Raw genomic sequence first — 144,179 nt, 5'->3', positions numbered from 1 at the left:
GTCTTTTGGCTTGCTTTGAAAAATGACACCACAGCACAGTGCACTTAGGTGAAAATGAGAGATAGCACAATCTAGAGAGATAGTAGAGCCTATCTCACTCTCAAATGAAGGGGAGACAAAGACAGTGCTATCATTAAAAAACCCAGAACTTTTAAGACCTGTACACAGTCATAAGTCCAAGTATAGGAACCGGATTCACTCAGTGGATGCTGCAAGATCCACCCCTCAAAAAGCTTCCGACACCAGTGGAATGTGTGGTGGGCTGAGCTCTGCACATCCAGAGGAGCACAAGGTGTTTCTTCCCTCACTTTTGGGTGAGAAAGGATAGGGAGATGCAATGCCTGTGCATGTGGAGCAGAGGAGATTTGGACTTGCTCAATCCGCAGGAGAGACAGCTTCAAGGAGACCTAACAGCTGGCCAGCATCTAGGAGAGGCCATGAAGAAGCCAAAACTTGGCACTTCACAGCATCACAAGGCTGGAGGGTGAGAAACAATCACAGAATCATAGAATTGTTTAGGTTGTAAAAGACCCTTAAGATCATTGAGTCTAACCATTAACATAGCACTTCCAAGATCACTATTAACCATGTCCCCAGGTGCCACATTTGTATGCCTTTTAAATACCTCCAGGGCTGGTGACTCAACCACCGTCCTGGACAGCCTGTTTCAATGACTGACAACTCTTCTGATGAAGAATAATTTTCTCATATCCAATCTAGGCTTCCCCTGGTGCAACTTGAGGCTATTTCCTCTTATCCTTGTTACTTGGGACAAAAGACAACCTCCTTTCAGGTGGCAGCAAAGAGCAATAAGGTCATCTCTGAGCCTCCTTTTCTCCTGCCTAAATAGATCCAGCTCCCTCAGCTACTCCTCACAGGACCTGTGCTCCAGACCCTTCCCCAGCTCCATTGCCCTTCTCTGGACATGCTCCAACCTCTCAATGTTTTTCTTGCAGTGATTGGCCCAAAACTGGACAGAGGATTAGAGGTGCGGCCTCATTACTGCTGAGAACAGGGGAAGAGTCACTGTCCTGGTCCTGCTGGCCACACTACTGCTGATACAGGCCAGGATGCCTCTGGCTTTCTTGGCCACCTGGGCACACACTAGCCCATTCTGCCAGCTGTTGACCAGCATTTCTAGGTCCTTTGCCACCAAGCAGCTTTTCAGCTACTCTTCCCCAAGCCTGTAGCACTGCATGGGGTTGTTGTGATTCAAATGCAGGACAAGTGGATCAGTAAAAGCCATAAGGTGAAAAAAGAGAATTTTGTATTGGCTATAAGGACATCTAGGTAGTAGAGCTGGTTGCTCCAAGAGGCTGTGCTGTTTCCTTGTTTGAATTATTTCAAAACAAAGCCACAAGCAGCCTCGCCTCAAAGCTGTCCCAGTTTTGGGCAGGAGGTTGGACTGGAGACCTCCTGAGATCCCTTCCAGCTTGAACTGTCCTATTATTCCTGTGATAAGTTCACAAACTGTTTCTGTTTTGTTGACCTCCATGGTGACTGCAATGATTTACATCCACTGAGGAGCTGGTGTTGTTTGTAGGTAACTGTCCCAGAATCAACAATAAAATGGGACTGTGTTTTGTATGAGTTATTAGGTGGTATGAAGATGTCTTGAAAGGCCTCAACCAGTGATAAACCAATAAAATATGCTGGAGACATCTTGAGGCAACAGAGAATTTTGAAAGGATCTTGTCTTTGGTGTTATGTGTGTATGTACAGAACTGACTATGTCTTTGATATTAAGTTTTGGTTGCTCAATTCAGTACCTTACTAATATTCTTTCCGTACAACATGGTCTGTGCTTCTTATTTCCTAAGTTTATAAAAAAGTCAAAAGAGGAAGGCTGAAATTCCATCCCAGGACATCATATTGATTACAACATGGTTCATTGCTACAGTTTGAACCGATACCCCACACAGACACCCATCATTTGAGATGGCAGAGAAAAAGATAGCAGGAGTGACCTGCCATCTAAACCAGACCCTCGTTCACAGATTTGCTGTATCTTTGAGGAAAGAAAGACTTGTTATCCTGTTACCTGAAATCACACTTAACTTCAACTGGGTTAAAGTAAAAAGCAAATAAGTCATTTATTCATAGCATCCAAAACAGGCCACACTGTTACAAATGTATATAGAATAGGCAATGGATAAAATTCAATAGGAAGTTATGGGGCTGCATTGGGTAGACATCCATCAGTCCCCAGACCTGACAAGTTCATCCAGGACTCCAGACATTGTGCATGGCACTGCCAGGTTCATCTTCTGGGACGCCCTCAAGGCATCTCACTGGGCATGCACAGTTTCTCTGGGGGAACCCCACTGGAGAGCTGTCCCTAGTGCCTGTCTTCCTTGTGTTTCCCTCAGATCACCTCTCCTTCAAGATCAGCTCACCTCTCTTTCATAATCCTCTTTTGTGTTCAGGCTTCACTTTGAGCTCTTTGAGGGGTCCAGACCAGTTTAATCTCTCATTTTGCAGTGCACACTATTTCTTCCTTGCCAGAAGGCATTCTGACCACTCTCTTAAATAAAATAACAGGGCTTTTTCCCTTCTGAGATATGGAAATGCCTCTCTCTGTTGGATGAGAGCTCCTGCATTTAACTGGCTCATGAACAACTCTCTTTCAGGAGAGTCCCCCACCCTGGCTGGCCAGTTGGGATTTCTCTGGCCCTTTTAGTCTGTAGCAATGCACAGGAGCACACTACACAGCCCACAGAGCAGGTAACTGCACATGGCTCACTCCAGGATCTTGCCTGAGACAAGACACAATCAGTAGTTAATCTTGTTGGGATACTGACTGCTTTCTCTGTGTTAGGCTGGGGCAACTGTTGCATGATGAGGAGTTTGATTCTCTCACTAGGCTCCACCAGAGCTGGGAAAGAGTGACAAGAATACACAAAGCTAAGAAGAGAACAGCAAAGGCTTTTCTCGAGGTGGAAGTCAGGTGTCTGTCTCATGCTATCAAGCAGCTAAGAGACAGTCAAAACCACAAAGGCTGACAGGCAAGTCCAAAACAGAAAATATGCTAGAAATTAAAATAGAATAACTTATTAAATATTTGAATAGTTCTATTAAAATAGGTGGGGGAAAATGTTGTAAACATTTATCTTTCATATTGCCAAAGACAGTAGTTCTCATTTTCTGTTAGGGCACAAGGCAAATATCAGTGGAAGCACTATAACATATCACGTTCAACTTCAGCAAATTCAGAACTGTTATGGTACACAAATATGTGTAGCTGAAATGCCTGCCTACACCATGACAACTGCTTTTTCAGGCTAATTCTCAGCCTCATTTTTGTCTTGGCTTCTTGTTGAAACTGGGATGAAAATAAATAGGCAGGCAGCCTACCTTGCCAGATAGCCTTAATTAATTAACACAGTGAGCAGAGCAATTTAGTCCTGTTTTCTTCTCAGAGTCAATCAGCAGCATCCCCATAAAGGCTCTGCATTGCTGAAAGTAATCAGACCAAAGAAGTTTGGCATCCTTTAGTCCCCTTGAGGACTTACAGAGACCCAGGCAAATATGATACAATAAATTTGGCAAGAGAAGTCACTCATATACATCTGGTGCATGTCGCATACTTCATCTTCTTTACAGGAACCAGCCTGAAGCCTTCTGCTCTGTAAATGGGTGTGAGTATTCTGTCATCACCAGTCTTGGGGGGACCTTTCTGTTTAAGTTGTCATGCTTAACTTAGGATGTTTGAAAGATCTAAGGCAGAGCTGGTCACTCGAGGCTTATCTTGTAATGGTTGATGAGACTCTGTCGCTCCCCTGGGGCAGTTGGTCTGACCTCCTGCTAGACCCCAGCGCCACCATGAGATGAAATGCTCTCTGCAGGTGCTTGCCTCTGTCCTTTGACTACAAAACGGAGTCTGGCTGACTAAGTCAAACTTAGATGTCTGACTTTCAGATGCCTGAGTTACAACAGATGTATCCTGCCTAGACACAGTACAACTGGAGTAAAACGTGTAAAATATGTTGAAAGCTTAGCAAAGTTTAATGCATTTCCAAATGTAGAGCTTAAAAAGCTGCAATGGTGTGCATCTCCTGCCCCCAGCAGCAATTCATCTTGAGGTAATGCAACTCTTTCTTTTCCAAGTTAACATAACTTGTCTTTCTATATTCAAGAATAAACATGCTGGTTTCTTCCATACTTAGGAGCAATTATGAAAAATAAGCAGATTTTTCTTTGTAGCTGAAGTACAATGGACTTTTTGAAACAAAATACCTGACTGGAACACTCACCTTCTCTCCAGGAATTTCAAGGATCACATTATATTTTAGACAGAGATTTCTTGATCAACTCAGGAAACTTTGAACTTATATCCTTTATTGTACCATTTATATAAATATTAGCTGTCACATCATACATTCTAAATGCTGACTGTAATGATAAGTAAATATTGCTTGAGGGGCATAGGTGAGGCATTCCAATATGATGAAATGTTAAAAGTATAAAAAAATAGAGGACAAATATTAATAAACCCCAAATTGCTATTAGTTTTGTACCTCTGGCAATATGTTATCCAGCTGTCGCTGAAGAAAATGGTAATTTCTTTTTACTACATTGCATGATTTTTAAATGGGAGTGTTGTAAATCTTATTTCAAGGGTTCTCCAGAGGGAAAAATTTAAGCTGCTCTGGGGCATTTTTGAGCTGTATCATTTTTAAACTAGACAACAACATGGTTTTATAACAGGTCATGTGAACCCGGTTCAGCCGCAGGAGCAGTGCAGGCATGCAGTGGATGCGCAGGCACTGGCTGTGGGTAGCTTTAGGCAGAAGCAAAGCTCAGTGTGTAGAGATGTGACAGAGAAATGAGCAAGGCAGTACAAGGATGGAGAAGGGTGACATTATGCCACCAACACAATCCCATCACCAAAAGCTGCCTCCTGAATGTCTGGCTGCACCTCCTGCACCACAAGGTCCTCCTCCCTGTGCAAGGATAGCTGGCGCTCACGTGTCTTCCACACATCCTTGGATTAGTTACATTAATATAAATCCCAGTAGCATTTACAACCTGTGCACTTGGTGGTCTGCAGAAGTAACAGTGGAATCACAGGAAAGAAGAATTGTAAGTGCTTTGAGGGCTTTAAATCCGGTATTACATTCAAAGTTTGATGGGACAGAAGTTCTGTAACGACCAGCTTGAAAGTTAAGCATTTCCCACAATGCAGAAATCCAACCAAGAATGAAGACAGCACCATCTTTTTCATTATCCCCTAATTTAATTGTCACAGATTAAAGCCTGGCAAATCTGGGCACAGATTCCTGTTGTCAGACTTCAAAGAGAGCTCCTGAAGTCTTCTGCCAGAATCAATGATCATCACTATATCCTTTTCTCACACAGCATCTCTATCTTCCCTAATGCTAATGAACATTATTTTTGCATGCTTCTGAGCAGCCTAAAAAATACATTCTTGAATGGCATTTCCCATGCGAGGGGAGAAATGAACCCTTCCACATTTGTTATTCTGCTCTAACAAGGATTAAACCATGGTGTGGGTACTAATGAGTGACTTGCAGTTGTCCGCCTCTCACTTTCGTTTAGTCCTCAGGAATATTGAAGATGAAATTTCTCAGCTGAAATCATAACACGCTCTATAGATTAAATGTTTCAGAGCTGTTCTTATAACAAATAATCAAGCTGTCGAGATTGCTTGCTATGCACACTTGCAGACCTTTTGGGTCACTGTTGCCAAGGAGTAATTTTCTTTAAAGTAGACTCGCTTGTCCATCTTATGAAAAAGAAAAACAGAAATAGTAGGTTTCAAGGAACTTGGTGTGAATCATACACATTAATCTCACATCAATTTGCCTACTCTATGCGCTATTTTTCAATACGCACTGTAATTGCTAATTACAAAAAAGAAATTATGCTCCAGAGCTGAATTAAGGTAGAAAATACCTGAAAGAATTTCTGATGTAGCTATAACAGATGATAAATTTGCTTCTAGAAGTATGTCTATTTTTGTTCTAATAGCTACACAATAGTGAGAAGTCAATCACTACCATATTATCATTGTCAAGCAGAGGTCACAGAGACAATTCTCCTGTGTGCATATATGTCTGCAAATCAGTGTCAGGGAAGTACCAGATAAATTTATATCTTCATTCTTTACTGCCCTGTTGATATTCCCCTCAGTACTCCAGCAAAGCTCATGCATCTTTATTCCTTTTCCATCCACTAAAATTTTATTTATGGGGTGGCACATTTACTACAGTGCAAAGTGCTCAAACCTGGCTGTAAGCAGATGATACAAACTATGAGACATGGTGCATTAGGCAAGATGTTATATACACTTTTCCAAGTAATTGATTTCCAAGCTAGCACTGGCTAATTGAAGGACTCTGTCATTCAATATGAATTAACCAAAAAGATCTATGGGATGTAGTGACTCATTTCTCACCATTCTGCCCACTAAATGGAGAAGAACAGAATTATAACAACAAATACAGTGAAATATAACACTTGGTGTCAGTTAAAACATAACACCTGGTGTCAGTTATTCTCATTAGATCACTTTCTTTTTAGGCTTCAAATATCAAAACAAGCAAATCTCACTTTTTCAGCAATTAGCCAACAGAAATTAGTGAAACTGTCCAGAGATTGATGTAGAGGGTGGCATCCCTGTCTGTGAAAGGGAGAAGGGACAACGGGTTGAAACGTAATAATCATTAAGGTCCCTTCCAACCTAAACCAATCTGTGATCATCTTCTGGAGGGCAGGAAGGCTCTGCAGAAGGGTCTGGAGAGGCTGAGATAGATGGATAGGCGGACAATTAGATGGGCTGAGACCAGCAGTATGAGGTTCAACAAGGCAAGTGCCACATCTTGCATTTGTGTCACAACAACCCCTGGCATCACTACAGGTTGGGAACAGTGTGGCTGGAAAGTTGCCCAGTGGAAAAGGACCTCAGGGTGCTGTTTAACAGCAGCTGAACATGAACCAACATGAGCCCAGGTGGTCAAGAAGACCAACGGCACCCTGGCTTGACACCCCTGTATCAACAATAATGTGGCCAGCAGGACCAGGGCAGTGATTGTCCTGCCGTTCTCAGCAGTAAAGAGGTTGCATCTCTAATCCTTTGTCCAATTTTGGGCCAATCACTGCAAGAAAAACATTGAGGGGCTGGAGCATGTCCAGAGAAGGGCAACAGAGATGGTGAAGGGTCCAGAGCATAAGTCCTGTGAGGAGCAGCTGAGGCAACTGGAGTTGTTTAGGCAGGAGAAAAGGAGGCTCAGAGGTGAGCTTATTACTCTCCACAACCACCTGAAAGGAGGTTGTAGTCAGGTGAGGGTCAAGTTCTTCTCTCAAGCTATGAGTGACAGGATAAGAGGACACAGCTTCAAACTGCGCTGTGGAAATTTCAGGCTGGACATCAGGAGGAATTTCTTCACAGAAAGGGTGATTAGATGTTGGAATGACCAGGCAGGTGGTGCAGTCGTTATCCCTGAAGGTGTTTTAGGAAAGGCTGGAGGTGGCACTTAGTGCCATCGTGGAGCTGACAAGGCGGTGATCAGTCAAAGGCTGGACTCAATGATCTCAGAGGTTTTGTCCAACGTAAGTGATTCTGTGATTCTGTCACGATTCCATAATTCTATGAAACTTCTTTAATTTTCTAGGAGGACATCTATAGCAGCAACAGTGAAACTGGAGGAAACCTGTCACCAGGCAAGCTCCCATCAGAACAGAGACTTCTGGGCTTCTGTCGGAACCCAGAATGTCCCTTGGACACTCTTGGATGTTCTGGGCCCAGGTCAAAAGCACTTGCAACATTGGAATGCAGCCACAGACCCCTGTGGCTTTGAACTTGATCCATGGAACAATTTACCAACTTTGCAGGAAGAGCAAGAAATCACAAAAGTTTAGATATTATAGTAGAAGTAGTCACAAAGTGAAAGGAAGAAATTTTGAGTGCTGTACGGGGGGTTTTACATCTTGTACAGAGGGGTCCGAGTTTTGTACATGGCGGTCAGAAGTTCTAAGATGGAGGGATTTGGGTGTGCCCTGTCCTCTTTCCTTCTTCTTCCTAACCTCCATGTTCTTGGTGATGTTGGCACTCACAGATTGATTTAGAGTAGAAAGTCACTGTTCGATATAGGTGATGGGCATTGGGGAAAAACTATAAACATCTCATATGCAATGTATGATATAAAAGAGGGCACCAGCCCCCTGGGTAGGGGAGTGTGCCTTTGCCTGACTGCTGAATGGACCGCAGCAGCTCAGGGAGAAATCTTTTAGATAACATACAATAAACTACCTTGAGACCGGACGAGTGAAGACTACTGAGTCTTTCTTTGGAAGCTCAGGTTGGAGGAGAGACTTTTCTACCTTTCCGGGCCACCCCAATCAGGGAGTGAGGCCTGACAACAACAGACCCTGCAGGCTTCCTTAAATTCACACTTTCTAGGTAAATTTGTTCCTCAGGAGGAAATCAGATCAAGGAGATCAGACAATCTACTCTTGTGAGTTTACCAGCATAGGTTTGCCTTTGGAGCATAGTCAAAGGACAACTGAGGTCAGATATGGTAGGTGAGGCATCCCTAGCATTTTTCCGGGAGCAATAGTTCTGGTATAAGAACATGCCATTTTCCCTCAGAACTTTCTGAAGGCTGAAAAGACATGTGATATCAGCAGTTTCCAGAGATGACTTTTTCTAGTTTTATACTATTTCATTTGGTATGGAAGAAGGGGCTTGGGACCAAACTGTCATTCAGATTTCATTTGTTCTCCCAGAAGGTTATCTGCCTGCTGGTTAATGACTTCTTAACAACTTGTTTGCAAGGCACATGATGCTGATAAACTTGACTTGATCAGTCAAGTTCAGCTGATCCATGACTTTGTCATTACTTACAGAGGTGCTGCCAGGGAGATGGCTGCTGGTCCAGAAGAATTCAGGTAGAGTCCATCTGAAAAAGAAGAGACACCCTGGTAAATTCATCATCATCTCAGTGAAGGAACAGGGAGCCTAGGAGGATGCAAAAAGAGCAACAAATATAAACATACATATTTCAAGAGGGATTTAAAGCACATACAGACAATGCAAATATCTGCAGTCAAATGGAAAGTGTTTCTATACATGGAACAGAAGCCCTCAGAGTTTACCATTTAAGATAAACACCTATGCTGTGGATTTAAAGAGAGTTTTCCTATGGTACATGTTTCCTTAGTAGTCTATTATGGAGGTGCTCATACTTCTGAGACTCACCTTAACATCAGAGTGATCCCCCATCATTTTTACATAAGAACAAAGAAATGATGCATAGATTTCATACACTCTCAACTGGAGTTGTCATTAAGAATCCATCCGAATCTGTCTTTATTTCTGATTCTTCCTCAGATGTTCATGGTTCAGCATGAAGAAACAGGCAAAAATAAATATCAAATTTATAATGATATTGCAAATGTAAGTTAAAAATACTCACAGATGGAGAGAATATTTGGAAGTGTTAAAAAAGCTCAAAAATGCTATGAAAAGAAACCAAGAAGTTCTTCCAATGGCTCAACTTCTAATGTCCACCTAACAACTTTTACCCTGACCTATTTTTTCTACAAATAAATATAGTCACTTGCATTTTATCACCAAAATAGACATATTCAGAGATAACAGAAAGTCTGAATGTGATTCAGTTAGAAAAGGCAGTCAGTCAAAGCCTTGGAAAACCAGATATTCACTAGAATTACTCAAAAACGTCTTGATAAGGTGAAAAGCATAAATAACCCACCTCTGGTAACCCATAGCTGCTGAAAATCTTTGTCCTCACCTCTGAACTATCACAATCAAAATACATTTTTGTAGTAAAAAAAATATTTCTAAAATGAAGAGAGGATCCAAATCCAAAGAGAGGGATCCTTTTCAGCCCATTCTGAAGTGAAAAAATGCAGGAAAAATTACAGATCCTTTTTTTTTTCCTGAAAGATTTTATGTTTTCCCACTGCAGTCTGTTGAAATTGTGTGAGATCTGGCATCTGGCTACCTGAAACAAAGTATTCAGTCCTACAGAAGGGTATATCATAAGATACAGTCATTCCTTGCTTGAGTGCAGATTATTAGCAAAGACTTTTTTGAAACACAGGCATGAGCATTGCCCTTAGGGCTGAGTTGTTCTACAAGGTTCTTGAGGAAAAGAAATAAATATATTAAAGGCTGGCACAGGATGGAGCCATTGCATGGGGTGCCTTAGGAAACAAACTCCAGGGGTACTCCAGGGGCTGTTTTCTCTCCTCAGACCAGCAGATGTAGGTGTGGGGATGATTCCCCACCCACTGATGCTGGAATACTGACAACACCTGCTATCTGCTTGTTTATGCAAATATAACAGGGAGGAAATTACCTAACCTAGTGCCATCAGAGGGAGTGACTAAGCTTTAAGTATCAGTAGAAACAGAAAGAAAATCATATACTCCAGCATTGTTCAGTTATGGACTTATGGGAAAGAGCCTCATACTCAGATCTTCATGATGCTGAAGGTCTTCTCTGAGAAGCTGCGAGCCCTTTACTTGCTGCGCTTGATCGCTCTGAGCTCATCAGCAGAGTGACCAGTGTAGCACTTGGCTGAGCTCTGAGACATTTTATGGGAAAGAGTTTCCAGAGAAAGTTTTCTGCTTCTGTGGCTATCATGAAGCTGAATGCATTTTGTCAAGGGACAGAGGGCATTTATCTCCAGGTAATCAGAAATACTCATGCTGCACTGCAGACTTCACCCACTGGGATTTATACATGAAGGGAGTGCTGCTCAGGGACCAGAGATTGTGCCAATACAGAGAGTAAAGGCTCCCTCGGGCTGGCCTGGGACTGCCACATCTGCTCCTAAAAATGCTCACAAGGAAGGCTGTCTCAGAGTAAAGGTTTCAGCAAAGGTGATGACAGTGTGGAGGAGATTTCAGTTTCAGGATCTGACCTGGCTCCTCCTTCACTTAAAAATGCAATGTCCTGTGGCTGCAATATCCCTCTCCAGAAGATATCATTATCACACACAAATCTTTAATCAGAAAGTAGGCAGGTAAAAACTTTCCTTTCTGGATTACCACTGCAGTTAGTAAGGAGATGAAAGTCCTTTTAGAAAACCCTTCTCTCTGTATTAGCTTTTTTTCTCTTTTCTTTTTCCTGTTGCAAACATGAGTGGAATCTCAGGGTCATGGTGATCACCAAGGAAACAACTACCTTGAAAAGAGAAGATACAGATTTAAAGAAGAAGTGTGGTTTAGCTTGAGGGCTAGCTCAGTGGCTGCCAGACCTATATTGGATGATGTTGAAAACCTTCCTTCAATGTCTTTTCTGGAATCTTTAGGTAGTCTTTGCAAAGGTTTTTATTTACTATCTAGATCTGAAACTCAATAATATCACACATTGCAGCTCCAGGTGTGGAGGCAGTGTGTCCTGCTTCCTGGGAACTGATAACCTCCTGTCTTCATGATTTGGAAGAGGGACCAACTAAAAGGATATGAGGTGAAGGTGATGTCCAATGCTGGCTGCTAAAAGGTGGCAAAGATGGAGAGAATTCAAATTTCACACTCTTTTTCCTGTCACACATCTTTGGAGAGGCCTGCATTTGAAAGCTGAGTCAACCCAGTTGTCTCAGAGTCCATTGTGAATTGTGAAGACCAAGAGAAAAGTGGCCTTCTTTATTGAAAGAGTCCTTTCTGACCCAGAAAGAGGAGCAATTTCTGCTGCAGTATAGCCCGATGAGCATACCGTGCTTCTTTAAATCTGTTTTTCTGGGTAGTGTCCTGTGGGAAGGATGTGGAAGTTCCATAGTTTCAGCTCTGCAGTTTTATTAGAGCTATGTCAAAATGCTGTGGTGCCAATTCTCTTCCATTTTTGTTAATTGTTAAAGGAAATATCTTAATTCTGTGGAAGAATGTGCAAGTGTAACATATGACTTATTATTGAGAACCCAATTTTTTTATGCACTGTAAAACTCCATCTGTCCTGTCATCTGGAGTTGGCTACTACTCCTCTAGCACACAAACACAGATTAAGAATAAGAAGTTTTAAGTATCCAGTGTATTAACCAAAGCAGGGTCAGATTTTATTTAACAGAAAGTGTTGGAACAGCAGACTCATTTCTGTCCTGTGGGTATTTATGAGGATATTATGTAGGAGTTCCTGTTTCTGACATCAGGTAACCTAATTCACAAATTTGTGAAACTGTGGTCCATTCTTAAGGGTTGCATAAGTAGCCAGGGCCACAGGGCATTTTACTGTCTTTGGACAGAAAATGCCTTTTTCTTTTCCTACCCACTGCTGATAACCTAAAGGTGTTCACACATCAGACTGCTCTAGTGTACACTGTCAGAAATTGTTTCCACTAGCTCAAGGTTTCTGACCTAATAAGCACCATGACTTTATGGCACTTGGAAGGAGTGATTTGCACAGAACCAGCCTGTCCTCTGCTTGCTGGAAGGTTATGCCAGATGTGCAGTGCTCCTCCCTCCTCACTTCCCACAGCCAGAGCAGGGACCTGTCCCATATTCTCGGGAATTGAAGACTGTCGGTCTTGGTGACATCTAACGTGTCATTTTCAGCTACATAAACTCACTTACCGCACAAAGATCTTGATCAGTCAATAAGGTTTGGAACGACTTAGATATCTAAGCACAGAAATGAAGTATATGCTGGGCAATTTAGGCTGTAGCTCTGCAAAACCCCGTAACTTTGCTCATGCCCATTCATAGCTGTGGCCTCAAGGCAAGCATGTGCTTACATGCCGCCCTGAACAGCTGGATGCTTAGTTTCCCACATTGTATGGATTAGTCCTTTCTTAAAGAAAGGAAATCATAAGACGTTGTTGAAAACTCGGCCTTTCTTGTTCTTTCCAGAAAGCTTGTGGTGTGGCGCTGAGTGTGAGATAGAGTCTAGCATCCACAGAAGACAAGCAGAATGATAACAGCAGCCCTTGAAGAAGGGCAAAACATTTCACTTGGTAATTTTTTTACATATTATGTAGACCTCTGGAATAAAGCAAGAGTGTTAAACAACAATGCTCATTCCGAGACCTGATCATCTCTCATAGAATTCAGAGATTCTTTTTATAAAGAATATGTTCAATAACTATAGAAAATAATTTAATTCAGAATTGATTTAATGGATATTTTCCATTCATTTTATATGGAGCAGATTCAGGTCTATGGTAATGAAATTTGCAACAGAAATCTCTGAAAAAAACTACAGACTAGTAACAGGTCTAAGTACAACTATGTATTGTACAAACATTAGATTTTTAGAAGGACTCTGTGAGAGCAGAGTAAAATGTACTTTGATGGTCCAACAGCAAAAAATAAAACAAACAAGTCAACAAACAAAAGCAAGCAAACAACAGCAACAACAACAACCACCACCAAACCAAAATGAAACAAAAAACCAAAACAAAAACAAACAAAAAAACCACCCCAAGCTTATTTTTATTAGGACTACCTCAAAAATAGCCAAAATATTCCCTCTCAAGGGACTTCAGCTGAAGGAAGAGGCCAGACCCCAATTTTCTACCAAATCCTGCTGGTTTTGAGGGCTCTGCTTTCTTCCCCAGTTCCCACCCTGTGGAGTTTGTGTGTGAGTCTCCCACCAGAGGCAGCCCAAAACTTTCTGTCATGGGAGAAAAACCCATGTAGGTTAGGAAATCTGCACTATGAGCATTAAATATCCTTATTCTGCAAAAGCAAAACTGATTGTGAGTGTCAGACGGAGACCCTACACTGTCCCCAGTGCATTGAATACACAGCCAGGGCTGCTTTAGGACAGGTATAAGGGAGGGGGCAGAGGGGATCTCCTGTTTCTGGATCCTCTCAATGCTACCTTGCTTTTACAGGGCAGCTCTGGGCATGCCTGGCTGCAGTGATGGGGGACTGTGAAGGGTAAACATTAGAGATGTAAGTGATTGTGATGTATATTATAATAGAGCTATATAATAGAGCTATATACAGAACAAGAAGCTACCAGGACAGAAGTGATGTGGGTGATACAAATATTTTTTTCCTTGAAGACCAAATATAAAATACAAATATTGCAAAACTGGAGAGGAGAAATGCATGCATTTTCCCCTGAATGAAGTAAAAATGCACTGTGTACAAGGGGTGTGAATTCCCAGGCAGATCCAAACAGAAAAAAGTAAGACGTCCCAGCTACCATCAGATAAACCATTTCAGTGCAGTACTGCTGCTCTTCAAGACAGTTTCTCCACCACTGGGAACTATCCTGGTGACCAGATATGCTGATTTCATCCTCTCATTTTGTACTTGTCAATAGCACAAGATGTAGGAAGGACCTTTTAAGAAAGGAGCAGATGAAAGAACCATCAGCTTCCATTAGGATCCAGACTCCCTGCTCTGCTGAGCTGTGGGGCTTCCCAGGACTAGCCACCCACTTTAATTTAAAAACCTAAGAATCAAACTGTCTCAAGATTAGTGGCAATGATATTATTGCCGCACAATGACATAGTAAGGATTTGCAGGGATAAAAGGAAGAAAAAGGGAACTCAGGAAGATTGTATAAATAACTGCCTGGGTGCAATGAAGCCATGCATGCAGACAGTTCCTGCTGCACCATTGGCCAAGGCAGTCGCGGCTGCCCCCGGGTTAAGAGCAGCTGGGATCTGTAATCCAGTGTAACTCTCACAGTCTCTCCCACTGGGGTCAGCTGAGGACTGCAGCTGCTGGGGAATCACAGAAAGGATCACCAGGGTAATTCCTCCTTCCTCCTCTCCTTGTTTGCTCTGCCTGGTGGTGTGCAGAGCCAGGGGGGGTCTGCAATTCTGTGATGCCAATTTGGGGAAATGGACCCAGGAATCGGAAGTACAGAGGGAATGCACCAAGCTTTGAAGCGCCCAAGAAGTCCTTTCCTAGGTGTGAAAACAGCGTCCTGCCACAATCCCTTCCTTTCCCTGCTGTGAGCTTAGCAAGAGCAGAATGTTCCCTCAGCTGAACTGACACCATTCTGTCAGGTTCAGGGCTGTTTGATGATGTACACTAGTGTCCTTAGGATGTGCCTAAAGACTGCTCTTTGCTTGTGAGTCAGAGGAAAAAGTATGCATTTGAGGGACTCTAATGTTCTTGGTATTAAATCTGGGTTCTTTTTGATGGAGTGAAAACTTGCTATAAATTTGAGCAGAAATTGGATTTGACCAGTTGGTCCACATCACAAACACATATGGAAATTCCCAAATGCAACAGCATCCCTACAGAGGAAAATATAAGCAGCAAAGAAGCAAAACCCTAAAATGCAGTTTTGTAATTTAAAGGCAAGCTCAGTACTAGCCCTGATATAAGAGTTGGCTATAATAGCTTTTTTCCCTCTTATTGAGAAAGCACTTGAGCACTGTAGTGCCAAATCCCATCTTTCCCCTAGAGGAACCAATCAGCCCTTATAAAGCTGCCCTAATGGAGAGAGCAAGTTTGCAGTACAGAATCTGCCTTGACTCATGTGATATGCTTTTACATTTCCTTCCTTCTGCCAATACTGCTGTGCTGCGCTGCGCTGAATGAAAGAGGCAATTTAATATGGCGTTAAGCCGTGCGCTGCCTGCCGAGCCTGCAGGGATGGATTCATAGGGGTGCTTCTGTGGCAGTGAGCCAAAATTAAGGCAAAATGTTATGCTGCAGCACGGATCTCGCCTGGTGCATGGCCTCCAGCTGCCTCTCGCAGGGTGAATCTGCTGGAATTGTGCAGGTGAGAGGGGATGGAGCTTTCTCTGATGTGCTGAAATAAATTTTCAAGTGTAATTTTCTCAGTCTCCCCTCTCTCCCTTCAAAAGGAATCGGCAAGCACCAGAGCTGCAGCGTGCTGCAACTGTGTTCAGCTGTCAGGAGTGGTTTTCCTACAGGCTCAGGACTGTAGGCAGTGCTTTTGTTTTGAGGAAAAAATTAGGTACTTCAGTTTTAGAGAGACATTGGCACTGGCTGCCCAGCTTGATCCTTTGTGGAGCAATGATCCAGCTCTGCTTGGAAAGAGGAAAAGGAGAAATGCCTCACCAGGGCAAACTGCATTCCAATTTTGTTTCCTTCCCATGGCTGCCCCAAGTCTTATCTTGGGTAAGTTGCCTTGGTTTTTGTGGTTTTGGTTTTTTTTTTTTTCCCCAAAAAGAAAAGGCATCAGGAATGACTGTCAAAACAAAGCAGAGTTTTGCCTGCAGAAAGATGAGTGATGTTGCTGCAACCAACAGTATGAATGCTGTGTGAAATTCCTGTTAGAGTAGAGATGTTTGGATAAAATAAAAAGTTTTCCACAAGGGCTGGAAAAGTCATGCCAAAGGGAGAACAGTACTGCACCAACATTGCTGCCTTCACACCATTCTTATCCGGGCCACCGTTGGGCACCTCAGACTCAAGCTGGCACTAGGGTTAGGGGTCAGATAACCACACAGCCTACAGCTCTAGAGCACTGAGGCTGGAAAAAGCACACCAAAGGGAGCACAGCACTGTACCAACATTGCTGTGTACACATAATTTCTGATCTGGGTCATTCATGATACTGGGGACCTCAGCTACAGCCCCAAGATGCCACTAAGGTTAGGGTTAGGGATCAGAGAACTACAAAGCTTATAGCTCTAGGGATACTGGGGCTGATGTTACTTGCAAACAAATATTCCCTGAATTATAAACACTAGGCACATATAATCTATAAAATTATTTTTAAAAGTCAAATGTTCACACAAGCTTATTTTCTACAGCAGATTTTTGGCTTGTTCACTATCCCAAGTATTAAATAGCACCTCTGTGTTTCTGAATGTTATCAACAACTACTGTTTCCTTGACAAAACCATGAGAGAGAAATAAATCTCATAAAGAGATTGGTAGGCAGCTGTTTGCCAATGGCTAAATGCTTGCAAGAGTTACACAGTATTATCTCTGTGTTTGTGCTGCTCAGCACTTGACTAGAAATCAGGAATTCTCTAGACCACCTGGTTGCCTAGCAAAATTTGGTGCATTTACCAGCACTGGATCCTTTTCTAAATAAGTTTCAAGACCCAAATCCTTCTGCATCAGTGCAGAAAATGACCCAGGACCCTTAACAGTTAATATACACGTGTTTTCCTATATAAGAAGTGAATACATTATATTTGGTAGAAAACTCTGCTTGCCTATCACAGAAGGCTGCCACACAATTTCTGCTGTCGTGAAGCAGATCTTCCCTCCTACTATCCAAAAACATAGAAACAAGTATAATAGGGTTTGGTGGTTTTTTTGGTGGCACTTGAGACAAATGCTGGAAGAGCTTTGGTGATGCCAGCAGTCCAGCAGCCAGCTGAACAGCACAGCACCGCAACAGTAAATGGGCTTGTGCTGCCCAGCTGCGGTGTCACACGAGCACAGGGACACAGCCGAGTGCTCAGCCCACCTCTGACGGCCACCACGAGGAATGCCTACAGCAGATCAGCCTCACCACGGGGCAGGGAGCAGAACAGTGCCTGATGGGAGCAGCTAATCTTTGGGGACGCTGGGCAGCCGTGCCAGTAGCAGCTGCAGCCCCACCATCACCTCACTCAGCATCACTTCCGACTCTTGTAAGTTCAGTGTGTTTGTCAAAGTGCAGCTGGAGATACCACACAAAGGATGATAGCCTGGGGCTCAGCTTCTCCATCGCTCCACACTGACCTAACCCTGTGCTGCTGCTGCTGCTGTGGCTCTGCATCCCTGCCCCATCCCTCACGTCAGCACCAGTGGTCAGGCAGCCGTCAGGGACACCCATGCAGAAGCACAGATCTCTTGCTGTGCAGCCCCCTGTCACTGATAAGGGGTCCCAGGGAGAGCAGAGTGCCATTGAAAGCAGGATGGTTGCTTGTGTGGTCCTGAAATTGCCCCTGTTAAAGAATAGCTTCTCCTCTCCTTGTAAATCCAATGATGGCTGTGAGAGGTTTGAGTCTACAGTGGTGGATGGGGAATCTCCCTCTCCAGCGAATTTAAAGAGCAGACCATACAAACCTCTATTAAAAAGAAATAGAGTGGAACTGACACTGTCTTGGGAGTAGAAGTGAGACTGGGTATCTCTTCCAGCCACGGCTTCTCTGCTGGGATCCACCAAAATATTCCCATAGATAGGAAATAAAATCACTGTATAAACAACTACTTTGTGTTACTGTTTCCTTAAAAGCAGAGCTGCAAGAGAAGGCTTAAACAAAGCACATGTGGGTTAATCAAGTGAAGCTATGCCAGTCTCATGCTTGACATATTCATGCACTCAGGCATGACTCACCCTTCAAATGATGATTCATCATTAGTTTTTCTTGTGGGTTTCTATGTCTTTTGTCCATCCTTGTTACAATCTCTTGCCATCAAATCACAAGTCCAGTGCTGATTAAAACAGCATTAAAATTAGATTTTTAACTGGGACATGCACTGCGGCATGCATGGTAAAGAGAGGAGAGGTCACATGCTTTTTGTTCTGATGAGAGATGGGGAGCCAGACTGTGGGTGATGTTTTTGAATAGGAGAAGGAAGGAAGGATAGAGGCAGAGGTGACTGTAGAAGAGTTGATTCTAGAAGGACAATGTTGCCAAGCAATGTGATCATATTTGGCTACTGCATAAGGAGCTGCAGCAGTTTGGTGAGCTTGGGAAGAGTGGTTAAAAATCATAGGACCTGCATAAACCTATTCTACATCTTGCACTACATTTTCTTCTCATTAGCACGTGTTCAAAGACCTGAGTTTGCAGCCGACCTCCAGCCCCAGAGCCCAGCACAGCACTCAGAAGGAGCATCCCACACTGTTTTCCAAGGACATTTTCTGCAGAGTAGGGCAGGACACTGCTTAGACTATGGTCTTGGCCTCTCCTTTTGAGGTTGGCAACTCTGTCTCTGCAGGAGGAAAGGCTCTGCATTCCTCACTCACCAGGATCATCACCATCACATGCCCTTGCCCATCTCTCATAAATGTATAAGTCACACCCTCTGAACGCACAGTGCTCAGATCATGCCAGGTAACACAGCATTGGGTAGCTCCAAGCGCTTGCCTTGTTCCTTTCCCCACTCAGCACAGTGTGCAATTCTGGTCCTGGGCATGCAAAGGAGGAGCAAGGAGCCTTCCAGGAAGCTGGCTGGTGGCTGTGCTGGCAACAAACAGCTCTTCCACAACACATTAACACTTGGAAAAGAAACTACCCTTTGCCAAATTGTTCAGTAATTCTCCACATACCCTTCACTGGTAGTAAACAGAATAGACTACTGCATCTCCTAATAGTGGAGATATGAAATAAAACTGTTTTCTTTCTAGACAGACCCCACAGCCCAGTGTTTTAACCATTTGTCATTTGGAAAGTGAAATTTGGCCAGGAGATCAATGGTCCCCACATGGGGAAAAAAAAAAAAAAAAAAGAGTCTCTTTTCATTTCAAGTATCCAGGTCTGTTTGTGTAAGCAGAGGGTAAGAGTTTACAGTGGATTACAGGTCATCACTTGTAATGGCATTTGCTCTTAAATGGTCACCAGCTTTATTATCTGTACCCATTAAAAGCGGATTTGAAGAGCAATGCCAGACTGTACATATGTTTCACTTCATACTGTACAGTTCTAAAGAAAGATATGAGCTCAGCAATAATTTTTTAAAATACAACTTCTACATTTAATGTTTTAATACTATGTTACATGCACTGTTTCCTTTTGTTCCACTTGCTTCCTTTTTTCACTTCATTTTCTTTTGCTCTCTATTACTTTTTATGCCTCTCCTTTTGTGAGTCTAGCTTGTAATGTATTTCTTCAGATTTCAGTACTTCCCCCCCTTAGAAACAGCCTGCTTTCACCTCTTTTTCTCAACAAGGAAGTCTTCTCTTTCTTTAGCTTCTCGCCTATTTTTTTCCTATTTAATACATTGCTAAGACTTTCTTTTTCTTCCCTTTGTTGCATATCTCTCTTAAGTTAGTGCTCCTCTTCTCTTTCCCATCTCAGCTCGCTCCTCATTTACCCGCTTTTTCAAATGTTCAGGGCTTCTCCCCTTTGTTCTCTGCTTTCCATCCCTTCCACTCTTCACCTTTCCTTGTTCTTTCCTCACCATAGCCTCTTCCTCTTCTCACCCTTCTCTTGTCCCTTCAGCACTGCACACATTTTTCCCCATTTCTCTACATTTTTTCCTCCTCAAGGAAATGATCAAAGCCTGAGAACTCCTTTTCTGACTCCCCAAGGGTTGTTGGGGAATTTATCTCTGTTTCCAGAAAATCCAAGAAAAGGAACATCAGGAGAGCTGGTGTGATCTTGTTCGTATTTCCTGGGACCCTGGAGGAGGATAAAGCCTCAGGACTTACTGACAAAGTTTTTCTCTAGTTCTGTGGTCTGTAGACATGAATGAGGGCAAAGGCTTCTTTGGCATGGCTGCATAGCCTCAGCAGGTGTCTCTTTCCTCCTGCAAGACACGGATCCAGCCCTGACCCTCTCCTCCATGGTACCAGTTGGAAAAGTCAGGTGGTGGGACACAGCAGGGACAGTAATTCCACCACTTGCTCTGTGACTTTTGGTGCAAAGGCCAGCCTTCCTTCCCCTCAGCATAGGCAAGCAGCAAAGCTGCCCTGCATCCCTAGGGGGAGAGACCAGGATGGGGTCAGGCCCCTTCCTCATGTGACTCACCACCTACAGGTGACTGTGTCTGCCTGGGGCTTGTCACCTGAGCATGCCTCAGTTTGCCTTGAGTTTGTAACTGAGATTTCAAAGTAAAACCAGCAGGTGCCTGAGTGGCAACATCCTGGGATGAAGAAATGGGCTCCTGCTGTTTGTGTTGTGCAGCACCACAAACACACCAGATGTAAGCAAGGTTTGGAAACACTTCTGTAACAATAGTGAGTAGTAATAAACAGAAATTCAATTGCTTATCACTGTTATGCTGCTAAAAAATTTATTTTTTAGCATATTGCTCTGAAAAGAGGTACGAAGCACCATAGATGGGTCTCGTCATATCCTGGGCTCCCTTTGGACTGCTGCCTAGGAGGACATTCCCATTTAGCCAGTGCATATACGTAAAGGCTGAGCAATTGCTGCAGGACCGAGCCAAGTGTGCCATGAAATCTAATTAAGGTCAACAGGCTCTGGTGTCTGGTGGGGCCTGCGGAGAGCCTGTGCAAATGGGGCTGTCATTACCAGTGTCCCAGGGCAAACAACCCATTAAAGGCCACTGGAAATGCTTCTGTCCCCTCAGTGGCTTTCTGTCAGGCCTAGTGTGAATATTACAAATTAAGCAGAAACACGCTGCAAGATTCCCTGCAGACTCCTAATTAGCCTTTGCGTGATGGCACTGCTCATCGGCAGTTCTGCTACTTGTGGCGGCACTGCCCATGGAGTGGGGGATGCCAAAAATGCCTTTTGGCAGGGATCCTCTGCCACTGTGGTGGCACGGCAATTGGGGGACACCAAGCACCGTGTTCTCATGGTGACAGCAAACATGGCACTGCCATGTGCTCCCTGGCAACGCAGCAAGGTGCCCAAGGCGTGACAAGAAGCAACAGGGCATCATTCCCACCTCAAAAAAAATCACTCTGGGGCTGCCACTTGGGAGCAGATCCCACAGGAGCAACAGGAGAAGCATGGAGGACTGGACCATCCCACATCTGTAATGTCCTTTCTTCACAGGGAGAGTTCCACTTACAGCCATCGGTCCTGCCTGTGGAGAGGTAGGATCTGGTCCCTCCTTTCCTGTGCCCACCACTCCCTTGCAGATCAGATAAGGTGGCAGCCTGGAGCTGGTCCAGCTCTGCAAACAGGACCATGGAGGTGAGCAAACAGCGAGACACATCAGACAGCTGAAAGAAAAAGCCAGGTTCTTCTGAGTCTTTTTAATGTACAGGACCAATATTTGTGTAATATTCGTGTCATAGGATTAAATATTTGCTATAGGATTAAGTATTTCTGCACTACTCTAGTGACTTCACTAGCCTCCAGTGCCTGGGGCTGCTGGTAATGAGCTGGAGTCTCATACCAAACTGAATTATTATTACTAACACGTTTAGATGCAGCCTCACACCTGATGAATGACACCTGCTGTGAAAAATGAGTGATGCTATTTTTGGAAGGTATTTATCTGGTGTTTGGAGGGTAGCTTGAGAAGTAATGCAATTCAAATGCATTTCTTTAGGTAGGATAATGATTCTTACATTATCATATTCAATGAAAGTATATCTACAAGTACATGTTCTCTATGTGCTGCATGTGTGCGAAATGTGTATCCTAGATACCTAATGGCAATGACAGATCCAAGCTGTAAATAAATTGAAAAGTCAAAGGTGCATTACTGGGCCCAGATCACTAAAATTAGTAGGAACTGATTCTGGGAAGGAGTGCAGGATTGGATCAAATACAGTAAAGACAAACATTATTATTTAATTTTTGGAGATTAAAGCAATATTACAGATTTAAACTTGGATGACATTTTGCACACCATTTGGAAAATCACATTACAGATTTGTCAAGGCACTTAGAGCTTAAAACTCCCTTATGGAAAAATTCATAATACTTTTTTTGAAAACTGCAGGTACATTCCCCCACTCTCTCCCTCCTTCTTCTACTGTCCTTACTTCTTCTAATCATGTTCCACAAGTAAAAACAAAATAAACAGATTAAATATTTATATACAATGTTAACACAAGCAGTTTTTTTTTTTTAATTAGTATTTTTCACTTTTTCTGACTCACAGGTGAAAGTGGGAATTAACAGAAAACATAGGTGTGTTTGTACAGTTGTCTTGCTTGATCCCTGTTGATAGAGACATTGCCCTGGACAGTGTTTAAAGTAGGTTTGAAGTGGGATTATAAATGTGGAGTTTTTGTCTTGCTTGATCCCTGTTGATAGAGACATTGCCCTGGACAGTGTTTAAAGTAGGTTTGAAGTGGGATTATAAATGTGGAGTTTTTGATTTCTTTCTTTCTTGAGACACCACCTTGTTCCCAGTAGTGTCACTTGGACATTCAAAACAAACCAGTGAAAACCTTTTCCTCTCTTTCTCCCGGTAAGAAAACCCCAACATTTTCAAATGGCCAAGTTTGGATTGTCCCAAGGCTTTATGGCAGGCACATGAATGGTTGTCACTGGAAATGTCAATGATGCTGCCATCAGTAGTGTTCTGTTCAAGGATGGATCCAGGAAAAATCAGATCTGCAATATGCAATAAGCACTATCAGGACTGCAGGCTGGCAGGTCTATGAACTAAAGATGGAGCAAAACCAAACACCAGCATGATTCTGAAACTTTCTTTGCATTTACTGTTTTCCATCCTTGTCTTGTGGTTCAGAAGCAGGTTATTTCTTGGGCAGGTACCTGCACTTGGCTGTTCCCCAGGAGGGGCCAGAACCATGACAAGCCAGGTCTGGGTGAAGTGCTTGTGCTCCTCATCCTCTGACACCAGGCACACCAGACCCCCTCCACTGGGGACAGGAGGGAGGCACCCATGCCCTGGCTCAGGGTTCTGCAAGAGTGATTCCCAGCCTTTCCAACTAGAGCTGCCTGTTGGCTCCAGTCCCAACAGCTGGCAGAGCCCCTTTGCCCATGAAGTGGCGTAAAGGTGCACGCTTGGATCACCTCCCTGAGCCCAAAGTACTCACATCCTAATCTAATCAGAAAATTCATATTGCTATGCTTACAGACCATGGCTTTGCTGTCAGTATTACACTTGGTGGCCTCTGGCACTTGGCAGCACACTTCACTTGGTTGGAGTGTTCATGGGCTGACACTCATCAGCATGCTTTTGAGATGCACGGGGTACACGTGCAAATGTGCTTTCATTTTTCCCTCCAAAATTCCCCTAGACTCTTATTCCCAGGGTTTTTTTCATCAGCATAGCTCAACAAAACCACTTTTCCCTTCTTAATTAGCAAATTGCTTATCAGCAAATGAAACAATTATTTTGTCCCATTTTATTTCACATTTGCTTCCTTTCAGCTTTCAAACTAAATACCTTGCTTCACAAAACTCTTTTTCACAATAACATGATAGTCTACTATAATATCTCAGAGTTCTCTAAACAGCCTTAGGTGCTTAACACATATATTCTTTAAACACAGTAATTTTACTCCTCACAGTGGGAAGCAGACATCATTCATAAGGTTCATGTTTCCCCAAGAGATCAGCACTGAGTAATGCTCTGCACAATTAAGTATTTTAATTTAACTGTGTATGTGAGAAGTTGAACCAGGAGCTTTTTCTAGACCAGGGCACGCTTTGAAAAACTGTAAGAAAGACAGGTGCTTGACCAAGCAAATTTCTTTTAAATAGTGAGTTTCCCACCCCACTCAAAATTTATCCTACAATATACCATGTCCCAAAAGCACAGGTTCAGTGAAAAGCTGTGATTCAGTGATAGATTGGACATACACACAGAGACAGGAGCCAGGTAGGATAAATAGGGCTTTTATGACAGCACACAGAATTTGAGATCTAGAGTTTCTCTTCAGAGATGATGAAAAATCTGTGTTCTACAGGAGATTGAGTTGTCTGTAATTTATGCTGCATTTATTGGTACTAATTTCTCATGCTCATCTATCAGTTTCCAATCTTCCTCTCAGTAATATGCACTCAACAGTCTATATTCCTGTTAACTGCTGAAATTATCTCTTGTAAGTACTGCTCAGTAGATCTATTAAATGCATTGAAAGTATTTACTGTAAAATCCAACCGAAATTTGTCTAGTTATTTTTCCCAGTTTGCATTAAGTAATGTGTGAACAATAAAACAATGGGAAAAGTATATCTTCCCCTTATTACTGAAAAGCACATTTATCTACCAAAATGACCTAACATAAGTAGACCTTCCTCAGCACATGAACCTTGCAAATGTGCTTTCATTTTTCCCTCCAAAATTCACCTAGACTCTTATTCTCAGCTCAACAAAACCACTTTCCCCTTATTAATTAGCAATTGCTTATCAGCAAATAAACAATTCTTTTATCCCATTTTATTTCACATTTTCTTCCTTTTAGCTTCCAAACTAAATACCTTGCTTCACAAAACTCTTTTTCACAATAACAAGCTAATGATACCACTAGTAGTGCATTCAGCTTTGAAGGAGTTTTGTGAACAGGTAAGGATATCATACCTTGGATCTCATGTAAGAACTACAACAAGTGGAGAAAGAGAGTCCAGTTAACCTCTGTCTTGTTTCACGGAACCAACAACTCATGTACTAAAAATGTCTGACCAAAACAAAGGACTTTATTGGGACAAAATCCAGTATTAAATCTCTAGAGGGGATTATTTTTTTCCCTAGGTATTTTATATTCATTAGGGATGTCTTTCTACAGTGAGCTCTTTCTTGGGTTCCTAGAGTTGATCATCATACAAACTGGTGTCTTTTCAAACATTTGCAGCTATTATAAACAACATTTTTTCTGGCAGAGGCAGACTACAGTAGACATCTATAAAGTCTGAAAAGTGAGGGAGAAGGTGAGTGGGGAAAGGCAGTTCACTATTTCACCTGATGCTAGAACAAGGCAGCACTTCTGAGAAACACATCAGAAGAAAATCAAGGGAATGGAAAGATTTTGCACAGAGCATATTTAAATTGTGGAGCTTAGTGCCATAGGAGTAGCTCCTGTATTTCTCATCCTGAAGTGCATGTTGATGGGTTCCAAGACAGGAACAGGGGTTTTAATTCCAAAAGGGTTTGAATTACTTCATGGAGGAGAGAGCCCACAGAGGCGCTACACAAAGTTGTCTGGATGCATTCTTCAGCAGATGAAGTACCCAAGTGGTTGTTGATTGCTGAAGTTGGGTTGGCACAGAAGGTGAAGGATCACTCTCTTTTGGACTGTCTCCTGACTGTCTGCATTGAAAACTGTGTGTGAGGTTGAACCAACCTTAACTTTGGTCTAGTTCAGACTTTCTGGTAAGTTTTGGTGGCAATCAGCCCCATTATTTTTCCTGCAATTTCAGGATCATATTCTTTGGATGGTCCATTCAGGTGTTCCTTCAGACATTTCATTTTAGTTCTCAGGAATCTGAAATTTCAAATGCATTTCATCTATATAAAACATATTCTGAAGCAATTTATTCTGTTTTCAGACCTGTCACTTCAACGTTCAGTCTTGATAACATGAGAAGTTCTGCACTAAGGTAATGCATGTAGAACAGAAGGCCACTCACCTGCCCAGATGAGTCTGACCTAATAAGCCTTATAGAGGGGGATTTAGCTGCTGATAGGGATGCCTAAATTTACTTGAATGAATTACAGATATGTCTGCGTGAGCTACATGTCTAAGCTTCCACTAGAGTCAATGGCAGTTTAGTCAACAGGGAATGGAGTTGAGAGAAAAAATTCATATTGTTAGAAGGTAAATTCCATCACTTGCTTAGCTGAACTACCCTGGCTCCATTGACTGTAGTCTTTAGATCTCCAGTGGCTATTGCAGAAGCCTAGGTAGACAGGTAAACACAATATGGATTCTTTGAATGGGGAGCTGAAGTAATTAATAATTTCAGCTAAAGTCTACAGCATTATAAATAATTAGTCTATGTTGGATGGATTTGGTATGTTTAGGAGTCTCAGATTTCCAATACAGCAGACCATAGCTCTTTCTTCTGTGAAAGGATCAAGTTCTTCAGGAAAGCTCAATGCTTTCAGTTGCATACAGTTTGCTGTATTTCCTTCATGACATCAGCTGGGAGCTCCCTCCTTGATACAGAGAAGGACTGTCCTTTGGCATCAGGAAGCCTGACCAGCTGTTGACGACTACGTGAATTCCTGAGGTTGCACATAAGCTTTTTTCCTGACTTTGGAAGATTTTTGAATCCTGGATACTGCCTCTCTGAAAAGAGATACACTATAGCTATGTTTACATAAACAGCTTGCAGTTTCCAGATGTATTGCAGTTGTTGTCTGAAACTCTCTAACCCTGATTAAATCTCGAGTCCTGCATTCACATCTGGCTCTGAGAGGGCAGAGCACCCATTGGTGCAGCACCCAGTAGTGCTAGTTGGATCCAAGGCTCAGACTGCAGTTCTTCTTCACTGTGCCAAGCTAGTGTAAACAAACTGATCCACCAGAGCAAAATAAGGCATAGCATCACATACATGAGAACTGAAAGCAAACTCAAGTACATCCATGAAGACATAGCTGATTTTGATTATTAAAACAAAAAATAAATACAAAACAGCACTAGCATGTGTTTCTCCCTGAGTATTGTTAAAGGATCAGTTTAGCTGATTGTGCTCTGCCCCATCAAACAGTAGGGGTTTCTCAATGCCCCATCCTTCTTTAGCAGCTATAGACCAAGGGAGAGGGGTTTATGTAATTTCACTGTGCTACATTTATCTCTACCTGGCAATGATTTTGTCATGCTGGCTGAGTGCTGTACGTTCTGTACCTCATCTCCAGGATCATGTCTCTGCATTTAGTGCTTTGAACATAATAATGTCAGATCTTCTGAAGGGAGCTAAAGTTGTCTTATCCCTTTCCCCTAAAACACATAGAATCATGTAATCTTTTGATTCAGGTCCCATGTCCTCATTGTTCAGCTACAGTATAATTTATCTTTCTTTTCCCTCTCTCTTGACAATTCTTTGTTGATGCTCATCTGATAAGCCGGAAGAGATTTGGGGGGGGGGGGGGGTGGAATCTGAGGGGTGGGGAGGTGAAGTGACTTTCCAGTAGCCATATAGCAGCTCACTGAACTTCAGACTTATGCTGAATTATCCAGGATCTCAGCAAAGTGCTTACATCATCAGGTCACACCACATCCCTGAAAGTTTTAGTCCATACCTCCCGCCAGACTTCTGTGCATCTCATTCCATCTTCTCGATCTCTCCTTTTCTCAACACCTCACATGTTCTTCAATGGCCTCTTCAGCCTTGCTTCATGCCTTGCTAATATACTGCCAATACCCTTCTCTCTACCTGCCTTTCCCAAAGCGTCTGTCTTAACCAGGCAGGCATGAATGGTCTGAGCCATTTTGCCATGTTGGTCTCATATTGTTGCAATTGTACAACACACTCAGATTTCTGTTTGAATAGCAAAATGTTACCCAGCTTCCACTGTGAATAGTGGCTGCCTGGGGCAGGCATGCTCACAGAAAAGATCTTTGCTCTCTATCTAAAAAAAAAAAAAAAATCAAAGAGAGGCAAAAGTCAAAAGCTCATCATGCCCCAAAGAAATGTCTGTATCTCCACGGATGAGTTCCAGGTATATAAGCCAAGCTGAAGTGGTAAGGGTAGTAAATTTTCAGATCAAAGGTTTTGAAAACATGAAGTTCTGTTTGTGTGATGCAGACCAGAGCTTTTTGTGCTTCTCAGAAGTAGCAAACAGGCCAGCACACTCATGCCTATAAAGCATTAACATCAGCTTTTGAAAGCTGAATGTCACTGCTGATTATTGCAAGAAGACCTGGAGCAGAGCTTATCTTAATTGAAATTAAGCTTTCAGGCCATTTCACTCACTCTCATAAACCAGCTGGAGATATTTAGGCACAACTTTGGAAAGGCATTTTAAGGCATGAGTTGAATATTTGTACCCCATGTCACTTGGCTTGAGGTTGTCAGACTAATCACAGGGTGGTGGCAGGGAGTACAGGCCAGTGCTGCAGGAAAAAATGGTGGAAAACCTGAGGGTGGGCATCAGCTGGGGAATTTGGGGAGTTTTGTGGTTTGCTTAGTGGAACCAAGTGGGAAATAGGTATTGGTTATCCTGGAAGTAGGAAATGTTGGACTGAAACTTAGGACATCACTGCTGGTTTTCTATAGTGCCATATCAGTCTAACTTAGTAGTAGCAGCACAGATTAAATTAAATTTGTGAGATTTACAATAATACATCCAGCAATGATTGCAAAAAAAAAAAAAAAGGAACTGGGTAATTATGATATTTACAACTGATTTCAAGTAATGCAAACATCTCACTGCATCTTTAAGGGCAGGGATGATATTTTTAAACAAACAGGCTTCCTTACTACAAGTAATAGATTGTAATAGCAACTGGCAGAAGGATTCATCTATTTTAGTTGTTCTCATGGTTTCATCAGTTTTAGCACTAACAAAAACATTTAAAAGACGGGAGTACATTCTATTGCAAGGAAATTGTCGTAGGATTTCTTTTATTATTCTATTCTATCCTGTCATACTTTTATTTTCACAAGTGCAGAGCATTTTGAAACATTTCCTTTTGCTGTTCAAGCTTTCTGCGATTGATCCCACTTCCCCTCCCAGCATGGCTGTTTTTTGCATACATACTTAAATGTAGCCCCTTCAGAAATCTTGGTAGTTACAGTGAATAAGAATACATTTTCTCTTTAGCAATATTCTTGCCATTCTTTTCTTTCAATAGAGTGAAATATGTAGATAAATTAAGAAAAATTTCTGTTATTTTGGATTCAGACAGGCTATTTAAAAAATAAAAGGCAAGGGGAAAGAACTGCTCTTGAGCTTGTGTAACTGAACTACTATGCATCTCAGAAGGTCTTAAAGACACAAGAGCCATAGCCCTGTGCTAGCAAATATTAGTGAAGAAAAAGCAAGAACACCATCATGCACCTGTACAGATTTTGTGTGTGTGCATTGGATTGCCTGTTGAACACTACATGCAGTCCTGGTCTTCCCCTTGAAGGAAATACTGCAGAAAAAACATTCAGAGAAGAATCACAGGGATGATTAAAAACACAGAGCAATTTCCATACTAGGAAAAGTGATGACTGAGAGGGAATATGCTATCTGCCAATAAAATCATAAAGAGCATAAAGAGAGTGAAGAGAGACTGATTGTTCTCCTTTTCTTCCAACCCAAGAACAAAAAGGCACCAAATAACACCAGCAGGTTCAAATTGAGCAAAACCAGATGGCTCTTCATAAAATGTATAGTTAAGCTGTGGGGTTCCCTGCAGGAAGATGTTGCTTATGGTGGTTACATGGGCGTATGGGAAGCTCCTGAGCAAAAACCAATGATGGCTGAGAAAGCACTCCAGGGAAGTGCATGCCTGTGCTATTCTTACTCACCTCCTCAGACTTCTCTTTCTGGCCACAGTTAGAAGCAGCATACTTTGGTCTGACCCTGCATTTCTGTTCTTATTTTCATAATTGCTTCCTGATAAAACCACCGGAGTCCCTTTCTTTGCCCCATATACGTACCCAAACTCAGGTAGGAGTAGGACTGCTATTGCAGATATGTCCGTTTCTAACAATGTGCTGAAGTAAATGATTCACTGAAATACATGCAGCAAATCTAATCAGCAAACTGTGTTGGCATCAAGAACAGGAAAAGATGATAAGAGTGTCAAGAATGAAGCAGTAATTCAGTTACTTTAGGGTCTTGCAACATCTGGCACTACAACAACACAGCCTGTGAAACTCTTGTTTTTAAAAGGAAAAGTGTTTCTCCACGTGAAGTGACAGCTATTGCACCATAGATGATGGACTGCTCTCGTCTACAATCCAGCCTGGCAGAAATACATTCTTGACCAATGTTAGCATTAAGAATGCTGGAACGCACTCTTCATCCAAATCACAAAGGTGCAAACTTCCCCTTGGAGACATGCTTCCTACACAGATCCTGTAAATAGCCATTTGGAAAATATTTAGCTCTATATAGCATTTTATTAAAAGCATTGTGTAAAATGAATTCTCTGTTACTCTGCACTGTTCATCTGCATGTAATACCAATGGTAATTGATTTTCTGATGGTGCATGAACCGCTAATGTAAAATGTCTGCAGAAGACTTAAAGGTGAAATCTATTCTCCCTGCAGAAATCCTATATAATCTGGTTTTACACAGGAGAAGTGTATCTTAAAGGAACCAGAGGGCAATGCAGTTCCTGCATCCCACTTACTGCTCCAACATATGGTGAGGAGGTAGGCACTAGCCCAGCTTCACTATGACCTCTGCAGAGGTGGCAGCATCAGCCAGACACTGGTGAAAATTTAAACATTTGTTATCCAGTGTTAAATTCCTAACACAATTTTGCACCAGCAGCTCCTTTAAATACATATTATTCATTTAGGCTGTGTGTTTGCATCCACATATGCCACTGTGTTTACATCTCTTCCTCCACTCACCACTTCCATTCCCTGCAAACCTTCTGGCTGCTCCCAGTGACAGGTAGAGGGAGGACATTGGCTGCCTCACTGGGCTATGTGTGTGTGCAATTGGTGCCACCACACCAGGATCAGGCCCTGCAGGCTGAAACAACTCATCACCTTCTCAGCAAGCAGAGCTGGGGGCAAACATTGCCTACAGTATCTGCTGATGCCGTAACACTGCAATTACTTCCGAAATCTAACCTAATTGCAGTTGCTGAAGAATTTTTTTCTATCCTCTCTGGCTCATTTACAGTTCTCCCACATTCTCCATTATGTCTCCTTTCTTTGAGTCAATACTTACCTTTTTAACACTTTCTCTTCCTCTGCTTCCTTTCCTCCTGCAATGCTCTGTGAAAGGGGAATATCACAGCCTCTGCTAGAAGCTACACCTGTGCACTACCTGCCCCAGAGATGGAAGCCAAATGGACCCTTCAAGTTCTTACAGCCCCCTCTCTGACTTTGCAAAATCAAGGGAACACCTCACCTGGTTTTGGTTACTGAAATTATTTTGTTTGTCTTTTGACACTCTCCTGGGGCAGTCATAATGAAATAAGAGTCACATTTGCATCAATATGAGGGTGAGGAGCTGACAGCCACAAAAAAGGAAGAGCAGTCCATGAACTCACCCATTTTCATTGACAATAGAGAAAAGAAATAATCTAGAGCTTAAAGGAAAAAAGTTTTCTGGAGTTTTTTTTTTTTTTTTTTAGTTGTATGACTATGCTCAAACTAAGAGTTTGAAACTGCACAGTAAATAATTTTTAAATGCATGGTTTAATTTAGGAGGGTTTTTTTTAAATTGTTACCAGGAATTTAGTATCTGTTTGAGCAAGGATGAGCCCAAGGAAGAATACACCTAGGGCTTCATTGATATCTAGTGCCTATGGACTGCAGTAGATTAAAATAGATTGAAAGACACAATGAAGAGATAAATCTGATAACTGCAGATAAATTCAGACTTCTACACTGTCTTAATATGATAGTTGTTTACTGCTTTGAGAATCAGAGATGACAGAGCTGAATATGTGTGGACAGATTATATACCCCTGAGTTTGAATATTTCTTTATATTTCTTTTGTTCTTTACTAAACTTCCACATTTAAATTATCCATATTTCTAGTAGCATGTGTTGTGACTAGCAATAGCATCATGAGATTAAGGTAGGTGCAAGAGCAGAGTGTCGCACGGAATCAAAGCAAGCTGAGATGAATTTGAAAGAGGGAGTGTGTGGTGGTGAGTAGTATAACTCCAAATATGTCAGCTAAACTGGTACCCAGAAAAAAGAGGAGGGAGAGAAGTTATAAAAATTATTTGAAAAACTGTGGATTCCTGATGGTGATGATGAAATCCAGGCCTAATCCAGCTTCTGCCAGAATCACTGGAGATGGCGATCAGGCTGTGTCATGTAAGGAAACCAGCAACGGCTCACTACACCTCCCTTCTGCTCATAAGAGCTTCTGCATGAGGTAAAAGATCTCTGTAAAACTGGCCAGGAATTAAAACTTTTATACAGGTCCAGAGGAATATATGCCTGCCAAAAAAAAAAAAAAAAAAAAACAAAAAAAAACAACACAGTGCAGTAGTAATGCAAGATGCAAGTCTTTTATTCTTAGTCAAGGTAAAGACAAAGTTCCTGTTTGCATTCAAACTTCTCCCAGCTGTTCTTAATTCAGTTGTAGCACTACAACCTCTTATTATCTTCCCTTTCACTGGGACTTCAAGAGCAAAAATAGCAGATCCCTTACTTCTGGGTTCGAACTTGAGCTTCCTTTTCTTGAACAGCTCTCAAATCTGAACAAACTCCATCAGCCTGATTTGAGACCAGAGCCTTTTTCCCAGGCACAGTCATGCCATAGTTTCTTATTCCTATTAACCAGCAGAGTCACACTGAAACTGGATGTATTCCCATGAGACATATTTCCATTCTGCTGTGAGTGAACCAAAGGTCTTGTATGGGCCAAGAGGTGCACTGGCACAAAGACTGCTGTCAGCCAGAGGGTAAGCGGATCATCTCTTTCCCACACGAGAAGGAATTATTTCCACAGCCTTGAGCTTTGGCTCGCCAGGCTGACACACACACATGCAGTATGCTCCATGGCAATTGAGTGCACACGTACAGCTCATGCTGTCTGGAAGTTCTTCCAAGAAAAGATGCAAATTCTCAACCACAAGATTTCCAGCAAGCTTTAGGGATTTCTGGGCACCCAGCAGCAATTTCAGCCCTTCCAGACAACAAGTCTATTCAATGTTTAGCAACTAATTTTTCAACGCGCACCTCTTCCTCCCCACTCTTTGCATTAACCACTTAAAGGAAACTTACAACCCCTTTTTTGAATAAGGTGAGAAAGTCAAACCCTCAGGTAGTTTGTACACCTGGCTTAGTTCTTCCATGAAAACCCTGGCAATGGATTTTTTTTTCAAACCAGATCTGACTGAATTAAGTTCAAATCAGCAAATTGTCTCTTCTCTTGCAATAACCGTGCAGAAAAACAAGGAGTTTGGATTTCTAGGGGAACAGATCCTGACAACCTATCAAACATCCTACTCCAGTGCTTGGGGCAGCTCCAGCAGGATGCATCCAAAGTCCATCTCACTGTGGCATCTCTCTGCTTTTCCCTGCTTCGAAGACTGTGCTGCTGGTTGATAAGTATGCACTACCTCTCCCTCCCTCAGAAGCTGCAAGCTGCAGAATGAAAAATGATGCTGATGCCCAGAAGACTATTCCTCCCTGCAGAAATTTCTAACAAAATTGGTTACAGAAGTACATTACCCAAAGAAGGAGCTCCTCACATCTGTCCTTGTGCTCCCATGCTTGCCTCCCCCAGCCAGCCTGTCTGGAAAGAAGCAGAGCTCCCAGCAGACACAGCTGGTGTGACTCCTCTGACTAACATGAGACATTAGATTTATTTGCCATTTATTTGTTCGTGCTGCTCTCACTTTCAACATGGAAGGTAGGAAAAATTGCCCGAAGTCTGTTGTTCCCCTTAATTAATAGGAATCAAACGAATCCTTGTCCATATCCTTACTTTCTTGAAAACTACAGAGAACGGTTTCATATCCAGTGGAATTGGTCAGGTTTTTGTGGGTCCTTTATTTTTTTTCTACCATGGTCCTCTCCCCTGCAGTGCCATCTCTGACTTTTGCAGCACTGTTGCCACTTATGTTGATTATTTGGGAGAACTCTATTTACCTCTACACAAACACTAATCTGAATGTAGGCATTTAAATTACGGGCTGCAAACGGCATTCTATTTCCCCACAATATCTACTGGTGTCTGCTGAAAATTAAAACCCTTTATATAGGACAGCCAATCAGAGAATCATCACAGAACCTTCTGGGTTTGAAAGTACCTTAAAGATCATCCTGCCATGGGCATCTTCCATTAGACAAAGTTGCTGAAAACTCCATCCTACCTGGCCTTGAATACTGTGAGGATGGGGCATCCACAACTTCTCTGGGCAACATGTTTTAGTGCCTCACCACCCTCACATTAAAAAAAAAAAAAAAAAAAAAAAAAAAAAAATCACCTAATAGCTAAACATGTTCTCTTTCATTTTAAAGCCTTTATCCCTTGTCCTATCACTACATGCTCTTGCAAAAAGTGACTCCACTGCTCTCCTGTAGGCCCCCTTTAGGTACTTGGGAGACCTCAGCTTCCAGATTGCAGTGGCCAGGCTCCGGCTCTGGAGCCAAGGGATGTCCAAGGTAGCCCCTGTGCCTTGCAGTGGCAGCACCTCATAAATTTAACTCCTGGCAGCAAGAGAAAGCAAACCAGCAGAGTTAAACACAGTGTGTCTGGGTTGAACTCACACCCAACCCCAACTGCTTCCCATGGTCTTAGCACAATGGAGCAGTAAGTTCCCTGGGGCGCTGCTGTCCTCTCAGGGTCTTCCCCTTGGCCCTCCTCCCTGGGAGACACCTAGCCTGTGCTTCACGGCCTACTGAAAACCCTGTTGCCTTGTTTCTGGCCGTGAAGGTTGGCCAGCCTATTCTAGTCGAAACAAAAGAGATTGTGTCTTTGGATCACAGGCCCCTGGTGTCTGAAAAGCTGCTTACTAATATTTCATTATTATTAAAAGATTTCATTCTTTAAAATTGAACGCTGGGCTCCTTGCCTAAAGTTCTTACGTGTAGCATCTAGCATAACCCTTTGGTTAATTTCCAACCCAAACATGGGATTGACAGCATTTGGTTATGGAGAGAAAGGCTTTGTGTTTTGAATGGCTGGTATTTCACAACAGGATTCAGGTATGAGCTGGGAAAAGCCTGCCTCACCCTCAGCTGCTCTGCTGTTTGTTGCCCTAATTAAAGTTTACTCTGGTAACCTAGGGAATGAATTAAGAAACAAACCTCAACCAGTCTCCCTTGTTCAGTTGTGCAACGGTGTCCTTAGAAATCCACAGGGAAGATGTTAAAACACAGTACGATAGAGATGTAATTTTGTACATGAGCCCCTGTGTGTCTCTGATTGCATTTCTCAACCTGGTGTTTTCCTTAAGGTACTTGGTTTCCCAGCTTCTGAAAGCACAGGGTTGGTTTGGGGAAAGGATTTTGGTAGGTTTTCAAAAGGACTGGAATATCAAACCATGTAGTGTATATAATCATGGGAAGTTCCTTTTCTCTAACCTTACAAGGCTTGAAGATTTTATGTTATACTTCATTGTGTAACACAAGAAAAGTACCTAGGAACAGAAATGTCTTTTATTCCACTCCCCATGTATCTGATGCTTTATTCCCTCAGGCACTACTTGTTTGCCAAAGGATTGTTTAACCACTGTTTGACAATTTCCAAATGGGAAAAAATGCTGGGTTTAATCCAAAGGAAGGGAGGAGCTTTTTGAAGTTTTGTATTTAATCTTGGTTAAAAATAAACAACGTTACCCTTTCGACATTAGTCATGCCTGTTGTATAAAGTATGGTGTAAAAGTGCTCAGCAAAGGAGCACAACATTTTTCCATACTTTGTAGTTATTCACATTTGCATTGGGGATTGAATTGGATCAAATAACTGGCTGGATAAGGTGTATGGCACGAGGTGAACATCACAGCAGGATAACTGGGTGAGCTGGGTGGTGGAGGTAGTGGGAGAAGCAGCACAGCTCCCTGCAGGAGCCAGGTAGCTGGAGCAACCAGCAGTCCACATGCTGCACTCACACACGCACACCCGGAGTGGGCAGTGTTCTCTGCTGGTGGATATTTTGCGAGGATTAACGTGTCTTTACAGAAGGAGGCATCGGGGGACATGGGGAAACAGCGCCTGGCCCACCACACAAACTCTACTGAAAGAGGCATGGCTGTGTAGTCAGGCCTTTCGGTAGGGACACAGCTTGCACCTCGATACGGGGGCTTTCCCTCCCCAGCAAACTCTTCCTCTGAACAGAAAAACATACAACTCTCCTGAAAGCAAATACTGTATCTCGGGGAGAAACCCCTTCTGCCAGTGAAAGAGGTGTCTGCCAGCAGTGCCAACAAGCCCCGGGTACATAGGCAGTGCGAGCGCGACAGCAGGCAGGGGGCAATAGCCGGCGGGGCCCGGGGGACGCGGCTCCCGGGGCTGAGCCGGCGGGAGGCTCGGGGAGCGCGGCCAGGAACGGCGGGGAGGCGGCGGGCTCTGCCCGAGCCGTGCCCCCGCTCCCCGGCTACTTCTGCCTTCCTTGGGAAAGAAGGGCAACTCCGGAGCCGCCGCCAGAAGCCGGCAAGAGTGCCCGTCGAGGCAAGAGCAAGGCTCCGATCGCCAGCTCCTAGCGGGCTCAAGCACACCACGCCGCCTTCTCTCTTACTGGTCACTTTGCAGGACGAGTGTTAGAGAAAAGAAAAAAAAAAAAGGCGAAAAAAAAAAAAAGGCAAAATAGGGAATAAAAAGAATGACCTACTTTGAAATAAGGGAAAAAAAAAGCGCTCTCTTTCAAGGTTTTGCTCCAATTGCCTGTGCGCCGTTGCATAACCTGATCGGAGCTCCTGTCTGTGCCCGGCGAGGCCGTGAGCCTGCCCCGGGTCAGCGCGGTGCCGTGCCCCGCTCCGGCCCGGTTCCCGCTGCCACCACCGCCGGGACAGCGGGCACGGACAGGGCGCAGGATCGCCCTCGAGGCGGGGGCCGAGCGGGGAGGGTGTCCCGAGCCCGCAGAGCGGAGCCGCGCAGGGGTCCCGCCGGATCGCCCCGGGAGCCAGGGCCGGCCACCGGGCCCAGTCCTGCCCAGCGGGGCCAGCGGCGGCGCCGGGGGCTCCCGGGGTCAGGCTACCGAGGCGTCCGCCGGTGCGGAGCGGGGATATCGCTACAGACATATGTGAACGTGGGCACGCCGGGGTTCGCTCGCGGCGGCGGTGTGAAACCATCCTTGATGCGGGGCTGGCTCTTTGGTTGAGGCTTTTTTTCCCCCTGCTTCCCCTTTCGTTCTCTTTCCAGCTTCTCCTTTTCTTGGATCCTCGCCTGTCTCCTCCCACAGAACGAGAGAGAGAGAAAAAAAAAAAAAAGGTCACGTATGTTTGGAAAAATATGTAGGTCAGTGGAACATTCCCTGCACTTGTGCACAGGAGCTGGGGCGGGAGAGCTCCTCCGCAGCCCTCTCGCTACCCACCGCCCCAGCCCGACCTCCCAGCGCCCACCGCGGGTAGGGGGGCGCCTAGAGCCGGGGTCCGTTTCCCCCTCCCTGACCCATTTTGAGCAACAACCTCCCGTTTGGGCTCCCCCTGGCCCTCACTCCCCCCAGCTCCCCCCGCTCCCTGCCGGAGAAGGCGACGAGCGGCGGAGGAAACCGGCACGGGAGATCCTCTGCCGCCTGCGCCGCGGCTGCGCCCATGGGCGCGGGGCGCGGGGCGCGCCCCCGCAGCGCCGCCCGCTGAGGGCGCGGGGCGGTGGCCCCGCGGCGGGGGCAGGCGAGGGGAGGCGGCGGCGGGCGGCGATGAAGGGCCGGCGGAGAGGATGCCCCCGCCTCGTCCGCCGGGCTCCAACTTCGCGGAGAACTATCGGCCCCGCAGCCCCAGCGCCCGCCCTGCCTCTCCAGGCCGCGCGTCCAACTTAATGCCCCAGCAGGAGCCCCAGCCAGCAACCCCCCCGGCCTCCGGCCTCCGCACTCCCCCGAAGCAGCCCGGGCTCCCGGCGGCCTCCCGGTGCCGGCGGAGCCCCTGGCCCCGGCGCGCGTGGGTCCCGCGGCGCCCGGGGCGGCGGCAGAGCGGCATGCGGCGGCCCCGCGCACCATGAGACAGGGCACCGGCACCGGCGGCAGGCAGGAGGCGGGCAGCGTCCCCGGCTCCTCGTCGGCGAGGAAGAGTTTGCCGGCTCCCGAGGCCGGCCTCCTGCGCGGCTGGAGCAGCGGCGGCCGCTGCCGCAACGGCACCGGGAGGCACCGGAAAAGCGGCGGCATCCAGCTCGGCGGCACCAGCACCGGCGGCGGTTCCCGCGCCCAGGTGGCCACCGCGGACAGCAGCAGCAGCGGCGGCGGCGGCAGCGGCGGCGGCTGGGGCTTCCCCGCCGCGCTCCCGCAGCACCGGCACCCCAGGTAACGCGCGGCCGTGCGGCCCCGACCCTGCCTCAGTCCCGTGGGGCGCCCACTCGCGACACCCGCCCGGAGGGCGCCCGCCCGGGGCACCCGCGCGGGATGGTCGGCCACGCGTGACCCCCGCGGCGGCGGCCGGGGTCAGCTCCGCGGTGCCCTCCGCTCTGTGGGGGTCACGGAGGCGCCCGGTGGTGCGGGGTGGCATGGCTCTGTCGCGGGAAAGTTTCCGTGGGGAGCACGCTTATGTGCGGCGTGTCTGTCCCGGCCGGGCTGGCGAGGTCCGGCCGGGCGGGCCCCTCCGTTTGGAAAATAAGTTGCCCCTTAAGCAGTGCTCCTCGCCATCTCGTTTTGGTGTGCTTGGACGTTTCCTGACTTTGGGGGTTCCTATAAGCTAGACGGGAACAGCGTCTGCAATGCGACCGGGCGGTGTTTGCTCAGGGAAAACTTCCAGTAGGATCAGTGGGGATTTTGAATGGGTGAAAGCTCCTGGAGGGAGCAGAGGTTGTGCCGTGTGCTGGGAGAGCCCTGCTGCTGCAGCAGCCCTGCGCAGAACTCCCTTCCCGCGTGTTTGCATCCGTCTGTGGAACGGGGTAAACCTTAAATGCGCGGCTGAACGGCAGCACCGGATTCACACGGAGTTGTGCCGTGGTGTTTTCCTCTGTGGTCACTAGCCTGATTTGTCAATTAACAAGCACGCTCATCCAGAAACTTTGCTCCCTACTCCTTAGCTGTCTACAGGATGGCAGCTTACTTTCACTCAAGTGACTCAGAAATAATTAGCGGTTATAAGCGTTACAACCAGCAGAGGAACTTGGATTTTTCATGGCGCTAAACCTCCGGAAGGGCTGTAGGGATCTCTCGGATGGGCACAGCCAACCTGAGCATTCAGTTCAACAAGTGGTTGCCTCTTGAAGTGGAAAATTATCTAATTTATCCCAGTGTGAGGTGTTAATGCACTAAACTGTGGGTTTAGTTTGTTTGGTGGTACTAAATAATTAGAGTTCAAAGTGTCCAGACATAGCCAGCTCATCCACTGATCCACATCTGATTCTGAGAGCTGTCAGCTGGTGGAGGGCCCAATCCTGCATACATTTCAGTAGATGAATATGAACACAGGGTCGCTCTGCAGAGATGGCCAGGAGTATTTGGAGAATGTGATTGCCAAACTGCACATTATTTCACTGAAGATGTGAAAATGAAGGTTTTCTAGAACAAGGTATGTGACATCAGGGGGATTCCCCAAGCCGGCAGCACTTCTGTGCTCCAAAGCCTGGGTCTCCAGTGAGCTTTCCTAAATTAGTTTTCCCTCACAAATAAAGGTGCCTTCCTGCACATTAGCAGGATTGAATCCACAGAATTGTGATGTTTTTTTGCCCAAATCTCTACACTGAAGCATGCAAGAGCCCTTGAAGGAGTTGTTTCTTTCATTGTAGGGCAACAATGTTGTCTACAGTTAAAATTAGCTAGTGCTTTCTAGTGCAATGCTCTGCTGTCAGGTGGTTATGCATCTCCTAAGCTTAAGCCTAGGCTGGTATTTTCCAGGATGAGTGCCTGCTGAAGACAGACTGTCTTTGGGAAGTTTCAGATTAAATGGTTTGGTTATTTCTGAGAACATGGTAAGACGAAAACTTGTTCTTTGACCACGTATTTGATGAAAACGGTTTAGGTATACATCCTGCATTAGGAGACCTTGATCTGGGAATCTGAATTTTTTTCACTATGCTAAGAACCACTTTCTTTGAGATTTAAATCCTTGTGGCATCGTGTTTTGGAGCAGGGAAAAGATATTTTGTTTGGGATCATCTTGTGGTGGGGATGCGCCTTTTGTTGATCCTCTGAGAATCTTCCAGAATTTCTCTCCAGTATAATTTTATCACAATGCTCCAGGCATGTGCTCTTGGGAGAGGACTTGTTGAGGGCTTGACCATTGCATTCACTTGAAGATGCTCTCAGCACAAGGCATGCTGAACATCCCAGCACTGTTAGGAGCTGAGCAACTGCTCCTCTTCCCAGGAGGGATGAGAGTACTCCAGTTGGTGCCTGATGGGCTGAGTGGACTTTTCCCCTAGTTATTCTTCCAAGTTGTTGCTTCTACAGTGAGTGCAGGAAGGAGAATAGAAGACTTTCTCAACTGTGTCTTCAGTGGCAGAGTGTGCCTGGTGATGCCATGGAAGGGTGGAGCAGGAAACTGTTTAATTCACTTGCATGGTGACAAGAAATTGTGGTACCAGAACTGCCCCACTTCTGAGAAGAAGTACTGGTGATGGATACATGGAGAAACTGAAGAGTAGAGAATTGAGACAAAGGATTTGTGGGGTCATAGATGACTAATCTTGGGAACGAGGTTCAAGGAACTGTAGATAGAGGTGGTAAACCCAGGCCAAGAGAAGGAATGGTGGAAAGAAGGAACTTGACACTTGTTGTGTACAGGGACAGAAGATCTGAGCATGCAAAAACGTAGTGGTTTCCATTCTTTCAATAACCAGGGCATGGTGCTACTACTTTTTCATCCTTCTCATTTTCCTCCCCACACTGCCTGCTGTGTGTTTCAGCCCCTGCCTCTGCTTCTTTGCCTCTCCCCTGCATTGGTAAATGTCATACAGTTAAAAATAACAGCCAAATACACATTTTATGTGCATTTAATTGCTTTGCTTTCTGTGTTAGATGAACTTAGGTAACTTCCATTTGTGTTTATAGTTTTGTGTCTACGCTCTTAGGGGACATGCACTTGAATGCAGATTTTGTAGAAGAATCATTATCTGTATAAAAAGATAATTTTCCTGGATTTGGCTTAACTGTCTGTCGGTCCTTGATCTTAATAAAACTTCTTGAAAAGGTAGGCTGAGGCCATGTAAATATTTGTATTATTTTAGCTAATTTAATTCAGTGGGTAATCTGCTTCAGCTGATAGACTGATTTTATGAGTCTGACTACTGAAGTTTGAAAAGGAAACACCATGTAATAGCATTTAAGTAGAATGCGTAGATGGTGTTGGATTTATTTATGCAGTGCTGCTTTTGCTATTGCTGTTTTTTGGGAGGGACTAAAGCCATTGTTACATGCTATGGGAAACGGAATATATACGTATACACACACATATATATATATTTATATACATGTAAAACAGTATATTGCCATCTGAGTTCAAAAATAAAAGAGCTGCAAGGCAGGAAAGACAAGGAGATGACAAGAGATGTGGGTCATGTAGGCTCATGCTCTGAATAAGGAGCTGAGAAGCTGCAGATGTGGTTCATTCTCTGCTCCTTGCATTTATCTTGTGGTGACCCAGGGATGTTGGCAGATTAGATTGAGGGATTTAGGGGAATGGCTTTCTTGGCCTCGTCCACATAAATTCAACATACATTTTGGGGACAGAGGGATAAATACTGGTTTTTATGCTTCTCTTCCTGTGTCTCTTCCCCCTGAAGGCAAGCCATGAGGCAGAGCTCAGTCTAACCAAAATATTGGTTTTAATTACACTTTGGTAAAGACACTTCTGTTGCTTTATCCAAGTATCATGGCAGAAATCAGTGTTTATTGCAGGTTGCCTGCCACGTTTGGGAAGAACAGTCTTATGCATCTCCAGTGCTAGTTTTAATCCTGCTTTGGTCTGAATATCCATCTGTGACTTCAGTAAAATAAAGCTCTCACAAAACTTAGATCACTGGTGAGCTTGGACCTTTGTTACTAGGAAATAGTATTGCCATACTATAATACCAGTATTATAGTACCCCATCTGCCTGCTGTTTCTTGCCCTCTCCTTTACCTGCAAGCACTTAGAGGCAATGCCATCTCTTTCTCCTGTGTCTTTGTGGCAGGTAGCATGCCTTGAGCATCAAGATGCTCCAAAAATGACCATGTAAATGGTGGGAACAGGATGATTATCTGACCTCCTGCTTGGGCACAAGTCTGTTTAAAACAGCTGGGCTTCTGCTGGCCTGATTATGACAGAAGGTGTTTTTCATCTGTTTAACTACTATTCTTAGGGATCTGCATAAAATAGAAGATTTCTAGCCAAGTGGAATGATGATATGGGAAAAAAATATAGAGGACATGTTTGTACGTTTGAGATCAGAACTCGGATTTGGAAATTTGGAAATTCAGGTGTGAAACCTCTAATCTCAAAATGTACAGGCAGTGCTGGCATGACAGTGTCATCTACTGGGACATTTCAATCACCCTTTCTCCTTGAGTATCTTAATGTGATATAAATGTAATATGCATGTCAGTTTGAAAATAAATAGAAGAAAATACATCTATAATTATAGAAATTAATGGCTACAGGTCACCAAAAGTGCCAAAGCTTAGACAAAATCTTCCATGGACAGCTCAGGAAGAAAAAATCAACGCAATGTGCAGGTGTGAGTTAAAATCCAAAGGGAAATAGAACATTAAGATTGTTTTTAAAAAGATGGAAAATAATAAAAAAGAAATCTCATTATTTCACTGTGGCAGCTGTAATGTTCCATATCTTCAGTGTCCTGTGCTGTTGATTCCCACACATCAGAGATGGTTAATGGCGAGGGAGAAATTTTGGAGGGATGTAGCAAAGGTGATCAGAGAAACAGTGACTCCTATGTCAGGACTGACAGTGCAACAAACATCTGTAAAATTAAGCAAAGCATGGAGAAGGCAAACCAGGAATGACTGATCACAGCCACAGCAGCAGAGGGCACTGGGCAGGCAGTTGCAGGAATGGAAACAAAAGGAGATTGCTCTTCACATAGTGTGGTCAGACTGCTGAGCTCCTCACCACAGGATGTGGATGCTGAGAGGTTACATCAGCTAATGAGGTGACTGGATGAGTTCATGGAAGAGAAATCCATCAAGGGCTATTAAATTTAAAACCACTGCCTCTGGCATAGGAAGTTTTGAGCTGCATATTTTGGAAGCTTGGTGAGTATCCTGAAGAAATACCACCACTGTTTTGACTTATTCTTGTACTTGCTCCTCAGCACCTGTGTCTGACCATGGCTGAGAGGGGCTGCTGAGCCAGGTAGTCTCCCTGTGTCTGCTCTGCAAAGCAAAGTGGGCCAGCCCCCCTCAGTTCTCAAGGCCAAGATGCTACTGGTGGCTTGTACCTTCCCTGCTCAGGGCTGGCCCCATTACAGCACATCTGCCATGGAACAGGCTGGTTGGGAGGAGCTAGTTGAAATGCTCCAAAGAAGAGCCAAGGCATGGTCCAGAACTGTACCACAAAAAGCAGTGTACACTGCTTCAGCGCCGTCCTTGGTGTCCTTTTGTGAGCTGTGCAGTCATGGTGAGGATTATCTTCTTGGGTTCAAGTAGGTTCAGAAAGCAGTTCATTCAGGGAAGCAATCCCACCTGAAGACATTGAATAACAAGATACAATGCCTGGCTGAAGAAGTCCCTGCTGGGAGACTGTAATATTGCTACATGCCTGCCCGCCTGACACAGGCTTCCCCAGCCTTCCCTGCTGTCCAGTGTCAGGGAGAGGATTTTGGCCAAGATGGGCATCTTGTCTGATGATGTGTTGCTGTAGTTAGAGTTTCATTTGTCTCTTCAAGACCAGGCTTTGACATTCTGAACTGACAATGAGAGGACTGGGAATTAAATTTCTTCAGTATCCACTGAATTTAAGCACTGGTTAAAACAGAAATGTTGTGTTGACTGCTGTTTATTAAACCAGACAATTTGCTTAATCATTTGAAAGGCAGATTTTAAAGCCATGGATTGCATTTACGACGGCTGTGCTAAACCGAAGGCTGTATTGCTGTTCATTTAAGCAATGGTCAAAGCAAAATGTATTAAAACACAGCTCACACTGATGGTATTTTGCTGGCTTTTCGATGAGATTTATTGCTATTAAAACAACAAGCACCAATCCCAAACTCAGCAATGTCTTAAGTCCTTCTGGTAGTTTCCTAAAATTTCCAGACACTAACTGATAGAAAAACTCCAATGCAGCATTTAATGGAGCTCACAACTGCCTAGCTGTATATTTTTGGGCTACCTTATATAATAAAATGGCAGGCCCTTGCATTGCCTGCACAAACAAGGTTGCATAAGCAGCCTGGGGAAACAACTGGAGCTCCAAGAGCTCTCCTGAATCCTGCACGTCTTGTTTGATCTCATTTAACATTATTTAATAAGCAATATTAACCTTTTCCTCTCTCCCCCCTTAAATTATATAGAAACAGTGATACTGACTTAATTTCATGCACAGACCTCACTTTTTAGAGAAGTCATCAAGCTTTCCAGTCAATTGAGCAGCCTGATGTCTGGGTAGCCTTGAATTTTCTGCAATCAGCACTCAATCTAGTTAAAAATAAAAAGATGTTAAAAACAAAGCCTTGAACAGGAAAGTACTTGTTTTTCACTCTCATTTCTAATTTGGTAACCATTCTTAAAGTTCATCACTATGGTTTGTTCTATCAAGGGATAAACAATTTATTATTCAAGCAGCTTTAGGGTTTTTTTCCTTTAAAAACAGACAATGCTGTTCAACCATTAGGAAGAAAACCAGCACAAGAAAATTGTAATCAATTTTAACAGGCTTGCAGATGGCAATGAATTTCTTTAAGCATAATGTTAGCCCTGCAAACAGTAATAATTGAGTTTGATAATTTATTATCCTTTTATCATTGATAAGCAGACCAGACTCTTTTTCTCTTGATTCTCTCTGTTAGGTGTGTCAAATTTTTAAGCTGGAGGACAATTTTAATAAGGCAGCTTCCACCTGTAATCTCTGAATCAACAGGTGGATGTAACTGCAAAACCTGAGCATTCCAGGTTATCTGATTGAGTCAGCAGCTGAGTAAATCTGGCTTTGAACATGTCCTAGACTTATTGGTTTGGGTGGGACACTCTCAATAATCCTTTGGGAGAATTGATATATTTCCCATATTATGCAAAGAATGGTATGCTTGCAAAATCTAGTCAATAATAAATACTATGTGCAGCACGATGAGCTAGAGATATTTATCTGTTATTTCTAATTCTAATACAAAATATCTGCCTCAGTGTTTTTATTGGTAATTCTATGGATTTGACTTGCGGTATTTGGTCCATTCCTGGTTTTGACATATAAAACAGGAAAAGGTTTTAAATTGGAGGCTTTGCATTACACATACCCACATTCCAGTTACACTTCCAGCGAGGGTTCCTTTAGTTTATAATTTATAAAGGGGAAGACAGCTATATGATTTCTACATGTACCATTAAGGCCACTATTTACTTAGGCAAAATCTTCATCTTGTTTATCAGATAAGCAACGAGTTGTTATAATTTACTTTATCTTCAGCTATGAAGATGAGAAGAGTATTTTATTCTCCAATCTACTTTTTAATGCTTTTTTTCATATAGTAATACAATATTTGGGAAAGATAGTTTCACATAAACAGCCTAATCAAACAATAGTTCTGTAAAGCAGCTGGGTATATTTCTAACAATTTCAGCAAGAGCAAAACTGATGAAAAATAAATAGGTCACTCATAGTCATTCTTGTATTTATATTTTTTTATAAAAAGGACTGTAGAATCTTCTTTGTTTCTGAAGTTGATGGAAGCTTTGCTGGAATAATTCTGGGCCTTTAATTTGATTGTTTGTAGAGTGACACCAGTCTTTTTTTTTTTTCATCTTTTTTCTTTCTTCCCAGCACAAAAGACCTTATTGTCAGCTGACGCACACTGATGTAACTCAGCTTGTTCTAGCAATTACATTTATACTGCCTGGGTTCTAACATCCATATTTATTCAAAAATGCATCATCTTTTTCAACAACAGAATATCTTGCTATATCTTGCTGTTATTCAAGTATAAGAAACGAAGCTGCATTTGGTGCCTGTCTTGCTGTCCTCATTAAGGCAGAACTCCCACTGAAATCAAGGAGAATTTGGCTTACAGAGAATTACTTGAGTTTCTGAAAGGTCTAAACTTACTCAGTTTCTCGGTTTGATTTTTTTTTTAATTTAATTTTAAATTTTTATCTCACCTTGTATTCTAACTCTTCCCTCTCCTTTTATATTTCTGGTTTTGAATCTTTAGTTTCCTTTACTAGGATCTTTTTTCTTTTTACTTCTCTCAGGTCTTAGCACCTTCTACTTTCTACCTTGCCCTCCCCTCCTTTATTCTCTCCTCTTACTGTCTCGTACTCTTGTTCAGTCTGTTATTCTCACCTTCACTGACTACAGCAGTGTAAAAAGTTGATATGCATCATACATGTTTCCAGGAATTTCATTTAGCTTGTTTAGACCCCTTCTGTGTACAGGTGCTTATTTTAAGGTACTTGCCTTAGGGCAAAGCAGCAGTTTGTAAGATTGGTGATCCAGGAAGAGATTTATTTGCACAATATTCATCTCAGTAATCCTTCCTCTTCTTCTGGGTAGAATCTTAGAATTTCCTCTGAAGTATTGATGCAGGGTTTCAGCAAATTGAGTTTTGGACTGATAAAATAAATATTTGGCATCTTATTGCAGTCAGAAAAAAATACTCGTGGATTTTGAAGTCTGCGTAAAATGGATTTTGTTGAGGGTGACAAAACTGGAAATCTCCAGAGAAATGGGTTTTATTCATAATTCTACTGTGCAATGTTATGAGCTTAGACCACATATATAATGCTTTATGTGCATCACTTCTCTGATCTGTAAACTAGGACAGCTTTACAGAGTATTGTAGGGTATGAACAATTCTGGGTGCCAGTCATAACCAGGTGTCAGAGTGGGGCACGAAGCAGGGGGCTCTGGGATGCTAAATAAGCCAGTGACAGGAAGAGGAGCTACAGTAAGGGTTTTTTTGGGTGTTGATCCACCTCTGTGGTTAGGATACACCAGGCAGTGCCTTGTCACATTGCTTCCAGCTGTGCAACACCTGATGGCTTTGGAGCTCTCCCTGGATGTCCCAGCTCCATTGGTTTCCTGCACAGTGGCTCGAGTCCCCCCCCATCCTGCTACCTCTTAATTGTTTGCATTTTTCAGATGGAAAGCATTTGGGGAGTTCCAAGTATTGTTATTTTCTTGCAAGTCTGACTGAAAGTTGTGTTCTTTTTCACAAGACCTAATTCATGCTTGTGAAATAAATAGTAGATATATGGCTTCTTAATGCGTAGTGTAGCATTTCAAGCTAAAGTTATCAGCTTTCTGCTTCTCAGCATCTGGATCCCTGCAGATATACTTCTTAAAGTAAGAGACATAACACTAAACTTGCTTATTCTCCCTTAAACAAGCAAATACATTTTCTCTTATGGGAATGCTAAAAAAAATTTTCATGGTTCCAAATTGCCTGTTATTCTGGCAAACCTAAAATGAATCAAAAACTGCAGGCTATATATAGAGAGTAATGACAGTTAAAGAAGCATTTCTTCTTTGATGCAATTTCTGTTTGATTTTCTTAAAACCCTCCTCTTCCAAAGACCCATTTCCACTACATCTGAACAATAGATTTATTGTTGTCAACTGAATGAAAAATTTGATAAAGATAGCTTTTCTATTTCCATTAAAAATAGATGATTTTTCAGAGGACTGAAGGATGTAAGTTCAATTTTTAAGTCTGAATTTCACATTTCATTTGACCAGTCTATAATATATATTTTCAAAGTCCTAATTGGCATTAGACTTGGCATATTTCTCTGCATTTTTTTTCTTGCCATGTTTTTTCTCCGTGTGAAACTATTAGAAGGTCATTGCTCTGGTTAATGGAAGAGGGCTGTCATTCTTTGTAAGTTGTGAGTATTTAAATAGTCCTCTATGCAAATTTTCCCCTTTAATGAAAAATTTTAAAGAGACATCTTAAAAAGATTTATTTAACAGTGTTGAAAAATTCAGGTTACATTCAAAATCTATGATATCCAGTGGTACGATGTGATGACACATTTCAAATTTGCTACTGTATAATTAAGAGGGGATTCCATACGGGAGATGTAAGCATAAAAATTGGGTATGGCTCTTCACAATACTGCTGGTTTTGCTTCTGAATTCTTCAGTAGTTTTGTTAGAGTGTATAATCAGTTATGCTTGTGCTGATTTAATCAATTATTCTTGTGCACAAACAAACAAACACTCACAAAACCCAGCTAATTTCAGACTGTATTTGAAACATCAGAACTAGAGATTTCACTTACAAGGAAAGAAAATATCATTTTCAAGCCCCTAGAATGATTTTTAAAATGGCAAAGATATATTTGGGAACTATCATACTTTTGGGTACCAGCAGCTGTATATCCTTATGCAAAAGTGAATTTGGCTGAAAGACCAATTCATAAATATTGTGTTTGAAGATTGCAGCAAGCTTTCATATTTGTAAGACATAATGTAAAATGTGCAACATTTTTTTCTTCGCTCCAAGAAGTTTGAGTTTAGACAACTTGGTCTCCCAAATCTAATGAATAATGGCCAGCAAACAAAACTATCCATGGCTTTTTGAATCATGGAGGCTGGAGACCATTCTGTCTGTGGAAGCAGAAAGGTCAGCCTGCTGTGGTCAGTTTGAACACCCTCCTGTGTCTGCCAACCTGTGAAGTGGCTTGAAGGCAGAGGATGCCAGTAAATAACTTGACATTGTCACTCCATGACTTCACATCTTGTGGTCTATGAACTTCCAGGCAAGCAACAGCCTGCTTCTAGCTGCATTGCTTGAAGAAACCAAGGGAGTTGGGGGAATGTCTCATTTTTCTGATGGAAAACAAATCTATTTTTTTCCTTTTTTGTAGTCCTCCTCTGCCTTGATCTGCTGTTTGGGGAAGTGAGGGGTGTAGCGGGGGAGGTAAGACTTATCTTTGATCTGATGGCTCCTTTCGTTCTGGGCTGCTCTCCAGGAAAAACTTTTTCTGCCTTTGGGACACAGTGCTTTTCATGACAGAGGCTCTGCAAACAGGAGTGCTGTGGAAGATCCTGAGTTTGCCTGACGTGTGTTTGACATTTTTGCACAAATTCAGCAGAGCAGCTTTATTCAGGTAAACACTTAAGCACATGCTTTTCATTATTCAGAATTTAATCTGAGTTTCTTTCCTGAATATGGAAAGACTTAAGCACATATTTAGGGGCTGAGCAGGTCTCCAGTCTGACTCATGTATAGAGCAGCGAGGATGGGTTGGATGGAAAGGGAGCAGTCATTGCGGTAGCACGGCAGCTGTGAAGTAAGATGTACCGTCTGAAAATCCGAATGCTACAAAGCGGCCTTGTTCTTATGGGAGGCTGCTTTTTGTCTGTGTATGGTCTCAAGAAGAGCAGCAGGCCTGAACTTTCTGCTTTTGTCTACCCATTTGTTCCTCTGTTTCTCCTTATTTTGAATTACTCTGCATATGGCTTGGGTGATGTGATATAGATTTATAATTAGAACTTTTTGCTTGCTCTGCAACCTCATGTTTGTCAGTTTTAAGATTCACCCATCTGGCACCCCAAGAAAAGGACAGTGTTCTTTTACAGAATACTTTTGGCTATCTGCATGTGAAGACGGTGCTGTATGCTAAGTCCTCTGAGGATTTCTCACGTTGCATCAGCCACAGAAGGTTTCTGAAATTTATTAAGTATTTGTCAGCAGTGAACACGTACCCAAACCTTTTGGCTCTTTCTAGCTACTTCATTCATGAAAAATGTTTTTTCACAGTTTTATGTGCAAAACTTAAAGTGACTCAGGCACTGATGTAACCTTTCTCGCTTCTTTTGAGGATCTGAATTATGAATCTAGATTAATGTTTTGCAACACATAGAAGGAAAGAGAAGGGCACTGCAGAGAGGGCTCAGAAATGGTTCTGCAGGAAGGTTGTTTTGGTAAGCCAGATCTTGTCTGTTCTTAAACATCTTTGCTGACACTAGCTCAGGTAAGGGCACAGTGGTAACTTCCTTTAACGGATGAGTGTTGTGTGCAGGTACTTTACTGACAAAACTAAACTCTTTCCCTGAGCAGAATGAGCTATCTCAGCAAAAGAATGTTTCAGAGGAGCATAGTAGAGTTGGCAGAAAGATGTTTCCAACATAGGGTTTGTTGAAGGTTCTTTCACATTCCTCACTGACAGTGTCCCACAGAATTTGAAATACAGACTACACCTGAATAGAATATGGATAATGGGTTCCAAAATCTCAGCTGATGAATAGCCTTAATTGTTGCATATCTTCTTACACATTGACTTGAGCATGACTACAGTGGAAGTCGCTTGTTTTGGGGGGATTATAATGTAGGAAGTGTCTCACTTCAGGCCAGCCCTTTATTTTTGCATTTTATTCTGGAGTTAATAATGCTTTAGAAGTTTCTTACTAGTGTTGTTTCGTAGCTAGTCTCCAGTTTCTTTTGGAGAAATATATTTGATGTGAATCTCCTCTCACTCTGCCAAAGCATGACACCTCTTGCAAACCATTGTCTTAAAGAACAAAGCAGTAACTGGGAGTCATAACATGTTTCTGGCATGAACTCAGGCAGCACTGCCCTTATAGTGTATTTTTCCATTTAAGACTGATTTGCCATTGCTTCCTCAAATCTTACCCATTTTAGCTAGAGCCATAATTGCAAGACTGCTTTTATCCATTGTATTGAATTAGCGTGGAAAGGTTGTAGTGAAGGCTATAGGTGTGTATTTTCTGAGAAACTACTAGAAACTTGCCTGGATGTCTGACAGAGCCAATGCCAAGTGGCTCCAAGACAGAGCTGCTGCTGGCCAAGGCCAAGCCAGTCAGCAAAGGTACTAATGATTTTGGGATAACATACATATGAGGGAAAAAAACAGTTATGGGTAGGCGTAACTGCGGCCGGAGAGTAACAGCTCTGCAGACACCAAGGGTGGTGAAGAAGGAGACGGAGAAGGTACTTCAGGAGCTGAGATACCCCTGGAGGCTGTGCTGAAGACCATGATAAGGCAGCTGTGCCCCTGCAGTCCTTGGAGGTCCACAGGGCGCAGATATACTCCTGCAGCTTCTGGAGGACAGCATGTCACAGCAAGTGGATGCCCAAAAGAGGCTGTGACCTCTTGGGAAGCCCACACAGGAGCAGGTTTGCTGGCAGTACTTGTGACTCCATGGGGAACTCGCACTGGAGCAGTCTGTTCCTGAAGGACTGCACTCTGTGGTAAAGGGCCCTATGCTGGAGTGGTTAGTGAAGAACTGTAGTCTGTGGGAAGGACTCCTTTTGGAGTCCTCCATGAACTGTCTCTGGTGGGAGGGACCCCACAATGGAGCTGGGGAGGGACACCTTTCCCTGAGGGGGAAGCAATGTCAGAAACAAAAACAGAAACTGACTGCAACCCCCATTCCCTGTCTCCCCATGCCACTGGTGGGTCGGAGTTAGAGAATCAGAAATGAAGTTAAGCCTGGGAAGGAGGGAGCAGTGGCAGGAAGGTGGTGTTAAGATTTGTTTTACTTCTCATGATCCTACTCTGATTTGATTAGTAATAAATTCAATTAATTTCCCCAAGCTGAGTCTGTTTTGCCTCTGACAGTAACTCATGGGTGATCTCCAGTCTCTCTCTTCATCTTTAACTCTTGAACCTGACATTGTATTTTGCGTCTGCTATTCAGCTGAGGAGGAGAGTAATAGAGCAGCTTTGGTGGGCACGTGGCATCTGGCCAGGGTCAAACCACCACATCAATGTACCTTTCTGCTGCTACTGCAAAGGATAATGCTGCCTTATTCCCAACTCTGGACACCAGTGTGTCAGAGCTGAAAGCTGATCTTGCTGAAATTTAGCCTTTTATTTATGTGGATGGGTTAATTGTCAGCTATTGCCTTTTCCTAAGCTGAGTTACTGTGCAGCCACACAAGTTGCAGAGGTTGGAGGAAGATAAAGGATGTCCTTTGGAACCAGTGTGGGTTTAAGCCACTTTAGAGTAACTGCTGAACTTTTTACTCTAATTTCTGGATGAGAGGAGAAGTGGGGCTTGAGGGGAACTGAGTGAAGAAATGGAGGCAAGGCTGAGACTCAAGGATTTGTACTGGTCAGGCAAGGACATGATGTGCTGGGGTGAAAAATGGATTAGCAGGAGTGCGAACAGTGAGCATGGATGGAGTTGAAAATGATGGACCAGTAGGAGAAGGAACATGGACAAGGAGCAAGGGAGACAAGGAAATTTCAGCTGTAATCCCTGGCAGTGAGGAAAAAGAAGAGATGGAAAAGAAGTCCTTAGTACAAGCTTGGCTAAGGAGGGAGTGGTATGATCTACTGGAAAGAGAGGATGTCATGAAGGGAGCAAGCATGGAGCTGAGCCTGGAAGAGGGAGATTGAGTGGCAACATGGGAGAAAGAGATTGGAGGAGAAGAGTCTTTGCACTGAGAAAAGTCTGAAAGGGGGGTTCGTAGGAAGTACCTGGGACTTGGACAGCCTGAAATAGAGATGAGCATGTGCTCATCCTGCAGTGTGTAACTGTGGTGAGAAGGAGTCTGAGGTACAGAAGGAGGCATCAAGCTGACAGTCAGGGAGGACAGGCAGGAAAAGCTGGCCCATGTGGGCATCTGGGAGGGCATCCCAGTGCTGGCAAACGTGGTGCCCCTCTGCAGTGCCTCAAAGCCCAGCAGGAGAGCCATCTTATCCCTACCTCTTACTGCAGCCCATTGTCCCTACCTACAGCAGGACCCTGTGACCACTCTGGCTGATGCAGGTTGTTAGCTGTAATGAGTGTAAGGCTGCTGATATTTTGGAAATAACAACAATGCCAAATAGTGAGGTTTTCCATTTTTTTAAGACCTAGCAAAGTCACACACTCACAGAAACTGCCTTGAATGCTAACTGCTATGGATGCAAAGCTGAGCACTCAGGAATTAGGAAATAGTGTAATTAAGTCTGCCTGTGTAATTTTGATTTACTCCCTTCCTGTATGTTCATTGTTATGCAGTACTTAATGGTTTAGTAATCACACTGTAAACAAATAATTTTTTGTTTAGTTGTTGCTGGTCACTTTAAGTCAGCTTAATTCACTGGCAGTTCACAATCAGTTCACTAAGTCAGCTCACAACTACTGGCATAAGCTGAAATGGGCAGGGGAAGGATATGATCACTTTTGTGCCAGCAATGCTAGGTTAGCCTGGCCCAAACCAATACTTAAATAACAACATTACTCTCAATGTAGATGGGTAAAAGCTTCAGTTTTATTAAACACTGGCCAATTCAGGCAGATTTTAAAATAGGGATATCCTTGTTGCAAAGAACACACACACCTGCAAAGCAAAGATTAATTTTTCTCATGAATATATAATCTCTACTTCTTAACTCTTCTGGCTGCAAATAGGAATCATCAAAATTTCCAGGCAGACACCAGACTGCAGAATTTCAACTCAAGTGGTTTAATCATGGAACTGTTCTGTGTAACCAACTATGCTGGTTTCTTCTAAGATTCTTGAAACTGGAAGAACCAGGCAAGGCTTCCAGGCAGGCTCTATCCCGAGACTACTCCCTAGAAAAGGCAGAAGTTGAGAGAGCTCCAATGAGGCTAGCCCTATATAAAATCCGTATTTCCTGCACACTTTCTTGTTTGTTTTCAGGTGTTTATGATGCTAGAAAACATTGGGTTTTGTATGTTTAAGTAATCTTCTTGAGATTTTAAGTTATACATTTTAACTGGTTTAAATAAATTAATATTTTTTCTAACTAATAAGCACTAATTTTTATGACTACCTTGGTGATATAATTTTCATTTTAAAGAACTGTGCACCAGTTTTGTGTCTTAGAAAATATCAGTTGCTCAAGTTCAGAATTATATAAAGCTTTAATGGTTCTTTCTGATACAATTTCAAGAGTGTCAGTATGTAACCAAACTCTTGAGATCAAACAGATTTTCTAACTAGTTTTTTGATCTTCTAATTGCATCTTTTAGAAGCAGATTGACAGGCATTAATGGCAGTTTTAATGTATATTTATAATTTACTTTATCGACAAAGCCTTGTGTAGAAGGACTTTCATTGTGTCTGGATACTCCTTAAGTTAAGGAAACACAGTCTTTAAGAATCTTGCATTATCTTGCTTGCTGAGCTAGAATTGCATGTTTTGTAGTATACCTTTGACTAAACAAGGTATTAAAACTTGTGCTTAAGTTTGAAGTTATTTTTATTGCTAAAGTGATTTGATTACCCTCATGCATCAATGTCTTCAGGAGAGTAATAGGTCTTGTTTCTATCATATATTTTTACACTCCAAACCTATATGTATGCAAAACAGCATCCTTTAGTTGTGAGCTCTTTAAGAACAAAGTTTTACACCTTTCTGCTGTGCAAGGCTGGAAAAGTCTGAAAAGTAGAATAATGTAAGCAGTATGAATAAAAACCTTTGTGATGTCCATATGTCACATCCTGTCAGATTGATGCATTAACTTGCCAGATTACAGGTTTCAGTCAGCAAAAGGCAAAGCAAAGTGGTGAACAAAAGTTTGACCTGGTTTGCCATATAATTAAAATAGTCAGTAGATTTAAACTGATGGAAGGCAGTGGACTTGGCTGAAAAAATTCAAAGCAAATAAGTTACATGTTAGATAGCTCTTCAGGAGAGAGTAATTCTTTCATTTATCTGGTCTTTGGAGACCAAAAGCTCAGCCATAGACTTCTGAGGGATCCAGTTACTATCTGAAGTCCATCTATAATGGCTACAGTAAATACATTGTTGTCATGGTAATACAGTGATCAAAGTCTGAGGGAAAATCTCTAGCATTTCTGTGGTTCATAGTGTAAGATGAAAGACAAACTTGACGAGAAATAAGACTAATAAGATTAAATTTTTTGGTTTTTTTCCACTGGACTCACTTCAGCAGGTCGATGTCCTTTATATGTTGGGGGTTCCAGAGCTGAGGTCAATATTCCAGGGTACAGTAGAGGGACATAATTGCCTCCTCTGACCTGTTAGTCACTCTTCTTTTGGTGCAGCCTAGGATATGGTTGGCTTTCAGGGCAGTAAGCACACAAGTCCTTTTCCCCAGGGCTGCTCTTAATCCATTCTATGCCCAGCCTTTGTTTGTGTTTGGCATTGCTTGACCCTGGTGCAGGACCTTGCACATGACCTTGTTGAACTTCATGAGGCTCACACAGACTGACCTTTCAAGCCTGTCCAGGCCCCTGTGGATGGTCAGCTGCACCACACAGCTTGGCGTTGTTGGCAGACTTACTGAGGGTGCACTGGGTGACACTGTGAAGATGTTGAACAGCACCGGTACCAGTACTGACCCTCAAGGAATGCTACTTGTCCACTTGCTCAGCAAGCTGTTGACCTCAAATCTTTCAGTGCAGCCATTTAGCCACTTCCTTACCCACTGAGTGGTTGATTTATCAAATCATGTCTATCCAGTGCAGGGACAAAGACATCGTGCTGGATAGTGTCAAATGCTTTGCACAAGCCCAGGTAGATTATGTCAATTGCTCTTCCCTCTTCCACCACTGCTGTAACACTCTTGTAGAATGCGACCAGATTTATCAGGCACAATTTGCCTTTAGTGAAACCATGTTAGCTTGTCAGTCACCTTCTTATTTTCTATGTGCCTTAGCATAGTGAGACTGACTGGCCTGTAGTTCCCGGAGTTTTCCTTTCTTTTTAAAAAATGGGAACCTTCCCAGAAAGACATTCTGAATTTTAATTTAAAATTAAACTATTTCAATTTAATAGTGTAATCTTGCATAGTTATTCTGATATGTTAGTACTCAGAAAGAATAATGCTGTCATTGTTGCCTGGAAAAGGTGATAGTCTTCTTCCACAACTCAGTTTCTATTTTTCGTGGCAAAATGGACACAAACTGGCCCAACTGAATCATAGAATCATCGAATCATGAAGGTTGGAAGAGACCTACAAGATCATCCAGTCCAACTGCTCGCCTGGCACTATCACTGTAATCCCTAAACCACTAATCCACATCACCGAGCACCAGATCCACATACCTGTTTAGACACCTCCAGCGATGGCGACTCCACCACCTCCCTGGGCATCAAATTCCAATGTCTGACAACACAAACAGTGATTTTTTTTTTTTTAATATCTAATCTGAATCTCTTCTGTGTCAGCTTAAGACCATTTCCTCTGGCCCTCTCACTGAAGGCACAGTAGAAGAGATTGGCCCCCACCTCACTGCATCTCCTTGATGAGGTTCCCCCTGAGCCTCCTCTTCTTGAGCCTAAACAACCACAAATCGGGCCCTGCAAGGCCATGCAAGGAAGTTTCTATGATCAACAGAGAGGATTCATAGTGAATTCTACTGATGACTGAAAGATGAGGTTTCACAATAGACTACAATTTACTTAAGTCCACTCTGCCACCACAAATGCACTTTGGTGGTGGAGGACCAGTCCCATTTATAAATGCCAGGTTTCCCTCCCATGTTCCCTGCTCCTAGCTGAGCACTTCTTCCAGTTGCCTTTGCGGCCTACCTAATGAGGCTTCTGAAGAAGTCCTGTCAGCTTTCTCTATCAGAAAATAAAAGAAAAAAATTAAGGATGGCTGTTTGTTTTTTGGGTTTTTTTTGGTTTTTTTTTTTTTTGTTTTTTGTTTTTTTCCAAATTACAGAATTTAGTGAGCTCACAGAAGGAACATGGACCAGCAATAAAGATAAGCATTGCAGGAGAAGCAGGATGATCAACCATGTCTGTTTGGTGGCCATAAGCCAGCTTGGCTGGCCCACTCTTCATGGCTTTGAGCATTCACAATGTAGAGCCTGAACTGCCTGCTCACCTAGCAGGCAAAATGCATGAATCCTACCTTCTTCTGCTTCTTCAGTGCCTTAGTGAGGGCTGTGCTTAGGGCCATCTGTAAGGCAGGAATTTAAAGCCACAGTCCCGTATGCGTTTATGCAACAAATCTTCCCATCTGGGTTATCAGTCCTACAGAATATTACCCAGCTCAGATCACTTCAGAGGAATCGTCTCTTTTGCCAGCACTCTCACAGTGTTTTTCTAGCCCCAGTCCAATACTACTTGCTCACAGTGAATACCTCATTATTCCAAAGCAGTGTCCTTCACTTCAGTGGTGTAGCCTAATGGGATATGCCTATAAATCCAAATAGATCAAGCTGTGCAAGCTTTAGTCCCAGTGAAAGGGGATGACTCACCTGATGAAGTGCTCACTAGTCAAAGCAAAAGCAGCACAAAGGAAATCTGAAGTGTCAAAGTAGTCTTTTGTCAACAGGGACAGATTCTGACCTCCTTAATCACAGTGAGTGCATCCTACAAGTAGTCCCATGAATGAACTGAGACTACTTGTAGAGTAATAAAGTAGCTCTCCTAGGAGAAAGGGCGCTGAATTCCAGCTCTAGGTCATTAAACTTGTGTTAAAGTCTCAGTCCATTTCATTGGTGTCTCATGGTTAATGTTCCGTGACAGCCCTTTAATACACAAGAAAACAGCTTAATCTGAGAGCGCCCTCCTGGCACGTTATAAATTTCATCAGTATTGACGAGACTATTGAAATTCCAGTTACAATAAAAGATGTGAAATGTCACACGGCATGGTGATGATCAAATGCTGAGCACTCTCCTAGCTTACTTCCTGAAAATTTGAGTAGGCCCACAGCCCATTGCCCAAAACCCTTAGATAAAGGCATAAATATGGAGGGAAAGGCGAACACTAGGGGAAATTCAAAGGGAAAAAGTGCAAAAATGAAAACGATAAATTGAAATTTAACTTCCAAAGACCTTGATTGTCTGAACAGAATTGATGAGAATGTGGAAACCTCCATGCAGGACTGAGACAGCTTTCTTTTTTTTTTTTTTTTTTTTTTTAAACATAAGCAGTACAAAAAGCCTAGTGCATGTGAACCACCATTCATAAAATCTGCATAAATACTGTGACTACTAATCTAGAGCCATTGCTGGATTTTTAAGAAAATCCTTGTCAGAAAAGAACTGGTGACCTTAATATTATTTTATTCAATAGTTAGTATGTCAAAAAACAGTTTAACTTTGCTGACCTAAATGATAAGGAGGTACTTGTATTGCAGATAATAACTGCCTCATGCAGTTCTCAACCTAAACAATGTAAACAGGAAAGTAGTTTTGTCTGAGTAAGGACTTTATGATGTGCCCCAGAGGAATTAAACCTCCAGGAAATGAAATGGAAAAATCTAGAAAATGTAGAAACTACAATTTAACAGCATGTTTAAAACATATACTTATTTTAGAACATGGGCTCAACATCTTCCTTTACTGGGTTTTTAGGATGTACAAGTAAGAACCAGATAATGCATATGACTAAATCACAAAGCAAAGATCGATAAACATATCTGCAAAACTTGCATTTTTCTTGGACTCCAGCCTGGCTATGAAAAAAAAAAAAGAATTAAATTAGGACAAGGAAATTAAAGTATTAAATGCAGCTTTTTACCTCCAAATAAACTGTAAATCAACCTTCAGGCAGCACTTAGAAGTTTAGAATATCAAGCATCTAAAGGAAAGACCATTACATCTGAGTGGCAGTTACTGTTCTCATTTGTACTGTATACTGTAAATATACAGCAGTAGAACACTAACGCTCTTTGGTTAGATTTTTAAAACAGAAGGAATACTGAAGTCAAAGGGATGTGCTCAGTCTGACAGTCTGATAATTTTTTAAGAATGAACTCAGAGGGATTTCAGAGACTCCTAACCCCTGAATCTCCACCTTGAGCTCTTGCACTTCTGCTCCTGAGTGTTTAATACATTATCTTTCTCCCCATGTCTGATAGGGCCATAGAAGCAGAGGACAATGCCAGACCACATGTCTGATAGCATAGTAAACCAAAGGATTATTGTATAAAAAAATAAAAGATTTTTTTTTTAATGACAAAGATTTCTTTATTTTCTTTCAGATCATAGAATCATAGAATAGTTTCAGTTGGAAGGGACCTTCAGGATGACCTTGTTTCAACCGTAAGCAGGGACACCTTCTTCTAGACCAGGTTGCTCAAAGCCCCATTCTTCTGGCCTTGAACATTGCCAAGGGATGGGACATACACAGTTTTTCTGGGCAACCTGTTCCCGTGTCTCACCACCCTCACAGCAAAGAATTTCTTTGGAACATCTGGTCCAAAGGTACTGTCTTTCAGTTTAAAGCCATTCCTGCTCATCCCATCACTCCATGCATGTGTGAAAAGTCCCATGCAGCTCTCTTGCTAGGCCCCTTCAGGTACTAGACAGCTAAAAGGTCTCCCTGAAGCCTACTTTTTTCCAAGCTGAACAATCCCATCTCTGTCAGCCTGTCTTCCCAGGAGAGTTTTGGAATCATCCAGCCCTATGATCATCTGGACTCACTCCAACAGGTCCACTTGCGCCTTACGTTGGAAGCTCCAGGCCTGGATGGAATACTCCCCTTTGGTGAGGTGTCACTAGAGGGGAGTCCTTGTATGTGGGTATTCTCAGTTTAGTCAGAGAGCAAAGAGAGAGGATTCCCCCAGGCCTAGCCTGGGAAAGTTAAGAGAAAGAATTCAAACAATTATTATCTCTCTTTCTGTTCATGTTGTTTATAGATATGTTCTACCACAGTGTGCTGTTCATAGTGCACCAATGGTGTGAAAGGTTTTTACTTTGAGACCAATCATATTTCACCTTAGTGATCCTGGTTATATAAAAAGAATGCTACTTCCTAATAAAGATTATTCTTTTGCCTTCTGAACACCTTGGAGTCTTTTCATTCCATCCCTGCCTCAACAGTGACACTTGTACATTTTGCTTCCTCTTCCTTACTGCTTTGTTACTCCTTGCAGGATTTGGTCCTTGAACCTTCATGGTTTGGGTATTGATATAGCAATGATTTTATTGGGGAAATAAGGACTCTTTGGTCATGTTGTCTGCATGTATGTCTGTGTATTTGTGTACAGACATGTCTGTATGTCTTTTGAATCTGCTGGCCTATTTGTCAAGTTTGAGAAAAAGATAGTGATCTTGAAATTGTTGAATTTCTTCAACTTTTATTGCAATAGATGCCTGTCCCTGCAGACACCAGAGAACCTACTCAAGAGCTTTCTGACAGTTTCACTGCTCAAAAAACTTCTTTTATTTTCTGCAAACACTTGCTTTTAAATCTGAATGCAGTGGAGGATTAACTTCACATCTGAAGTGAATTGGGCTTGGTTTTAAAAAATAAACATTTTAGAAAGAAAAAGTTGGCAACCGGGAAAGAAGAGAAGTAGGGACTGGTCAGAAATTGAGAAGAGTTGATGGTTTTAGGACCAAGTGTCTTGAATTCATAGTGATAGCAGTTTTGGCAGATGAAGTATTATAGTAGTGGTTGTTCTGGAGAGATTTTTGTGCCTTGACTGCACACTTTTATCTCTTCTGGCCACAAAAAGAGAAATCACATGTGAGAGGAGTTATTAATGGGAAATGCTGTGTTACTTTCCTAGGTCTAATAGATGATGTGACAAAGCAATTGTCAGGGAAAGCCAGAATCACTCTGAACACTGTAGAATTTAAACCTGCTCTTGGCTAATTGCTATTCTAGAGACGTACAAAATTTAAAAAGCTAGAAGATGTGGTGCTGTTGATTACATCAGTAGGATCCACTGATCTGAGCACTCACGTGCAGCCAGCTGGCTCCTCTTTGAACTTTCTGAGGCCAGCCTTGCCTGTGGCACGTGAGCTGGGTGCAACAAGAGAGAAAGGCAAACACCATGAAAAAGTGAGGGGATAAAGAGACTGCCTGCTGAGCACTGAGCTTGCTGCTCACAGGGCCACCAACAAATATTACTGGTTTTATCTGGAAGGTCTGAGGTCTTCCCCATCATGAATTTACAATTTTTCTCCTCCTCCACTCCTTAACATTTCAGAGCAAGCAGAAGCTGGCTACTCTGCTTGCCCTAGATGAGTCACTCCTCCAGATAAGCCTGACTGACTTCAAAACTGAAGCTACTCTGCATTGAGTTGAGACAGAAAAAAGCAGACTGCAAATGAGGAAATGCTCCTGCCAAATTCCAGTACCCATCACATAAAGTAATGCTATTTCATGTGTGAGGTGACGTGCTGTTTTGAACTGACTTCAGCTGATCGTAAAACAAAAATGATATTGTAATTGTCACATAAAGGCTCCTGACATAGCAGGGGAGAAGACTTCAATCTGTCACAACCTGTTCTCTTTGAGGAAGAAAAGGTGACTGAGAAAGTGTCATTTGGCACAGAACAGTGACTCAGAACCAGAAATACAGTCTTCTTTCATTTTTTTTGGATGCGTTTACACTTGCTAATAGGCCACTTGGTGCTCTTAAAAAACTCAGCTATTTGCTTCTACCTGGCAGCAGACTGAGAATCTACTTTCCTAGAAACGTGCCAGAAAAATATAGCTTGTTCAGAACCAAAAGTTTCAGTCAAGTGTGCAGTGCAACAGTATAAAACAGAGGATGTTTCACTGACATGTGGACAGGATGCTCTCCATGTCCAGTGCTGTGGCTGGGGATTTCCTGCATGGCTCTAAGGCAGGAACATTGCTTTTGAGCTTTCCAATACCTCCACTTCTGAAAGAACTCAGCCCACTTCTGAAAAACTTAATGTGGAAACAAGGCTCAAGAAAGTTACAAAGGTGGATATTCAGACCCTCAGACTTCAATTGGAATGCCTAATTTATCATTAGGGAGGCTGGGGAAGAGTGGGAGAATGTAAGCATAGAGAGACAGTGAACCTCCCTTTAGAGGAGCCTCCTGAAGCTGAGCAGTACTGTTTTAAAGCAGTGCAATCAGGTAGTCACCTCATCATAAAGGATACGAACCAGGCCTTTTTCAAAGGAATTCTTAGATGAGTCAAAAACTGTCAAAAATATTTGTTTGATATTTTTGTAGAGAAGAAAGATAAATGTTCTGTGTAAAAATATTGAAAAACTCTTTACTATCTATTAAGCATAGCCATAACCAGACAACAGTATATCATCCCAGAACAGAGGAACTTTTGGGACATAGTACTAAATTAAACTCTTCCATCTCTGCTCTTCCTAATCCTGACACCTGATGGGTGTGCTAAATGGTTCGCACCCAGCAGAGACTGAAATACCCTCATCTTACATATCTGATAGCACCCATTGGTGAACACAACCTCCTGGACCCAAATGCTGGTGGTAAAATGGGCCCACGTCAGTAAGGAATACCAGTCTCAAAGCTGCTCTCAGGCCTTTACTCCACACAGGCCATCTTACTCTGCTTGGCTTTGGGGTACAGAAAATTAAAACTGAGATCAATATTTGGGTTATTGCTAGCAATCACAAGAGCAGGAGAATTCAGTTTATTGCTACAAGAGTTCACTAGTTCACTGGTATCACTTTAATACTGGATGATGAGAGGAAAACCTGAGTTTTGAAGTCCAGCTGTGGAGGAAAGGAGGAGACACTGGGCAACTTACGCAGTGTTTGTGAAAGAGATACTTTTAAGTTTTAGCTGTGGAGATACTGAACAAGGAAGAATATTCATGGATTGCAGAAGACTGACCAAAAGGCCAGTGTGAAGTGAGAACTGATAGGACCAAAAGCTCTAAGCTGAATTTTGGCCCCATTGGGTTTGATCTAGGACAGGTAAGCAAGCTTGGGGATACACATGAAGTAGGGCTTTGGGAATGGGCAGTTCAGTTTGCTGGTGGATCCTGCACCTGTAGAGGGAGAGGTAGACAAGGCAGGAGTCAAACATCTTCAATTTACTCTTCTAACTGTTAGAAGTCCCAGATGATAATTAAAGATATAATAAGGCTTAGAATGGTGATTGCAGTTAAAATCAGACAGAAGTGAGCTGCTCACTCTGCTGGGACAATCAGCAGAAATTCTTGGGCTGCAGTGAGGGTTTGGGACATCTGCTGAGAGGCAGATGCTTTGCTGAGTTTTACTGTCTTCATTTTGATTGGGGTTAAGGGAAATGGGATCTGAAGTGTTTAATCAATTTTTGGTCTAAGACCCAGGATGGTAGGATGAAAGCAGGTTTCCCTAAGGGGCTTAGAGAAAATTAGTTTGTATTTGAGGTTTGGAGGGACTGCAGAAACTGAAGCACCCCAGATTTGGAGCTAAAATGAATCCTCATTCTCTCATTCTTGTCCCAGCCCTACAGATCCAGTCAGATATAAGACTTTTATCAGTCTCATCTCTAAACCTAACTCACACATCACAGGAAGTTCAGGTGCCCTTCCTCACAGTACAGATAACTACCTGCCCTTCAGCCCCAATTCCAGTCCAGTGACCTTGCAGGGTCAGTGCTATTAACACTCCTGAAGCTGGTGATTCCACTACCCTGTCGTTTAAGCTCTAACACTAACACTCATCCTTGGTATATTTTAGCAGCCTGTATCTACTCCAGGGTTATGCACAAGCCATTTGCTCTGCTGACGTTTATGCTCAGTCCAGCTCAGTGGGTCTCTTGAGACTTTCTAACATTGCTCATCCTCATTTCCATCACAACATGGACACTTGCTGGACTCAAGACAAAGAAGATGCTTGCCACAGCATCTGTGATGTGAACCCCCCAGCCAGAGGGTTTTTTTTTTTTATTAGTGAAATTGAGACAATGCCAGAAGACAGGCAAGAACCCTAAAAATCTTTGCTGATGAGCACATCACATGCAAATGTAACAAACCATGGAAAGCTGTAAGCTGCTTTACTTCTCAGATAATTGGTTGATGATCCCACTTTCTCGTTTACTCAGAAGGAACAAGTCACTGACCAAACTGTTCTTATCAGCAGCAGAGACAGGATGTCAAGAAATGGTCCTCTTTAAGGTTTCTTAATGGGGTATCTTAGGGCCTGCTGCCTTATATGGTATTATGCCCAAGCTACCTTCCTACCAATCCTTCTTAGGTTCTGCACAGACACAGCCAGTGCATGATAGGCCTTGGCACAATGTGTGTATTTGGTGAGACTGTGAAGCCATACTTGTGTTCGGGTCACTTTGTCCTGGTTTTATATCTAAGCTTTTTTTTATCAATGGCACTTTCATTTCAGTAAGCTAATAATAGCCCTGGAAAAATTTGACCTATCAGCTTAAAGGCTTGCCATGGCTAAAAATCAAATTTGGAAGTATATTCTAAAGAAATATTCTAATATTATAAATACTGCACAAGGGTGAGCAATAAGGACGCCAGCATGTTGGCTCAGGCTAAGGTATAGCCTTGTGTTTGCTCGGGGAGGCCTGTGGTGAGGTTTTGCTGTTGTCTTTGTCTGGAATCATCAGTTAAGCCCTTTGAGATCCAGTAATTAACTCAGTTCTTTGGCTTCAAACTCTAGTTCTACACCAAGCCATTAAACCCCAGACTAACGTAACCTAAAGCACATTATTCCCACTCAGCCCTACAGCTGGTCATACTTTACTGTGTTTATGCTCTTCTGAGCTTTATGGTCTTCCCAGCAATATCACCTGCTTTTCATCCCCATCAGTCCTTAGCCCCAGTCTGAGCTCCAGCCAGAGTATCAAGAGACTTGAGGAAACTCAGGTCTTCAGAAGTCATGAATACCAACCTAGATCAAATCACAGCCTTTCACTCTGGAGGAACCAGCCAGAAATACTCAGCTCCAGCTTTTCCAAAGCCAGACACCAGCTGATGCCATTCCTGAACTTGTATTAGTGTCCATGTGGAACAGCCTGTGCTGTCTTTGAGCCATGAACCCGTAAGGCAGAACAATGCTTTGGGAAGTGCTCAACAGCAGAAATGAGTACCTTTGTTTACAGTATCAAACTTGTCCTTTGAAAATGCCAGTGCAAGGTGCATTTTAGTTTGCCTTTTAACTGTAGCCCAAGCGCAAGCCCTGAACAGTGTCGTTTGTTATCGTCTAGTGTTCTTTATGCAGAAGTACAGCAGTAATTGCACATACGAGTCAAGAAATGCTTGTGAATAAAGACTACTTTTCTGAAAGCCTCATTGTAAAATGGACACCTCAAAAAACAGATGTATGTCATGTTGTTGTTGGTATTTTGGCACTGCTTTTGAGAAAGCTGGAGTGCAGCAGTTTAGTCAAGGTCATGAGAGCTGTTCCGTTAGGATCATGCACGTTTTCCTGGGCAAATAATCGTAGTACTATTTATCTCCAAGCTATGTTTTCACAATAGAGTAGAATCAATGTATCTGATTCCAGTTCACACACATTAATTTTACTTACCAGTGGTAATTGATATTACTGGTCTTTGATAAGTACTTAAATTAATTCCTTCTAGACATTTCATTTAATGCCTTTCAGCCTGATGGAGTTAAATTAGCAGGACTAACTACTTAAGAGTACTGAAAAGAAAGTAAAACATTTTTAGGATTAGACATTTGAGAGAGGTTTACACATTAGTATATTAAATCCAAGCAATGCAGGTGTTAAAAAGTGCTTCAGTTTCTCCTTAATTAGGAACAAACCTTTGATAACAGAGTGTGTGAATCTCCCTGTGAGTTTCCCTGTGGATAGGAGAACAGCATTGCTACGCACACCAAGCTGCCACAATTATTTTAAATAGCACTGTGTTATCCCCTCTTCTAGAGAAGGTTGCATTCTCAGTGTAAGTGGTAATGTAAATGTATTCTTTTCCTTGGTTTGTTTAAGAGCGATATTCAGAGCAGCAGTGCTGCTTTCACTCAGCAGGACCATATTGAAGCCTGGGATCAAGCACCCACAGGTCTCCAGTCACACCAGGGAGGTCAGATGTGAAGCACCACCACTATATGGCTTTACTTTGCTCTCTTACTGGCTCTGTTGGCACCTCAGTGTCTCCTGCCATTTTGGGGGAGAAGGCCCACAAAAGCTTTCTAATTGAAAGGCATGAACTACTATCCCCTGCTGGTCTGACAGAATGGGAAAATTGCATGGGCAGTTCATGTTTTACCCATATCACCTCCTGAGTCAGAGTCTCAAGGTGATGATTACCCAGTGTGGAGGAAGAAGCAACAGGTAATTTCAGAGTTGTTACTCTGGTGGACATGGCCTGCAAGTATCTTACGAGTTATGTGCAAATGAAACACATCTAATAAGAAATTTGGAATATTTAAGTATCTTCCCAAGTGTTTTTACTTTTTACTGAAAAGGTCAGAAAATCTGAATTATTTCATTAAAGAGAAGATGTATTCCAGTTTTCCATAAAAGTAGTATCCCAAAGATTTCTTTGAAAGATACACAAAGTGTCTCTGATGTTGGTTTTTTTTTTTTCCATGAAAATATGCTATTTTTCACACAGAGAATGCTTTATCACCTGTTTGGCAGTTTTCTCCTTAATTTATATTTCATTAATAATATTTTGCACTTGCATTTGTTTAAATGTGCAAGGCCTAGATATGTGAGGATCTAGAAACAATTACTGAAGTCTTCAATAAAAAAATCATCTCTACTTTCCATTCCTTCCTCCTCTTCCCTCCACCCCCTTCACCCCCTCCACCCCACTACTCCTCAATGCAAAGTAGGAAATGCAAGCTTGGAAAACTTGGAGAAAGCTTGAATTGAATGTATTTGAGAAATACATTTTGTCAGAATAAGCAGGAAAACACAGCGTTCATGTGCAGAAATGTCACCCTTCAAAGTACTTTCCATACAATAAAATATTTCCAGTTAAGTTACTGTGAAGTCACTATACTATGTTAGCTATGTTATGAATATGGATGTTTCTTTTCCAGATATTTCTTCTAGGAATATGGGTTTGTGCTGTGTGGCTTTGTGCATTATAGCCTTAAGTTCGCTTACTTCCCATCTTTTGAGTCTTATGGAACCTTCTTGTTAATGGCTCAGGGATAGTGGCACCTTCCATTTCCATCTTTATTGTTATTTAATTAGTCATTTTACTGCTTTACAGATATGTCAACTAGGAAGAAATGTCATTGTGTACATTACATGTGTCCTTAGTATTGGGCATTTTTGGTGGCATTCACAAGCCAGGATTTTTTCCTTTTTCTTAGATCTACATCTGGCAGTAGTCTATATGTGCTAACAAAATTTGGCATAATAGAGTTTTTATTCTTACAGAAGTAAATAAAAATTAGTTCCAAAGTGAAACTGCTGATATTTCAATTTTCCCCTAAAGGGAAAAAAAAGGCAAAATCTGTTACCTTTTATATTTACAGTCATTTCCAGAATATTTAAATCTCTGGGTAGACTACAGTTTTAGCAGAATTCAGTGAGATATCCTTGACTCAGGATGCAGGTGTAAAGTAAGTGTGAAATTAGAAAGGAAAGTTTGTGAATATGATGTTGCTTCTGTCTTTCACTTGTGTACTCTTCCTTGTGCCAAGAACCAAAAAAATGAGGGTAAGAAAGGTCAGAGAGAGGAGATGAAGGAAGTGAGTCTCAGAGTTTCTTTAGATTTCTGCGCTGCTCCAGGAAAAGCTTTTGCAATTCAAAGAGCACACATTCAAACAAAGAGGCTGACCACCAGTCGAGCAAGCTCATTTCTGAGCCCCAAAAGGTGCTGTCATAGGTTGTGTGTCATGGGCTGTAAGTGTCCTCATTTTAGGAAATAAGTAAATGCCAAAGGGAAAGTTCCTGTATTGGAGCAAAGGCCAACCTGCTTGTGTGCATGAGAAGAGCTGGGCGGTGCCAGTAAGGCTGGACGTGCTGGTGTGGGAGTGCTCGTTGGTACTGGGCAGTGGTGGCAGCCGTGAAGGATGGAGAAGAAAGAAATAAAGCACTTCCGGAAACATTTTGGTGTTGAAACTTTTTGCTCAATTGATCAAGATAACGTATTTTGAAAAAAAACATAACCAAGCAGAAGATATTTGCATTTATGTGACTTGAGTTAGCTTAATGCAATACTGTGTTCTCCTAGGTGTGTATCACTGCTATCCTATGAAAACAAAATGGTTCTGTATCTGAGCTTTTTGTTATGTTCCCTCTTTTCTGACTTGTCTGTTGAGAATGGTTCTCCCTAATCTTCTAAAGTGTGATAAATACACGTCAGCATTGCATAGCAGGCTAAAGGAAATTTAGTGGTAATAAAAAAAAAGGGAAAATAATTGTTTTCTGTGGCACTTTTGTCCTGCAGGAACCCTAAATTAAATAAGTACAAAATCTGAGGGAGGTGGAAGGAAGTGGTAGAATGTTAAAGCACTTAGTCTCCTATTCCTTCTTGGGCTTTTTACTCTTTCTCTTAAGCACAAGTATCTCTCAGATTTCTTGCTTTCTGAGAAGAGTCACTTCTGCATTTGTAGCTAAGGAGCATCAAACTCAGTTTAATCAGAGTATTTTAAAGTAAGTCAAATGTTGCTTGGTCTCTGGTGCACAGCACAGCTTTCATTTACACTAGAGGCTGACATCCAGAAGAAGCTCAGGCCATGCTGATTCTGCCCTGACTTCATTCTCTTTCTATGCCCTTGGTGGCTGGCATGAGAGCCACAGGCTGCCCTGAAATCCAAGGGCTTCCTTGCTCATGGTGGTGTGCCCCAGCCTTGTGCTGGCAAGTAGGTGCAACATCTGCTCTCATGAATCACAAGCCTCAGAAAGCAGGGCAGGCAAAGAGGGCTCACTCTTTTCCTCTGTGTTATCTTACCGTTTTCTTTAAAACTGCGCATTCCTCCACAATGGGACAAAATGCATCATTATTTCTCAGCTCTCCTGAGGTTGCATGTTCTAGTGATGGCATTTGCCACCCACGTGACAGGAGAGAAGATACAGGCAAGGGATGCCGTGCTTGGATTAGCTATTGCAGCCACCAAAGTGGTAAAGTTGCTTGTGCATGCTTAGGTAATGACAGTGCTGAGGGTAGTGGAGGAGAGTCCCCCAGGAACAGAATATGAACATTAATTATAGGGGGGAAAATATATTATTAACATCAGACTGCACACTACAGGAGATCCCAGTGTGACTATTAAAGGAAATTAATTACTACCTCTTTTTACCTTTCAGATCAACTCTTCTTTATAATGAGAAAAATTCCTTCATTGTTACCACTAGTATTATCAACTGTAGGAGAATAATTCTTCCCTTGTTTTCCATTCACAGCTATTGTGCATCTCTGTGTTTTGAAAAGAAATACTTCCAGTGGAGGTATTGCATCCCCTTTAGGGGGAAATTCCCCAGACTCAATTCAGGCTGTGTAAAATGGGGCAGTATGCTAAAATACTCATTCCTCTGCACTGATACTTGTAAAATCGTATTCTCTGTTTAAATTATTTTCCCCGTAATCCACTACCCTAAAATAGAGCTGTTAAGGAGATACTTTTTTTTAGACTACTCCAGCTTCACAATGCTCATTTCCAGATCCCAGTGTATTTTCCAAATACATCTTGCATGAACTCACATGAGAATTTTTTTCTGGCAAAGTCAGAATTGAGGTCAAAACTGGACTAAAAGAAAGCTCATTACAACTTTAACATCTGTAATCCACCCTGAGGAGAGAAATGAATGCAGCGAGCAGGCCATGGATGCATTGTTTCCATTGTACTCTTGATTAACTTGTAATTCACAAGTGAGGGACTGTGAAGGAGACTACTGACTGATGGAAGGTCACCAATTCCAAGAGGAAATAAATGATATATAGGCATCCCATTCATCACTTTATTTGTGTAACAGCATTTGGGACTCTATCTCTGTAGAATAAAGCCCATTTAAAATCTTTTAATATTTTTGCAAAGGCAAGGCTGGGGAGTTTGTGTAATCTTGGTGACAAAAGAACTGGATGTAGAATTGACATCATCCCAGGGCAGGAGGTGACTTTTTCCTTGAAGAGGGTGGTAATTCCCCAAATTCCGCATGATTGTCCTTGGATAGAGGCCAGTAATTTTCGCGAGTTTTTCCATGCTGTGTGAAGATCTGCTGCCACCCTATTATTTCTAGTGTAATAATAATTCTATGCTTTGCTGCAAGGTTCACCTTTGCATTACAAGGAGCACCCACTGCTCAGAAAATCCTTTATTACAGCTGTGTCTTTAATTAATGTCAGGTACCCAAATTCAGGTACAATATGAAGATATGGCATCAGTTGATCATTTTCTTTGTAGAAAAGCAGCCAAATATCTGCAAACATGCATCAAGCTGCTTGTAGTATCTCCCTTTGCCACGTGGAAATGGAAGCAGGAGCTAGTCTAAGCCTGGAAGCAGTAGGAAGAAGTCAGGATAGTCCACTTGTAAAGACTGTAGAGAGTTTGAATCAAATAAGACAAAAAAACAGAAAGTGGGTGGTAATACAGACATCAGGGCCAGATGAAGAAAAGCCCTTTGCATATATATCCCTATTTTTCCTTCTGTTAAGTAATACTGTGGCAATAGGGCAGCTAGACATGAATGAAATACTTTATTTTCTCTACAGTTTATTGCAGAAATAATAAATGCTTTGCTGCACAGACTCAAATTGATGTATGTGATCGTCTGTGTTTTTGGTGGCTAATAGGATTGCTTTGGAGCAGGTCAGTGCACATTCACACTTTCAATTGCTTTGGACAAAAGCAAAATAAGTGTACCATGAAAAATGTCATGACGTAACATGGCATCGAAAAGATGATGTATGTCTTTTCTGTGATATTTTTATTATGCCTCGGAGAAAATCCACTTTAATGCACAGCTGCAAAAAACCCCACCGGTCTTAAGGCAAAAAAGACACACACTAACCATAATGGACTAGCATTTTCTGTCATATAAACTGGCAGAACTGCAAAAATGCATGGCATGGGACATAAGCTGCATCTTTCTGAGTGTTTTGGTGGGGGGGAGTTAGTGGTAAATTTGAATTAATGAAGTTTTAATTCTGCATTTTGTTATAATGCCTGTGTGGAAGGACTGAAATGCTAGATGAAGAAACAAGGGAAAGCTGTAGCATGTCTGCAGAACCTTAGGGTGTGGAGGAATCAAGGCACAATATTAAAATAAATTCTTAAGCAGCCGAGGTCTTCTTTATTCAGCCTCCTATGCAACAAATATGACGGTCAGTATGACCAAAAAAAAAAAAATCTTCAGCCAAATTTCATCTCTGTCATATGTTGAGCATGCAGCATGACTGGAGCTTTCCTGAGCGGGCAAATCCTTACCCAAACCGCAACTCCAGTTTGCAGGAAACCTCTTCATAAAAGAGGCAGCTGCTGTACTTGGTCATTCTAGCTCCATTTCAGTGACTCTGTGTGTAGTGCTAGATCACAATTGCAGGTCAGCTTTACAGAGCTTTAGCTCCACACATTTCAAAGGACTTACTGTTGTTTCTCACTGATGTGAGTAAGAACAACAACTGGCCTCATTTCTCTGTCCCAGCTGATGTGCTGGAGGATGCCAACAGGCAAACAGTGTTTCTCCTGAACCACATCTGGATGGGGATGGCTGCGGGAAGAGTCTGTTCTCACCCGGGGTGCAAGCAGTCAGGAGGGCAGGTTCATGCACCACAGAGAGGGCCAAAATCCAGACTGAGCCCAAGGTAATAGGTTTAATAGTTTAGGAATAAAGAAACAGCGGATGTCTTTGAATACATGTTAAAAGCAACCAGGTCAAAGACTTGGTTTGTGGTATTTAGGTTTTGAGAGACAGAAGAAGCAGCAGCCTGTCTTCTGACACATGGCGCAAAGCTTCAGTCTTTATTTGAACATCTCTTTGGATTGACAACCTGTGATCCTTCTTTCAGATGTGTAGTGTTACTTTTTTTCCTTCCTGTGGTTTCCACGTGACACTGGCTGCTTCTGTCTGCAGTTTAGTTCTTCAGGAGTAGTCTAGAGGAGGAAAAGTGTCTGCATCTGTGAAAGGGGATAGTACAGGAGGTCAGAGAACATCTGTTTCCCAGGGAGCCTTCTTAATGTACTTCACCATTGACCCAAAGATACATTGCAATCCATGACAGTCAATGCAACTCCTAGCAGCAACTGGATTTTCTTTCAAAGTTTCTTACCCAGCTTTGCCCAGTCTGTTATTGCTTGTCTGTACAATCAAAAATCATCCTAGCAGCCAACACAAAATAGTTGAAAGCTAGCTATGAATTTAGAAGCTGTGCTAGCTGTTCAGAGATTTATTATCTTTTTTTTATTTTCTGGGTAATGGGCAAGTTAGAACCTTTCGATATTTCAGCAAAAGAACAGCAGAAAATACCCCTGAGGACAAGCTGTCTAAGCTCTGATCCTGTATCTGAAGTCCAGTACCAATGTTTTCTCTCAAGAACAAAGTAATTCATTCAGCTAAAAGAGAGTGAGATTGACTTTGAAAATTAAAATCAATGCTTTAATTCAATACACATACAATTACCAGCTGTCAAATGGCATGTAATGCACTTTTACTGAAAAAAACAACGGCACAAAAGACGAGAAAGGAGGCTTTGACAAATGTTAGGATTCTCATAATGATGTTTTTTGTGTGGTTTTGAAAGCAAGACTGCAAAGTTAAGCGCTGTAGATGATAGGGCATTATGCAAAGGGTGTAAAAGGACCAATGGTGTTTTTCAGAACACATATCACTGCTCTCTGTAATGCTCTGTTGTCACAAATACATGGTGATTAGCTATTTATCAGCGTGAAAGCACATCATAAAACATTCCACATATCATTGAGTTTCTAATAATCTGTGTCACTGTGAAGATTAATACATTAAGTCAGTCCACAAACTTCATGAAATACGTTCCTCTGCCAAGATTTGTGTTGGGTTTGGCAAATGAAGGATGAAACACTGATGAAATGGGAACTACTTTGTTGACTAGTCTGTGAAACAACACATTTGTTTTTTCACTCTTTGACACTGTTTTGAGGGGATAATAAGTGTGCCCCTGGTAGCACTATCAGCTTCTGAAATACCTCATCTGCCTGCTCTGCTACTGCAGTCCTCCTTAAACTGTTCTGGGCTCTGACTTAGCTATATTGAACCTCTGCAGACCTTTTTTGCAGTGTGAGGGCATACTAAATACCGGCACTGCATATCAACGTCCATATTTTCAATTGTGGATGTCAAGAGATCAGCACTTAAATCTATATTTACTCACTGGACTAACTAGCCTCCCAAGCATCCACACGTCCTTCAACTCCAGATTTGTCACTGCCTCTATTGTCATGTGTACTTTCCCAGAGCTCCACTGTGTCTAAGGATACCCTGAAAATCATGTTTTATCTAAAAGACAACCAGTATAATTACTGTTTCTGAAAACAAACAAACAAACAAACAAATCAGGCTTAACATTGCAAAAGGGGAATTGTCTCAAATCATAGAAGAACTCTGAAAATCCATCCACATATTAAGATGGCTAAATATACTGCCATCACTGGCTTAAAATCATGTGTTTGAAAATGTTGCCCTGAGCCCACTCAGGACATGATTTGGAATTGGATGAATGATGAATCTAAAGGAAATACAACTTTCTCAGGTTAGAGTGTGACTGATGTCACCCATTTCCAGTTCAGGGGGGAAGGTGGAAGTTCATTTAGATTGATTTATTAATATTTTTTTCCAGAGTCAGTAAGATACTTGATAATTAATGGCACAGAAATATGAGTTCAGCTGAAAACCTTCATAAATTAAAAGTATTTAATTTAATAGTAATTTAGAGGATTTTGCAAAGTGCCAGAGCAAGATAACTGCATTTGCAGAGGAAGCAAGATTGAGAGATTTGTCTCCTGGGCTGATGCAAGTAATGCATCTTTATAACCATGTGGGTCAGAATTCAGTAGCAGTATTAAAGTCCTTCAGATCAACACTTCCATGAAGAGAGAGAAAATATATCAGGAAAAATATTTTCTCGCATTTCACTCCTTGCTCTTTAGCTGCCTAGAAGTTTACTGTGTGCTTCACACAGTACGCAGTGAAGTATAGTTTAAGACTTCTCATTATTTCTCAGGAAAATGCCATTTGAAAATAGCTTAGAAAAGACAGTGGACTAACTGAAGCACAGCTGCAACAGCACTGCGGTTCTTTCCTGTAAAATATTTCCGAGTGATAAAGAGAGAAGAGCAAATCTGAGTAAAGAGAGCCTTTTAATGCATTTCTCTTCCAACTTCCCATGAGTAACTATAGCTTAAACCCCTTTGGATACCCAAGCAGTGGCAGTTGGATGCCTGTTTTTTGTGGCCAACATGTACCTCAGGCTTTGGCTGTTGTAGCAGCACTTGCTTTCAGATATCCAGCGCCAACACTGACTCAGGCACTAGCTCCAGTGCAAGGGAGGGAGTGGGGATGGTGTGTGCTTGGGCAGGAGGAAGCCCAGTGCCATGGTCCCCACAGTCATTCATTCCTCTCAAGAGGAGAGGGTCCTGGTCCAGATGCAACAGACAGCTGTGGAAGCAGGACAGGGAGAAGCTCTTGCTGCTGGACAGAAAGCCCATAACTGGGTTTCCAAAATGTGCCTCTATCAGCTTCCAGAAGCTGGACCAAACTAGCTGTTTTTCGAAATAAACAGGGCAGTTAGACATAAATGGAGCAGCATTGGAAAGGGTGGGTGACATAGACAGATGTCAATATGCACTCCAAAGGTGCTTACTGAATTTTCTGTGCAATTTTCCCATTTATTTAGGTAATATGGAGCATTTTGCTTAGGAAAGGTAGGTTTTACTTTTTTCTGCCCCTTGTCCTTGAGAGGGAGGTGATTTGAAACAGCAGGGAGATAATTTTCAAAGAAGAGAGCAAAAGGGCTGAGGCTGAGATTTGGATGAGGATGTCCCTCTTTTTCTCATGCTTGTTTGAAAAAGCCCTACTTTGCTTTGGGGGATTTGAGTGACTCCCTGCAGCAGATTTTAGGACTGGAACATGTTCAATCATGGTCAGAGAGGATAAAGTGTACTTAATTCTCTGCTCTTTAGGTGGTTTACATTGGCACAGGCTGAAAGATTTAGAGTGCTGAAGTTTACACATTCACAGAGTCTTGGTGTTCAGATTTAACATTATGTACTTTTTTCACTTAGAAGTAGAAAACAATAGGAACCAGCAGAAAAGTTTTCTCAGGATCTTGCCTTTTGAATAACTGAAGAAGGGAAGCTGAGGAAGGAAAAAAAAAACCACCCATGGAGAACCTAAGATTTTTCTGTTTAAAAGCAAAAGACCCTCAGACCCAAATACCCCTGAAATAGTGTGGTGTAGGTTGAAGTCTAAATTTTTCAAAGTGAAGTGCTGTGACATCAAATTTTATACTACCTTTGTCACTGTTTCTATAAATTGATATCTTTTCACAGACACTAAAGTTACTACAGTTTCAATAACCACCTTTGAGACTGCTTTAAACATACCCAACAAGGAGGAGCAATAGCATTTTTGCAAATAAACTTCCCAATCCATCCAGTGGCAACAGCATTTTTCCCTAGGGTCCCCAGAACTGTCTTTAGGATCTCTCTTTTTATGTGTTGTTTTGGTTTTGGTTTTAGTTTTGGTTTTGGTTTTGGTTTTGGTTTGTTGGTTTGGTTTGGTTTGGTTTGGTTTTTTTTGGGGGGGGTTTGTTTGTTTTGCTTTATTTTGTTTTAGAAACAGGACATGGGACTTTCCCTTTTCTCCTCATCTCAACTCACAGCCCTGTGATTTACCTCTCCCAGCTGCTCACGAGACTGTGAGCCAGATGACCCAACCCGACCCCAATCTCAGCTCCTTGCCAACTGCTTCTCTTTCTTTCCTCTTTCTCCCTCTCCCTGCCCTCCCCCAAACTGAGCTGCCATACACAGGCTTTCTTTGGTGATGCTGGTAAGTATGTAAACCAGCAGACCTATGGTGAGCTGCATTGATGCTGAACTGCATCTCTACAGCCAGATCAGATAATGTTTCAAGAGCTGCAGTCGTAGTACTGGCTACGGAATAGATGGGATGTAAAGTACCTTTTCTTCTGCAGGATATTTAGTCCAATTTTTTAGGTTATCTGCAAAATTTGTGGTGCATTGAGGGTTCAAGTCTTATTTTTTCATATGTGGTGCTCCAGTAATGGGTATGGCACTCTACATAAATAAAATGCTGTACGGCTTGAGTTGAGATCTAGAATTATGTTAGGTTTTACCCCCTCCTAGTTTTTTCCCTGGTAATTATGAAAGATTCGAAACAGTGTGCAACAACTGATGCCCTTTGGGACATGGACACACACTTAGCATGCCTATATGGATATTTGACGCAGATGGCAAATACAATAGCAAGTCAACTTGAGATTCTGACAGCAAATTTTGTTGCAAGTGAAAAAGAAAAATGCACATTATGAGTGGAAAGCAGCACCCATCAGAGCCAAAAGATGCTTTCCTCCCAATATCATTTGGCACAGAACAGAGATTATTTTGCAGTTCTAAGTTATGCAGTACATGAGTGCAAGGTGAATCAGCACATCAGTATTTCACTGTGGTTTTCTGACTGTCTCTATTCCTTTTGAAAGCTAATATCTGGCAGAGGCAGAGGCATAATTTGATCTTTTGCTGTGGGGCTTTTAATGACTTCTCTGTTTCTGAACTGCTGCATTTGAATGAATAAGCTAAAATCTAAGTGCACTTTACACTCTATGGACTGTATCCTTCATTTAGCCTGTGTTCAGGAAGACATTAGCCTGAGACTTCTTAAAATCTCTGCTTCGTTTTGGTCAATAGGGAGAGTTTAATGTACAATATGAAGTAGGAAGATTTTGGTGTATGAATAAAAAATATTAACAAAAGCAGTTATACTTCTCTCTTGTTCCCGCATTTTATCAGTTTAAAGCTGTTTTTATGCTAATCAGTGCTGGATTACTGGAATGCTCTATGGATAAAATACAGAGTTTTTCACGTTATTTCCTTGTGTAGGATCTTTAAGAGGATATCTGAATTCTGGAGCCAGATCAGTTTTAATTGATTCTAAATAATCAAATTCCAAAGTGACTATATATTGATATTAATTATTTTAGACTCTGCACTTAAATTGAACACACAGCTTAAGCTGTAAACTTGTGTTCTTCAGAATCCTCTTTTTCAAGTCACAGATATATAAATGGATGGTTGGGATGGGGTTTATTCCCAGAGGACCAAGAGAGAGCAATTCTAGCTGCCTTGCAAGCTCCCCATGCAGCACTGCCACACACATCATGTAACACAGCCGTGTTGCACCACAAAAATAGAGCATCTATCAATTACGGTTGAAGAGGCAAAACCTCCCTCTAAAATTCAAGACAAAACCCCCTGAGAATGTTAAGCCAATAGCAGAAAAAGGGACACAAGGTGCAGAAGAACTGACAAATTAGATAATTTCCCATGTGGGAAGGCAGTATCAGCCCTTAAAGCTGGCCTTCCACTGGAGAACGATTATGCAGAGATTTTTTCTGTTTCTGCACTGGCTTTGGGGTTGTTTCTCCACATCTTATTTTTTATCATGCTGACACATAAGAGTTACCACTAACTAACAATTAAAACCAGGAAATGCTATATGTTTGGTACCATAAAGGTTTGAATTTTCATCTTATAACATTTTGTTTTTCAAATCACTGTATTCCCAGTAGCACAGCAAAAATCATTTGCTTTAATGCAATTGCTAATAATGATGATATGAACACAAACCTCTGTTTGTTCATATGTTGAGCTCATTGAATAAAGAAGCTTATCATTTATCTGTGTAGAAGCTTTTAATTAGTTTTCTGAATTTATTCCAGAGATTAATGGGCAGATGATATTCAATATATGCTTTATTGTTTTAATTTCTTTATTGAGATATCTGAATTTGTATGCTCTTCCCTCTTTGATCCTTTACTTTTTTTCTCTCTGTTAGATAACTGTAAAATATTTGTCTGCAAACAGACTCACAAACTCCACTATGCCGTTGCACCTGGGTGGTGGTAGGTGGGTCATAACACGACACGGCAGCAAATTCCACTCTGTCAGGGATTATAAACTTTACTCAGAAAATACTGTGTCACTGAAAAGTGTCACTTACTGGCACTTTTCAGGATTTCCAGTAAGTTGGGGAGGTACCTTTTCCTGCTCACACACAGTGCTAATAGTTTGTGTATTCAGGCATTTCTTTTTTAATTGAGATTTCTTTTGACCTTTTCCCTCAGCTGCCACCTTTTCCCGTGGTCATCAATTACTGTTGGCCACTGCAGCGTGGCTCCTGCTATCCCTCGGTATCCTGCTTACCCATGGGACTCTTCCAGTATGGCAAATTTGTCCTTTGCAACTTCCTGCTGCCTCCACCTGACAGGTTTCTCTTTCATGCCATGGGTCACATCCTCTGCATACTTGGGAGGTGCACATGCTCTCGTTGAAGTCCACATGAGGACCCAGAGCAGATGAAGCTCAACCCTTGGGCTGTTTAGGGAGAGGACTTTGTCCTTTCAATGGAGCGGTGGTGTCACTGACTCCTGATGGCAGCCAGTATTCACAGCCTACTGCCATCCTGGCTTAGGGACTGTGCCCTTTTGTTGCCAAGAAAGGAAATTGAGCCCAAGCTGCTGAATCCATCTTTGCTTTTCTTCATTTCTTGTGTCTTGGGAGAAGGTGCACCTTCGAAGTACAGATAAAAGGGAATGGAAACCCTCAGTAAACAGTGCATCATTTTTCTTAAAAATAGTGCCCTGTGTAAATATAAAGTTCAACTTTATTGTTTTGTTGGCCCAGTAGGAGAGGGATTAAAAACGCTTGTTAATGGGATTTAAAAGCAGGAGTTCAGTTATACTAGCTACAGAAATATAATTATCATAATTAAGATTGCAAAGCACTAACAAAGTTCTTTAATAATTATCCTTTTTCCTTAGAGATTCATTTTGTAAAAGCTGATTTGAATTTTACATAACGCTGGAGAAACATTATCTTTGTAGAAATGGGAGCCACTGGTACCTTGAAGGGTCTGAGAAAAGCGGTACTTTGAACATAGCTGGAGTATGGCTCAGTCTGAGACAGGAGGGACTCAAGGGCATAAATGTTCAAGATGGCACAAAATGCAGATGCAGCCTTGGTCTGATGCTGTACCAGAACTCTTGGCACGTTTATGGACTCAAGACAGAAAACTGGGAGTCTGCAACTAGAGAACATTCCTTCCCAAAGTATGCAATCAGACAGGTTGAGTGTCTCTATCCTTGCTGTCTTTAGGCTTAGTGATGCCCAGGCAAACCCTGAAGCCTCCTGCCTTGCTCTGGTCAGAAATGACCTTTAAACTCCATAGGATGTGTTACCTGCAAGGGAGACAGCAAGCAGTACAGAGCAATAATCTGTATAGTCACAGGCTTGCAGGGTCCCTTCTGAAAAGAAAGAGACAGCAAATTCTCAAAATTAAATGACAACAAATTGTCCATTTAAAAATAACTCCCCCAAACAGCTTTTCATGATTCATCTCCCCAGATGATTAAATATTTAGTTCTGCTGACAGGGATATGATAGTTACTATAGAGCAGAAAATTTAGTGCAGTGTGTGAGTTATAAGCAGTTGTGTTATCAAGCTGTTAACACAAAAGTGATGGGATTATTGGTGTTGATATCTGTATTTATTTCTGTAATATTGTATAGAGATTTTTTTCCTGTCACCAGCAGATTTAGGCCACAGCTTTGGCCCTTGCATGGGGCAGGGAACTTGTCTTGCCAGGTCTCTGCAAGGACAATCACATTGTCCCCTCATGTCTCTCACCTCCAGCCCCATCTGCTGTTCAGCAGAGCAGCTGAGCACCCATGGGTGTGACCATGCTGCCATGCCTGTGAGGATGGGGAGGGCCAAGGAGAGCACTCACTGACTGGCTCAAGTCCCAGTCTGCTCCTTGGAGCTTGGCCCTCCAGTTTTTGCTGGTTTGAAGAAGCAAACAAATCCCACATGGGCAGGGAGAGGGCAAGGACACTGAAAGAGGACAGCCCTTCATCCTGTTTAATGAAGAGGGAGATGCTACATCAGGATAGGTTCCTAAAACTCAAAGGAAATTTGGCTTCATGTTTAGTTTCTGCTTTCCTGATGAAATCTCCACAGAAACATGTAGTCTGTTATTTCAGCATCTTATGTATGGAGGGAATGATCACAGCTGGTGTAAATTGTGACAATTAATTTAATAACACTGTCAAAAATTCAGAATTTATTTTTAGAATGAAGTTTTCTGTTAGCAAAATTACTTCTAGACCCAAAGCCTTTTAAAAGAAGAGTAATTTGGTTATTTGAGAGCCATCCATTTAACAAACAAAGAAGTGGGGAGAGTAACACTTAACAATCAAAGAAGTGGGGGAGTGAGACCAAACTATGTCAGCTCTTGGACATCTTGCTTTGCATTCCAGTGCCACCATAGCCTGTTTAATCATATGGAAAGGGTAAAAATGATCTTGTCAAAACTGTTGCTGCCAGAAAACAAAGAGAATGATTGATAACAGTCCCATTGAAAAAGACTCATTTTCTGCTTCATTGGTGTTTCCCAGGTAGTTCATGTCAAACAAAATAAAAATCCTTGCAATTTTGACAAATACATCTTTATCGTATTATACTTGCATATTTTGCCTGTATCAGCTGAGCATTTGACCATCAGAAGATCATAGGTCAAATGTTACATTATTCTACTTATTTAAATATTTGCAGAAGAACATCAATAGATTCTTATAACTATGAATACTTCATAACTGAGACCCTTTTCAAGAGAAGGTTTCAGAGCTAATAATTGCAAAATAATCTGTGCAGTTCTACCTCCACATTTTGACCTGGATTTTGCAAAGATACACATACATGCGGGCCTCCTTATAGCAGTATAGAGTTAAGCATATTTTAAAGTCTTTGTGCATTTGGGACTTCTGATATTATGAGGATTAAAGTTTTATAAATACCTAAAACAGATTAAGAACATGAGAAGTAGAGAGAGAAGAAAAACAGGTTTTACATTCAAGGGCCATTCTCCTGAGAGGCCTTTTTCTTCTTCTTCTTCTTTTTTTCCCCTTTTTTTTTTTTTAACATCTAGGAGTGGCATGACGAGCACCTGACATACAGACATACAATGTCAAGATGTGTATCTGTTTATAAAGCAGGTGCAATGTCAAGGTAGGGGTGACGTTGCACAAGCTATTTCTAGTACAGAGACCAAAAACACAATAAAATAGATTTCAAGAACATATATATAATATAGGAACTAATTCAAGGGGACTGATTTGCTTAGGATATGTAGCCAGCTCAGTATATCCAGAATGACTGGACAGTTGAGTTTGAAATTGAATTCAGGTGGAAACCTCAGGAGGTTTCCAGTCCAGCCTCCTACTCAAAGCAGGGCCAGCTCTGAGGTCAGACCAGGCTGCTCAGGGTTTTGCCCAGTCAGGCCTGCAGGGATGGGGATGGCACAGCCTCTCCAGGCAGTCTGCTCTGTTGTCTGGCTGTCTGCGTGGAGAAAAGTTCCTTCTCTCTTCTTTAAATTTATGTCTGTTATTTTTCACTCTCTCATCCTGCACTACCATGAGGAGTCCAGCCCTGGTTCTTCCCTGACCACCTGCAGGCAGTGAGAGGACTCTTGGGTGTCCCCAAACCCCTCTCTTGTTCAGACTAAGTCAGTCTGGCTATCCCAGCTCCTTCTCATAAGTCAAGGGCTCCAGGCACCACCACTGGGGATGCTACTGACCTTCCTCCTGTTATTCTATCCTTTCTGTCCTAGGAACCCCCAGACCAATCACATTACCCTAAATGTCGTATAACAGGTGCTGAGTGAAGGGACATAATCCCTTCCCTTCATCAGGCTGCATTCCTGTCCATGCAGCCCAGGGTCCTGTTGGCCATCCTTGTCACCAAGGCATGCCACTGGTTCATGTACAGCATGCTGCCTGCTGCCTTCCAGAACTCCCAGGGCCTTTCCTGGAGAGCTGCTTTGTAATCAGTCCATTTCCAGCCTGTATCAGAGTTCAAGGCTCTTCGTTCCCAGGTGCAGGACTTGGCAGTTGGTACCACTGAATTTCATAAGGTTTCTTGTCTGTCCTTTCCTTCAGTCTCTTGGTCTCCCCCATGACAACAGCCCTGCCTTTGAGCATGAAGCCAGCATAAATCTCCCCATCCACAGATTCTGTCATTTCATCATAACAGGCAGTCAGGTTATTCTCAGTAAATCCACACTGGCTGTTTTTGATCATCTTCTTTTCCACGTGCCCAGCCCTGGCTACAACAGGACCACTCCATGATTTGCCAGGGAATAAAGTGAGGCTGACTGGCCTGTTGCTCCTTTCTTGAAGGCCAGCATTTGACTGTTTCCAAACATCAGGGACCTCCCCCACCTCCACAACCTCTCAAAATGAAAGATCAGCCTAGTAAAGTACACCAGGAAGTCTCCCAGCACTTAATGAGGCAAGTTGTCAGTCCCTATCAACTTGTATGGTCAACTTCCCCCAGGCTTCCTCAAGTTTTCTGAGTTGATCCTCACCTGTTGCTGGTGCTTCTGCTCCTCCCTGCCCCTGTCTCCAACACAGAGGCTGGGAGACCTTGTGCTGAAGACTGCCTTAAAGCAGGCATCAGCCTTACCTGTTTTGCTGTAACTAATTCACCCCCTCACACACCTCCAGTACTGCAGCAGTCCTGCACTTTCGTTGTTCAACCTTTTACTACTGATGTAGCAGCAGAAGCTCTTCTTGTTGCCCTTGTCATGCCCTGCAGATGTCACTTGCGGTGAGCTTTGGCTTTCCTGCCACCATCTCTACATACCCAAAGAAGTCAATAGAGAAAGACAATACCTGCAGCAGGTGATTTACCACCCCTTGCCACTTTGGCTTATGTGTAAGCTTTGATGAATATTTGCCTGTACACAAACTAGTAATAACTAAGCATTTAGCTGTGCCTATGTCCTGTGCCTCAGTTTTCTTGTTGAAATGCACCCACTAACTCCAGTGCATCAGCCAGGCTTTGCCAAACCCCTGATCCTAGAATTGTCAGGTGTCACCATGCAAAGGTGTAGGGTCTGAGCCACCTCATGCGCCCCATGACAAGTCCAAGTGCCTCATCTCCTGGCTCATACAGAAGGCGAGAGGGCTGCCAGCAGACCACTGCAGTCACATTCTCCTCCGTTCATCACACAGAGTGATGTTACCGAACTGACCTACTTTCCCTATCCGCCCACGGAAGGCTAATCCTGTTTAGCATTGCTGGAAGGGGACGGGCACGCGGAGAAGTGCTCTGAGTTATACAGATGGCAGTCTTTGCTGATTAATGTTAGTTTAATTTGTTTGCCTTTCTGTTTCCAGCCGTGCGAGGGGAGAGCAGAGCAGCGGTTGAACATAGGGATTCACAGCCTGTTCACTGAAGTCTGAATGGCTTTAGTCATTCAGTAGTAATGATAGCAGTGAGGAAGATAATGAGCATGTATGTAATGATATTCATCAGAGATCCAAACACTGCACAAAACTTTACACGTTGCTCACAAGCCAGAGATAAAAGATGCCTCTCACCCTGGCCACGCTCCAGCACGGCATTGCTGACGTCAGCCGTCTCACTCCTGGCTTAAACCAATGTGAATCACACCACATCTACAGAGAGATCACAGGCTGTACACCCCAAAATTCAGCACCAGGGTGGAGGGGGAAAGTGGTCAAACACATGGCAATAGGTGCAAGGTTTCTGACATGTGAAAAATAATACCCCTTCCCACTAAACAGAAATACTGTAAAGAATAAAACCAGAATATGCTCTAAGCCTTTATTTCTATTCGTGATAATCTCTTACTACTTAGCCATATTACCTATAACCATCTTCCTATCACCCCCAGTTCAGAAAAGGGGAGCATTAATTTCAGTCAAATTCCATTGTTTTTACTGTTCACATGTGGATTGTTTTTAATGTATGTTTACGCTATACGCTGTGCTATACGCTGTCAGGAAAAAACTCTAAAGCTGGACACTTAACAATGCTTCTGGATTATTTCTTTACTCCTAAAACCAGTAATTCCCATAACAATCTCAGTGTAACATGACCCATGGTAACTCCAGACTGCCATCCTCCCACTAAAAAGCCACATATCTTTCTTGAATAACCATGTATATCATCAGGAAAGGGAATTTTTACTATCTTAAGGTTTCTAAAGGCTAGTCTGTTCACATTTTGATAAATCAATTTTTATTGCTATGGTTAGGAATGTGTCATACTTAATTATGGACTCCAGCATGTTCTTGTAACAGTTCATAGGTTTATATCTGAAAAAAAGAAAATAGAGTGGTACAGTTCAATTTGATGTGTCTGTGAATCTGTTGATTTGTTCTGATTTGTGTTTGTACAAATCCTTCTGCTGTGTGTTTTCGCTGTACCTTTCCTGGTGGGATATCTGAGTGCTTCATCCATGTTACAGAAACTTGAAACAAAGTGCTTAAAATGATCAGATGGTCACTTCTTGCATCTCACTCTATCACCTTTCCTGCTGCTTCCCATTTGCTGATCTTTCTCTTTGCCTTCCAGTAGGGCTTGGAAAGGAAGTTTTTCACTTTTTAGTGTGATGCATTTTAGAGCTCTGCTTAGCTGAGGGAAAGCAGGTAGAGTTCCTAGCCACAGTGGTCCTCCCCAGGGTGGGCAATTCCCATCTAACCCGCACTGTGGAACACCCATGGGATGATGCCATTGACCAACCACAGTGCCCATCAGACCTAGTTCATGATCCCTGGGCAGGGGATCTAGCAGCAATGCTAACGCAGTGACCAAGCTACACTGTCCCCTGTGCTAGTGGGTGCCTAGAAACTGTGCCCCTGGATCGTGCCTAGAACCTCTCTACTCTCTTTTGGTGCCTTCTTCATAGGTATTGGATCCTACTTATTAAGCACAGGATGCCATGTGTGGCTGGATCTGACCTTTGAATCCTGAGCCCCACCAAACATACCTGTGTGCCTCCTGCATAACACTGACCTCTTTGCTAACAGCCATTTCCTCCCCCTCAAAGAGGGGATGGGAGAGTGGATGCGCTGTTGAGGCAGAACAGGAGCAGTGCTGAGAGGAGATGGGCCCTGGAGGCTGAGCAATGTCTCTGGAAGGCATGGGAGCATGCCTACCCTGTTACTCTGTTTCTTTCTCCTTCACAAAGACAGCAGATGTTGGGAAGGGTCTTCCCAGAGGTCAGAGGATAGTTCAAGGTGTTTCATCCCAGTGTTCCATGCAAGCCTTGCCCATCCCCTGTCTTTGAGAGGATTGTTCTCCAAGTGCAATATCATCGTCTTTAATTAGGATTGGTTGTATTGTACCAGCATCCCAAGTGATCTGAGGGCGAGGTCTGAGGTGTAAGGCTCAGGTATGTCTGCAGTGTGTGGAAGCATCCCTCTCCCCAAGACTGACCATACCTGTGCAGGACAAGTGGTGGAATATCTAGGCAAACCTGTGGGGTGATGGAGGCAAACACACCATCTTGCTAGAGGGGAGAGAGGAGGAACAGTCCAGTCTTTTCCTTGAGCTGCCAAACATAACGGTCAGGGAAGCACAAGCACTGTGATTTCTCATGAAGGCATAATCTCATGTGATTTCCCCAGGCATATCTCAGGACCTCTGAAAGAAATTTACATCTCTGATTTAATTCAGCTGAGTTAAATGAATATCATTAAAATTTCTTGATAAATATCAGGATGATTTGTAAGAACTATTAGCTGGCCTTGCAGCAACTTAGTGGGAAATCAACAACTGATTACCTACATTTGAATGTCTACAGCATATCCTTATGAACAGTAGGGCAGGAAGGAGTGAAACCAACCTCACCAGGCCAGAAAAGTAGTAGCTTAGCTCAATAAAAAACATGTTTCTAGTACAGGATAAGGTGATTAGTGCCAGATGATTTTTTATAGTGCAAGCTCTTTGTCTAGTGGGAATAGACTGTATCAAAATAAACATGTGCAACCTTTCTTCCGGAGAGTCCCTAGAGCAAGCTGGCACTCTGCCTGAATTGCTTCTTTCCCAAACAACTATTCATTGTGTGAATGAATGTGGGGGGGGGATGTTTGTGCTATAATTCTCCATCTGATAACTAATCCAGAGATACATAGTTAACAGCTTTAGCCAGTCTTTTGTTTCCAAAATGCCATTCTTCCCTACTTGTGGATATGCATCTTTCTGTGTGTTTGTATGTGTTCCTCCATGATGGGAGGAAAGTGAGCTTTCTCCTCCTTGTTCCAAGTAGTTCCCATCTTTTTGAGTGATAGTCTTCATTCCTTGATGATAATGATGATACTAATGAAGCTCCAAATGTAACTGTCACTTAAATACTCTGCCAGCAGGAGTTACATCATGTGGTGTTCTTACCTATAGGTTTCCAAATTGCCTTTCTTATCATGAAAGGATTCTTCAGAGTTTGAGAAATACTTGTGCCACTTGTTTTTTTTATGTCATTCCTTTGCAGGGGAACCGTGGCACAGAGCCTTGGAATTTACTGCCTGCCTCCATCATTGCAATGAGTCAGAATTTTCTCCTAAATCAAGAGACAGTAGGTTTCTAGTTTGCAGTTTGGGAGCTTCACAGCTGAGGGATTGGGAGAATAACTTAAAGCAAGCAGGTTGCACTAAACACATACCTAAGCTCCTTGACATGGGTTTCTCCATCAAGGTGTAAGGCAGCATCTGGTGGGGCTCTGGAGAGGGATGGTAATGCCAGTTTGCAGCAGTTGTATACTCTGATGTATCTATTTTATTGAGAACAGTTTTAATTTCATATGGTACATAATTTCGTATGGTACATATGTACTAGAAACCCTGTTAGCAATGCTTATGATGCTCTAGAGATTTTGACATGTGAGCAAACAGAAGAAAAATGACAATTAGATATTGTCTCATGCTAGCAACAGCACAGCAGGCCCAGAATTTCATGTCAGTCAGTGAAAAACCTTGTTTACTGGAATCTGGCCATGAATTGCTTTACAGATCTAGCCAAATCCTTGGCAGAACAGACCAGTTAGATCTGTTGCTCTCTCTCAAGAGCAGAGGCTTCCTGGCAGTGTAATTTCTTCTTGATGGTTTATGGGGTACACTGTAGGAAGCCCCTTTCCATTAGGTGCATTGTGCTTCTCCAAGAGAGCCAGGGCTGAGCAGCACCAGTACTGACTGCCTCATCCACCTCCATCCTTCTTCACAAGCCACCCAGCACACTTGTCCACATATTCCTGCTTTCTGTTGGGAATCTGTTACAACTAGAGGAAGCCTCTATGAGGCTCTGTGAGGAAGACCTTTAGGGATTCAGGGAGAGCTACTTCTGCTGCTGATACTGCCCCATTTTGATTGTCATACCATAGATTCAACAAGTGTGCATGCAACAGAACATTTTGTGCTGTGCTGTGTTGTGCGTGCTGTGCTGTGCTGTGCTGTGCTGTGCTGTGCTGTGCTGTGCTGTGGAGGGTGATGAGACACTGGAACAGGTTGCCCAGGGAGGTTATGGATATCTCAACCCTGGTAGTGTTCAAGGCCAGGTTGGATAAGGCCTTGAGCAACCTGGTCTAGTGCAAGGTGTCCTCCTACCACTGGGACTAGATGATCTTTACGGTCCCTTCATACCCCCTAACATCCTATGATTCTATGATTGTGAGCAAAGATTTAGCAAAGAAACACTGCAAAATCCTGAATGCTAATCCTGCCATTTAAATGATGCCTTCTGTTTTCTTGAATAGTATAGGTGGCAATAAGTGAGCAAATAACAACAAAACACATTGAATATTGTCACTACCTTTTAGACTGAATTATTTGAAAACACTGTGATTGGGATAACAGTTTCATTATGGGACTAAGCAAATAAACACCTAAAATATATGTAAAACACTGGTTAATAGAATTTTGCTGGCCTTATACATTTTCCTAGTCCAAAATATGGATTATGATATGGCTGACTTGCAAGTCAAAAGTCATGGCTGACTGTGGCTGTTTTGTAAGTCAAAACAAATGTCTGAAAAAAAATCTAAAAGCTACATGGTATTATTTGTTATGTTTTTCTGTATAATGGAATTCAGCAATTTAAATTCACCAGTTATGACTGAAAAAACTAGTCCCTTGGCCTTCATATTTCCCGTTTATCTTTCATCAAAGAGACAAGTACCATTAAGTAGTAGCTTTACCCTCCAATCAGTGACCAGTGAGCCATTAGTGGCTCTAATTCCTCATAACTCACTTTATAAAAAGTTATAGGGTAGTTTTGTGTTCTTTCCTAACTGTTGAGTAATGACCAGGTATAATGTTGCTGTAAGAGAACTAGCAACAGAAGCACTGTTTTTACTACTGTTGCATTTGCACTTTGGTTTTTTCATAAAATGTTCTTTAAACAGGCAAATTTATGTGTGACTCATATGTGGAAAATAACATGGGCTTAAATAAAGCCTAGCAATTAACTTCCTTCCTCCTCCCTTCCAATTTTATTCATGCCTTACATGTTGAGGATTCATTAAATGAGAAACATTGATTGCTGAAAAAGAGTGTTATCATTGCCTATCACTACACCACTGCTTTGAAAATGAGGTTGACAATATCCAGTGGCATTGTGCTGCTGTTTCGGAAAATATTAGTGTGGGATGCAGCAGCACATTAAAGTAGGGACTAATAATAAAAGGGGTGAGCTGGACAGGAACAAACGCAGATCCGAACCAATGTGGCTAATCATATGTTCTCCGTTTATTATGTACAGACAGTAGTTTTTATACACTTCCAGATAGTTTACAATCGTGAGCACACTCTCATTGGCAAGCATTGTTTGTTCCTGTCTTAAGGTGGCTAAAGTTTCACACTGCAGACCTATACTAATTCACACCTAGATAGCTCAGTAAATTGTGTTATACCTTAACATAATTTCTGACTGCGCCACAGACTTATTCTTAACTGTGCCACAGGCTCCAAGGCCTCACCGAGGCCCACATCTGAGGCCTAGGCTGGGGTAGCTCAACCTTCACTCCAAACATATAAATCATGAACATCCAGATCGTGACCTCTTTCTCTCAGAAATTGTTCTACAGCACATGGATTTTGTGTCCTAAAGGGGTGCCAGATGCCATGAGAGGTGCAGTAGCATAGGGCTTCCTTCTTGGGCTGAAGTGGTTGCAGATCAAGCGTCACTGTCACAGAGCAAAGAAGGATGGGCAGTGAGCTAGTGACAAGTGTTTCTGAGGCACTCATCCTTCAGCTGGGCTGCTTTTGTATTTTTCCCTTTGCCTTGCCGACACAAATTTACTAAATTAACCCAATTTACCCTTTTCTGCTTACAGCTCACACTAGTGGAGCAATTGTACTACAAAGCTGAGGTCATAACATTTTGGTGAAGATTAGCAAAAAGAGTGATGGGGATGGGACAGTCCCTGTGCTTGGTGCTAGCATAGCTGGGCAGAGTGGTCTGACTGGGCTGCCAGAGGGTTTTGTAGTATGGCTTAGGCAGTGGGATTTAAAAGGACACTATGAATTTGAGGTGTAATTCACTAGAGTTATTACCATCTCTTTTGGCTTTGTGTCAAGATCCACAGAGGAGGATGAAGATCTTCCCAGTAGGAAGAGCAGAGAGGTCAAAAGCATCCGTGGTGCTGGCTCTTGCACTGAATATGGTTTTGGTGGGAACATGGGGGCAATGAAAATGCTTTTCAGCTTGAGCAGATGCCAGGCTCATTCAGCCTACAGGTTTGCAGAGAGTAACTGCCGCACTAAAAAATCCCCAAAAAGTGGCTGGTTTTGTACTGTGCTGATGCACCATGTGGTGCCTGGGAGCCTTGATCCCTGGCTAGAGACCCTAAGGCTAGCATAATGCTCAGGAATAACATTACCCACAATAGATATTTCCTAAAATCAAGGACTGTGGCATAGAGTCCTGCTGACACATTTATCTGACCTGGATATCATCACTGTGTTATTAAATTGAAATAGAGTGACTGTGACATTAACCTGCAAATAGAGCTAAAAAAATGACAATTCATACTGATTCTTGCATTCCTTCAACAGAAAAAACTGCTTAGACAATCTAATGGATGAAGATGAGAAAGACAGGGCAAAGAGGTGAGTATCTTTTCTTTTATAACTCTCTGTGATGAGCTTGATACTGTATGTTGCTGCAGAAGCTGTCTTATCCATAATCAATTAATCAAAGAGCAAGAGAGTAAAATACAGTCAAAAGCAACTTGAAAAACTGCCATCTCAGACTCCTACTCCTGTCTGCACTGTAAGAAGAAAATAGCCTAGCAATATTTCCTGTGGAAAATGTTAAAGAAGCCAAGGCATTGATCATTTTCTTCACATTACTGCAGAACATCAGAACTGAAGTACCAACAACATTCTTCTGCCACTATAATACATCATCTGAGCTTCCAGAGTGTACAAAAATGTTGTGGTTTTCTTTTTTCTTTAAATACATTTTGCAAAAGAAAAAGAACAGGAAAAGTGAGGGGGTTTTTCCCTATTAGAATGGTCATTTATTCATTTATTCATCAATGCCTATCTCACAGCAATGAAAACAGCCAGAAATTACCTTCGGAGCAAAGAAAGACCACAAAAAGTCAGCCTTAAACTGGCACAAACCCATATTCACATACAGTCTTACTCCATTGAGTCCCAGTTGGTGAGAATTCACTGTGAACCCTTTGTTGGGAGAGAAAAGGTGTGTTTCAAGGCAGAAGACCTGTGGCAATGAATCTCTTAGTAACTGTCAGAGCTGACCAGCATCTGTAGAAAAGCAGTTTGGAAGCATTTGAGGTTATCAATGCCTCAGCCCCTGCTTTAATTACTTTAGAGAGAGACATAGGTTACCCACATTTTTCCCCTTGGTTCCTTCTAATGAGAGTATTTCCAGTCCAGGCACAAGCTGTTGATCCAGTTTCATCTCTTTTGATTCCTTCTCTGCTTCTTTCCCTCCCTGCAGCTTTGTCTCACCAATATAGGTCAGCACAGGCTGCAGCCAGGCTGAGCTGTTCCCCTTTGCTTCCTTTCGGAGGGTGCAGAAAAGAGCCCACCTTGCAGCACTGCTTCACTTGCTAAAGGCCTGATCATCTTCAAGATATTTGTGTGCTAATTGTCTAGTAAAAGAAAAATTCATTAAATGAATGCATATATGAAAAAAAAAAACCACATATCCTCACTATCGGCAATTGTCATCACCATCTGGTATGGTTTTCATGCCGTTGGTTCCCAGAAGGAATTTTTGTCATACCCTGGGGCAGGCCTCTATCAGGGTGCATACAAAAGTTATAACTTTAAAAATTAAAAAAGGAAACTGCTTCTTCAAATTGTAATTTAAGTTCATTTTGCTTTTTAGAAATAAAGATAAAGTTGAAATTGAGTTTGAAATCATGAGATGCTTCATGAAGGTCTAAAGTTAATACATTATACTGAAATGGTTCAGATTCATTTAAAAGCTACAGGTTTTCTTCCAGAGAGAGTCAAACTTAAGCTATTTGATTAATATTTCCTGCTGTGTTTTGTAAACTGAGGACTCTCACCTGTCCTGTACCACAAGGGAAACGCTTTTTTTTTTGCTTCTATTTGGTATAAGGACTGTCTTCCTCAGGGCTGAGAAACACCAGAGCCCAGGAAATGGTTCTCTCCTTTTATTTTCTCTGTTAAAAGTAGGTGAGACTGAAAATTTCTGGACCTAAGTTTTTGGGATGGTGTCAAGCCAGGAGCTGAGTTTCTCAGGTTAGGTGTGTGTAGAGATACACACACACACCATGTATATCTGCTGCAATTTATTAGGCATATACAGGTTGTATTACACAGACATGAAAAAAGGATCCATCCTCTCCTGAGAAGAGATACTTGCACTCCCACCCCTGTCCCAGATGTTTAGTATTTGGCCAAGATCAGGAAGAACAGTGGTTAAATTGAGCCCTATTCTGCATCAGCTGACTCCCTAGGGCACAGCTTCGCTCCGAACACGTGAGGACTAAAATGTGGGTATGATGGCACCACAGTTGGGAGCAATGAAGAGGTTTTCTGATGTGAGGTTTTCTGATCTTCTCAGATCAGAAGCCATAGTTTCTTTTTTCAGTTCTTTGATGCTAGGTGAGGTTTATTTTGGTTTTAGAGATTTATTAATTCTAAACAAAAGGTGTGCTTTGTGCACTTTCTTCTCTATTTGCTCTTCTTTCAGTTTACTTTAATAGTATATAATTTTAAAATACTTTTTTTACAATTCATTTGAATTCCAAATTCCAACCAAAACCAGCTTGAAGTGAACCATGAGAAAGTGCTTAATCATAAAGACTACTACCTGCCATTTTCCACTGAAATAAAAAGTAAATTTAATGTGTGTAGTACAGTTACTGGCATTGATGCCTATATAACACACTCCACTGGACAGCCAGAAGAAATCTGAAATTTAGTGTAAAGTCACATCTCATTGTAAATTAGCAAAACGTAGCATCTACTACTCGTTCAGTATCTGTCTAAGACAACAAGCATATATGAAGTGAATAAAAATGGCTGTTAAATTGTTGATTTTGATCATTCTGAATTCGGGCTGTTCTGTATTGTCTTTAGCTGTATTCACTAAAAATCCTGATTATTCATACTGTGTCTCCTCCTTCCCCTTGGATATGCTATAATCTTTCTGGAGTAGCAAGGAGGGAGGAGAATTGGGACAAGTAGTATGCAATTAAGACAGAGGTTGTTTGGACTTACTGTAATTGTATGTGAAGTAAGTGAAGTAAGCAAGGCTACGAAATAATCTTCAAAGGCAAGTGATGAAAACTATGTTACTTCATGCATTTATAACTGTACTAAACAAAGTATTTTCAACTGTGCAGGGATAGTTTTTATCATTTTTTTCCAATCTTTTCTCATTTTTTTCCATTTGAAAACTTTACTGTGATCATCAATTCATATCTTGGTAGAGTTTTTTCCACTAGAGGAGTTTTTATATTTCCTTTGTGAATAAAATGTCAAGTGTTAAATATAGACACTTTATGTTTCTGTCAAGGCTTTTTTTATTTTTCTTTTTTTTTTAAAGCAACACATTCCTTATTGACAGCTGGTGGTTTACTTTATTTTCAGGGAAATCTGGACTCTTTAAGCTTAAAATGAACTGAGGATTGAATTATGAGGAAGTAAAATGTTGATATTCTTAACATTGCCCTGAACTGTAGAGAAATAGGATAAGGCTGGAGCTTTTCACATCTTGTTCTGACAGCCTTTTGCAGTGTAATAAGAGCAGGCTGAAATCAGTCAGGCAGTATCCACCCAATCTCTTGTGTTCAAAGCTGTAAAATAATCAAGCATTGGCTTCTATCCAGTGTATCTCCAAGTGTGTTCAGGGTTGAGAGCAAGACAAACAAAAATAACCCCTCTGTCAGTAGTAACATCCAGAAGCCTCTGTAGTGATTTCTCTGCTGAAAATGTTTATTGCCATCCTGGTCCTCAGAGGGGATGTAGATGCTGGGCTAAATTCTGCTCTGATTTTCAGCAGTGTGCATCCAGAGCTGCTTTGAGGGATAGCAGAGTTAGCTGGGACTAAGAAAGTCAGAGTGAGAACTGGCCTCTTGCCTTTTCCATCTACATGTAACCAGATTTTTCAGTCTTTGCGTAATTGACAAGGCAAGTCTCATCTGTTTGAGGAACTTTCAGAAGAACAAACAAACCTACTGGGCTATACTTATTTCTATTTCCACATGGATACAGAAATCTAGGTGATAACCTCAGAGTCAAACAGTTGTGGTATTCCTGAGAACAAGTCAGAAAATCCGTGTGTACAGATTGGCATAGAGTTAAAAAAAACTGAAGTGTGCATGCTGAAAAGATTATCAACAGCCTTAATGACAGTATTATGATGGTGCCAAAACACCCCAAATGAAATCAGATCCTTTCTTCCTTTGAGCTCTTGAAACACAGCAGCAGAAGCAGGCTCTCTCTGAGGAATCTGCAAGCTAAACAGACAAACTGGTGAAGAAAGCTATAGAGTCTTTGTTTTAAACCTAGAGACATGGGACACTGACACTGATTTTCCCAGTGGCACACAGAGATTAAGGGCAAGCACTGCTGGCACTTCCATCCAGCTTCAGACAATCCATGCTGATGCCCTTTCTCCTGCTTGTCATTGTGACCTTGGAAAGGAGACTGAACAAAGTGGCATACGAACCAGATGGGAGCTGCAGCAACTTCTACTCAGGTCTCTGATCTTAATGACTGGAAGACAATATCCTGATTCTTCTCTGCCAGCCTGGAGGTAGGCAGAGTACCTGTGATCAAAGTGGGCAGGTTCTTCTAGATCAACCCAGCTCCAGTGCAACAGCTGCAGGACTGGGGTCCCTCTCTACTGTTAAGACTGCACAGATGGGTATGATCCAATCTCCACTCTTCTTTATGGACAATTTTACTGTTGTCACAGTATTCCTGTTTCTTCTCACTCTGAGTGCCTCCCCAGAGACTTCATGAATTTTTAAGATCCTACATATGTCTGGGAGATGGACAGAGCTCCTTCAACTACAAGCTCAATGCTGTCCTGATAAGCTCAGCCAGAGTGTCCAGAGGCAGCACAGAGGAGTGAGCAGAGCCTCCATCACCCTGCTGGGCACTAAAAGAGGCTCAAAGACAAGAGCAGGAGGTAGGAACTGTTGCCTCCTACTTGCTTCTGCAGCTTTGTTGGTTTCCAGTGTCAATCTTCACATGCTGATGCACACAGCAAGCTAATTCTATGTAGATACATTGCAAACAGCAGGTACGCAATCATTTTCCTTCTTGCTCTGCTCATCCTTTGTTTCTTTTCCCCTATCTACAGGGCTTCACGTAACAAGTCTGAGAAGAAGAGGCGTGATCAGTTCAATGTTCTCATCAAAGAGCTCAGCTCCATGCTTCCAGGCAACACTCGCAAAATGGACAAAACTACTGTGCTGGAAAAAGTCATTGGCTTTCTGCAGAAGCACAATGGTAAGATTTAGTGCAGCTCTTCATGCACTTGCCAGACAGTTACTATAATATCCTGTTTCTTTTGGTGATTACCAGAATGTCTTGAGGGACCTAAAAGTTCCAACATAAGGTATTTGAGGTTTTTTCCTACCTCATCAAAAAAGATCATTTGCAGACACTGTGCTGCCCAAATCCATCTCCTTATTTGCTCTTCAGTTGAAGATGACTCTCAACCTGCTAGAGAAGGGGGCAAATAGCAGCAACTGAGGGAAAGAGAGCAACAGTGCCCTGCAGCACTCATGAAGAAGACAGATGCTTTGAACAAGAGAGATTTGGGAGCAGAGGGAAGATTCCCTTACTTGAAATTTGCAATATTCTGAGTAGAAGAACAAAGCATTCTCCCCAGTTTCTCTGCAGAAAAAAAAAATACAGGGAAGCAATCTGTTCAGCACCCCAGCTCCTCAGTGGACTGTGCAGGACTCAATTTTCCACATTGAGTAGAAAGCTCAGACCAGAAAATGCCTCCTTTTTTGCAGCTGGCATCAGCAAATTGCATCCACGGATAGTTGACATGCTTCACCCAGTTTGCACAAGCACAAGCTACATCATATGTGCACAGCATCCAGTTGCAGTAGTCAAGTTCAGCATCGGAAAGCCGGGAGTTCATTTTTTAAAATGCTTGCACCAGGGACATTCAAGTCCCTTAGAAATGTACCTTCAATGAGGGCAGAGGAGATTTCTGACCCTGCTGATTTACTCTCTTTGGTCTAGTTTCTATTCAGTGGGAGGAATGTGCACTGTGGCCTTCCTGATGCTTTGACATCCACCAGTATGGTGAACTGAAATGCTCCTCCCTTATAAATCAAGGCACTGGTTTAAAATGGGGCTCTCCTGCTCTGCCCCTACGAGGAAGAGGTTTCAGTGGGTGACTGTGGGGAATGGTCCTGGTCTCAGAAAGCAGGAAGGGGTCTCACAAGATGATGCACTACGTCACCGGGCTTACCTTGGCTCATCCAGCACCTCCCTTCTGCACTCTCTGGAGAACTCTGGGTGTAACAGGAAAGACCATTAAAACTCGCATATCATGACTCTCAACAGAATGGAGTCACAGATGTCAGTCGTACTGAAGAAATAATTATAGTGGTTCTGGCATTAGAGTGCAGTTTCTCCTTAAATGAATTTTTACCACAGACAAACTAGAATCATATATTTGTTTAGGTTGGAAAAGACATTTAAGACCAATGAGTTCAGCTGTTACACTATGGTTTGTACAGGAAGGGTTGACCTAGACATCTCAAAGTTGAATAGTTACGTACACTTTTTAAAAAATTGTAGTAATGACTCACCTTTTTTTTTAGCTGCCCAAGGCAAAGGAAGATGTGAATATGCTCAATTATAAAACTAAGAAAAGAACAATCACCCAAGATTTGAAATAAGTGTAGAAGTGTAGTTAAAGGTCCAAATAATTTACTCCAAAAGATGCTTTTCCTTGAAAAACAACTACGTGAAGGAAAGCTAACAGTCACAAATCTTTCCACAGCAATTGGGTCAAAATGTGACTGGGGTTTGTGCACTTGCTAAAAAAAGCAAATGTTATCTATTTTTAAACCAGATTAGTAGTCACAGAATATAATACAAAGCATCAGCATTTAAAAGTGTTGATTATCCTCAGCATACTTTGGATCTGGTATATTGACTCATGTTCCCCTTCCATTTGGTAGGCTAAACCAAGATTTTAGTCATAACAGCTAAAAGAGGTAAATTTTCAGATTTTTTCCTTCATAAACAGCCTCCTTCATTATAATCCACATAATCTCCCAGATCCCAAGCAATTTTTCCAACAGTCACCATTTCATGTACATTGGCTTTTCCAATCTACAGATCTGTTGAAAGTATCCTATATTCTAAAACTACTTTAAAAAATCTGATGGACTCTTTCTTTAGTCTGCTTTTCAAACCTGTGTGTGAAACCATAGGGACTGTGGAGAGTTGCTGTACTGCCAGTGACAGCCCCTGGCATGCAGAAAGCGACTCAAACAAGCTGGTAGGAGCAAACATCTCCACTAATACAGTCTGAGCACAGGCTTTGATTTCTTTCTCAGTGACAAAATGCACAGCCACTTGTAGAAATTTACTGTATCATTTATCTGTTCGTGTTTCTCTGGCCAGTTTGCCTATGTGCTCTGAATACGGAGCATTGCTCTGGAAGTGTTAATCAGCAGGATTAATTAAAGCGTTAATCAGCAGGAGGTGCTGAAAAGAGAAAAGTCTGTGCTCACCATCCCTCACTACTGAGGGAGGGAGCCCTCCTAGAGAAGCAGAGTGAGCAGCAAACTATAAACCAGCCCAAGTTTCTGTAAATGAGAGCTGTCCCCCAGAATCCTGTCTGATTCAGAGCTAACATAAGTGACCGTTTTCCAAAGGCAAACAGTGCGACCAGCTATCCAGTATGGTCCCCAGTTTCAGTGCAAAGCTGTGAGTTGTTATCCCAGTGTGTCTGCACTCCTCCATGGAAAGCCCTGCAGGAGCAAGCCTTCTGCAGACTGCCATGGGGTCAGGATAGGACAACAGTGGGGCAGATCTCCTCTTGGGACTTTATGGGCTGGGAGCACAGGGGACCCTGCCCTCCAGACAGGATTTGGGATGAGATGCTGGTGCTCCATTACTTCTCCTGGGCTGCCCTGCATCATGTGGCTGAAGGTAGGGTGAGGGTGATGGCAGTAGCACCGGTGTAAAGCTGCCGCAAATGCTTGTGATTCATTCTCCTTTTGGAAAACAGAGCAATAGCTCTGCAGTTTGGGGTCACAGCCCTTTCAGGCTTCTCTGAAGGAGCTTTCTTGCTGTTCTGTTTGGCACAGAAGCTATAGGCTGAAGCCTCTCCAGCATCCTGATTTTGAAGCTGTAAATTGTAAATAGCAATTGCATACATGCTAATCCTTGCCTTGATTTTAATTTCATGCAAAGTGGTTTTACCTTTTGATCAATACTCCAGTAATGCTGCTTGATGTCAATGGCCTTGTGAATACAGGCTCCCATTGAAGTCAGTACAAGTTGAGTTGAGTAAAAAATGAGAAAAACATTTCGGGCTTGAAAACTGCAACTTTTGAATACAAAGGTTATTTCTCTCTTTTCATAGCAACCCATATGTAATATTTCAAGATAGGAGTTAATTTGAATTTTAAAGATGTAAATATTCTGTTTCTCTAGAAGTCTCAGCACGGACAGAGATTTCTGAAATTCAGCAGGACTGGAAGCCATCATTTCTCAGCAATGAAGAATTCACCCAGCTGATGTTGGAGGTAAACATGCACATACACTTTCCTAATTTTGTCTAGCACTCATGGAAATGCCCATGCATTTAGAACAAACTGTCATCTGCAGTTCCAAAAGAGGAGGTTTTGGGAACTGCTGTATCTGATCATCAGGTAGAGCTGTCACTGGGATTAAAGTCTCCACCTGTTGCTCTTCCTTCTCAGCAGTACCATTGCGCTGGGCTGCCGCAGCCTGCAGAGATGTGCAGCGACTCCCAAGAAAAGCAGTTCAGGACAAAGATTCAAATCACAAGTTACATATTTTTTTTTATAAACTGAGGTGAGGTAAAGGGCACATGGCTGTTTTTCTCCCGTTCTTGGAAGGCGCTGTTAGCATCTAATATTTATGCAAGATTACCACCTGAAACACAGTGGTGTCGTGTCTCTCTAGTGCTAGGTGCTGAACAAGCAGATAAAGTCTGACAGCTCCTCTTGGCTTGATACAGTTGGTACTTCTACTCTGATTTTCAAGGCTCTTATCAAACACTTCCTATTCTAGCATTTTGCAATCATAGTTTTTCAATTATAGCATAGGTTCGTTTAATGCTAGCTGGGATCTGAAGGGAGGCGATGCAATGGTGTTTATGTAGGTTCAAAATGAAAAGCAAATGAATTGCTAGAATGTATTTTTCTCTCTCAGTAATAGCTAGAACTACCTTTAGCAAGGGTCTTCTCCTGTACTGAACACAGAGATGTTGCATAGCCCCACAGTGTCCTTTGAGAACAAGCTTCTCCTCCCACAAGTGATGTGAACATGGCACATGCTCCAGGCTCTGGTAATGAGCAGGGAAGGATGCTGGGGAGAACTTTACCACCAAGGAGTGGCATAAAGCCGGAGCACATTGCTGGCTCCCAGAGGCTGGCAGTCCTTTGGCCATTGCCATTTGTTGTGATGAGACTTCCCTGAACTAGTTTTATGAGACACTTTGCTCCCATTGCTCTGACAACTGCCCATTTCCATCTCTGTGCACAGGAACTTAACACACATAACTCCTTCAGTCTGCATGGAAATACGTCCCTTAGATAGCAGTAAATTGACCATTGTTTTGACAGGTTGGGTCTTTGTTGATTCTACTTGTATGCTACACAACTTTAGATTAAAACAATCACTTTTGTTTTCCCAGCTTATAAATCGCCTTCTTGCTACTGTGATTTTCCATGCCCTTCAAAATAACATTGCGTATTGGGATGTCCTGTTGTGCCAGATGTTCATCATTCCCTGCTATTTTGTCTTTCTACTAATCTTATTTTATTAGCATTTGGACAAGACTGCTTGAAGTTTTTTCTATCCTGTTATTAAAAGATGGGAAGGGTTTTTTCCGAGCACTAATTCAAAAGACTCAAGGCATAATTGACTGCAGTAATATATCAGCTTTCCTGAAAATGGCCTTTTCTTACCACATTGAAAAGGCTGTCACCAAATTACAGTGGGCATTAGGCTCTGTTTGTCTGTCTGGGGCTGATGCAATAGTAAAACCTTTGAAGAGGAAAATGCTCTCCTAATGTTGGAATGTCCAGTTGAAAGTAAATAAAAACAGAGTTATGTGTGCACACATTAACTTGATTTTACCACAAAGTTCTGATATGAGTCACTGTGTGTAATTTGCATTGGATATGAAATAAAGAGTTGATTTTTTAAAAACTAACAGCCTTCACCATAGTAACATGCACGATCCAACTGCCTTGTAAAACCACTGCTCTCTTCTATGGGTTAACAGCTATCATGCTTTTTTAGAAAACAGCTTGAATGTACTGCACTAAAGAAAAACATATTCTCTGCACCTAGATTAACAAAATCAAACTAACTATAGCAGCTGGAGGGTTTTCAGAGATGCTAAACACTCACTCTTCTACTGGGGTATAAGTTATTGACTTGCTTTTCAAAGGATTGAAGTACCAGCAGATTCTCATTGACTTAAATAGTTGTGGGTGCTCAGCATTCTCTGGAAAAAGGAACATATGTTTGTGTCTTTATTCAAGGCTTTGTGTTTTCCTTTTTTTTTTTTTTTTTAACAATTAGCATTTTCCAGTGTTCTCAGAATTCTTTCCTTTATTGAAGTCAGTGGTGGGGGGGGGAAGGATGTGCTGTGGCTTACAAGATCAACTGCAAGTCTGCTTTGGAGGCAGGCCTGGATTTGCAGTATGGTTTTATAACGCCGTGGCTCTCTGGTCAGGCTGTTTGCAGTACACCTGTCTCCTGAGCAGGTATGGCCACTGGAGCATAGTCAAACACTGCTGTGATTCAGTCATGTTCGCAGTGCCTTTGCTGCTCAAGCACTGCTGGCAAAACTGACTCCAGAATATCGGGGAACTGACAGGAAGGACCCAGACTTGCTCCACTTGAAGGGTTGGGAGCCTCACTGGTGACTCCCTAATGACAGTGGGAAAGTTTTAATATATTATCTGAGCACCTACTGTTGTGTCTTAATTTTTTGAGATGTTCTTACAGTGATCTGAAGATCATCTAGCTTTAGTTCACTCTGAGGAGTGAACAAAAAATTAAGTTAATCTTGCCTTAGATCTGAAAATCTACCTAGGTTTAATTTTGATCAAAACTTAGCTCAAAACTTGGTAGCTAAGACTAAAGAAGAGACTCATTTTGAAGGTGAAATTGCTTCTGTGCAGAGGGTGGGGATAAGGCTGACATTTCCCTTCAGTCCTAGGAGTGAAGAGGCTTACGACAAGATGGGACCAAAGTGAGGAAGAAACTCTGCAGAAGGGTGAATTTTTCTTGGAATGAGTAATCTAATACCATGACCTTTAAAATAAATCACTCAATTAAAACTCAGGCTAAGGATTATTTGATCATTTGCATTGCTTTTACTTACATGAAAGCCCAGTAATATACAATGTTACATTAATACAAACTGTGATTTATGGGGTTTGCAGAGAAGTACCATTTTGAGATAGGACTGCATCCTTTCATCGTCCTTTGATATTTACACAGAGCTCAAATGTTCATTTTAATAACTTCCAAGGGATCCAGTCTTAGTCATTTTGCATTATTAAAATGTGTGATTAATTTAAAAACTGAGACATGAAATGTTCCTGTGAGCCCTTTGTTGCTTCAATAGTAGGTTTTACTAGACTACAAAGAGTCTTGTAAAAGTTAAATCAGACTGAAATATCAGAGAATTACTGTTCTGCAAGTTGAGATAACATTCCTACAACTCGATGACAATATGGTGCCAAAGTCAAACTGTTTTGATCAATACATGATGAGATGTCCTGTTTACACCACTCATTCCTATTAAAGCACTCTCAACTTGTCTGTTTTCCTTAGGCATTAGATGGCTTCATTATAGCAGTAACCACAGGTGGAAGCATCATCTATGTGTCTGACAGCATCACACCTCTTCTAGGCCATTTACCGGTGAGTAATTCTGTCATTGCCTTTTCTACTACACACTGTAGAATTGGGCACTGCACTTGTAGAAGCAGGTGTAAAACAGTGCTGGGGGTAGTGTTTTCCTGAAAATGTGGTGAGGGAGTTTGTCTCTGCATTATGCTGGCTGCTGCTGTTACTCAGCTCTGCACTCTCTCTGTCTGATTCATACCCTTCAGGTTTTTGTTGCTATGAGGCACTTCAGCTTGAATGGAAAAAGCTCTGCAGGAATAGTCTGGCCAGGAGAGGGACAGGGTGACCTGGCTGATCTTTTCCATCTCTGATTTCTAAGCTAGCAGAGAATAGCACCAGTTCTGCTGGCAGCCCAGTGAGGAGCTTGTTAAGGGCCTTATTCTGCTCCCAGGGAGGTAAAGGACAAAAACCCCATTGAATTAGGAGTTAGCCAGAGGCTGCTGACAGCTCTCCCTGCAGCTCCTCTGTCCTTTCCCAAGGGGAGCACGCTGCTCCCAGAAGCTGCTGCTGGAGCCAATGCTGGGTGCAGCCCTTCAGCAGTGCAGCCGATGCTCTGGCACATTCAGCTTCTTTTATCTGCCTACTGCTCCAGGAGACACTCCCATGTCCATTGGCTTGGGCTGGAGGAGTAGGAGAGAGGTTCTGCTCCAAACCCCGCTCCTGTTGCTAAGGCTGCTCTAGGAGAAATGGCACAATAATTATGGATTAATCCTCACACTCATTTTTAGTACCCTACTCTCAAATAAATACATGCCCAGGAGAAAAAATTAGCTGCCAAATCATTATTGTACTACCCCCTGCCATGTTCTTAAGAAAATTGCAATTCTCTTTCTCTCATTTAGTTTTTCACCAAATATGTGTTATGTTTTCCACCCAGACAAATGTATTTCACAACACTACCTTGCTGGAATAAGAACAAAAATTGTTTTCTTCTGAGACAAAAGGAACTTGATGAAAGAGCAGCTCCTAGTAAATGCAAAAATATTGCTATGCAGCAATAGATTGAACTGAGTCTATCTATTTCAGTTTTCTTTCATCCTCAGCAGTTTAGAAGACCAGTACTTGACTATTTTCTGACACTGGCCTCACTTAAGGGTGGGGAGAGCTCTGTCCTATACATGGGCTGTGGGGTTTTCATACACTTACTGATTTCCATGAAATTTCCTCGTCTTTCATCATTTGGAGGTTTCATTGGCATCCCTTTCAAATACTGGTTCTTAGTGGAGATGATAGATCTGCTGCAGGAAAGTATTCCTCTTCAGGAAGACACATTTCAGACCCTGTGCCTGAAGTCTGAAGCCCTGACTGAACATGGATAGATGCAGGTTTATAATTCCTGAGTTGCCCCACAAGAAACTAAACTGGTTTTCTCTCCCAATGACATGCTTTGTGTGATAACCTTACATGGTATCCAGCCCAAAATAAGGATAAAAATGGACATTACCTTTTATTTGCATAAAAGCAGTACATGGCAGTCCAAGTCAGGGACCAACCTGACCAGGCTGGAGGTGGTGCAGACCTTCCTGGAGCTGCTGTAGTGGTAATGGTTAACAACTGCCCCACCAGCCCACACATGTAGAGGAACATCCCAGAGGCCACAGCTGAACAAGAAATATAGGCTTCTGCCTGCCCCAGGTTGGCAAATCACTATGGCCATGGGCAGGGGCCCAGCTGAGGGTGCATCTAGGTGCACACAGGGTATTTTAGTCCTCTGTTGCCCTTGTCATTTGGGTTTTTTAAGTTTTAAAACTGATCAGAGTGATATCTGGAAAATCTGTGTGGCTTATTTTGTTTACCTCGAGGATCTATTTGTAAGCTAAATTCAGTCACTGTTTGAGGGACAAAATACCAATTCTTTCTCCTCTGTGACAGCAGGGAAAAATATTCTGCAAATCTTCTGCTTTGAGCACTGAAAGGAATGCAAAACTGGGCAGAATGCAGAGCAGGGCTCTCTGAGGGCTCCAGTTAAGAAAACTGATGTATTTTCTTTCATTAAAATCATGAAAGTTCCAGTGCTGAGAGCAAATATATCTGGTTCTCTTTAACACAGCTTCCCATACTTCCATGGAGCATTTTCAAACACAAACTTCCCCTGTTGTATTTCTAATTTTTTTTTTTTAACAAGGTCTGGAGACTACTCGTAGGGTCAGCTGAGATGGAGAGATCTAGCTCATGTTGGAAGGATTGCTCTAACTGAAGTGAACTCATTGAAATCTGATCACAGCTCATAGCATTTGCCAGTCAGATGGTACACTACAACTTCAAGAATATGCAGTCTCTTGAAAAGGGTCCTCCCTGTACTTTCTTGCCTGCTTTTCCAGAAGGTTCCTGGCAGGGTTGAGACTTCTCCTCAGGGGCTACCCAATGAAATTCAAAGAGCTGCTCTGCTGTGTTGGGTGCTTAAGGTAAATGTCAGGGTGGAAGAATCCAGGACATAGCACCTTACAGTGTATAAAAGTTAATCATGCTGTGTTGCTGTTACAGGGTAGCAGTGGGAATCAGTGAGTGCAGGACATACAGGTTCATACAGGGGCCAAATCCCAGCACACAAGTGCATAGCCATCTTTATTTTTTGTGTCGATGGGAAAGAAATCTGTCTAATTTGCAGCCCTCCACCATCCTTTTTCTAGTCATCATGTTTGCCTTGATCCTTTGATTTTTTTCTCCCTGCAGCAAGAATTTTTCCACCTAACCACTACCCTCATCCCCCAGTAAAAGCAATGAAACCATGAGAAAGGAGTTCCATTCTGGAGTACCACTGTTTTGTTGAAATTGCAGAAATATTTTAACTATGCATCCCATTATTGCAGAACTTGATGTATTGTATTTAGAACAGACCAGCATCCATGAAGGCAAAGGTGTTCTTTGCCTGCCTTAGCTTTCAGGAGTAAATACCACAAAGCTTCGCTTAGCAGGATCCATAGATTTGAAGATGCAGAGTAAATTCCAGGCTTAGCAGCATAACTATGCATTAACATAGTTCATCTAACAAGTCTACCCAGTCACTGTAGTTAGTCTTTTGTCTGCTTTGCCTATCTCATTCAGCAATACTCTGGCTGTCTCAGCCAGTGGCACAGAACTGCTGACTGCAGAGTAATTAGACAGAGCTGCAAACCATTCCCATCTAACTGATCCATTTTTATCACCGATGGTCAAATTTTGTCAATAGAATCAGGTCAGAAAAGACCTGCAAAATCCTCAAGTCCAACCTTTGACCTAATACCACCATGCCCACTAAACCAAAGTGCAATGTCCACTCATTTTTTAAACCCTTCCAGGGATGGTCTTTCTACCACTTTCCTTGGCAGCCTCTTCCCATGCTTAATCACTCTTTCATGAATAAATTTTTCCAGATGTCCAGCCTGAGCCTCCCCTGGTGCAGTTTGAGGGTGTTTCCCCTTGTCCTGTCACTGGTTGCCTGGGAGAAGAGACCAACCACCACATCACCACAACCTCCTTTAAGATAGTTTTAAGAGTGTGATACAGTCTCCCCTGAGCCTCCTTTTCTCCAGGCTAAACAATTCTAACTCCCTCAGCTGCTCCTTGTAAGACCTGTGCTCCAGACCCTTCCCCAGCTCTGTTGTCCTCTGGGCACACTCCAGCAGCTCATTGTGAGATGAATTGAGCAGCCCAGAACTGGACACAGCATCAAGGTGTGGCCTCACCGGTGCCGAGTACAGGGAGCAATCAGTGCCCTGGTCCTCCTGGCCACACTATTTCTGATACAGGCCAGGATCCCATTGGCCTTCCTGGCCACCTGAGCACTGCTGGCTCATGTTCGGGTGCTGTCAGCCAGCACCTCCAGGTCCTTTTCCACTGGGCAGCTTTCCAGTCACTCTGCCCCAGCCTGTAGCACTGCCTGGAGTTGTTGTGACCCAAGGGCAGGATGTGGCACTTTGCCTTGTTGGATCCTCATACAGTTGGTCTCAGGTCTTTGATCCAGTCTGACCAGATCCCTTTGCAGAGCCTATCTGTTTCACGACCTACCTTTTTGCCGTGGCATTGGATTCTGCTCTTTGCGTCTGGTGCAGAATTAGCTATGAATAGCTTGCTTGGCATTTTCTACAGTTGCAGTGAGACAGTGGAATATTTGCTTCCATCTCTCTGTTTGACTTAGCAATGTATATTGGATTGACAATTGATTTGAGAGCATTGCTGAAGTCTTGATGTGTACAGGATCCAGATATTCTGTTCTGTGCACTGTTATACAGGTGTGCCAAACCTCTGCAAGGGGCAAGAGTTTGGAATTGGAGCTTGGTCACAGTATGAGACAAAAGGTTTCTGTTAGAAGAGTGGTGATGGCTCACATCACAGTCTTCCTGCAGTTACTAGAGTTGATGGGAGATTAATTAACCTGGTGGTATCATTATCATTTACAAGAAAAAAAAATAATTTCTGAGATTGCACCTAAGCCTTGAACAAAACTCACCAGCGCACTTTCCTGTCAAAGGCTCTTTCTTCATATGCATAAAAAAAATACATGAAACAATGTACTGTATTTTGTGAAGTATAGTAAGTGTATATAGAAGTGTATACGTAAGTATTTATTCATATATAAAAAACCTTTATCACATACTGTATCAGTAGGATTCACATTAATAAGATATAAACTAAAGCCACAAAAATAACTTATAAGTATTCTTCACAACAGGAATATTCAAATAATGAGCATATATAATACTTATAACTGAATCATCTAAAGCAATATATTCTTCTTAAGGTGTGTGTATAAAGCATAGCACTCTGATTTTTAAAGTCTGTTCAATAAGTTTCACCACTCTAAACAGGAATTCCACACAGAAAAGCTAGCATGAATAGAAAGCAGATGGAAACCAAAGCACAATCTTACACAAATAGATGATGGTTAATAACTTGCCAGTCTCATACAGAGCTTACATGTTTTCAGCATGACTGTACAGTCTGATAGAAGCTGCTCTGATGACACACGGAGCTGTGTCAGCATGCCAGCTCAGCCTGAGGTAGTCTCAAGTGGGACAGATGTAAGTCGATGCCATTGGAGGGTCACTTTATCTCAGGCTTCCTTTCAGATACACTCTGTTGGGTTAGTCACCACACTGAGCATAGGGAGAACTTCCTCTTGGCAGTCCATGACAGACTTGTTGTTTTCTGCACCCTGGGCCAGCCATTTGCACAAATCCATCTCCTCTTTCCATTCCCAAATCTCAGTTCCTAGATTTTGGATGGATTTCAGGTTCAAGCCAGCTGATGATGGGGCTGGAGGCACATGGGTATTCAGCTCTTGGCTGGCCAGAGGGAGGGCTTGTGTTGGTGGCACTATGAAGTCCCCCTCCCTGGAGACTAACTGCTGTAAAGTCATGCCCAGACATGGAAGTCCCCTTCTCCCTGCTCCCACCTGCCATGATGCAGGAAGTGGGGAACAAGACCTGCCATCTCAAGGGCATTTCCCAGGAGTTGAGAGGATCCCTCTGGAAGGGGCTTGATCTGGGACTGACCTGGCTGACTCAGGGTGACTCTCAGCCTCACTGCTCCTGCAAGTCAGGCAAGTCAGGCTCTGTCAGGAAGAGAACAAATTCCAGTGATCCACAACAGGCCTGTGCATGGAGCTCAGTAGCAGTATGGGGAGCCAGACACCCTTTTCCAGCCCTCTCCCAGGTCTTGTGATTTAATTTTGTGGACATACCTGCTGCATCTGATGGTCTGTGAGAAACATTAAATATTGCTGATTGCTGAGATTTAATCTGACAACCAGCCCACAGAGAAGTGACCACTCAGTTTGTCCAACAGGTTCTCCCTCTGTTTTAGAGTACCTGGAAATCAGTGAGGAAACTCCTGTCAAATGACACAGGTTTTGTATCACATCTTGTTGTGCATCTCTGCAAGTGTTGCTTGTTGTGATATTTCTGTTTCTCTCAAAAGTTATTTCTCTTTGCAGTGTGATGTCTTGGATCAGAATTTGTTAAACTTCCTCCCAGAACAAGAACACTCAGAAATTTATAAGATGTTATCTTCTTGTATGCTTATGACAGATTCTGCCTCATCAGATTACCTAAAAAGTAAGTTTCATTTTATCTTCTCTAGTGAATGAAAAAGCACAGACAGGATAAAAAATTTTCTCCCAGAAAGAGTTTTTTATGTGATGTGCAATAAAAAAAATAGGTTCATAGCCTTTCAAAAAGATCTTGCCACCTGGAATGACCCTTTGGTTCTATTTTTAAATGAAACTCTTTGCCTTTATTTTACTAGGCTAAGACTACTTGCAGTTATGTTAATTATTCAATATCATATCATTTGAGACAGCTAAGGAAAATAGGTTAGCTGATGGAAATTGAGAGTTCGCCTGAGACAAATCACATCTTAATTGATATTTCAGCCTGTTCAAGTAAGATGTTGTTCAGAGATAAGCTAATGTGGCGTACCTTTGGTTTGCCTTACAGTCAAAAAATACCTCTAAAACTATTGCAATTCTTTTTCCAATTGAATTTTGATTTCATTGGAAATACTTTTACTTCCTCGGCCTTATTCATTCTAGGAGGTAAGATGCAGAAAACCAATAATGTTGGTTTCTCATACATACCAATAATGTATGAGACACAATAATGTAAGATGTACAGCTGCCCAGTCTACTGTGTCATACAAAATCTGCAGCTGATAGCTAATATGCCAAAGTTAGTTTAATAGATGTTTTGAGGTAATTAAGCATAGTTTTCGAACACAAGATGTAGAACAGCTGTGAGTTGTGAGGAGCCTAAATAGAAAAAAGCAGTAAGTGAAGAATCCAGTTCTCTCTGTTGCTGCACCGAGGCTATGGCCGTGTAACTCCTGTGATGAGGTGGTGTCAGAGAAGGGCGAGTCTCCGAAGCTGTCCCCGAGCTGCAGGCACGCCTGTGCACAGTGCTGAGCAACCTGCATCCCTGCAAGACTTTCTTGCAGAGGCTCTGGTCCTGCAATGTATAGCACATCGGTGTTTAGGACTTCTGAGTGGTAACAAGCTGCCAGTTGCAAGATTGGGGTTGGAAGACACCATTGGTTGTGTTTAGCTTAAATAGTATATTTATTTCTTCTTCTTCTTCTTTTAACAATCCAGCTGACAATGAACTAGAGTTTTATTGTCATCTTCTGAGAGGAAGTTTGAACCCAAAGGAATTTCCAACATATGAATACATAAAATTTGTAGGAAATTTTCGGTCTTACAGCAATGGTAAGCTTTAATTGTTGTATAAATGTTAATTTAGCTGTGTAAAATAAAATATAAGTATTGCTCCATTGAACAAGACAGGCTTTTAACTGACAGAACTATTTTTAACATTACGGGATAAATTTTGCTTCACACGGCTTTCATGGCTGAGTTGCAATAGCTGGATGAATACATGTGATGAGTGAAATTGTGTTAGTTGTTTTTGTTACTGCCCTTCACTTGCAGTGATCCTGGACTCTGGGTAAGTTTGACAGGTTTAGACGAGGGTTTATTTGTGCTCACTAATACTGTGTGCTAAGACCCCACCTATTAGCAAAATTATAATCTTGCTACTTTATCTGCTGGTTTACATTAAATACAAATTCCATGCCAGAACTGATAACCTGCCAAATCTGTCTTCTTACCCTTCTCTGCAAAATCTTGGGGAAAGGCAGGAGTGCCATGTTTAATCAGAACAGCTGAGGACACTGCTACCCACCTCCCTCTCCAGCTGCCATTTTACATTCCTCTCCAGCACTGCAGAACCCAAAACTCTCCAAAAAAAAAGGGAAGACATGCAGTCAGCATAGTCACTAATGCACCACAGTCAGTCCAGGGAAACCGTCTTTCAAGGGATGAAGTGCAGATTTCCACCTCACCCATTCTCTAACAAACAGATTGCTGCACGACCATTAGTGTCAGAAATGAAATACTCTTTTATTTCTTTCCTTCTGCTGCCTGCCCAAGTTTGCTTTAGTTACTTGCCTGACTGAACTCCAGAGTGGCATTTCCAAAGTTGCTGGTATTGTTCCAAATAGGTCATCCTCTGCAAAAAAATTCCCCACCGTGCTTTCCAAAAACTGCACGCCACGCTGTGAAAAAAAATGTCCCTGTCCCCATTTAACTTTCTGCTTTTGCTCCACATGACTAGAATAGAAACCTACGTGCAGGATGGAGATATGTATTTCTTGTTTGGTGCCATCTGATTTGAGGCTCTATTTGTATAAAAAAATGAAGCTGCCTGTATGCTTTCTAGTTTGAATGAAGTGAAATGCGCCTGCCTGACAGACACGCACACCAAGCTGTTCTGTTTTCTAGAGCAGAAACCGGATTTCAGGTGCTGACTCATAAGGATACATTCTACCAAGGGAATTTCTGATCCATTTTCTTCAGTGATTTTCAGCCCTTTATTTTGGCGTGACATTAATATTGCCCCCTTACCCATTAGGATTTCACATCCCAGCAATTTTATCAGGGGCTATTTCTCAGAGGAATGATAAAACTTACATTACAGATATCTTCCCTAGCTTAATGCATAGAAACTAAATGGGAACATACTGATTTCAGAAGACACCAAATCATTTTCCAGATAATCCATCTTAATAGTTTTCAAACAAGTCATGTGCTTTCTTCTTCACATTTTTTCCCCCTTTGTGCCACTTTTTCTAAATCTTCACTTTATTTTATCTCTTCCACTCTCTTCCCATCTCTGCTGCAGTGTGACCCTCTGGTTGACAGGGAGGGGCAGCCTTAGCCTGGCTCTGTGAGATGGTGCCTCCTGGCCCCATTGCCATCTGACTTTAGTTCTGCCAGTTCAGTGAAGAGCCTGATGGAAATGCCTCACCAGTGCATGTCCAGCACTGCTCCCCTTTGGCTGGGAGTCACCCCCATGGCTGCCTCCCAGCAATGGTGGAAGCAAGTGCACTGGACTCACATGTAGCAGCAGCAAACTGTTTGCTTGGTGGCTGATACCCTTGGCTTACAGGGTGAGCAGCCAGAGGAGGGTGCAGACCTCCCAAGCAGCTGTCCTTGGATCCACTGGGCTCCTTGCACCAGCCAGCTGCACCCTGAGCAAGGCACAGGAGAATCAGCTCAAGTGAACACCATGTGAATGCTCCACCCTTTGGGGAAGCCACCCAAGGGGTGGGGGCAAGCATCTGTGCTTTGGCACAGGGACCTGTGGCACAAACAACTTCAAGCATTTGCTTGGTGCAGTGGTGGGCTGGTTTCCTGCCTCTGCTTGGCCCACAGTTACCAGGGACCATCCCCCAGCCCATGCTCCTCAGGGCTGTCACCTGTTGGACCTGGCAGTAACTGCCCTCTTTTCCTTCTGTTAAATAAATACCCATTCTCCAGTCATCTGTCCTCCAGGTGTGAGGCCAAGTGGGCAAGAAAGAAAGTGGTGGGAAGTCTGGTGGGAGAGACATCACTCAGGGCAGCATTTGTCCTATATGCATAGGATCAGCTGGCCCCAAAGCCTACATTTTGGAGGTGTTTGTGAAAGAAAGAATATAAACTAAAGATAAAAAAAGAGTTAGCTGGAGGAGAAAGACAGAAATTGCAAATTAGGCTTAATTAGCAGGAGACATTCCTTATGAATGTATTGAAGAATGTTTTTCCCTGTAGCTTTTCACAGCAGTGAAAGTGCGAGCATGTTTTTACACATGGGAGACTGATACAGGATGTTCTTTAAATACAAATCCTGCCGTTCCTTTTTAGCCACCCAATGCAGACTCCTACCTTTTTTTCCAGTGATTTGCTGAGCATACTCGGCCGCTCTGCCTGTATGTTCCTGCCACAAGGATGCCACAGCCTCTATGGCCAGGGAAGTTCTTTTATCCCTGGGCAGATTATATCCTATAGGGATACTTAGCTATTCTATTGTCATTAATGTAGAGTTGAAGCAGGAGTAAATCTGTCTCCATTTCTTCTCATTTAACCTTTGCTGATGTTTTTATGAACTGGTAGGTCCTACTTCACCCTCTTTAACAGAGATGTCACCATCTTTATTCTACTTCCACATAGCCTTTTATGTAACCTCCTTTGAATTATCATGTCCTTAGGCTTATTTTATTATTGTTCATTGCTCATACAGTGTTGGTACTTGGGGCAAGGAGGTCATGCATGTGAGTTCCCAGTCACCTTGCCCCCCTCCCTCCTCCCTCATACCTTCTCCGTTAATCACATTGTTGACTTCTGGCTGAGAACATCATATAAGGATGGGTTTGAATGGATTAATTTGAAGGATTGCAGCTTAGAAAGCCAGTTAGAGGCTTAGCTGCTCTCCCTAACTTTAATGGGAGCTCTGAGGCTTTAAAGGCTGTTGTACTAAGATGCCAAAGATAATTTTTTCATGCTGAAATAGGACAAATACCTGATATCTGCCAAGGTGACTTGTCACCAGAATTGCTGTCAGGGAGTCAGAGCACACACAATCTACATCGAACCCATGCTACTCCCACAGAGGAGCAGTCACTAGCATCCTCGCTGATCCCAGAAGAGGCAGGGACATGCATGTACAGGGCCCAGAAATTGCCCAGGAAAGCTCTCACAGTTCACAGCAGGTATTCAGTCTTTCAGGAGATCACTGTCTCTGGAGTTCCTAGGGTCAGCTACAGCTGCAGGCTAGAGAAGCTGCACAGCCCAGTGCCAGGGTTAGCAAGAGCGTGCACACTTTGACTGGTCCTGAGGAATCTGTACTCTGCAAGCCCTACTGCAGAACATTTCTGCAGCTGTATCTGAACCAGGGATGTGACATGAGCTGCCTGCACATGAGTGAATCCCATTGCATTGGCTGTGCCCAAGCGAGAGCAGCTGACCAGCGAGACAGCAATGCAAGCTGTGCAGAGCGCCTGCATGAGTCACTGGCTGTGCTAAATCAAATACAAGAGATTTGATTTTCCATTTGGGAGGATTATATAAGCATCATTAATTAAGCTTCAATGAGAAAAGCGCGACTGTAACCTGATGTGAAGATTCAGTAGTCCCGTGAGAGGAAAGGAGGTGGCCCAAGGGCCACTCAGACAGGGAAGGTGGAATTCCTTTTTGCTTCTGTGAGAAATGCCTGCTTGCTGTTAGATCATCAGGGCTGTTTTGTTTTATTTGTTAATAGGAACTCTGTCCAATATTTTTATATATTTCAGCTTCTGGGTCTGTAGCCCAGATTTTAACGAGAGACGTGAATGTCTGCAAACCTCTGAGGGAGCCAAGTGCATCACTGTACCTATTAACCAGTAGTACCTGATAAAAGAGAGTCATATCAGCATCACCAATGAATAATACAGTGGCTCACACCCAGTCTTGCCTGAGGGGGAAGGCAAGTAATAAGGGTAACCCTCCTCAAAAGTCCAAGGAAGTGCTCAGCTCCAGTATAAAATGTCAAATTGAGTAAGAATACATTATTTTACAAAGCCACTTAATATTCACTCAGATAAGAAATGATAAGATGGGTTGGATTTATTCCCCCTGTGAAAATTGTTTGTACATTTGTAAACACACAAAGATCTGTCATAATTACATATCCAAATATTGGCTCTGGTATCCTCTTTCTGAGGTGACATACTTGCTTAAAAAGTCCTGAAAGGGACAAAACGAGAGTCCTCCCAAAAACTCCTGAAAGGGACAAAACCAGTGTCCCCCCTTTCAAAGAGTTATCAATATTAAAAAGGACCACCAGCATCTTTTAAGTGATAGATCTGTCCTTTCATCCAAAATCCCTGAAGCTTTTCTCTTGAAGAAGTAGATAAGCATTATGTGAGAAGAGTTCCTGATCAAGTAATGTAATATTATAGTGGAATTTAAAATTGTGCATTTTTGTTCCCAGTTACATGGAAACTCATGAAACTGGTTACTGAATGCTAATAATAGCAGATACTCTACTGTTAGCTGATACATCTCTCAGATATAATAATAAACATCAAGAAAATTACTGTGTTGAGGAGGAAAAAAGTCTCAACTTTCAGAAAAATTAATTGCATCTGAATTAATTTTTAAAAGAAGCAAACAATTCATACAGAAGATACATTGATCTTGAACCTCCATATATATATGCTGAAACATCTGAAAGAAGAGTAACTCAATCCAAAACGAATGTTTCGATCAGAACCAACAGCCGCATATTATTATTTGCTATTAACAATATCATAGAAGCTACAGCGAACAATATGCAGCACTCATGCTAGGCTCTCTATGCAAAGAGACACCATTCCTGTCCTAAAGAATCTACTTGGGATTCATATCAGCACAGGATGGCCAGGGGAGAAACAGGAGCAGGAAAGAGGAGAGAGTAGATCAAAGTGGATAGGTGTTGTATGGACAGTGTTGCTGTTACTCATCTACATGGCTCCTGAGAGCAGTCTGGCTTGCCACCAGCACTTTAGATTTCTTCATTATATCTATTAATTGCCAAATATTCTGTTCATCTGGGGCCTGAATTAATTTATATGAAACAATTTTGGTTTTATCCTGGTCTGTTCAGCTTGTATTTTTTGAAATCACTGTTCAGTTTGTTTGACAGTCACTAAGACTGGTTCTTTAAACATTAACATCTCCTGACAAAGTCGGAAGGAGGGATTTCTTCTTTCAAATGGCATAAGCAAGAGGTTTGCTATCTTAGGAAGATTAAGTTTTACACATTCCAAGTTGAAGTAAGATGACCGAGCAACTGACTGTTGTACTATTATTAACTGAATAAAGTGGCATCTGGGGTTTTTAAAACATGTTTTCATTCATTTCATATGGCATGATTTCTCTCCCTAAGGATAAAAATCCTTTTGTCTATGATAGTGAAGGGCTTAGTTCCTTATGTATATTTTTTATTTGTAACATTCTGTTCCAAGTGTCTTGGTCTTTAAAAAAATTTAATAAAATAACATAAACAAAAGAAAAATCAAACAAAGATCTCTGCATAGGTAAATCGGTTTCTTTGTGTCTTACAAGATACTTGCAGGTATTTAGTACTTCTACAAAAAAATTTTGTGGTACTCTAGGGGCAACAGGCATGATAGGTAACCACAAAAACTATTAAAATTCATGCTAAGGAGCATCAGCTAGCTGATCTATATGATACAACTGTTTCACCTTTCTGATTATGTATTTAGCTTTGTCACATGACCTTCGGATTCCTTACTCCAGATATTTTGTCCCGATCATGTAATTGTGAAACACACAGGCCCTCATTTACCCAAGCCCACCTGTTTATGGCCAGCCTAACATTTTCATTAGGCATCTTCTGACAAAAGCACTCTAAGCCCTATATTTGACGTATAAATGTTAATATCACCATAGCCTCAGGCTTGATCCTATATTTTCTGTTCCACTATTTTTCTGTGGCGCTCTCAGAAAGCTCACTGCTGAACTTCGCTACCTCAAGATGTTGTGTTTCTTTTAAAGAGACTTGGAGAGTCATAAAGTATGATTTTTCAGAAGGCTTTTTTAAAAGGCTATACCAGGATTTTATTTTTTTTTTAATTCCTCTAATGACCTCTTTTTTAAACTACACTTCAAAATTGATTAACCAAAAAAGGCTGAAATTCACTGACCAGCTGCAAAAGCAGAGCAAAGCAGGCTGTGCAGATAGAGCTGTGGAAAGAAAAGATACCAACAACATAAGTCAGGCAGCAAAATAATTCAGAAGCAAATGTGAGTGGTTTTTTCCTTTCAGTTATTGTAGTTGTCATTTTCAGATGGAGATGTACTTGACAATGTAGTGGCTACCTGCCTGCATCATTGAGGGTTTTAATGCTCTGGACTTTATCAAAGGCACAAGGCAGCTGAGTATGAGATGGCACAGTAGCTGTTCAAAGACAGGATAACATCCAGCCAGGCCAGCTGTGTCTCATCTCTTTGCTGCTTAAGTTCATCATTTCCAAATGTTGTGAGGAAATCCCAAATTACTGCCTAGCTATCCTACACAGTAATTATTACCCTGTTACTACTGCATTTACCTGTTGGAAATATAATCCTATTTTGTAAATGCCACATTCAAGGATGTATTCTGCTGCCTTCTGGGAATATGTCTCAGGCTCGTGGCTGTTTACATCCAACAGCTGACATAAAAAAGCCATCTGCTCTCTTTGGTGTGACTCAGTCTCCGCATCCTTGTACAACTGGTAGCCCGTGGTTTGCTAACTAGGTTAACTTATCATACCTGTATTTTGGAGGCTAAATGTGCATATCTTGTTTTCATATCTTAGAGCCCGGACTGCAAGAATTTGCTATTGAACCTGGCTATTACAGAGAGAAACAGCCCCACTGACTTCAAATGTCACAACATACTACATAGCAAGCTCGGAAGTAACTTTTCATAATGCCCATAATGCGGGTTTATAGCATTCCCATTAATTTTTAAATGCGACCAACTACAGAAATCAACAGACTTGCACTAAATGCTAATATCAGAGATGGATCAATAACTCTGCTTAGGCTACTCGTGTGTCCTGTAGAAGTTAAATCTTCTTTTTTTCAGCTTTTTGTGTTAATAATCACATAGAAGCCCACATATATACACATAATTCCAGGATCAGAATGGGAACACATATTGCTAGAGAGTCCCAAGAGCACATGTGCTCTGCTGGTGAAAGGAGGAGAATTTTGCCCATATTTTTTCTCTCTATATCCAGTCAGCCATGCCCTCCAGTCTCAGCTATGAGAGAGGACTTGATCTCTGTGGATGTTCACGTCTGTTCTGTCTTCTCAGATAAAGAACTTTTCTTTTCCTTTTTGGTGTAATATGCACTGTGCACGCAATGGCCTAAACCACTTAATCACAGGTGTGAATTCCACTCAGCATACATTCTTTTCTGTCTCATACCCTGTTATCCTTGTTATCAGTAATGCATCGATATTCTAAGGCTTTTAATAGGTTGAATTGGGTTCCAAAAGCACATGTGATCACTTGAGACTTCTTCCATCTCTGCAATTTGTGGTAGTGAATGAAATCCCAATGCAGAAGCACCCCAGGATAAAAATGGCTAGTTATCTTCTCCCCATATAGATACAAAGCTCTTCAATTTCATAGTAATGCTTTGCCCTGAGCAGAAGAGCCAAACTGTCTGAAACTTCATGAAGGTGGATATAGGGGCCTAATAGTAAGGAAAGAGAGTTTCATATTAGTTTTAATCCCTATTAGCATTAAATACCTCATATTGGTGAACTCTGGCTGCTAGATAGGAACTTGTCTACCCCTATGGGAGAAAGTCGGCTAGGCAGGGCTATCCAGCCCAGTTCCCACTGCAGCCTGGCACACTGTTTTCTTTAATAGCTGTGGGAGTGGGATTACCATCTCTAAACAGCTTGAACTTGGAGGAATAATTTGCATTATGTCATTCTAACATGGGACTGTGGGCTAGTTTTCAGCAACATATCCTTTTGGCAATGCATCTCTGTGACAGGAGGTGCTAGTGGGCTCTCAAAGCAGCTGAAGCCATGCAATCATGAAAGACACAGGTAAAAAGCATATACAAAATGTGTAGCCACATCACATCCAGTTTTTCCCTTTGCTCAGTGTTGGGGGATACAGCAGGCCCTCGGCAGACTCGCCAGACGTGCCCATCTCTGGAGGCCAGTGCCATACATGGGGTCCCTTTTCTTCTTCTTCTTTAAAACAATGAGAGCTTGAGCATACTGGGGACAGTTCTTTCAATGCAGAAGGGGAAGGCATTCTTCAGCAGCCAAGAATCACAAGCATCCTCCTGCTAGTTTGATGAAGCCTCGCTGGCTGTGGGCCCCAGTGTTTTGCCACTGATGACTTGACGAACTCTCTTCAGCTACCTCCTTTGCCAACACTTTTTTTCACTGCATCATGGAAGTTACAGCGCTAGGCATGGTGCAGCATGTATTTTTTTTTCTTGTGAGTGGTGAAAAAGAGCAATTGGATGCGTGGGGTTTCTTTCCAGAAAACTGGTTTATGCTCTGTAATAAGGTTTGGCCTTACTTTTATCAGGATTAACCTGTAAAATTCATATTTGAAGTTAAGCTCTGATGCCTTTCTGCCTAACATGACTGACTTGGATTTAAACATATGCATATCAGCTTTAAAAGCTTTTAGAGCACATCTCTGAATAAAAATAGTATTAGTACACTTGGAGTGTGCAAAATATTCAGAGAGAGCAAATCTTATATGACGCATGATTCCAGGTCCCATTTTTTTCCCTAACTAGTGCCTAACTCCACTTGCAATGGCTTTGATGAGGCTGTCCCAAGGGCTTACAGAACATCCCCAGGCAAGCAGATCTGCTTTGTTGCAACTGTTCGTTTGGCAACACCTCAGTTTTTAAAGGTAAGTGCTCACCCTGAGTCCTGTGCATTTCAGAACTTCACGAAAGTCTTTCAGATGGGGTAACACAGAAGGTTCTTAGTTTTGCTAATTGAATGGATTACAGGTATCACATTTCATGCATAAAAATCCACTGAAGAGGATTATCAGTGCAAGCCAGGATCTGTGGAAGCAGTGTCACTTCTGCCCCCGTTGCACAGGATACAGAAACCCTCCTTGCAATAGGAATTGCAAAGTCACTTTGAAATTTGGTTCCTCATGGCTGCTTACTGTTCCTGTGATGGGACAATGTACAAAGGTCTCAAGGGTCTTTTCCAGCCTAGCTAATTCTGCGATTCTGTGATTTTGTGATACAGATGACCACCAACACTTCCATTTGTGCTCCTCGGCATCTTTGGTGGACTACCGCTTGTTTCCCTTCTCACAAATCCTGGAAGTAAGATAGCTGTTTGTGGTTATAAGGATAGACAAACCAAACTTGTGCCTAACACTGCTGTTCCCTGATTAACAAATGTGAACTACTGCATCAGGTGTCCTGTGCCCAGAGTTCAAGAGGTTTTTTTATGTAATTGATGTGACCAGTATGAAATCACTGCTCCCTTGGCCTGGTTCCATTACTGCTCTGGAACTTGCAGGGCATTCTAGACTGATTCCTGACCCTGCAGGCAAGTTGAGTCCCTTCTGGGTAAGTGAGGACACTTCCCATGAATCTTAACCACAATAATCATATTAGCAGAAGAGCTGGAGTTAAAGGTTCTCTGAGAACCCTAAAAGCAAATTCCCTGTCTTTGGGTAGCTAGCATCTCAAAATGAACAGGGAAACAAAATGGGCTACTCGTGGCAATGAGCTGCCCAGTGCTAGGGAGGAAGCAACCTGCTGAACAGCCCTGAGAAGGTTTTAACTGCCACAAAGTCCTGAACACACATGTCTTCAGTTCACCTGGGTGACTCACCTAACTCCCACTCTTGACTTTCTACTATAAAATAAATGTAAAATGTTTATCTGACCAGCTAAAGTAGACAGAATCAGCAGTTTGGTTGCAGACAGCAGTGTTTGCACCTTGAACTTTAGTGTATGATCTTGGCATCAGCATGGATTTTGGCCTGAACTGGAGAGAGGGGGAGAGAGTAATTTAAGGTGTTTTGCCTCTGCACAGCTAGTGATTTCAAACAACTTTGTCAGCATTGATATGTATCAAAGAATTGCTTGATGGCAGCACACCTCAGCTTGTTCTCTGGTCCCAACAGGGTTAAAACATCAGTGGTCTCCTCTGCCTGAGGGACAGCAGAGAGAGAAGCAGTAATGGAAATGATGGGAAGGTGTCACTGAGCTCACAGCATGGAGGGATGTGGCATTAGGGAGCAGGGGAATAGAAGCATTGGGGGCCAGTGGGCAGGCTGTCTTTACCAGTGAGGATGGAGACCCTCCTGCAGGAGAGACGTGAAGGACACAGGAACCTTGGATGCCACAAACCCAGAATGCTGATGCTGGGAAGTCCCAGGCCAGGAGCCTCCAGGCTGACTCAAGGCAGCTTGTGGAGCTGCAGTTGCCCCTGCAAAGCATCCACTGGGAGAGGAGAGGTTGGCAGAGGAGAGCTTGGAGTGGACAGCGAGGTGACCATGGGGCGTGCAGCCAGCCCCAGCCCATGCACAGGTGTGCACTGTGCTGCCATCCTTCCCTCTACATCCCACCTCCACACAGCAAGTGACCACCACTGACTGCTTCCTGATCCTCATCTCTCTGGGGCAAGGCTGTCCTGCCTCACAGACAGCCCTGTGCCCTGCCTCGCATAACTCAGTCATCATGCTCGTGAGCACTGAGGGGCTGCTGAGAATCTTAAGGGCCAGCTTGTTTGCTGTGGCAATGCAGTGCAAGGCCACACGGACCCCTTTTACCCACTGGACAGGTGCCATGCAGGCTGGCTGCCTGAGAGAGCATTTACTCCTCTGCAGCTACTGAGAGAAAAGGAAAGTGTCCCCCTTTCTCAGAGAGCTTGGTGGGCAGACATCCAAAAGGACCAAGGGCGGTGGGTATCTTTAGTAACACAGAAGTAGTGAAGCAAGATGTGGCAAGCCCTGGTGGGATCAGGCACAGGCTGGATGCTGGGAAAGCCCACGGCCATCACACCCCAGGCACTGCTTCAAAGCCAAAAAAGTTTTGGCACCCTGAGGCAGAGTCTCAGCTCTTAAGTACGTGTGCATTACAAGTTCTTCTCTCTATCTCCTATAAAAAATGTTGGCATTGATAAATACAATAGTTTGCTCTCTGGAATGGCCAGAAAATGGGTGAATCCTCTGTTTTCTCCTCTTATGCACCATGTATTTATAGCTAACAAAAGCTAGATGAAGCAGAGGGGTGAAGCTCCAACTCTCAGTAAGTCAGTTTTCTCCACTGGACAGGAGATGTGCATCGTAGAAGAACCTCTAGAGGAATTCACATCAAGACACAGTCTGGAGTGGAAATTTTTATTCCTGGATCACAGGTTGGTGACATGAAATGCCCTGCTGGTTGTGTTTGGTGCTTTTCTACTACTATTTCACAAGTACAGTTCTCTCAAGTAGTATTCCATTTCACATCTGAATCTCATGAACAGGAGGGCTGCCAACGAAATTCCTACAAAAGCTGATGTTTACTATTTTACATTTACTTTTGCTTTTATTTTTAATGGGCTTTTGAAACAAAAGGACTCTGTTTCTTCAGCTCAGTTTGTGATTAGCCTGTTCTTCCTTCCTTTAAAATTACCAACAGACCAAAGTCTGTCACATGGCAAAATGAGCTAATTATTATACAGCTGCAGAAATCCTTCCTTCCAAATCCAGTCATTGATTGTGTGTGTGCAATTCCCTCTGAGTTACGGAGGGAAAGTCTATATTGGCCTGAAGCATCTGTGCTGGCAGAGGTACAAAGCAAGTGCCTCAGCATGCCACAGATGAGCTCTCCAGGCACCCAGAGGAAAGCAGCACAGATGATTTCCTCTCTTATCCCCCCAGTCCCAGCAGATGATGGCTTTTAAACACCTCCCCACGCATTTTCCCCTGTATAAGGGCTGCAGGAGCCATCGCACAGCCCCTGACCAAGCAGCAGCCAAGGAACGACTCCCTCACAGCAGATTCCTGTGTAAAGGTCCCTGAGAGGCTGGACTACTTTCCACAATCACATTTTCCCTGAAGAAGGGGTGTTGTCATAGTCTTGTCCTGGTGGGATGGTGCCTGCTGGTATTGCTGTGCCCAGCTGGGTATCCCAGGCTCAAGGTGGGGGAAAGTGAGGATCCAGCCCCCTAAGGTGAACAACAATACATTGATAAGTGAAAGTAGATCTGCATCAACATGCAGAACTGCTTGTTCTGTGTTTTATGGACTTATGTTGTGCCCAACTGCAGAGCACCGCCGATTATTGGATACTTGCCTTTTGAAGTGCTGGGTACTTCTGGCTACGACTATTACCACATAGATGACCTAGAGCTGCTAGCAAGGTGCCATGAACACTGTAAGTATCACATGGCCCAGGTTCCTGGGAAGTCACTGGACACTGGGACACCTCTTTTCAGTGAAAAGTTGTTTGGAAGGGGAGGTTTGATTCTTGTCTCAGCCTGTATATCTTACAGAGCTGTAGCAGACTGTGGGCATTGCAGCTGATTGGTATCTGGGACAGACTTAACAAGCTCTGAAAAATACAATTTTCCCTTCTATAGCTCCAGAAGTAGCCAGTGAGACTCACTGAATGGATAAAATACGCAAGCTTTGACCCCTGTTCTGTTAGTAAAGAATATGCAGGAATAGTACAAGCAATTCTTGTGGATTATTTCCCCTAATGTTGTTCACTGTGTATTTGGGATTAGCTGTGATAATTTAAATACAGTCTATTAGGATTTAATTGAAAAACTCTTTCACTAAGTAAAGAAAATAAAGCAATGCTTTTCAAATATTTGCTTACAGAACTGGCTGTAACATCTCAGATTACCACCTCTGTCTGTCTTGACAGTATCCTGTCAACATTAGTTTTTCTATGTTGACATTGAAATATAGAAAGGCTAAATATATGGATATTTGGGAACCCCTTGAAATCACTTGGGGGGAAAAGCAGAGATTAATTTAGTTGGTGAATCTTCAAAACCTTCAGTACACCCTGGTTTACTGTAGTTTGAATTCTTGTCAGTCTGGGAATTTTCTTTCAAATTATTTTTGTCTTTGCACAGTGTTATCTCCTATGCTTAGTTCACTCTAACTCCATCTGCACACAATACTCATCTTTTCAAGCATTTTTATCCTGTACTTTTCTGTTCTAGAATTTAAGATGATCACTCTTAGAAAATAATCCCAGGTGTCTAATTAAACAGTATGTGATCAGCACATAAGGCAGGATAAGATCTATGTTTAAATTGTAGCAGACATTAATTCATTAGTGTCCAAACTTAAGGTTAATTGTACTGTGTAGGAATGTACCATCCAAAGTGTCAGAAGAAGTTACCTACTAATCATGATTTTTGTTCTGTCAGAAGGCTGAGAGGAGCACTTACTCAAAATTGGTGGTTATACTCCTGTCTACCTATGACAGATATTCTTGTCACTTTTTTTTTTTCACATTTCATGTCATTTTCACGTTGGAAATTGTGCTATAAGCTGTGTGTATTTTCTGCTGGCAGTGATGCAGTTCGGCAAGGGGAAGTCATGCTGCTATCGGTTTCTGACCAAAGGACAGCAGTGGATCTGGCTCCAGACCCATTACTACATCACCTACCACCAGTGGAACTCCAAGCCAGAGTTCATTGTGTGCACACACATGGTGGTAAGGTATGGAAAATCCTATCAGCCGGCCGGGACATAAAGGACAGCGAGATAGGAGCATCCTCACATCTGCCAGCACTTTCTTTTAAAAATATAACATCATTTACATAAAAAAAAAGTTAGCCTGAACTTTCTGAAGGAAAAATATAGAAAAATTATCAGACTGAACCTTAGTTTATATTAAGCTTAATTTTTTTTTAGTTTAGGGGCAGATGAACTATGGCATTTTTCCATTTTGTGCAAAATTGGAGAATAGACAGATCCCTTAAATATTCACTTTCTCTAATCCTTATGTTGGTTTTTAAGAGATGTGCAGAAGCTTTCCAGTGAAGTCATAAAGTCATTGGAGGATGTGAACTTGACCTTTTTATATAGTTCTTTAATATTCATCTTGACTTCAAGAACATAGGAACAGAGCAAAACCTGAAAATTAAAACACTCTCAAATGTTATTCGGTATCATTTTACTTAAGTCACTTTTCAGCTGTTCATTGAACCTGTAAAATGTACAGTAATTTGTTCCTCCACTCTTTTAAAGCACATTTTAAGAAATACAGCAGTCTGATGTTGATACATAGAATTATGTTTTCCATTCAGTTATGCAGATGTTCGGGTGGAGAGGAGACAGGAGATGGGCTTGGAAGAAGTGTCCTCAGAGGTGGTATCTTCAGCACTAAAGGTACAATGAGAAAAGCTTTTTTCATTAATTTATGTGGTAATCACAACTTGTTCTATGTTAACATCACCGAAGACTACAGCATTGTCTTTCTCCAGTGCTGGTGGATTGTCTCAACTTCATTGCTCACTTGAATTATTTTTACATGAATCAGGTAAGTTTATGAAAGGATAAACCTGGAGATCAGTAACAGCCACAAATTAAGTGGAACATGGGCAGGGGCAGGGGAAGTGTGAGATATCTCACATTTCCTTGGCAAGGTACTACATTTTAAAGATTCATTTGGACAAGTTCTGTCAATCAGCCCTCTTGGCTACATCTCAGTGATCTCTTGAGGAAAGATAGCAAAGTTCATCCTCAGTGCATGGCCTAGTGTCTCACAGAGGTTGCAGTTACTGTCACATCCAAAAGAAAGATTCAGAAAAACACAAAAGAAAGATTCAGAAAAACATCTGAAGGCATAAAGTGACTATGGCAGTAGATTGCTATTTATTTCTAGCTCAGTGATAGTTGTTTGTAAAATGCGTTCATTTGATGCAGTTTGGAAGGGGCATTGACGCCTTTTTCCAGGTCTTCTGCTGGCCTACGTGAGATTAGTTCTGCTCAAGTCATTTTAGGTCTGCCAAAGAACTGGTGTGCAACCATTACTAAATTTCAAAATGCTTTCCCTCTGACAGATGCATTAGCTGTTCTCCTTTTCTGGTTTGTTTTAGGAGAGTAGCACCAGCTTGGATCCTGAACAGCACTTTAATGCACTTGATATTGGTGCCTCAATCCTCAGCACTAGTCGGACACCCTCAGTATCATCCAGGAGCTCACCAAAATCTTCCCACACACCCAAGTCAGACCCAGCATGTGAGTGGCATACCTGAGTTATGGAATTTTTTTTAATTTAGTCAAGCTAAAGAATGTGTGCTTATATACCATAGCTGCTAATGTAACAGTAAATTATGAGGTATTGATGATATGCACCGACAAAGTAGTGCAAAAGCTGAAATGGTAATGTACAGGAGGGAAGTTTCTAGCACAACCACCTAAATGCTGGAAGATGAGCAGTGGGATTAGATGTGAAATGAGCTGTTTCAATCTTTTATGAAAGTGAGGATTTTGTCTGTAAGATTTGAGGGCACCAGTGTGAGCAATATGAGACTTCTCTAGATGAATAATAACAGCCTGTGGGTGACTCTCCTCTGGCCAAGATTTAGGATGCTCCAGTGTTTACTTGGGTATACTCTTTCTGCTTCCTGGTCTGGAAAAAAAGCCAATGAGCTAACCTAAATTTACAGTTATTCAGCCCATATAAAGGGAGTTCCAGCTGGTTTAGAACAGTTCGTAGGTCTTTTTGCACTGCTCATTAGAGCACAGAATCATAATCTGTCTAATTTACTTTTATCTTTGCCCAGACTCTCCTTATCAGTTTCATTTTATTGCCATTGAAGTCAACAAGAACAGCCCTGACTCCCACTAGAATTTAGCCAGGCCATTACAATTTCTACCCGGGTCTTGTTGCATTACCCACTTCAAGCAGGGTTGATTTCCAGCATGTAAAATCTACCGGTACTTTTCTTGCAGCTACACCAACAAAGCTGATTACGGAGTCTAACGCTCCTTTGCCAAGAACACCAAGCACACAGCAGGATTTATCCGTGCACAGACTCAGTCAACCTACTGCTCTTCAGGTAACTTCACAAGGAATCATGGAAATAGGCAGAGGGTGTAACAGCATGTGCCACATACGCAGCTTAGCAATTAAAAACAACTTACACAGAAGCCACTGCATTAGAAGAAACCTAAAATTTAAAGGAGCCAAACTTACAAATAAAGTTTTGGTTTGTTTTGTTTTTAACCTAGGTTTCTTTGCCTTCTCAGCTTCCATGTGAGCTTCTCCCACAGCAGTTGCTGCCTCAAGCAACTCTGCAAAATCAGCCTGCACCTCTGGCACAGGTTAGTTGGGGATTTGGAAGTGGAATAGGTCACTTGCTTATCTCCTGATACTTTCTTAGTTTGGGGCTTTTAAGTTACCTCTCTAGTAACTGAAATCCCCAAATCCAAACTCTCAGACACTTAAAATATTGTGGCAAAGTAATCTGAATTGTACACTTGTATGTTTAAACGTATAACTGCATGCAGGTGTTCAGAAGCCCAAGTGAATGTAGGTTCAGGTGTGCACACATCTGTTTCATGAGAACACAAAAAACAGATAGAAAAAGACTTTTCAATTTCACTTTTACAGAACCAGGTCCCTTCAAGATCAAATTCACAATGAGAATTAAAACCAAAAACTAAGAGAGACACCCAGTCCTGCTAAAAACACTTGTTTGGCTGTGCTGATGCAGAACTAACCAGCAGTAAAGGACACGCAAATTCAACAACACCCATTTTGCGAGTGTGCCAGAAATGGGGAGGATGCCACTGAAGACAAATTTCAGATTCCTCCAATCTATTATTAACTCATATCTCAAAAGTGCATGATGGCCCAAAACGTCACCTCAGGGGTACATTTGCAGTGGATTTTGATGAAGCAGATTTGAGTACCATGTTCCCAGCACATTGTTTTTCTTCTGTGGTCCTGCTGTGATGAGAGACCCCAACATCCTCTGATTTTAAGAATGACAGAATTTTGCTGGACCTAGACTGCTTCTACCATTGATATCATATATTCACTCACAAGACCTGGAGTTTATTTCTGTAGCACATAAAGCATATAGAGTCCTGAGGATCCTGGCTTTAAAATAACAAATTCTCATTTATCTTCCATGTTTAATATTCTCTTCATGACTCCACGCTAGCAGGCAGCGAATAAACAGCATATCAATTATCTGCTCTGAACATTCATTTTCTTTTACAGATACTTCTCTCCGTTATTCATTAATGCATTTTCAAACATCAATTAGTTTATGTATTATAAGTCTCCGTGTGTTTTGTTTGACTTTTTTCTACCTCCCTTTCTTCTCCATCAAAGCTCTTTGTGAAGAGAAGCTTTCCAGTTGTTTACCAAGAGCCCTGCTGCCTTGTCCCTTCCTAGTAAAAAGCTCTTACTGGCACACCAGCTCTGTTTTTTTTTCCTGACAAATTAAGAGTGCCATCCAGTCACTGATTAAGCCTCTTTGGGCCACCTAAATCTTGGTGAAAGGAAGAGGGCTGACTCGAGTCTGTCTACACAGGCAGCCCTCTGGCAGCAGCCACAGCAGTGCTCCTGGCGAAGCTTGGCATGGACCAGAACATTGCAGCTCAGGCTGCTGATGTTCACACTCCATAGCAAAACTCCTGTAGAGAGTACCAAGTCTCCACACACTTGTGTGATTTTCATAAACTGTAATGAATATTATGATACTACACACTTCAAAATAATTAACGTCAGCCTACAGCAACATAATTAATTATTCAAAAGACAAAGGTGTCTGCAGCACTAGGTGAGTGAGGGACAAAACCAGGTACATGTGCATCCCACCAGGCACACTTCCTTGGCTTCCTAGCTGTCCATTTCCCAGCAGTTTAGTGGCAAAAGACAAGCCCATTGCTTGTAGAAATAGTGTGGCCAGGTGCCCCGCTGCCAGCTCGCAAGGAGAAGCTGCACAGGTTTCTCCCTGGTGCCTTTCTGACACTTGTCCTTAGCTGAAGGTGACTGATGGTGGGAGCTGGAAGGCCCTGGGTATCCTTGTGGCTAACATTTGGCTACAGGGTGGCAGCAGTAGGGAAAACATTATAAGTGGCCACAACTGTGTCTGCAGTGAGCAACTAGCTGCTGCTTCGGGCACCATCTGCCTGAACTTTGTGTAGTTTTATTTCCAGCGAAGGCTGTGATGGTTTTGTCTCCACTGAAATACGATTTTGGCTTATGCCTTGCTTGTGTGAATGAACAGACAGCATAGTGTCACCCTAGATGTCACCTGAATGTAAATGGTTTACTTTAAACCAAGTGCTCCCGATTAGAATATTTGTTTGTTTGCCTTCCTCATTGTCATAAATTAAAATCCCCTGCAACACAGCGGATGTTGATGGCTGAATAATAATTAACACTAATAATTCGTTTGGGATTGAGCAGGTGTTATTCAGATGACAGAAAGAAAGAACAAGTCGTTCGGTGAGCTGCAAAACTAATGAAATCTAGTTTCCCAGGGGCTGTGCCTTGCAGGGCTAGTGCATGGAGCCAGCCTTTCCCACAGGAGGAAGGGATGAGTGGATCCTTCTCTCCTTTGCTCAGCTAAAGCTTTCATGAAGTTACAGCAATCTGGTATTTTTGACACTCTCACAACTCTGTTGAATGTCTGCAGCAAGAAACATGGTTCATCTCTTGGGCCAGAAGGATTGAAAGAAAGTTGTAAGGTAGGCAGAAAAGAAGGTTTTAAAGGAAACTGAGCTACAAAACAAACAGGGTCTCTTTTATTTTACCCAGCTACCTATTCTCATGACACTTGTAGGAACAGATTGTCTTGGGACATCCATCTTTTTGTTCATCCCATTAGAAATGAGGAACTATCCTGACAGACACAGGGACCATAGGTCCCTGCCCCTCGCTGCAGCCTCCCAGCGCCTAGAGAGAGGGAGTAACCCTGGCACCCTGGGGTAGCACTCAGTGGAGAAAAACACCCCTCCTTGGGCATGGTGGAGGAGAGGAATCACAGCATGGAAGTGCCAGTCCCTCTCCCTGGGCTGTAGAGCCTCCCTGGACTGTCAGCAGCACTAATGCATCGAGCCCCCCCCCCCCACCAGAACATGATCCCAAATGCATAATTTTATTTTACTTTTTTTTTTAAGAAACCAGACTAAAATTACTGCTGTGGGTTTCGCTTGTTTGTTTTAGGGTTTTTGTGGTTTTTTTTTTGCCTGCATTAACAAACCTTGATTAAACTGGTGCAACTACAGAGATCTCACAGGTTTAGTCTGCCATGTTTGACTGTATCTAGGAAGATGATGCTTTTCTGTGTATTACATGCACTTATCTAAGAATTCTGTGGACATTTGTAAATACCTAAGTGAGATGAAGAGCAACTTCATCTGATGCCAATGGCAGAGTTAAAGCTGGGCAGTATTTTCTGTGGAATATTTTGAGTTAAGCTCTTTTAATTTATTATACAATTAGAGATTTCTCCCTTAATTAGTAGACCAGTAAATGATCTTGAGTTAAATACTCTCTGGAGCAGGTCAATTGCTGTTAGTGTCTCATTGTATAAAAACAATAGAAGCTCTGTAAGCATCGGGGTCATGGTTAGAGTTATCAGAAATTTGGGAGTAGAGTGGGAAAAGGAAAAAAGCAAAAGAGAAAAAAGAAAAAGTTCCTTGTCTTCATCCTTAATAGCTTTCACTGCAGGTACCAGCTAGTTGTTAAGTATATTAATACAAAAAGCATGTGAAAAAGAGAACAAAAAGACAATAAAGATGAATATGGTAAATATAAGAACCTGCACAAAAAAAAAAAAAAAAAGAATAATAACTTAAAATCAACAGCAATATATTCTTGTATGCAACTTTACAAAGCAAATTTAAATGTAAAACTAAGGCCTGAAAATGGATTTTGTTTCTTTTTGAAGTATCAAGTGATTGTGAAATTGCCTGGTTTAAAATTCCTTACATTGATCAACTGAAGAAAATCAGGTTCTTTTCTCAAAGCATCATCAAGAAATTTGCATCTTAATCAAAAGTCTGCCATCACCAAGCCGGGCAGTTAAAATGAAGCTCTTTGCTAAAACTGTTTTTAATTCCTTTTCTAATAAGGATCCTTTTAAAAACTTAAAAGCAGTCCTCGCTAAAAGAGTTCATATAGAGATAATTAGATTACAAGACTTGTCTTTCTAAAAGATCCTTCTGTATAGACCAGGTTAAAGCAGGAATTAGCTGCATCTCACCCATGATCTGTTGCTCACAGCATCATTCCACTCCTAAAACCAGGATACCTGGGACTCTTCAGAACCAAAAGGCTGGGCTACAACAAGCAGCCCTAGATTCCCCTTTGAGTCACTTGTTCTTATTCCCAAACATCTGAGGTCTCTGCTCAGCCATTCCTCAGGTTAATTCTTTATATGTGGACAAGAAAGAAGGAAACCCTGTTCTGGCTTCTCTTCTGTAACACAAATTCCAAGTAGCACAAACTTAAACCTCTGGGAGGTTTGACACCATCTTCCCGCTCTGGGAGAGGAGTGGGTTGCAGATGATGGCACTGCTGCTTGCAGGCACAAGCACCATGAGTCACAGCACGGCCGAGGGCTCACATCCCCTTCTTGGGCAGACACTGCAAGCTGCAAGTGCTCACAGATGCCTCTGCCAGCAAAGTGGGCTCTACGGGCTTCTGTCACCAGCAACTGCAGGTGTCACCTTAGCAGCCCGCCCTGCCCCTAAGCAGGGTTGGCTGTGAGACTGACCTCCGCCTGGCCACCACTCTGTGCAGTGATCTCCCGGGCTGTATGGGACAGCCACCCTCCACCTGATAAATGCAAATAAACCTTCTGAAGTTCTCTCTTTCTCTGCCAAAGGCCATTTACCTGGAGATGTCAGCTTTGCTAGAGGGAATGTAAAGGTACTTTCACATACTTAAATGGTTTAAGGTGAACTAGTTAGCTGATATAAATCTGTTCTGTCGCATTTAGCTTTCTCTAAGTAGCCAAAAATTTAATCTAAGGAAGTGTACAGTGCTGCTACCACCAGAGCACTTCTTAATTCCTGTCTTGTTATCTTTTTTTTCCTACTAAAAAGCCAGAAACAAAAGCCAGTGCACCATGGAGGAGGAAGGTTCCAACAGCGAGCATCAGTTCAGCCACTAGCACAGAGCCACTGGAACAAATATAGGGACAGGGCAGCATTTTCAAGTCACAGCAATTTTTTTTTTTTGCCTGTACACTCACAGCCCTGCATGTTTTCAAGGAGATCTTGGATGCCTTGATTACATAAAAACTTGAAAAGATTTTTGAAGGGTTTTGTTCTTTATTTCAAAGACTGTTTTTTACTTTTGGAATATGAGCTTATCAAAAGCAATTATTCCAAAGCCTATTAAAGTAATAATTAACTTTGGTGAACTTTGAATCATACCTGAAAGCACCAAATACTAGGGATTTATTGCTGTTAGTCCTCTCCACAGCTCTTGAATTATTTCCGTTTGTGCCAGTATTTCTGCTATTGGAGGTTGCACCTGCTTCTTGACCTTGATTAATGATATCCATTTTTTACTATTATTTAGAACAGCCTTTCTTCCACTGAGTTGAGCTATTCATTTTATATCATATATAAAAATAACTTAATGAGTGTTTCTTGTCATTTAAGTACTACTCAGCTGTACAAATCTAGAAAATGTTTATTGTGGTCTATTGTGTGGTGCCTTAGTAAGTCATCAGCAGAACAAAGCATTGCAGAACTGCTATTTCTGTTCTGAAAAAGGAAAGTGTTAGTAAAACACATCTGGATTATACTGTTATGACACAGTAAGGGCTTCAAACTACAAGCTAATGAAAATAATGTGCTCATTTGCCATCCAGTTAAGATGCTCTTGATATTTTAAAGTAGCATACTCCCAAAAACAGTCCTTACAACAGAACATGGTCAATTGTACGCAGATCATTCTAGCTGAGGAAATTTAATATATGTGCATAACCCTGAAAATAGATAAGATCTGTCTCTGTCTACATGTTAGTATATTAAAAAGACATTTTTATTTTTTAGCTGTGCCTTACAATCAAGAGACCAGTAACTCCATACAGAACTATGTTCTACTAAGGCCTGTTTATATTATAATGACTGACTTTTCCCCCCATCTTTTTCTATGTCCTCCCCCCAGTTCTCAGCACAATTCAGCATGTTCCAGACCATCAAGGACCAGCTAGAGCAGCGGACACGGATCCTGCAGGCCAACATCCGGTGGCAGCAGGAGGAGCTCCAGAAGATACAGGAGCAGCTCTGCCTGGTCCAAGACTCCAGCGTACAGGTGAGTTACTACTGGAAGGGGCAGAGTGAAGCATCCTCTCTCATGTTACTGTTGATAGGCTTGGCAAATTAAAATTGCTCCAGAGTCCAGGATATCTGGACAAGTGGAAACCAGCTCATCTGAATTTTAGAGGGATGTTGCCCTCTAAAAAGCCTCTCGAGTAACCTATGTCAAGAAAGATTTAAGAGCTCTCTGGAAGAAGAGAAGGAAGGAATACCTCAGCCTTAGGAGGAGGAGAATAATTAGGGTCATTTACAATAGCATTTTATTACTTTATCTACCAAGTCTTCAGACTGAGCAGCTGTAGGAGAGAGAATGCTGAAGTTCAGACTTCCTTGTCACATTAAAACCCCCAAAATTCTGCTGATGTTCATTTGTTCACATCTTGGAGGTATCTGAATTTGTTTCTCACCAGACAGGATTAAGCCTTTAGGGTGAAGCTGACTGAGCCTGCTCTGCTCCTGCCTTTGACACTTCCTACACAGAGGTAGAATTCTCTTGTACAGTGTGTGCTTTGTACCCCTTATGTCTACCAAACCTCAGAAATAATAGCAGGTGCAGTTTAATAGATCACGGGTTTCCTTAAACAACAAATGGACAAATCATCCAGTTTTACAGAAGTTTTCTGAATGTGAGGTGATTACTGCTCTGTTCCTCATAATTTAACTATAAATGCCAGGTTAAATGATCCTTGCTGGTAATGTGGCACTGGGGACTTTGTGAGTATTATGCTAACAAGATTATTTTAGAAGACAAGATTTGTCAAGGAAACTAACATCTCAAGAGTATTTTACAAACAAGATGGGACCTACTGAAGTCAGTGGGAATTTTGCTTGCAACTTCCACACAGAAATAGATTCTCACCCATCATCAGCATCTGTGAAATGCAGTTTCACACATTAACAAATTGGTATTGTATGTTTAGGTAATTAAGGGATCAGCAAAGCCAAATGAGAAACTTTGCCACCTAAGTTGCTGCATGTGCACTGCTGTAAGACAACACAGCAGCTGTGGGTTCCAAACCCAGAACTCCCTGTTCCTGGTGCCATACAATCACGTAGGGAGACAGGTTTAGCTTCAGTGTGTTTCTTCTATTGGTTCTCTGCTGACTTTGATTAATGGGAAGAGAAAGTCTCTCTGCAATTAACATGTGTTCAGTTCAGAATCAAGTCATATGTCTGAAAGCTATTATTGTTATTATGAATATCAAGAGACATGATATTCTCACTTCCTCTCTTTTTAATTGGGTGACAACCATTACTGTCTCCTGGTGACGTCTTCAATAATCATACACCCTCTTTTTTTTTATCATTCAGGCAAAAATAGAATTTCAGGGCACATTCTTATGTGCAAGAAACAGATTTTATTTTTAGAAAGCTGTCTCCTATATGCATTAGGATGCATTTAACAGCACAAAGACCGTGGGACAGATTCTCAGATCCATTCAGAGGGAGCTCAGGCAGAGGCCCAGAGGGTAAATAAATGGTGGGTTGTTCTGTATTGCCTCCCCCTTACCAGTTTGTAGCTCTGAGTTACACCATCTGGGTGATGCCCTCTCCCATGAAGACTGCACCAGGCTGGACCAAGTATTTTCAGACCATTACAAGTTCTCTTGTGTCAGTACCTACCAATTCCCAGCTTACTGCACATGCAGTACTGAGAGGCAGGGGGAACAGGAAAAAGCATGGAAATGCAGGGGTCTGCATATTTGCCTTAAATGGAAATGGCAATGGCTGGATGGGGATCATCCAGCAATGCTGGATGGAGAATACATCCTCTGTATTTTGTGTGCTTTTTGCTCTCCTCAGAGCAATCAAACAAGAGGATGAGTTGCAAGTGGTCACACTGACTCCTGGCCAGGACCTTTTTCCTTCTCCCACTTCCTCTAAGTCAAAAACTAAAAAACACACAAAGAAATTACTGTGCTGTTGCAAGGATAGATTGAGATGAGGAATAATTTTTGTCTTACTTGGCTAGGGGCAATTTGAAAGAAAGCTTGCACACTTTTGCATGCAGCTCTTTTGTGACTCACAAGCAGCGAGGAGTAAACTGTTAAATCAGAAATCCAACCACATGCTTTGCTGCACAGATTTCATCATTCGGGGAGCTGGATGTCTGCAGATATTGATCTGTGTCTACTATCAAAGCTAAAATGCATAGTAACAAACTGGCTACTATCAGGCACTTTTCTGGTGTCTTTAATACACTGCATAATAGAGCTGTAAGCATGGGGGAGTGATGTAGGCTGTCTGAAAAGGGGGAAGGGTTCCCCCTTTTTCCCTTATTAGCTGCTTTTCCCTTACTAGCTGATTTATTAGCATATCATCCCTACTGGTTCAGTCTCTTCCACATATAAGTGTACAGGTAGCTCCATGGAGAATTAAGCTTGATTTCCGTTTCCTTCAGAGATCTTCAAAACTGAGTACGGCAGTCCACCAATAAGTGCTTTCCCAGACAGATAGATGTTGAGCACAGTAGTCTGCATTAGAAACTGTTTGCAGGAGCCTTGTGCAGAGAAAGATGAAACTATTGGGAGGGTTGCAGGCCCTGAATAAAAGTGTTCAAAACCCCATTAGATCTCTGTTACTGCTTTTCCTGACAACGAAGGACAAGAGCAGAAAGAGTAACCTCAGAAGTCTGAAGGATGCTGTGTCTGCTCCAGTTTGAACAGTCTAGCTAATGATTCACAGATGCAGAGGAAGGCATAAAGGCTGAGCCTGACCAACTTGCAAGAAGTACTATCAAGACCATCCATAGCCACCCATCATTTGCAAAGCAGGCTCTCTTCGAAGTCATGAATCTCAGCTTCCCAGTGCTGCGCTTCTCATCTTTATATATTTTACATAAAGAAAGAGTCTTGAGGCCTGTAATGATGAGCCCAAAAGCTATAATCCCCTGATTATCCAAAGGACGGGTAGAGTCAAAGAGATATTTTCCTCAGGATGCCTTGTCAGTGTGGTTCAGCCATTAGCTGTAGGGCCCTTCTATCTTGCACTGAGGGGGCAGCAGTGTCAGAGGGTCCCTCCTCTCCCTTGCTGCTTTGCTGTGTATGTTAACAATCTGGCCAATTAAAAAATGTTTGTAAGATGCTTCACTGACCTTGCAGTACACAAAATCACCAACGAGACGTGTCATTAGCAGCAATACAGTTAGGAGGCTGCTAATTTATCTACTTAGGGAAACATTTTATTTTTTATTAAAAGGTTTTTCTTGTTATTTAAAGCTGCTGTATTTCATTGTTTTGGGGGAATTTAGACAAGACTATCACAAAAAAGGCACATTATGAAAAATCACCATTAAGTTTTGTACAAATTAAGCTTTTAGGTTTAACTAACAGGTGGAAATTCCACGCTTCAATCCTCTCTCAGATTAACTCTTGTTTTGATAAGGCATCTTGAGTTTTCAGTTCTGCAGGGACACGGCCACCATTGCTTCCTGCTCTAAGCTTGTTTCTTCCAGGTCATTTATGTCCAGAGGGTAACAATGCTGCTTTGGCCATTATAATGGCAACAGAGAGTCCCCAGGTATGAAACACTCAGAGCCCTCTCAGAGTACGAACATATGAACAAATTAAATTGGCCTACTGGGATAAACTTAGTTCTAAATTTATGGTGTGTTAGCTGCCAACCATTAACTTTGCACGTTCCTACCCAGTGGCACACTCTGGTAATTGCAAAGTAGGTTACTCTGCTTTCTTTGGAGGATAAACTCCTTCATCTGGAAGTGAGGTAAGCACACAGGGAGGTAGGTCCCTGCTAAAAAAGTAGTCTGCTGCAAGTTCACACTCCACCTGACATTCACCTTGACAGATGTTGAATTTGCATTGGGTGAACTGAGTGTTTCTCCAGTGCTATGTGCCACATACAAGGAGGACACTAAGCTAATCCTCCTAAAGGTCTTAATTTGCAGTGATCTGTCTAGTACCAGTGGGCTCACACTCCCTCCCCATCACTTTTTTCACATGCACCACTTGCTTTGCCTGTTCTGAATTTTATATCAAATTTTATATTAGTGGCAACCCGTCTCAGTGCTAGGGCTAATCAGGTGAGTTCATATACTAAACATGTCCAAAACTTAGCTTCTATGTACCGAAAATAAACAAGAAAATGAATTTTCATTATATTTGTCTTTGATTTATTCATAATAAGACCTATTTACTTGGCAGAAGTTGCAAGACCATCTGTCTTTCTGATATGCAATGGCTCCAAACCCAGTGAGCAGTGTTTTTAAAAGAAAATACTCAGAGCTAGTTTCAGATCTGCTGCAAGCAGCAGCCCCAACCCTGTCATTTGACCCATTTATTCCTATCAGACATCTCTGAGATGTGGTTAGCCTACAGCACCTGAAACAAGCTGTTGCTTTTCCTTAATTGCCCCCCTCTCCCAGCTGATTAATGTAAGCTTTGTCAGTACCTTTTTTCCTGGGTAAAATCTTGGCACACAGAAATTAATTTTAAATTTATCATATTTAAATAAGCTGTGTTTTTAAAGCTAGATAAATAAGTTCAACCATGATGGATCAAGCCATACTTTTGCAGAGAAAAGCAATACATTATGCTGGGCCTTTGGAGAAAGGTATGGGCTTTTTCCAGGAAAAATTAGAGGGGACATGATAGTTTAGGGAATTGTTAATACAGCAATAAGCTGCACAAAGGTGTACTAATTACTGGGCATGCCTCAGATGTACTGCTAGGCATGAGACTGATGGATGAATAATGAAGAGAATAATTGTGATTCTGATTTCATTTAAAACTAAACTAGCTCCACTTAAATTAATGGAGTTCCATACATGTAGCAGTGGTGTGGAATCAGAATCAGATCCAAACATTACGTCACCTGTGTGGGATGTGTATCTCCATACAGCCCTTGGTGGCAGAAAGGCTAGGTCTGAAATACTGCAAAGAGAGCTTGTGGCATTAATAATGCATGGTTTTAGAAGATTACTTTTCCCTCTTTACAGCTGTAATAAAAGAAATAGCCCCTAGAAAAGCAAAAATCCCAAGTCCTATAACTTTTAAAGAAGAAAGCTTCATCTTGAAATGCAAAAGTAGAGAGGATATCATTTACAGAAACACTAAGAGAGGAGCTGCTAGCTCTTTTGCACAAGTCAAATGCATGGCACAGTTAGGAAGAACACCAGGTGACAGTTACCTGATGGGAAATCAGATAAATGACAGCGACTGTCTGTTTACACATCCTGTCAATGATAAGGACACGGCCATTCAGCTTGGAGAGCTCTGGCCTGACTGTGGCCTCATTAAAAACATTTGACAACTCAGCTGGGTGTAAAGTGTAGAATTTCTAGAGACAAATTCAAAGACAGTTCTGTCTGAAAGGCAGGTGGATTTTGTTGAAAGGAGAAAACTACTGAAAAGACATGGAGTTACTCTCTTCTCTTTGGTCAGGGTGCCCTAGAACACAGTGAATGTACTGGGAACTGCTCTTAAGAGGGCTGTGCCTGCACCATGGAGAGAGGACTTGTATCTTCTAGACATATTTCACAAGTAATGGGTGCACTTGCAGAACAAGAAACCAAGAAACTAGAGACAGTAGAGCTGTTAATGTAGGAATGATAGGTGATTTCCAAGTAACAGTAAATGTGCTATGAATCCAGAAATGTGGTAACTTTATTTTAGAATATGTCTTTGGATTTACTTTTGTCACATTCATTATTCAAAACATCTGGGCTATGTAAATAAATCCTCCCCTATTCTTTTCCAGATGATCTTACAGCAGCCAACAGTGTCCCTGAGCTTTAGCAATACTCAGCAGCTGGACCCACAACAGCTACAGCAGAGGTCAGGGACCCTTTCTCAGCAGCAGCTTGTCCCCAGTTCTCAACTTCAAGGGCAAATTACATCTTCACAAACAACGAACCAGCAGTCACTGAGAGAAGCAAGCGTGATATCAAGCCAGGTAATCATTTCTTTGAACAGAGAAGCATTTAGATGGAAAGGAGACACTGAGCTGTTACTAAGCAAGCGAGTAAAATCATGTCTGTCCTGTAACTGTGCCTTTGCCTTCCCCTTCTTATTCTTCTGTATAAGGCAGCCTACAAAAAGGGCTTCCCTACAGCATTTACCTTACCTTAAAGCCTTTTTTTAAGACCTCAGCCAGGAGGGTTACTTGAGCAGCTGTTTCAGCTTGAAATTTGTGCAGGGGGGCATGCAAAATGTGTCAGTGACTTACTGGTCTTCAGGTGGTCCTGAAAGAAACCTGACTGATCACACTGGAAACTTGAAATAGTGAGACCTCTCAGAATACTTGCTCCCCGAGCCCAGTCGGACACTACCAAGGCAACAAAGCCTGTCTGCTGTGGTGGCACACAGAATACATTGAGATTCATTTGAGACCCTCAGGCTGTGAATGTTAACAGGTTCCTGCAGAGCAAAATAAAGTTCAGCCTGAGCAGTAACTGAGATCTGTGAAAGCTATTAGGTTTGGCACTATATTTTTTCTCATACTGCTGGTTTCTCAACATTTCCAGAGTTTGCTCTTCCATCCACCTGTTGTACCTCCCTTCACAGAAAACTGAGCTCCTGTTTCTGCTTCCTGATTGCGTGGCAAGCATATTTCCATTACTGTTCAGAACCCCCAGCTGTAGCATTTCACCTCCTTCATACCTGTGTTATAATGACTCTATTAAAGTAGGGAGTGTATAACAAATACAGGGCAAGGGGCAGAAATTGATGCCCAGAAAATTCCACCAGAATATAAGGAAAAACTTCTTTGTCACTGTGCGAGTGACCATCCACTGGAACAGGTTGCCCCGAGAGGGTGTAGTGAGGGTTCCCTCACTGGAGATTCCCAAGAAACGTGTGGACACGATTCTGTGTCATGTGCTCCGGGATGACCCTGCGAGAGGAGGGAGGCCTGACCAGATGTCCCACTGTGATCCTTTCCAACCTGACCTGTTCTGCGATTCTGTGAAATAGTGGGGGGAAGGGGGGACAAAAAAAAACCCACACTTTTTTTTTCCTTGATCTCTTCTTATCGTGGGGCTTGGCGGCAGCTCCTCACGCTTAACTTCGCTCCTGCCTAAACTGGGGGGTCGTTTGGGTTTGCCAGCCGGCAGGAGCTGGCCCGGGGCAGCCGTGGCCATGACAGTCGTTTCGCCTATGGTGCCAGCAGCCGGGTGGCGGCACCGCCAGGCACTGGTGCCGCAGCCGGGCTGTCTCCCCGCTCTCTCTCTTCTCCTGCAGGGCCCGAAGGCGGCGCGGAGCGCGGAGCTGGCGCCGGGCGGCGGCCGCGCCCCGCCCCGCGCCGCGCCCGCGCCGTTCGCCTCAGGCGGCGGCGGCCCCGCGGCGCCGCCTGGCGGCCTGTCCCGCGGCGGCACCCCCGCGCCCGCCGGCTGCAGCCACGACCAGCAGCTCAGGTACGGGCCGGGCTCCGCGCTCGGGAGGGCTGAGCTTCCAGCTCTGCCCGGCGGGAACAGCGGTCGCGGCGCACACCAGCTCTCGGGACTCAGTAATGCTCGGGTGGATTAAGATTCCCAAAGTGTAGCTGTCTGACCCCGCAGAGTGATGAAAACGGAAACCTTGCTGCTGGCTTTGAAGAGCACAAGGTGAATGTAACCAAAGTTGCAAAATATTATTCAAGCATCCATATACTTAGCAGATAATAATGTTAAAAAATGTGATTTATGTGGTGTATGTCCAGCACCCAGATCCCCCCAGAGGGCAGGCACTGCCCCAGCCTCCGCCTCGCAGTGCCCAGGCTGCGCCTGCCACAGCCAGCAGCTGGGTCAGACCTCCTCACGCTCAGCCTGTGAAAATGCCCTTTCCCTTTGCACAGGGTGGGATTTGTATGGTCCTTCTCTTCCAGCAACGTCTTTTTTTTTTTTTTTTGTTTTTTTCTTCATGTGCCAGATTGTTGCTTAGCCAGCCTATTCAGCCCATGATGCCTGGGTCCTGTAATGCAAGACACCCTTCAGACCTCAGCATGGCGGGATCCCAGGCCAAGTACGTGCCTTGTCAAAGATAAAACGTCAAAGTTGCTTTAGAGGGCAAGTAGCCTTCTTTTGTAAGATGATGAAGTAATTGATGAAATACTGGGAATGTGTTACTGTCCTGAGCCTGCCTTCCAGCATTAGGGTCAGCCTTACCCTGCCTGGTCATATCAGGAAGAGTGACAGAGAGAAACACAAAGTGCCAGTGGCATTTTAACAAGCCATGGCTGGGGGAAATTTTGTCCCTCACATGCTGCCTGCTTCAGCACTAGAACTTCTGACCCACCAAAGGTAAATGTGAGATAGTCAGCACTGGCTCAGTTAAATGACTGGTGAAAATAGAAAACCTCACTTCAGTTGTTTTGCCTCCTCAAAACTTAGATGAAGAAAGCAGAACACACTGGTCAAAATATACCTTTTTTTAAGCTATTTTTGGTCACTGTACTTAATTGTGAACTGATAAAATAATAAGCAACTGTTTGCACATCATTCCTTTAAAAATAATACCTTTTACAAAACAGTACTCTTCTAATATTATCTCAGGAATGTAGGTATTCCATACTTCCTTTTTTAAACATTGTTATTGTTGTTTAAGATTATATTGAGTTAATTTGTCAAATGTAAATACTGTAGCTCTGTTTTTAAATCTCTGAATAAAAGAGGCCTTATTTGCAAAGATGCATCTCCCAGTTCATGTAGACTTCCTGACTCATGGGACCCTTTTATAGGAGCTCACATCCTCATACAAGTACCCAGACTGTAGCATTTCTAACTAAACCCGAATGTTGAACAGCTGTTGAGTGAACACAAGCCACACTATGATCTCATCACCCTTTACAGGATAAACAGAATTAGGCTGAGTTGGCAATAGTTCCATTGTGGTTTTGCCCACAGCCTTCCACAAAACAACACATATTTAAGTTCTGCTTTGCAAAAACAGAAGGGCAAGAGGAGATGAGTATTTTGGTTCTGTCACATCCCTCATTCCACGGGGTTTCTAGAGGCTTCTTCTGTTCCTAGAGCAGGGCTCATGGTGATGGGAACTGCTGATGGTATGTGGCAATATGTGTATGAGCAGCTTAAGAAGTAATCAACCCTAGCCATGTTTCTGCAGGAGATCACCACCCCCCAGGCAGTCACAGGGAAGCACAGGCAGCAGGACTGGAGGTGCATTCGATTCTCTCTTGCTGCAGTTCAGGGCTCAGCATATTAAAACAGAATCAAAGGCCATTTGGTTTAATGAGCTGGGGATGCGAATGCTGTGGCTGAAGACAAGATGTGCATAAACCAGAATCCTTAATGAATCTAAAATGTGATCTGGATTTTGAGGTGAGATGTATTCTTCCCTCCAAGTCCAGCTCATGCACAGAGTAAGGGGAAGCAGTGCTGCCAGTAGTGCTGTTGTTCATATTAGCAGGTCCCATGCACTGGAATCATTTATTGGAAATTATGTGGGGGGTTTCAGCTGAAGAAGAGAAGGCCCGGGGAGACCTTACAGCAGCCTTCCAGTATCTGGGCTACAAGAGAGAAGGGGAGAGACTTTTTACAAGGGCATATAGGAATAAGACAAAAGTTAGTGAATTTAAACTGAAAGAGGGCAGGTTTGGATTAGATATTAGGAAGAAATTCTTTACTGTGAGGGTGATGAGGCACTGAAACAGGTTGCCCAGAGAAGTGGTGGATGCCCTATCCCTAGGGCAAGTGTTCAAAATAAGTGTTCAAAGTAAGTGTTCAAAGCCAGATTGGTGGATGGGGCTCTGAGCAACCTGGTCTAGTGGAAGATGTCCCTGCCCATGGGAGGTAGGTTGGCACTAGACAGTCCTTAAGGTCCTTTCCAACCCACAGCATGCTGTGATTCTATGATTTACAAAGACTAGGGATTGACTTCCCCATTCTAAGAGAAAACCTTTGTTTCCAACACTTTGTTCTTGATTGTTTTGCTTCTTTCTTCCACAGGTATTCTCAAACCCAACAAATGTTTCAGAGTTTGGAAGTGCAGACTTCCAGCAGCAGCTCTCCAATCGTACTGATGGGACAAGCAGTGTTAAACCAAGGGTTCACCACTACCCCTCCTTCCCAGCCATCCTCTTTGCCACCTATGCAACTCCAGCACCAACAGCATCAGCAACAACGCTACCTGCAGGTAGGACAAAGAGGATGATGTATATATAAAGTGTGCACACAGAGTAACAAGGTGAGTGGGCTGTGCAAATGGGGCCCCAGGTTTCTGCTAAAGCCTGATCCTGGCAGAAATGTCCATTTAAGAGATTGTGACTTCTGATGTGTGACACACTGCTACAGTGGCCGGTACTAGTACAGCAAGGGAGCAGTGGGAACAGTCAGAATATTTAAAAGAAAATTGCTAATTCTGTACATTTAAAGCATAATCAGATTATCTTGGATATATTTAAAATTTATTTCCAGCTGGAGAAAATCAGTGCCTTAGGATTTGTTCTGTTCTCTTTATTCAGTATAAAATTTGCTTAGTTTACAAGTCAAAAGATGATTTTTAATTACCAGCATCAACATAAAATAGATCTGGATCAGATATCTGGATCCCTTCAGGAAATGAACATATTTTCTGAACTCCACAAGGCAAAGAAGATAAAGTGGAGCACATTGCCTGGAAGAACCAGGTGATTTGAAGATGTAAAAATACTTATTTTTTGACCTAATTCAACACATACTAAAGTAAAGGGAGGAAATGAGGTGTCTCTGTATTAGTTCAACAGGAGCTGAACTGAGTCTATGAAAGCTGGTCACATATCCACTGGCATCACTGAAAGAGTATAACCAACCTCAAATGACTGAACTCCTGTTATTGAAATGAAATCCTTATTGTAGCCTGAGAATTAATGAAAAAAAGTCTGGCAGATACTGTTTCCAATAAAGCATCTGCAAAATTCACATCAACACTGCAAGGTCACACCCAAACATAAGCTCAGGAAAAGGAAGGGCTAGAAGGGACAGCATGAGGCACATTAGAATCCTGTTTCGTTTCTGCCATCCATCCTTGTCATTTCTGACATGTTCACCCATGCGGTTCTCAAACAGGCTTTTCAGGATAGCCTGCAAATCCCAGGCAGTGCATTACTATGAGAAAACCTTTTCAATGTCTAATTGCAATGTTCTTTGTTGCAATTTATATCCATTCCTTCTAGGATTAGTTAGGCTAACCTCATGCCAAACAGCTCCAGAAATAAAAGCCAGCAAACCAGTAGTATTTTTAAGCATCCTGCAGCCTGAGGACAAAGAGCATTAACACGTGAAAGAATCAAACACCACGATAAATTTTATTTTATCTCTAGGTGCAAACACCGAGTTCTTTGCACAATGAACAACCCGATTCTTTGCTCCTGCCATCTTACTCACCACAGCAAGGAAGTATGGGGTATCATCAGACACAGCAGCAGCAGCAACAACAATTAACATCAAGAAGAAGGAATAGTTTATCAGAATCATCAAATTTACCACAGCCACTGCGATAGAGTCCCACCAGCACAATCAATGCACGATTAGCTTTAACCAATGGGCACATGGGGCAGAAGAGAATGACTTTGTACTTACTGTTCTGGCTTTTGCACAAGCATTTCTTTCCAAGCTCTATGACAGAAGTACGCCCAGAGTGCAGACTGCCACAGACAGTGCATTCATGGCACGCTGGCTTCCGTTTGCGCTGTGTCATGAACACAGGATGTACTGACAGAGCAAAATAAAAAGGAGCACTGTCCTGTGCAGCCTCCATCACCACTGGGAGCATGGGAAGAGGCGTTCAATCCCAGCGTGTCACTCTGGAAGCCATCTGGCAATTCCAAAAGACTGTCGACAGACTCATGAGGTACTTGGCCTTTACTGTTTCAGTTCTTCTTTTGTGTATGAAAAGCACTGCATCAAAGGTCTATCAAGGAGAGAACAAGAGATTATTTTTATTATGATTATTGTTATTATTTTGCACAACTGCACAGATGAGAAAACCTAGGCACTTTCTGTAAAGAGAAGTTTGTTTCTTTATTCTTGTGGCCAAATTAGCACATCCAATGGAGGAAAAAGCCCCGCCATTGGTGAAGGTGGTCTACAGCTCACAACCCTTGATTTAGAATCTGGAAAATATTATGCAGCTTACCCTAACTGTTCTTCATTACTACAAACCAACCAACCAAAAAAACAAACCCACAACCCACACTGAACTGTTTCCTACATGAATTGTGATTGCAAAGGAGAACTCAAATTGTAAGCACAATCATACAATTCTCCAGTGTTACAACATAAATCCTTCTTCAACCTAAACTCACCCACTCCAAGTCTCTGAGAAATATGCACTGTGTTTTGGCCCACTGACTCGGGATGCTGCAGACTATTACATATCTCTTTCATTATAACATTTAGGATTAAATTTTCCTTTGGAGGAAAAAAAAAAAGAAAATGCACTTTTCGCTTTTTTTGTATGTTTTCCGTTGATATGTTTCTAAGAAAGATTTTATGTAATTATTAAATAAAAAGTAGTGTATTGTACAGCTGTTGTAATAATGACCTATTTCTATATAAAATAAAATTATATGGAATTATGTGGAAATTATTTTGTATATGAAATATCAGCTCATTTCACAAGTATAAAGATTGTGCTTGTGCTTTTTTGTGAGTGGGTATTTTGTAATAAACTAACGAATTAGAAATGTTTTTGTGAAGGGAACTACTGTTTCATGCTATATACAACTCAAACTATTATTTTTTTTCCATTTAATGATGGACAGTTGTCTTTATTTGTAGAATAAAATAAAATAGCCAAAAGGCTTTATTGCAGGACTTGCACACATTTTCCTGTGACTGTTGAACTATGTGATTCACTTTAGACTTTTAATCTTAGCCACAGACTTGAATAGTGTTGGGCACCCAGTTAGCAAAACCAAGTATTTTCCCTTGTAGTTTTTGTCCTGGCATAGACATTGAGAATGAAAGCTCAGGAAGTTTTATTAGCTGCAAGCGAAGATGGCTCATTTTAAGCACCTTTAAAACTTTAAGCACCTTTAAAGACCTCAGGCAGCTTTGTACTTCCAACCAAAGAGTTTCATATTAGCACAAAACAGATGGTTTAAAGAACAGTTTGATTCAGCATATGCCAGGGCTTTGACCCATGGCCAGCTTTAGTGTTGTAAGACACTGCTGTCCTGAGTTTTGGAGCA

At 42.4% G+C, this 144,179-nt stretch overlaps 1 protein-coding gene and 1 long non-coding RNA gene across 5 annotated transcripts; one reads left to right on the top strand and one right to left on the bottom strand.

Annotated features, from left to right (window-relative positions):
* Window positions 1-36,920: 36,920 nt before the first annotated feature.
* Window positions 36,921-143,799, top strand: NPAS2 (neuronal PAS domain protein 2). Of its 4 annotated transcripts, XM_068180366.1 has the most exons (22): window positions 36,921-38,464; window positions 89,911-89,964; window positions 94,673-94,821; window positions 98,008-98,099; window positions 101,395-101,484; window positions 107,384-107,504; window positions 108,536-108,649; window positions 117,565-117,683; window positions 120,081-120,163; window positions 121,061-121,167; window positions 122,324-122,471; window positions 123,062-123,143; window positions 123,854-123,995; window positions 124,713-124,819; window positions 124,992-125,084; window positions 130,906-131,052; window positions 136,773-136,967; window positions 138,254-138,426; window positions 138,920-139,012; window positions 140,956-141,142; window positions 141,520-141,635; window positions 141,724-141,831. In XM_068180366.1, the coding sequence occupies exons 1-22, from the start codon at window positions 38,163-38,165 to the stop codon at window positions 141,749-141,751; spliced, it is 2,742 nt and encodes a 913-aa protein (XP_068036467.1). In that variant the 5' UTR covers window positions 36,921-38,162; the 3' UTR covers window positions 141,752-141,831. The 4 variants fall into 4 exon arrangements, with proteins under 4 accessions (XP_068036467.1, XP_068036468.1, XP_068036465.1 ...); XM_068180364.1 differs by lacking the exons at window positions 141,520-141,635; window positions 141,724-141,831 and adding an exon at window positions 142,308-143,799 and having other exon boundaries at window positions 36,928-38,464; window positions 125,010-125,084; XM_068180363.1 differs by lacking the exons at window positions 141,520-141,635; window positions 141,724-141,831 and adding an exon at window positions 142,308-143,799 and having other exon boundaries at window positions 36,928-38,464.
* Window positions 71,731-79,307, bottom strand: LOC137465916 (uncharacterized). Its single transcript, XR_010994896.1, has 2 exons — window positions 79,239-79,307; window positions 71,731-71,883 (listed from the first exon to the last, which is right to left on the bottom strand). It is a non-coding gene; the product is annotated as an uncharacterized lncRNA (long non-coding RNA).
* Window positions 143,800-144,179: the final 380 nt, after the last annotated feature.

The sequence above is a fragment of the Anomalospiza imberbis genome, chromosome 2, assembly GCF_031753505.1.
Source record: "Anomalospiza imberbis isolate Cuckoo-Finch-1a 21T00152 chromosome 2, ASM3175350v1, whole genome shotgun sequence".
NCBI lineage: Eukaryota > Metazoa > Chordata > Aves > Passeriformes > Viduidae > Anomalospiza > Anomalospiza imberbis.
The sequence above is the reverse complement of the archived record's forward strand: the minus strand, read 5'-3'. Positions and strand labels throughout refer to the sequence as shown.

What these genes read in the sequence shown, in the direction of transcription:
- NPAS2 (XM_068180363.1), top strand. Translation starts at nt 38,163, where the DNA reads ATGAGACAGGGCACCGGCACCGGCGGCAGGCAGGAGGCGGGCAGCGTC. An exon ending in GAGAAAGACAGGGCAAAGAG is followed by an intron (nt 89,965 to 94,672) that starts GTGAGTATCTTT and finishes CCCTATCTACAG; the next exon opens with GGCTTCACGTAACAAGTCTG. An exon ending in TGGTATCTTCAGCACTAAAG is followed by an intron (nt 123,144 to 123,853) that starts GTACAATGAGAA and finishes GGTTTGTTTTAG; the next exon opens with GAGAGTAGCACCAGCTTGGA.